Below are 144179 nucleotides of genomic sequence, written 5' to 3' on the forward strand. Positions count from 1 at the left end.
TTGCTCACTTATTGTATTTACCAACATCAATGAGTTATGAGCAAAGAAAGGCCACACCATAGTAGAGATGGACCGATCCGATATTACGTATCGGTATCGGTCCGATACTGACCTAAATTACTGGATCGGATATCGGAGAAAAATAAAAAATGTAATCCGATCCATTAAATATCACGAAAGCACCTCACAAAACTTGCAACACGCCGTAACTCGCCTCAGAACGTCGGAGCAGTATGCATCACGTGATAGAGCAGCTGTGGCATGCGGGACCTGTCAGTGGTCTGGATAGCATTTGGAGCTTTGCTAGCAACCTGGCATTTCATCTCCGACAAAGTTATCCCCGAGAGAAGTAAAGCAAGTGTGTAAGTCCATCTCTGAATGTTTGTAAAGCATTCCCACGTTAAGCTTAACGAGCGACTGCCTCTCGCTCTCCGGCTGCTACTTCAATCGTGAAACTGCTTAAATCAGCTGATCGGCTTTTCTGTCGCGAGTCTGTCTCTCGTTTGTTTTTGGTCCACTTTGCGCCAGAAAGAGCAAACCAGCGGCTGAACAACAGCAGCACGTTTAAGCTTGATAAGCTGTTGTTACAATTTATTTAATATTACTTTCTACACCAGGATCTTTTTCTACGTAGCTGACGGCTGGTAACTGTGCAGGGGCGGATCTAGCAAAGTTTAGCCAGGGGGGCCGATAGGGCATTAACTGGGAAAAGGGGGCACAAAGACATACTTTTCTTTCTTATTCTCATTTAAAATGTCTAGCTTTTAATAAATAATTATCTGACACCCAAAGTTTTAATTTGATGTAAAATGAATAGAAGTCAATTACTGTATATAGTGACTATTAAGTCTAATATATATATCCTAGTAAGCTATAGTACATTTTCCTGTGCAGTCTGCAATTTTGTTGAAGAAAGATGTTGAATCTATTTAATATTTCTTGAAAAATAATTGATTTCTGTGCATTTTTTTTCACACTGCATCAAATTAAGGTTGATTACGTTGATTAAGCATCATGAGGTGGAGCGTGAGGGGTGGTTCCCTATTTTTTATTTATTTATTTTTGTTGTTGCTGGGAGTTGGAACCCTATTAGTTAGGTTGCTTAATATTTACGCCAAGTACTCTTTAAAATACCAGAATAGGGAGGATGGTGTAGGTCTAAGTTTATTAGATTGATCAGTATTGCTGAACTATGAAATATTTTTTTTGTATACAGGTATAACAGAATAGCTTTAGTGTAGTTGTTGTTTTAAACTTGAGTATGAACTTGCAGACTTGCAAAATGCAGCAAGATATTTTAAAAAACAGTTTTGTTGATTAAAAAACACTATATCGGATTCATATCGGTATCGGCAGATATCCAAATTTATGATATCGGTATCGGTATCGGACATAAAAAAGTGGTATCGTGCCATCTCTAGTTTAGTCTAGTTTTTTTTATTTTCTGAAAATCGTTAGTTTTCAGCTTAGTTTTGATTAGCGCCAGTTATAGTTTTAGTAGTGTCTTGCAAAAATTAAGTGTAACCAAATCCCAGTTCCATCATATCAGTCATGCTCTTCTGCTTATCCTTGGGTATTGAGACTATTAACTCTTGCAGCACCGGGTGCGCCTAATTTTGGTTCAAGTGAATTGATAAACTTTTTGAAGGCGATTGACTCACACAGTTATTTAGATGTCCCAGTCCTGTTGTCTTGGGATGCGGGTTGAGTGGGGGAGCTCTTCAAGGAGGGGGAGTGTGCTCCCCCTGATGAGCTCTTCAAGATAAGTTAACCTTCTTGTGTGAGCTTTTCAAGTGCACTTCAAGGTTTGTGGGATTTTTCGTTTTATAAATGTCCCTCATAACCCCCTGATGACCCAGTACTTCATTTTTGCGCACTGTAGTACACATTTAGTTTTTGCTTGTAGCTCTCATACTCTACTTGCCACTCATCTAAGTCCTGATGTTTCTTAAAGAGGACAACAGTACCTTTAAAATTATATCACATGTGTGGGGGTGTGGCCTTGCCAATTGTTTTTCAAAATGGCTGGCATGCCCACAAGCACATTTTCTGGAAGAAAGAAAGGTAAGCTTGATATTTACATTTAAAATGTTTTGTTAAACTCAGATTTTTATTAATTTTCAAAAATAAACATCTAGTAAATAATTTGAGGGGTCTTTAAGAATTAAGCTTATTTAGTTTCACAGAGGAAATGACTAATTTATTACTGTGTACTCTAGTGCACGTCAGGACTTTGTACTTATATTTATTTCACTTTTTCCTAGTAGACAACTCTTTAACAAAGGCGGAGAGAATTCTTAACAGAATAATTGAGCGAGATTCAGACATAGATTCTTCAGAAGATGAGAGTCATGTGAGCCAGATAGGAGAGGGTGAGAACCCAGGAGGAGCCACACAAAGATTATCGAGATGCAGTGGCAGATGTAATAGAGAAAGACACAGGGCCACCTGAAATCTGTCGTCCTATCTGGTCCAAAACCAACATGTAGGAGAATCTGGAATTTTTGATTTTGAGTTAAAAATAAAATATGGGTAAAATGCAGAAATGTTTTCCAGTAAAGTAAAAAATAAGAGTCACATTTATAGCTGAATCCATGACACCTAATTGTTTCTACAAGATCACGTCGTTGCTAAAAGTTATCAGTGATCTCAATGTGCGAAAAGAACTCACAGTATCTGGAGTTCAAGCTCCTCTTGGCTGAGAAACCTGGGACAAACATGTGAACAAGACCTGAATAATACCAGTAATGAAGAGTTCTCTCCAAAAATCAAGAAAAGGAGGCCCCAATCAGATGAGAGTGTAGCAAAATATGGTTCACTCCACTTGCCTGAAATGGTTAACAGTCCAAAGCATTTCAGTTGTAGAATGGTTGGGTGCAACAGTAAAACATCTGTGAGATGTGGGAAGTGCCAAATGTTCCTTTGTGTCTCCAAATAAAAAATCACAGTACTTCCTCAGATATCATAAATGAATTGACTTTTGTGAAATAGAAAGCCCAGTGCAATCACTTGTTCCTGAACCAATGGCTTACAGCTAGTGAAGTGTCAGTGACTACTAAGTTGATCCCTGATCTACATTTTTATGATATTGTTATATAAATACGTTTTAATATCCTGCTTACAAAAATTTCAGTGGAGCTTTTAATTTTCTTAAATGGCTCTTGAATGTTGTTAGTTTCACATTCGTGATCAATGAACTCCCCTTGTGCACTGTAGTGCACATGTTGTAGAATTTAAATAAAATTAGTTAAAAACAATTTTGTTTTTGTAATGTGTTTTTTTTTACCGTCCCAACATTTGATTTATCTTAAAGAAAAAAGAAAAAGAAAAAGAAAAAATGAAAATACTTTTCCTTTTTTTTTTTTCTTCTTTCCCTGGGCCTCAGGAGGACATTGTGTCTCTTTCCACTACAAGACACTTGCTATATCTAAAAAACAGTCATATTCAAAGTAATCCCAAATTGGACTCTGGCGCTTTCTCCCGACTTTTCCTGACATGATTCTGCGCGTGGACGGAGCAGCAACACAGACGACTCGACTAACGTACTGCCTTGACTTCTATTGCAGGGCACGCACACATCAATGAAACTAAACACATTTTGCTATAAATCCAGTCAATTTTAGTTAGTTTTGTGAACATTCATTACAGTTTTAGTTAGTTTTCCATTTTTGTTTTGATTTTATTTCCGTTAACGCAAATGTTTTTTCACTTCTAGTTTTCTTTATTTCATTTGTTTTCTTTAATAATAATAACCTTGCTCTGCACACTGGAATAAACATAATCAACATGATCCACATTTTACTGCGTGTCAATGCACCATCTTATCGATTCAAGTGCTCCATCCTTATGTGGTTTGTGACATTATGTTTATCTAAACCTCCACTCTGTCTCTAAATGTTTGAAGAATTTTTCAAGTTCGGGGCCAAATTTTAAGAATTTGACCATAAGTGAAAGTTATGTCGTTATCACCCCCTTTGGGGCTTACCTTTCCCAGTTTTGATGATATTCCTCCCCATTCTCTATTCTTTGCAAGTACTCCTTTTCGGTGGTGAGAAACTGTTGGTGTGGTCAAGCGGGTGCTGTAAAAACAAAAGCTCAGGACAGAACAGTCACCAGTCATGTACTTCATACGAAATTAGCATATATCGAACTTCATATTGATCCTCTGAGTGTAATGGTACATTTTAATTTGAATTTCTCAAAGCTAAACAGAATATTTTTCTTTATCTTGCTCTTGTTCTTGTGCAGCACCACCCCTCAGCACATGCCCCTGTCGGTTCTATCTTACTTTTAAATTGCTGACTATTTCAAGAAAGCACCCAAAAGGTGGGGACCAGTGTTTATCATTACATATCTCCATTTTGAGTGTGGCAAGTCTATCATTCCCCTGTTATTCATAGACCTCAATGGAGGGTTTTTTTTAGTTTTTTTTTTTACCTCTATAAAAGTTGATTGACTCTTTACAGTGGCCCGCCATAGTTAATAATAACATGCTCAGTCATGAGTGGAATCAAACCTTTTCTTCACTTTAGCAACCAAAGGATTAAGTCTGCAGTTCACACTCCTGTGAAGCTACAGCCTCCCCCCTTATTCTCTGTCAACCCTCTGTCCTTGCAAAAACAAAACAAAGCAAGACAAAACATCCACCCTTCTTTTACAGGCTGGGTGAATTGTCTGTGGACATCTACTAATCCTAAAGTCAGTACCGTTTTTGTCTCAGTACCAAGTCAGTTAAAACTTTTAGTCGTCAGTCCGTCACAGTCCAGTCACATGCATACATCCACACACATTCATACCAGATATTGCTGATAATGGAGTCTCACGCGCAACCTATTCGAGGCTCCATCACCAGCAAGATGACGTCATCATTTTAAAGGAAACAGTTCCTTGTTTGTTTTTTCCTTCTTTGGACTGGATTGACTCGCTGCAATCCTTTTAAGCTCAGGACTTCTCATTCGATCAGTGTCCCATATAAGTGAATTTCTCCCAAGCCCATTATAATCATGGAGAAAAATACTTTGCGACTGTTTTCAGTAAGAATATTTTATAGCGCTTTAAAGTTCAATCTCTCAGGCCTGGATTAAAGAGCTGATTTGTTAAATCAGGAACTCACAAAATACCAAAATATCATCACCGGTGGATCACACCTCTCTGATGTTCTTATCTCAGTGCACTGTAACAAAAGCAAAAACAAACGTAAACAATAAAATACTCATATAGTAACAAATACTGGGGCCCATTGCAAACATGTCCAAGCATAAAACCATCCTTCTCTCTCTTAGAGAAAGAGAACAATCCAAACCTCACTGATAGAATCAACCTAGTGTCAAACAAAACCCAAAGATCAACCAAAACTTCACCAGAAAGTTTTTCTCCCTCCCGGGACAATATTGTGTAAGCATACAGGTACGTAACTCCTTTTTGCACTGACAAAAACATGTTGGATTGACTTAATTCAATAGTGGACACTGGTTGCACACAAATGCTTTGCTTTGGCAGAAACGTAAACAACTGAGTCAAATCAACACAACCTTTTCATATTCTCTCCGAAATAAAACTCACCCCGTTAATTCATCATTTTCACTCTGTACCACTGCTCCTTATCAGGCTGTGTGAAGCACAGTAAACAATTCAGTGGAGGCCTTAAGCCATAAACAGACATCACGCACAGACATTGTTTTCACAACCCAACTGCTTTAGACCTTGTCCCCTAAATCTACACAAATGCCCTCTGGGTGGCATGAAATGCATTTAACCAATAAACAATCAATGGGTTCTTGTTGTTGTAACCGACTCCGTATTTGGATGTTTGTGTGCAGCATTTGTTAGGAAAGCATTCTTCATTGCATCAGCGTGTGTGTGTGTATCACTCTTCATTGCACAAGCTTGTGAATGTGTGTGTCATTTCTCAGTGAATTGAATCAGCATTTCGATTTGTGCACGTGTGTGTGTGTGTCATTTCTCACTCAATCAACGAGTGCATATGTGTGTTTCACTTCATTCTGAGTCAGTGCATGTGGATGTGTGTGTTTGTGTGGGTGTTTGTGTTCATCACTTTCCTGTTCTGGTGTTCTGGGTAAACCACGGCCTGAAGCGTGCCCTGGGGTCCTGCCCTCCTCCTTTTCAGTCCGTTTGCATCCGTTGGTGCTGCTGCTCAAAGTTCTGTCCATACTGGTTCTGGCCCCAATTGAGGCAGTGCTTTTCTCCAGTGTCCTGCATCTTCTCCTTGTTCCGCTCCTCCTTAACTTGACCCTTTTGCTTCTGTACCTCCTTCAGGGCTTGCTCCTGCTGTTGGAGCTTTTTCGTCAGGTTTTTGCGACCTCCTGCTCCAGCAAGCTCCGGCCTGATTTCAAGTCCTGTCTCTGGGACTCCAAGCCTGATTGGTTCGATTATCAGCCAGCTCCTTCTGAGCCATGCTCAGTTCCTGCTCTGATGCCTTGAGCTCTTACTGAGGGCAGAAACCTCAGAGTCTTTTCCGTACAAGTCAGATTGAAGTCCATTGATGTTTCCCTTGCTTTGCTCCACGGCCTTCTACAGCTCTGCTGTTCGGCTCTTCTCAGAGGTCAGCTCCTGGCCGAGCCCCGACACCTGTGCCTTCAGCTTATTTTCTCCTGGTGCTTTTGTTCATTCCGAGGTGCCTCCTGACCTCAGTTACTCCTCCTGTCTCTGGCACGCCCTTTTTGCTGCCCGATCATCCGTGTTGGTCCGTCACTGTCCTGCACAGTTTTAATGCAGAGTTGTTAAGGTCAGCATTGTCTTGCTTGGCCTCACTTTTCCTCCGGGCTTAATGGGCGTCTCGTCACAGCTCTGTCAGCTGAAGCTGTCTGGAAATCTCCCCCGTGTAGTGAAACGGGCCTTGGATTTAACGCTCTCCGTCTCCGCTGCATGAGATCGTTTTCCTGCAGCACTGTTGACATTTTCAGGTTGTTGTTGTGGGTCCAGCTGCTGTAGCATTTGGTCAGGGTCACATTAAAGATGGTAGAGGAGAGAGCAAAGATGGTAGGTGGGGGGGGGGGGGGAGCAGGAGTCCAGGGTCAGCCTCGGCTTTCCGGGCCGACAAAGCAGCCTGTAATCAAACATAAAGAGAAAAAACAAAACAAAAACAAACGAACAGGAAAATGATGTTATTTTGGCTGCGTTATTCAGATAGGGGCGAAACAACGGGACCAGGCCCTGTGTCAGCCTTCTCTCCCCCTTTTTTGTTTTTTCTCACCATATAATCCACTCATGACCCGCCAAGTCGACAGGACAACACAGGTACATGTTAAAATTCTTAAGATCATGTTTAAAAGCCCAAAAATGGGATTTTCCTTCATTCAGTAATCACTTGTATTAATCAATCAGCAGAAAACATGTCACAATTTGACTCTTTTTACCACTAAATTTGTTGTGTCTTCACTGGTTGGTCAGACCAGTGTCTTTTTTGAAGTTAAGTTATAATCTAACACCAGCTCGACTGTTCCTATCGTCTCCTCACAGTTTGAGAGGATCAGGCCCATCTCTTTGGCTTCAGGTACGTTTCGAAGTGCTCTGAGGAAGTTGCTGGCCTTAACTTAAACTCCCGGAGAGCAGCCATTTGGCTTTTCTACCTTTAAAACCCGGAGAGCAGCCAAATGGCTGGTAGGCTTTTAGCTAAGCTTTAGCTTCAGCCAAGTGGAAGCTAAATTGGCTAGTCATTCATATGTATATTAGGTTGTTACCTGGGAATTCTGGAGGGAGGGGAGTGGGGGTTTGAGTGGATTGAGGAATTTCCCTGCGAATCTTGTTGACTGTGCCGAGGATGGTGGTTTTCCGTCTAAGAAGTTTTTGCGCAAGTGAAAGCGATGTGAAAAAATTGTCCGTGGTAACATTTCTGCCCTTGTCTACTCCTCTAAGAGTCGTTGACTGTTCCTGCATTAAACGTTAGGCTCACAGGTTTCAGGGTCTGAATCAAGGTGAGTGCGGCTGAGTTTACATGAATACAGGTGTGAATTCTTTGGGAGACGTGGGCATCGTGTCATCATTAAGCCCACATTAAGGTGTCAGAGGGGGGTCGACCCAGTTTTTGCCTGAGCGTATTGTTTCTGAATTGCACCAAGATAATGAGTTTGATCAGACTGGGAGGACCTCGTTTAGCACGCTTAATCCACACCTTGATTAACAGCCGTCGTCAACAGGTCGTCAAAAGCACCAAATTCCTTGATGTCCGAGATGCACCAGATGTTGAGTTTGATTCTTCTGAGCTTCTCCAACAAATTTGCTGCATGTTGGACAACAGTTATGTTACACATATTGTAACAAACTAACCATGATTTAATCAATTAAATGGTCCTTTAGCGTGACTGTTGTTAAAATTCACTGGATTAATGTCAGAGTTCAGTCTTGATCCTGTGTATCCAGGTAGTTGTTGTTCTGAAGTGGTGATCAAAAAGTTGTGGAAATGGATCCATATAGATGAAAAACATTATCATCAGTGGTGAATTCAACATTTCAGTAACAATTAAAATAAAAATTGACTGGATTAATCTCAGAGTTCAACATTGATTAAATGAAATTAAAGTTTTAAACTTTACAGGCTTTATTTTCTCATCCACTTAATGAAAAATACAACTTTTGGTTTAGTCCTAGCTGAAACCATATAATCCAAATTTGATGCCCTCATTGGTTGAGTCAGTTTAATTGAAGCTAATAGTTGACTGTTGATTAAAGATAGTTTCAGCTATTGTCTGTTATCTGTTTCAGTGGTATTGATTAACCTTGGAATGGTGATTGTTTGGTTTTAATTAACAAAGGACCATCAGCACTTATCCAAACTGCATTTGTGTGAATAAAATAAATGACAACCAACATTCAAAAACACAAAAATGAGCACTTTTATTGATTTCATCATGTTCCTGTTTCCATCAGTTTATTCAACAAACTAGCTATAACAAGTTTATGATCTTACAATAAAGACACTTAAGTCATTTTCCTCAGCCTGTGCTTTTCTGGGTCAACTTCCTGTTTCATGTTTGACCCACTCACCTGTGTCACAGCAATAGAACATGAAAATTTAAGCTTTTTAACTTTTTTAGCAAAGAATTTAACTCAGGAAAATAAACCCTGCCTTAATTCAGCTTTTAACATGTTTAGTGTTACTAACAAAGAAAAGATCCACAGACATGATTTGGGCCGAAACAAAAGAAAAAGTCTTTTATGGGGCAGGCTTGTTGGAGACCAGGCGGGGCTCATTTATGATTCACACCTTGATACCAGCTTGAAACCTGTGACCCTAAAAACAAAGACAAGCTCAACGACTCTCAGGACCACACCAACCATAAAATTAAACAACAGTTTGTCCCAATTTTTGGAAAACATCTTTTGCTTCTGGAGTAAAATAAAACAAATACTATAAAGATTAGTTTGAGTTTCAAACACAATTTGTCTAAATGTTGAAAAAGCCTGAATATTTAAATACTGTTTAAGTCTTCTTTGATCTTTTATTTCACAGTCTGACTTACACTGCAGCTGCCATCTTGTTGCCCTCCAGGAAAAATAAAATACATAAATTTGTATTACATGAACATTGCCAAGTCATTTACTGGCTAATAACTTATATTTATCAATTACATTTAGTACATTTAGGACCTCTGAAGGGTAACATCCTCTAGTGTCTCAAAAATGTTTTTACTTGCTGGTTTGACACAACCTGAGCTGTGATCTGATGAATGTTAACATTCAGTTCAACCTTTGTCCCATTTATCTACATTATATTTCATCCATATGCACAATGAAACAAATTGTTTATACTTTTCTCATTTTACTCAGCTTTTCAATCAGGTCCCAATCAGATATTCTTTCATTGATGTTTTGAATATGAGAGAGGGATCGAAATAATAATGATCGAAAGGTTGCGCTCCCGCTCTGTCTCTCTGTTTCTGCTCATCAGGAATAATTCTGATCAGTTATGGAACAGCAAAACTGAGCTGAACTTGTCGATCTTGCATTCACTGTAATGTACGGTTATGTTGGTGGTTGCTGTAGTTTCCCTGCTTTGTTGTTCTCTTCTCGCATGTTTTTCCTCTGGCAGGTGATCCAGTTAATTTTAGTGTCTTTTCTCTCTGTTCCATCTATTTTCTTTCCATCTCCTTTGTGGAGCCTCTTCCCAACTTCTCTCGTCTTTCTCTTCCTTGTCCACCGATCTAAAACATGTTTCTTTTCAACAGGTGGGCTTCTGGGATGGACCCAGAAATCCCACAAACTATTGAAACTGTTGGCTTCAACAGTTTTGTGGAAAATCCTTCCGCCTGCCCCTGTAACCAGGTATGTAAAAAACTTGTTTCTCTTTTAAACTGTCATTTTTACAATATTGTAATAAATTTACAAAAAAAGTTAAACCCATCTCCACGTGGTGTATTTTAAGTTTTTTTCCCTGTTTGTTGTTTGCAGGTCCCTGCAAATAAAGAAGGGTCACCTGTTTATTACAACCACATCCCTGAATCTCTAACAGAGAGTGATGAAGAGCCGCTCCTTCACACTGTTCCCGAAAAGTACAGAAAGGTTGGACTTGTTATGTTTCACCCTGGTGTTCATAGAGATACAGTTAAATATGATATGTAACAATTTCTAGAGTGTTGCTACAAGCTTTGATTTCCAAAACATGTGACGAAGATGTGTTTGTTGTGCTTCAGGTGACAATTAAATACTCTAAACGTGGACAGGAAGATTTTGACTTCAAACATTACAACAGGACGTTGTTTGCTGGCCTGGAGCCGCAGATTCCCAACGCCTACTGTAACTGCATGATCCAGGTAAGAAGCTGAAGGTTCACAATGTGTACATTTAATTTTTAATATGAGACAATTTGTCAAATGTTCCATGGGTCTTTTATGTTTGCATCTTAGGTGTTATACTTCCTGGAGCCAGTTCGCTGCCTTGTTCAGAATCATTTGTGCCACAAGGAGTTTTGTTTGGCTTGTGAACTCGGCTTCCTCTTCCACATGTTGGATTTGTCACAAGGAGATCCATGTCAGGTAAGTTTCTTTCTTTCTTTCTTTGTTTTCAATCTGTTGGGGATTGCAAGGCTCTTACTTTGAAATCTCATTTTGTTGTAACTGCCCAAAGTAACCTCTAATGTCTTCTTCCTTAAACAGTAGCATCCCCAGGCTTCTACCTTTCTACCTTTAAAACCCGGAGAGCAGCCAAATGGCTGGTAGGCTTTTAGCTAAGCTTTAGCTTCAGCCAAGTGGAAGCTAAATTGGCTAGTCATTCATATGTATATTAGGTTGTTACCTGGGAATTCTGGAGGGAGGGGAGTGGGGGTTTGAGTGGATTGAGGAATTTCCCTGCGAATCTTGTTGACTGTGCCGAGGATCTCCGTGGATCGGGTTTCCTCCGAGGCGTGGGCACCTATAAGCAGAGTTTTGTCTTTACCCTATAAGATTCAAAATTATTCAAAGTAACACTCAGGTTCAGCAGGTTAGTTACAGCGCCGGGAGTAGCTTGGGAGAACAAGGAAACACAGACTGCTTCAGGTTGCTTTCCCAAAATCAACTCAAAGGTTTATTCATCAGACAACAGTTTATATAGAGGAAAAAGGTTCGTGTGTCAGCAGATTCTCAGTTCAAACCGGTACAGACCAAATAAGGAAGCGTCTTCCTGCCCTCTGAGCAAAGAAGTATCCTTTGTATAGTTTATCAGTTCAGCTACAATTTATGATTATCCCAGCAAAATACACTCCTAGACATAGAATACAGAGTTCTTTCATTAGTGAATTCTGAAACAAACCACCTGGCCTTTAACAAGCTCTTTTCTAGGAGATAAAGAAGGGAGGATGGGAATAAGGAAGTGATCTCTGTGGTATTTTCGACCTTGGTACCAGCCTGTGATTCTTACACATTAATTCTTGGGTCACAGAGAAAGAGAAAAACAACTAGTAAATGGGCCTTATTGAGTAACAGTTTTCCTGTATAATATCACTATAAAACAATATCCTGTAAATGCTACCATGGTATCAAAATATCACAACAGTTCCCTCCTTTTATCATGAAATGATAACATAGTATAAAGACAGAATGTAATAACATAATCTAAAGACAAATCATAAACATAAAACAAATCATAAATGTAACTGGTCCTTCTTTGCTCGATCACTGCGGGTGGACTTGTCATCAAAGCGTAGGTGTTGCATGATGTCTTGGAAGCGGTTTCGTGCCATAGTTCCAATTATCTGTGGGTTTCCCAGGTTTGCTGACCAGCAGTCATTTAGAGATGGAACCCTGTTAACCCCCCGCAAGATGACAATTGCAATAAATGCCATTAGTTCAGGGAGGTCCATGAACCAATGAACATGCTCCATGCACCACTCAGCAGGCCATTTGTAAATATGTGTACAAATGGTTGGTTTTTTGTACTGTTTTTATCAATAAATCTCAGCAACAAAGGACATACACCCATGTGTGTTGATTTCTCCCTAAGATGGCAAACTGAAACACTCCAAGTTGGTGACTTTTGGAGATTTGTTTCCCTGGATGATTGAGAACGCATCAAGATGAAACACAAAAGGAAGCTCACCGCTTTTAGCAGCTCCCCCACCCCCTCAATCACACACGCTTCCAAGACATCATGCAACACCTACGCTTTGATGACAAGTCCACCCGCAGTGATCGAGCAAAGAAGGACCAGTTACATTTATGATTTGTTTTATGTTTATGATTTGTCTTTAGATTATGTTATTACATTCTGTCTTTATACTATGTTATCATTTCATGATAAAAGGAGGGAACTGTTGTGATATTTTGATACCATGGTAGCATTTACAGGATATTGTTTTATAGTGATATTATACAGGAAAACTGTTACTCAATAAGGCCCATTTACTAGTTGTTTTTCTCTTTCTCTGTGACCCAAGAATTAATGTGTAAGAATCACAGGCTGGTACCAAGGTCGAAAATACCACAGAGATCACTTCCTTATTCCCATCCTCCCTTCTTTATCTCCTAGAAAAGAGCTTGTTAAAGGCCAGGTGGTTTGTTTCAGAATTCACTAATGAAAGAACTCTGTATTCTATGTCTAGGAGTGTATTTTGCTGGGATAATCATAAATTGTAGCTGAACTGATAAACTATACAAAGGATACTTCTTTGCTCAGAGGGCAGGAAGACGCTTCCTTATTTGGTCTGTACCGGTTTGAACTGAGAATCTGCTGACACACGAACCTTTTTCCTCTATATAAACTGTTGTCTGATGAATAAACCTTTGAGTTGATTTTGGGAAAGCAACCTGAAGCAGTCTGTGTTTCCTTGTTCTCCCAAGCTACTCCCGGCGCTGTAACTAACCTGCTGAACCTGAGTGTTACTTTGAATAATTTTGAATCTTATAGGGTAAAGACAAAACTCTGCTTATAGGTGCCCACGCCTCGGAGGAAACCCGATCCACGGAGATCCTCGGCACAGTCAACAAGATTCGCAGGGAAATTCCTCAATCCACTCAAACCCCCACTCCCCTCCCTCCAGAATTCCCAGGTAACAACCTAATATACATATGAATGACTAGCCAATTTAGCTTCCACTTGGCTGAAGCTAAAGCTTAGCTAAAAGCCTACCAGCCATTTGGCTGCTCTCCGGGTTTTAAAGGTAGAAAGGTAGAAGCCTGGGGATGCTACTGTTTAAGGAAGAAGACATTAGAGGTTACTTTGGGCAGTTACAACAAAATGAGATTTCAAAGTAAGAGCCTTGCAATCCCCAACAGATTGAAAACAAAGAAAGAAAGAAAGAAACTTACCTGACATGGATCTCCTTGTGACAAATCCAACATGTGGAAGAGGAAGCCGAGTTCACAAGCCAAACAAAACTCCTTGTGGCACAAATGATTCTGAACAAGGCAGCGAACTGGCTCCAGGAAGTATAACACCTAAGATGCAAACATAAAAGACCCATGGAACATTTGACAAATTGTCTCATATTAAAAATTAAATGTACACATTGTGAACCTTCAGCTTCTTACCTGGATCATGCAGTTACAGTAGGCGTTGGGAATCTGCGGCTCCAGGCCAGCAAACAACGTCCTGTTGTAATGTTTGAAGTCAAAATCTTCCTGTCCACGTTTAGAGTATTTAATTGTCACCTGAAGCACAACAAACACATCTTCGTCACATGTTTTGGAAATCAAAGCTTGTAGCAACACTCTAGAAATTGTTACATATCATATTTAACTGTATCTCTATGAACACCAGGGTGAAACATAACAAGTCCAACCTTTCTGTACTTTTCGGGAACAGTGTGAAGGAGCGGCTCTTCATCACTCTCTGTTAGAGATTCAGGGATGTGGTTGTAATAAACAGGTGACCCTTCTTTATTTGCAGGGACCTGCAAACAACAAACAGGGAAAAAAACTTAAAATACACCACGTGGAGATGGGTTTAACTTTTTTTGTAAATTTATTACAATATTGTAAAAATGACAGTTTAAAAGAGAAACAAGTTTTTTACATACCTGGTTACAGGGGCAGGCGGAAGGATTTTCCACAAAACTGTTGAAGCCAACAGTTTCAATAGTTTGTGGGATTTCTGGGTCCATCCCAGAAGCCCACCTGTTGAAAAGAAACATGTTTTAGATCGGTGGACAAGGAAGAGAAAGACGAGAGAAGTTGGGAAGAGGCTCCACAAAGGAGATGGAAAGAAAATAGATGGAACAGAGAGAAAAGACACTAAAATTAACTGGATCACCTGCCAGAGGAAAAACATGCGAGAAGAGAACAACAAAGCAGGGAAACTACAGCAACCACCAACATAACCGTACATTACAGTGAATGCAAGATCGACAAGTTCAGCTCAGTTTTGCTGTTCCATAACTGATCAGAATTATTCCTGATGAGCAGAAACAGAGAGACAGAGCGGGAGCGCAACCTTTCGATCATTATTATTTCGATCCCTCTCTCATATTCAAAACATCAATGAAAGAATATCTGATTGGGACCTGATTGAAAAGCTGAGTAAAATGAGAAAAGTATAAACAATTTGTTTCATTGTGCATATGGATGAAATATAATGTAGATAAATGGGACAAAGGTTGAACTGAATGTTAACATTCATCAGATCACAGCTCAGGTTGTGTCAAACCAGCAAGTAAAAACATTTTTGAGACACTAGAGGATGTTACCCTTCAGATGTCCTAAATGTACTAAATGTAATTGATAAATATAAGTTATTAGCCAGTAAATGACTTGGCAATGTTCATGTAATACAAATTTATGTATTTTATTTTTCCTGGAGGGCAACAAGATGGCAGCTGCAGTGTAAGTCAGACTGTGAAATAAAAGATCAAAGAAGACTTAAACAGTATTTAAATATTCAGGCTTTTTCAACATTTAGACAAATTGTGTTTGAAACTCAAACTAATCTTTATAGTATTTGTTTTATTTTACTCCAGGAGCAAAAGATGTTTTCCAAAAATTGGGACAAACTGTTGTTTAATTTTATGGTTGGTGTGGTCCTGAGAGTCGTTGAGCTTGTCTTTGTTTTTAGGGTCACAGGTTTCAAGCTGGTATCAAGGTGTGAATCATAAATGAGCCCCGCCTGGTCTCCAACAAGCCTGCCCCATAAAAGACTTTTTCTTTTGTTTCGGCCCAAATCATGTCTGTGGATCTTTTCTTTGTTAGTAACACTAAACATGTTAAAAGCTGAATTAAGGCAGGGTTTATTTTCCTGAGTTAAATTCTTTGCTAAAAAAGTTAAAAAGCTTAAATTTTCATGTTCTATTGCTGTGACACAGGTGAGTGGGTCAAACATGAAACAGGAAGTTGACCCAGAAAAGCACAGGCTGAGGAAAATGACTTAAGTGTCTTTATTGTAAGATCATAAACTTGTTATAGCTAGTTTGTTGAATAAACTGATGGAAACAGGAACATGATGAAATCAATAAAAATGCTCATTTTTGTGTTTTTGAATGTTGGTTGTCATTTATTTTATTCACACAAATGCAGTTTGGATAAGTGCTGATGGTCCTTTGTTAATTAAAACCAAACAATCACCATTCCAAGGTTAATCAATACCACTGAAACAGATAACAGACAATAGCTGAAACTATCTTTAATCAACAGTCAACTATTAGCTTCAATTAAACTGACTCAACCAATGAGGGCATCAAATTTGGATTATATGGTTTCAGCTAGGACTAAACCAAAAGTTGTATTTTTCATTAAGTGGATGAGAAAATAAAGCCTGTAAAGTTTAAAACTTTAATTTCATTTAATCAATGTTGAACTCTGAGATTAATCCAGTCAATTTTTATTTTAATTGTTACTGAAATGTTGAATTCACCACTGATGATAATGTTTTTCATCTATATGGATCCATTTCCACAACTTTTTGATCACCACTTCAGAACAACAACTACCTGGATACACAGGATCAAGACTGAACTCTGACATTAATCCAGTGAATTTTAACAACAGTCACGCTAAAGGACCATTTAATTGATTAAATCATGGTTAGTTTGTTACAATATGTGTAACATAACTGTTGTCCAACATGCAGCAAATTTGTTGGAGAAGCTCAGAAGAATCAAACTCAACATCTGGTGCATCTCGGACATCAAGGAATTTGGTGCTTTTGACGACCTGTTGACGACGGCTGTTAATCAAGGTGTGGATTAAGCGTGCTAAACGAGGTCCTCCCAGTCTGATCAAACTCATTATCTTGGTGCAATTCAGAAACAATACGCTCAGGCAAAAACTGGGTCGACCCCCCTCTGACACCTTAATGTGGGCTTAATGATGACACGATGCCCACGTCTCCCAAAGAATTCACACCTGTATTCATGTAAACTCAGCCGCACTCACCTTGATTCAGACCCTGAAACCTGTGAGCCTAACGTTTAATGCAGGAACAGTCAACGACTCTTAGAGGAGTAGACAAGGGCAGAAATGTTACCACGGACAATTTTTTCACATCGCTTTCACTTTCGCAAAAACTTCTTAGACGGAAAACCACCATCCTCGGCACAGTCAACAAGATTCGCAGGGAAATTCCTCAATCCACTCAAACCCCCACTCCCCTCCCTCCAGAATTCCCAGGTAACAACCTAATATACATATGAATGACTAGCCAATTTAGCTTCCACTTGGCTGAAGCTAAAGCTTAGCTAAAAGCCTACCAGCCATTTGGCTGCTCTCCGGGTTTTAAAGGTAGAAAGGTAGAAGCCTGGGGATGCTACTTAAGGAAGAAGACATTAGAGGTTACTTTGGGCAGTCACAACAAAATGAGATTTCAAAGTAAGAGCCTTGCAATCCCCAACAGATTGAAAACAAAGAAAGAAAGAAACTTACCTGACATGGATCTCCTTGTGACAAATCCAACATGTGGAAGAGGAAGCCGAGTTCACAAGCCAAACAAAACTCCTTGTGGCACAAATGATTCTGAACAAGGCAGCGAACTGGCTCCAGGAAGTATAACACCTAAGATGCAAACATAAAAGACCCATGGAACATTTGACAAATTGTCTCATATTAAAAATTAAATGTACACATTGTGAACCTTCAGCTTCTTACCTGGATCATGCAGTTACAGTAGGCGTTGGGAATCTGCGGCTCCAGGCCAGCAAACAAGGTCCTGTTGTAATGTTTGAAGTCAAAATCTTCCTGTCCACGTTTAGAGTATTTAATTGTCACCTGAAGCACAACAAACACATCTTCGTCACATGTTTTGGAAATCAAAGCTTGTAGCAACACTCTAGAAATTGTTACATATCATATTTAACTGTATCTCTATGAACACCAGGGTGAAACATAACAAGTCCAACCTTTCTGTACTTTTCGGGAACTGTGAAGGAGCGGCTCTTCATCACTCTCTGTTAGAGATTCAGGGATGTGGTTGTAATAAACAGGTGACCCTTCTTTATTTGCAGGGACCTGCAAACAACAAACAGGGAAAAAAACTTAAAATACACCACGTGGAGATGGGTTTAACTTTTTTGTAAATTTATTACAATATTGTAAAAATGACAGTTTAAAAGAGAAACAAGTTTTTTTACATACCTGGTTACAGAGGCAGGCGGAAGGATTTTCCACAAAACTGTTGAAGCCAACAGTTTCAATAGACGAGAGAAGTTGGGAAGAGGCTCCACAAAGGAGATGGAAAGAAAATAGATGGAACAGAGAGAAAAGACACTAAAATTAACTGGATCACCTGCCAGAGGAAAAACATGCGAGAAGAGAACAACAAAGCAGGGAAACTACAGCAACCACCAACATAACCGTACATTACAGTGAATGCAAGATCGACAAGTTCAGCTCAGTTTTGCTGTTCCATAACTGATCAGAATTATTCCTGATGAGCAGAAACAGAGAGACAGAGCGGGAGCGCAACCTTTCGATCATTATTATTTCGATCCCTCTCTCATATTCAAAACATCAATGAAAGAATATCTGATTGGGACCTGATTGAAAAGCTGAGTAAAATGAGAAATGTATAAACAATTTGTTTCATTGTGCATATGGATGAAATATAATGTAGATAAATGGGATAAAGGTTGAACTGAATGTTAACATTCATCAGATCACAGCTCAGGTTGTGTCAAACCAGCAAGTAAAAACGTTTTTGAGACACTAGAGGATGTTACCCTTCAGAGGTCCTAAATGTACTAAATGTAATTGATAAATATAAGTTATTAGCCAGTAAATGACTTGGCAATGTTCATGTAATACAAATTTATGTATTTTATTTTTCCTGGAGGGCAACAAGATGGCAGCTGCAGTGTAAGTCAGACTGTGAAATAAAAGATCAAAGAAGACTTAAACAGTATTTAAATATTCAGGATTTTTCAACATTTAGACAAATTGTGTTTGAAACTCAAACTAATCTGCTGCACACTTTCTCTAACTCTGCTGTCACAAGGACAGATACAGGAAGTCGCTCAAACCACATGAAACTAATCTTTATAGTATTTGTTTTATTTTACTCCAGAAGCAAAAGATGTTTTCCAAAAATTGGGACAAACTGTTGTTTAATTTTATGGTTGGTGTGGTCCTGAGAGTCGTTGAGCTTGTCTTTGTTTTTAGGGTCACAGGTTTCAAGCTGGTATCAAGGTGTGAATCATAAATGAGCCCCGCCTGGTCTCCAACAAGCCTGCCCCATAAAAGACTTTTTCTTTTGTTTCGGCCCAAATCATGTCTGTGGATCTTTTCTTTGTTAGTAACACTAAACATGTTAAAAGCTGAATTAAGGCAGGGTTTATTTTCCTGAGTTAAATTCTTTGCTAAAAAAGTTAAAAAGCTTAAATTTTCATGTTCTATTGCTGTGACACAGGTGAGTGGGTCAAACATGAAACAGGAAGTTGACCCAGAAAAGCACAGGCTGAGGAAAATGACTTAAGTGTCTTTATTGTAAGATCATAAACTTGTTATAACTAGTTTGTTGAATAAACCACTGATGGAAACAGGAACATGATGAAATCAATAAAAGTGCTCATTTTTGTGTTTTTGAATGTTGGTTGTCATTTATTTTATTCACACAAATGCAGTTTGGATAAGTGCTGATGGTCCTTTGTTAATTAAAACCAAACAATCACCATTCCAAGGTTAATCAATACCACTGAAACAGATAACAGACAATAGCTGAAACTATCTTTAATCAACAGTCAACTATTAGCTTCAATTAAACTGACTCAACCAATGAGAGCATCAAATTTGGATTATATGGTTTCAGCTAGGACTAAACCAAAAGTTGTATTTTTCATTAAGTGGATGAGAAAATAAAGCCTGTAAAGTTTAAAACTTTAATTTCATTTAATCAATGTTGAACTCTGAGATTAATCCAGTAAATTTTTATTTTAATTGTTACTGAAATGTTGAATTCACCACTGATGATAATCTTTTTCATCTATATGGATCCATTTCCACAACTTTTTGATCACCACTTCAGAACAACAACTACCTGGATACACAGGATCAAGACTGAACTCTGACATTAATCCAGTGAATTTTAACAACAGTCACGCTAAAGGACCATTTAATTGATTAAATCATGGTTAGTTTGTTACAATATGTGTAACATAACTGTTGTCCAACATGCAGCAAATTTGTTGGAGAAGCTCAGAAGAATCAAACTCAACATCTGGTGCATCTCGGACACCAAGGAATTTGGTGCTTTTGACGACCTGTTGACGACGGCTGTTAATCAAGGTGTGGATTAAGCGTGCTAAACGAGGTCCTCCCAGTCTGATCAAACTCATTATCTTGGTGCAATTCAGAAACAATACGCTCAGGCAAAAACTGGGTCGACCCCCCTCTGACACCTTAATGTGGGCTTAATGATGACACGATGCCCACGTCTCCCAAAGAATTCACACCTGTATTCATGTAAACTCAGCCGCACCCACCTTGATTCAGACCCTGAAACCTGTGAGCCTAACGTTTAATGCAGGAACAGTCAACGACTCTTAGGACCGCCTTGAATCCCAGTGGAGGTTAAATACGTGGCTCTATCCATCAGACTTTAGATCTGGACTCCAGTTTTCTGCATTTCAAGAGATTGGGATTAAACCTGCAAGTACTACTATTTACAGAAGTTCCAGTTCCTCTGCAGGCTGATTTAGCTGAAGAAGATTTTTGAAGCTCTCAGCACAAGATTAGGTGAATACTGGGCCAACCATCATAGGACTATGAACTCTCTTCACTGGACTCCTCACTGGTCTCCTCAGTGGACTCCTGGGGGACTGGAGCCCTCCATGAACTCATATCTGAATCCAAACCTCCACCAAGACGTGGGAGTGTACACACAGGAGCTGGCTGTGACCGTTCCTGAGCCTGTGTACGTAAGGAAGGGGATTTTTTCTGAGCTGCACAGTAAAGTTTCAGAAGCTGGCATCCCCGTCACTGCAACACATTTTGACCTGCAGCGGGAAATGCTCTGGATGGGAAACTACACGGTAAGAGCCAAAATGATGCTTCAGCAGAGTTTGTTTCTTCTACATTCACCTTAAACGTTGCACTCTGTAATAATATTTGTGCTCTTCTCTTAGGGTCATGTAAAATCCTTCCTTGGACCTACGATGGCACACTACTCTTCTTTCCAAGTGCACGCAACTGATGCCATCAGACACATACAGAGTTTGGACACAGGCGTGCTGTTCCTTTCTGAGTGCAACCTCAGATGTTACACTCGTGGAGGCCTCGTCATGTTTGATTATCGGTAAGTGTTACATTGACTGTTGATGATCTGAAGCTGTGAAATTATTCCTTATGTTATTGAATTAATGGCCATTTTTGGTGCTTTGCAGGATGGAAGAAGGAGCTGATATGCACAGTCTCCTCATGACTGATAACATGCTGCTCATGGGGGGATTACAAAACTATGTGGTTGAAATTGACATGAACACACTTCAAGAAACTCAAAAAGTAAGACACCAGGCTTATGTTTATCAAAATCCACAACTATCTATGCTTACACCACTGGCACATCATACAACTGACTTCACAGCGAGTGTCTGACTGTCTGTTGTCTTGATTGTCCTTTCAGTTCAGAGTGGAGGCACCTGGAGTGACAATAATGCGTCAGACCAATCGTTTCTTCGTCTTTGGGCACCCTTCTGGCAAAGTAAGTATCACCTGATTGGATCAGTTTGATGAGGTTTGGTTTATATCTCTCTAACACTGACCCTCTGCTGGTAACAGGTGACCCTTCGAGACTTACGCACATTTAGGACACAAAAGTTTGACGCATTTCCTGGCGGCCTGTCAGACTTTGATGTTCACGGAAACCTTTTGGCTGTGAGTGGGTTCTCCAGCCGAGGGCTGAATGAACGTTTCCTGATGGTGTATGACCTCCGCATGATGCGAGCTGCAACCCCCCTTTGGGTGCATGTGGATCCTTTCTTCGTGCGCTTCCTTCCTACCTACACGTCACGGCTCGCAATCATCTCACAGACAGGTATGAAGCTGGCTTCAGGATTCTTTAGTCCAGTTTTCTGTAGCATAGTCTTACTATGTTTGGCCAATAAATGTGACACACAATTTCTTTGTGTGATTTGTGGCTTTGCTATAACTGCCTGCATTCTGTGTCTTTTTCCAGGTGAGTGTCAGTTCTGTGAGCCCACTGGCCTCGCCAACATGGCGGATATTTTCCACGTCAACACAAACGGCCACTTTCTCACAAGTTTTGAGGTCTCATCCAGCAAACAAGCCTTAGCCTTTGGAGATTCGGGGGGATGTGTGCGTCTCTGGTCCGATACTCGGGACGTTATGTTTAACGTCTACTCCAGAGAGCCCTGCGTTGTGGATGCACAGCCTCAGCTGGCCTGGAATCATAACCTGCAGCCCTGCTCTCCCATCCCCACTGCCCAGGCTACACCCAGCTCAAGGTAACACAATCACTAACGAGACTGAAGAGTTTGCATTAGAGCGTTCATAAATATTGTTTTCAGATTCAATAAAAGTTTGTAAGATAATGTCGAGTCTTCCCCAGTTGATATAAATGGTTAGTCTCACGTAGTTCCCATTAAAGGTTTCCATCTAAAACATGTTTCTTTTCAACAGGTGGGCTCCTGGGATGGATCCAGAAATCCCACAAACTATTGAAACTGTTGGCTTCAACAGTTATGTGGAAAATCCTTCCGCCTGCCCCTGTAACCAGGTATGTAAAAAAAAAACTTGTTTCTCTTTTAAACTGTCATTTTTACAATATTGTAATAAATTTACAAAAAAAGTTAAACCCATCTCCACGTGGTGTATTTTAAGTTTTTTTTCCTGTTTGTTGTTTGCAGGTCCCTGCAAATAAAGAAGGGTCACCTGGTTATTACAACCACATCCCTGAATCTCCAACAGAGAGTGATGAAGAGCCGCTCCTTCACACTGTTCCCGAAAAGTACAGAAAGGTTGGACTTGCTACGTTTCACCCTGGTGTTCATAGAGATACAGTTAATTTTAAGATGTAACAATTTCTAGAGTGTTGCTACAAGCTTTGATTTCCCAAACATGTGACGAAGATGTGTTTGTTGTGCTTCAGGTGACAATTAAATACTCTAAACGTGGACGGGAAGATTTTGACTTCAAACATTACAACAGGACGTTGTTTGCTGGCCTGGAGCCGCAGATTCCCAACGCCTACTGTAACTGCATGATCCAGGTAAGAAGCTGAAGGTTCACAATGTGTACATTTAATTTTTAATATGAGACAATTTGTCAAATGTTCCATGGGTCTTTTATGTTTGCATCTTAGGTGTTATACTTCCTGGAGCCAGTTCGCTGCCTTGTTCAGAATCATTTGTGCCACAAGGAGTTTTGTTTGGCTTGTGAACTCGGCTTCCTCTTCCACATGTTGGATTTGTCACAAGGAGATCCATGTCAGGTAAGTTTCTTTCTTTCTTTGTTTTCAATCTGTTGGGGATTGCAAGGCTCTTACTTTGAAATCTCATTTTGTTGTGACTGCCCAAAGTAACCTCTAATGTCTTCTTCCTTAAGGCCAGCAACTTCCTCAGAGCACTTCGAAACGTCCCTGAAGCCAAAGAGATGGGCCTGATCCTCTCAAACTGTGAGGAGACGACAGGAACAGTCAAGCTAGGTCGCTTAATCCAGAGATGGAATCACTTCATCCTCTACCAGCTCTTCCAGGAGACACAGGAGCAGGAGGATCCACGGGCCTACAGGACGACCAGGAGCAGGTAAAACACATCGTTGTTGACCTGCATTCTTACTGGACACTGTCCCAGTCTTATCATTATGTTTGTTTATAAATGCAGAGTTTTCCTTCTGGTTTCTGAAACTGTGATTTGTGTTTGTGTTGCAGTTCTCTGGGCTCCCCTGGCGACTCTGTCATTAGAGAGCTGTTTTGTTCTGAAGTTGAGAACCGCAGCCTGTGTCTCTGTGGCATAGAAACAGTCTACTCCTCCCTCATGTTGCTGTTCAACATGCATTACCCCAACTCTCAAGGTGAGTCTGAGAGCACTGAGAGCATGGATATCTGTGACTGTGAATTACTCTGTCTTTGAAACTTGAACTATTAATGATTACATAATGGTTTGAATTAATTTAGTTTTTGAATGAGCAGAGGGAAATATCTGCTTGATTTGATGTATACACTGATATTCATTGTACTTTGACACTTCAGGAGAAAGAATAAAGGAGCACGACTTTGCTGAGATCCTGAAGAAAAGCATCTGCCTGCAGCAGAGATCTCACACATGGTGTGGAAACTGTGACAAGTATCAGCCCACAGTGAGTTACAGCTTTCATTCACTCATAATGACAATTCATTTATGGTTGGTTGTTACCTGTTGTGCAGGGTAATCATTTCTTTGTGTTACACTGTAGGTGCAGACACGCAACATTCGATGTCTCCCAGATGTTTTGGTGATAAACTGTGAGGTGAACAGCAGCAAAGAGGCTGAATTCTGGAAGGTTCAGGCCGAGGTAAGCCACTGATTCACTGTGTTTAAATACAGTTAAAAGAAAGTAATGATTTATCTGTTCATTATTTACATGATTGCCCATGTTTCTGTTTTTATAGTACGCCTTCAAAAAATCCATGCAGAAGACAGATCAGGATCAGCGTCACGTGTGGATCCCCGCCACTCTCAAGATGTCCCTCAGCAAAAGTCAGAGACTGGAGATCAGCAGCTGGCCTGAGGGCGAGGAGGTGAGGACTTTAGATTTTCAGCTGATCTTTGCACTTGAAGAAATAATTGAGTAACTTTTCATCACCAAGTTAAAATTTCACTTCAAGATTAAAACCATATTTCCAGGAGCAATATTTTTAAAACATTATTACACTAATCTGTAGATATTGAACTATAGGTTGGTTTTAGTGTTTTTGTTTCTGTAACACATGAATTTCTCAACTGTTGTGAAATGAAAAAGTTTATCTTACAATTATTTGCACTTTCTGTTACTAGTTAAGTGCTGCTGAACAGGCGGAGGGAGCTTCTCTGTATGACTTGGTGGCCACGGTGCCGCACATCCTGGACACTGGCGCGGGTGGTAATCTGGTCGCACACATCAAAGTGGGTGAGACCTACCATCAAAGAAAAGAGGTGAGTGACGCTTAGATAAGAAAATTTGACATCTGCTGACTACAAAAAGTTTCATTTTTAACATTCAAAATGATTTTATTATTTCAGGGAGTCTCTCGCCAGCAGTGGTACCTCTTCAATGACTTCCTCATTGAGCCGATTGAGCAGGTAAGGATCCTAGATAAGATTCCTGCTTGTTTATTCATGCTAACTTTAATGTGTGCAGTCATTTAAAAATGTTTCTCCTTTTGTTTTCAGACTGAGGCTGCACAGTTTGATGTGAGCTGGAAAGTGCCAGCCATCCTGTGTTACGCCAAGAGAAACTACCACACCAAATACGACCTCCGCAGTGAGTTTCAGCACAATCAGTCTGAAGTCAAATCCGACTTATATCAGACTCAGAAGCAGAGCAAGACAGACGCCACTTTCATCCCACTCACAGTCAGTGAGATGCCGCAGGCTGGTGACCTGGTGGGGCTGGACGCTGAGTTTGTAAAGCTCAGTGAGGTAAGTCTGGCTATGATACCATCATTAATTATAATATAGGATCAAAAACAATTTTAAATATTCCTAATACATATTTTCAGTAGTTCAGCTAATCTGACTCAAGTATTTAAAACAAAATTGACCCCTGAATGTGTGCGTTTGCAGGAGGAAGCAGTGCTGCATAGCGACGGCACCAAATCGACCATCACGCCCAGTCAGATGTCTGTGGCCAGGATCACCTGTGTGAGGGGTCAGGGACCCAACGAGGGGGTCCCCTTCATCGATGACTACATCTCCACTCAGGAGCAGGTGAGAAGCTGCAGAGAGAAAAGACCACGATGACCTAAAAGAATGAATATATAATGTTTCAAGGATCCACCCGCTAACTTGTCAATTTGTTCTTCCAGGTGGTCGACTATTTGACAAAATACTCTGGAATCGAACCTGGAGACCTGGATGCCACAGTATCCTCTAAGCACGTGACCACGCTGAAGTCGACCTACCTGAAGCTACGCTTCCTCATCGATGCAGGAGTTCGCTTCGTCGGCCACGGCCTGCAGAATGACTTTCGTGTCATTAATTTAGTGGTACGTTATTTCATCAGTTTTAAATTTCAAATTAGTTCATATAGTTTAAAGATGTGATTTTTTTTATAGATGTGCTTTGATTTTAATGTTTTTTATTTTCTGTTTCTTAAGGTTCCCAAAGATCAAGTTATCGACACCGTGCACCTCTTCCGATTGCCCTACAAGAGGATGATTTCTCTGAAATTCCTTGCTTGGTATTTTCTTGGTAAGTTAGTAGAAACAAAAAAAACAAAATCAAATCCAAATAATCCAAATATGAGTCTTTAATCGAATTAAATCACATTATTACAGTGAGAGGGATTAGGATCCAAATATGTAAACTGGATAATCTGCTCATATTACCGAAGTCAGTATAGTTCATGATGTTTTAGTTGTCATCAAACCCATCTTGGAATTAAATCTGAACAACAAAGTATTTAGAGGCTTTTTTGAGTTCATGCACTAAAGCGTACGTGTCAGTTCCTCATATCCACACTGTAATCTGAAGCTGAACACTTTCATTTTAATCATTCCTGACCTTTTTTTCATGTCCACAGGCCTCAACATCCAGGGAGAAACCCACGACAGCACGGAGGACTCATGCACAGCCCTGAAGCTTTACAGGAAGTACCTGGAGCTGTATCAGGAAGGAGGGAATCATTACGTGATGAAGGTGCTCTACGAAGTCTACGACAAAGGCTTCCAGCTGAACTGGAAAGTCCCGGATTCGGACATGAGATAGTCCGTCTGAGTGGACTGAATGCACTCTCCTTCCATCCACGGGTGCTGCTGTGCTTCCCTCTGTGATGGGACTGTGAGCAACACCATGACCTGAAGATGCTCGGGCTGCTTATTTTGTATCATATTTTATAGTTATTTGCTTTGAGTCAGTGACTCAGTTGTTTTTTTCATATCTAAATATAAGCTTTTTATTTCAGAGAGGTTTACAGGGGGGAAAGTGATCATTCAAAATATGAATTTGAAGCATTTTGTTTTTGTTTTAAAGGAAAAAGTCAAAATTGTTGCATGTAAATGAAGTCATCCTGAGCACTGTAAAATGTTTGTTGTTTGATACCAGGAAGTGGAGAATGTGCATGAATCCATGAAAATCTTGATTAAAACAGATTCCAACCACAATGAATTTAGTTTGTTTTTTTTCACCAGATTCTGTGAAATCTGTTGCACTGTTCATTTTCCAGCTAACTTTTTGCAGCTTTCTCAGAATTCAGATCAACATTCAATTTTTCAAAAGCTGTTATTTCTCTTCTATAAATGACACATTTAGCAAGTTTGAAAAAATTGTCCTCAATATTTCACCTCGACATCTTTAAAATGCTCTAACTGGTAAGGACTGTGCTTCAAGTGCAGCATTTACAGCCACCACCAAAAGTAGTAACTATACTTTAATAGATGTGCTTCATTTAATAAAGCTTTAAGTCACATTTGAACGATTTTTTGATATAATGGTGCCCTCTGCTGGATGATATGCACACTCTTACCGTTCACTCTTACAGTTGTTTTTAAAGGTTTATGTCATTATTTTCATTGTTTTTCGGCTTGTTTTGTTTTGGGAACCATAAAATGAAATTGTTTGAACTCCTTGTCTGGTCTTACCAACAACTCTACAAGTAAAACTAAACATACAGTTAGTAATGATCCAGGAGATATGTTAAAAAACTACACAACACAGTTATTTCAATGTTCCACGAAAGAATGTGTAAATCTACACAGAGTATAGTAATCCTGTTCAGCTGGATATGTAGAGGTCAGGGATGAATATGTTGTGTAGTCTCAATAATATTAAAGCAATAGTGTGATCACAATACTGATAACTGGGAGGCTTAAAAACGAGCTATTACAGTCTCAGAAATATTGTAATATCGACAATAATACTAAAATAAATCAGTACGAATATTGTTGTCAATATGTGGCGAGTAAGACAGTCAAGGCCTTTGAACCAGTTCAAGGCTCCGAAATCAACAGATTCTGTGAGAGAGAGGAAGCATTTTTTCAGGGGTATAAAAGTCCAAAGAAAGTTGTAACCTTTTCCGTGCCAGAGTATTGTTTAAACTTAAAAGTCAGTCAGAAGTCACCAAACACTCAGGACTCTTCAGAAGATCGTGAAGTAGACTTATAACACTACGAATGGCTGGTGTGAAGCTGATATCCAGGTCCAGATTTAGTAAGTAGAAATTTCTTTGGGTGATGCACAGTGCGCTAATTCATGTGATTCATATACGAAGATGTAAACATTTAATTTCAACAATTCCCAGCCAAACGCAGCGCAAAGCAGCGGCTTACACATGAGCACATCCGCATCCACAGCAACAACCAACATAACCACAAGTAACAGTAAATAATAAATATTGAATGTTACTGAGCAGCACACAAGTCCGACAACACACACCTGTGTGCGTGTAGATCCATATATTCACAAGGGTTCTCCGTGTAACTGTCTAATAGTAGGTGTGGGGAGCCCTGCCCCCCAGGACATGAAGCAGGAATGGAGGAGATCAAGGCCCTAGACATCTACAAGCCCCCCAGAGCACGAGAGCAGTGTAGCAAAGTAACTGCGCGAATTGCTCGTTATTTTCTGCAGGCTGTGTGAGGCTGTGTCTTACTGGAGTCTGACACCGACAAGGTCACACTAACAGCTGCATTTTGATATTTGAATATCGTGGTTATGTTTTGACTGAGAGAAGAAAAAAAAACGAAGTAGACGAAAATCGCTCCAATTTCAATTATGGGTCGATCTGTGTGAGGATATTAAAAAAGAAAAGTTCATCTCAGTTTTGCTGTTCCATAAAAGATCAGTATTATTTCTGAAGAGCAGAAACGGAGAGACAGAGAGGGAGCACAACATTTTGATCCCAACCCTCATATTTACCTATTAACAATTAAAGAATGCCTAATTGGGACCTGACTGAAAAGATGATTAAAATGAGAAATGGACCCTTTCATTCAAAGCAGGACACAAATGTGTTCAGTTAGTCACAGCTAAACATAAAAGTACAATAACAAAAATATGAGCAAAGATTGATGCTTGACTTTAATGGCAACTTTGACAATTAATTCTCATGGATTTCTGTCAATTTGCAAATTATATGTACTATGTATAAAATTTGTCTGTTTAATAAAAACAATTTGTTTTATTGTGCATATCTATGAAATATAATGTGGATAAATGGGACAAAGGTTGAACTGAATCTTAACATTTATCAGATCACAGGTGAGGCTGTGTTAAAGCAGCAAGGAAAACATTTTTTGAGACACTAGAGGATGTTGAATTTCAGAGGTCCTAAATATGCATTATTTAAAGGTCTTAAAGGTCTTCTGAGTTTTTGCTTTTTGGTTGTGCAAACAAACTAAATACAGGTATGTCTGTGAAGGTTCTCAGTCATCCAGGTCATCGTAGTCAAAGGAGCTTGCAAAGAAAAGCGTCTGGACTTCTTTAAGTTACTTGAAGACTGTGATGGCTGCACTTACAGCCACACAGTGGTAATACCCACCATGTTAGTGTAGAGGCTTATAAGTAACATTGCATTCACATTTCTTTCTTTAAATATAGGAATTTATTTACAGGACAATAAATAACTGGTTTTGGTTTAGTTAATTAATATATCCACATAACGCTGCATTCTAAAATAAGTGCACACATTTTAGTTTACACTGTTATGTATGATTAATCTTTTGTTTTCTGAGTTACCTTAGTTGCAGCTGTTCCAGTCCCTTGATTAAGGAGCCAAGAGGTGGAAAAGGGGCAGAGCGAGCTTTAAAGGAAGGCTACAAATTGGTTCACGCCATAACTCAGGACCATGGGGGGGAATTGGAGTTCATTATGTTTGGTTTAGTTAGGTTTTGTGTGTTTTACCCCTTTTCCTGTTTTTGTGGGCTGATCAGCCACTATTTAAGTTTCCCCTTTGTCTCATTAAGTTAGGTCAGTTTGTTTGAGTTATCAGTTGTGTTGTTAACTTTGAGTAGAGTTTTGTTAGTTTGACCTCTTTTATGGGCCCAAGATTTTGATTCTTTTTGCATGAGTTAACCAATTATGTTTTTTGGGTTAAATAAAAAATCATTTTTTGGACTTTAACCTGTGCCTAAGTTTCCTTCACTGCTCGGTCCATCACAAAGACGTTGTAGCTGGTGTATCAGAAAAACTCAGGAGAGTTTTCTCCAAGCATGACATCCTGGTGCATTTCAGACCCAGCAACACGCTCAGACAAAAACTGGTTCACCCGAAAGACAAAACGCCAAAACATATGAGTGTACAATGTGGTGTATGCTGTACAGTGCAACGAGGAATGCCGAGACCTCTTCATTGGAGAGACCAAACAGCCACTTCACAAGCGCATGGCACAACATAGAAGAGCCACCTCCACAGGACAAGACTCAGCAGTCCATCTGCATCTTAAGGATAAAGGACACTCTTTCGAGGATGCCAATGTTCACAGTTTGGACAGAGAGGACAGATGGTTTGAAAGAGGAGTGAAAGAAGCCATCTATGTCCACTGTGAGCGACCATCTTTGAACAGAGGCGGGGGTTTACGACACCAACTCTCTGCCATCTATAATCCAGTTTTGAGATCCCTTCCCAGATGCGTTAACGCCCACTCACATCCTTTTTTATTTATTTATTTATTTTTTGTCCCGTTTGGATCTATAGCCATCAGAATTGTTGTCTTAATTGGCCTTAAGAAAGATGCCAAGCAGATTTATTTTACCAAGTGGATCATCATGGCCTTGCCATATTGGTCCATTTGATTGACCTTTATTATAATTATGAATTTATTTTATTTTCAGTTGCTACAAAAGGGACAGACATGACTGGGGGATAGGACAGGGAGAAAGAATGAAAGAAAGAGAGGGAGAGAAAGAAAACCAAAGGGGAGAAGAGACGGGGGGAAGAAAGAAAAAAAAAACAAACAAACAAAAAAAAAAAACACCTGGGTCACCTGTATGGAGAAAAAAAAACAGAAGAGAAAGCAAACAACAAAGAGCAACATAATAAAAAAAAAAGCACCATCACAATAAACTAGCTAGCAGTAGATATCAGTACTTACTAAATAATAAACGATAATGTGCAGCACGCAAGATAGAAAGCGCACAATGTGCTTTGAGGCAGCAGCCAAGAAAGCTGTAGTCCACGTCTGTGAATATCCAACACCCACTCACATCCTGGGCCATCTGATCTCAGGAATTCGCATGATAAGGTGGGGCCAGGTTTCACAATGAACTCACCCGAAACTCTGGCTGATTGGGACCCACACCCAGTTTCACACCTTGGCTCAGGCATTTAGAGGATCATCAGGGGGTCCTTTTGTCCCTCTGTGGGGGGTTAGTCCCACTAGGTTTATATCTGGGACTCTCCACCATTTGACCTTAGAACTGAAGAAGCTTCTCGGATGAGAGGTGAAACGTCTTCAAGCAACTTAAAGAAGTCCAGACGCTTTTCTTTGCAAGCTCCTTTGACTAAATACAGGTATGTTACTTTTCCTGGAGGGCAGCCATTTTTAAAAACAAGATGGCAGCTGAAGTGTAAGTCAGACTGTGTCAGACCTTCGTCCCGTAATGATTCTCTCCTTCCTGAAACAGTTCCAGGAACTTCCTGTAAAGCTTCAGGGCCGTGCATGAGTCCTCCGTGCTGTCATGGGTTTCTCCCTGGATGTTGAGGCCTGTGGACATGAAAAAGAATGATCAGAAATTATTCTCCTTTCTTTCTCTCTCAGTCTATCTTCCACAAGCTCTTCTGGAAGCTTTGCTGATTTCAAATAACCCTTATCTTCACCTTACACTCTCTTGTTCGTGAGCATGGAAGAGCCTTTGCCTGCCCTGGATCAATTGTTTGGTCTTTTTCACTTATTTTCCTAACTTAGTAGAGTTGAAATGCCTGCTCAACGAGAGAAAGGTAAGATGACATTTTTCTTGCAGACATGCTTGTGGCTCAAGAAAAAATGAGTATCTGTGTTGCATCATTTAGACATATAATGCTTATGAAACTACACATTGTGAATTCAAGAGGGAAATTTGTGTCACACGCTGAAGAGTATTTCATGGTTCTCATGGAGTGGTCACTTTTATCATGAAAGGCAAATGAAACTATGCGGAGAGCAGCATCTGATGAAGGCAGTAGATTCCATGTTGGTTGGTGGAGAAAGATCCTGAAAGACGTCCACTGTTAAAAATAAGCATAAGTGGAGAGACCTGAGTATGGTTTTCATCTAAAGCTAGTCCACCTTCCAGAGGTCGTCTAACTTCCAGGATTATTAATGGTAAACCAAATCAACAGTCAAGTATCTTTTGTCATTAAGTGTATTTTAAATGAAATTCAGCTTTCTGTTGGCTAAACAGCATATAGTACAATTCAGCACCTGGAAACACAACACTTACCAAAGAATCAGTACAGTGGTAGCTTAAGTCAAAGTGAGCCTGCTCAGCACATCTGTGAAACATCCAGCAAAAATCAGCAGCACAATCACATTCAGCCAAAGAAATATGTCTAGTATCTCGTGAACATGGTGGTTACCCTAACCCTAACCCCTAACCCCTAGGCAGAAGGGAGAGGAACCTGGCCCAGGGGTCTTGCCCTAAACATAACCACTCCCCTCTTCTCGCCTAACCCTAACCCTACTTAACCCCCTAAATTCATTGGCACCCAGAAAGAATTAAAAATCCACAAAGGATATGAATAAATAAATAAATGTCACTTAAAAAGCCTGCCTGCAAGGGAATAAAAGACCACACGGGACACAGAGAAAAGGGATAAAAACTTTATTAAGAACAGAGAGATAAAACCCAGAGAGGGACACTTAAAGATTAAAATTCATTGAGCTCCAGCCTGAGGAAGGCATTACAGACGCCGAAACGTCGCGAAGAAGAGCTCAACAAAAAGATTGATGGCCTACTAAACCCCCGTGATGGGCAATTTTTTGAACAATTATGTTGGTGGGGGTACCATCCCCCGTTCCACGAAGGACCGTGCACTTGTGGGTCTCCAGCATTGCTGGGGCCCCAGTCCTTTCTCAAACCCTAACCCCTAACCCCTAGGCAGAAGGGAGAGGAACCTGGCCCAGGGGTCTTGCCCTAAACATAACCACTCCCCTCTTCTCGCCTAACCCTAACCCTACTTAACCCCCTAAATTCATTGGCACCCAGAAAGAATTAAAAATCCACAAAGGATATGAATAAATAAATAAATGTCACTTAAAAAGCCTGCCTGCAAGGGAATAAAAGACCACACGGGACACAGAGAAAAGGGATAAAAACTTTATTAAGAACAGAGAGATAAAACCCAGAGAGGGACACTTAAAGATTAAAATTCATTGAGCTCCAGCCTGAGGAAGGCATTACAGACGCCGAAACGTCGCGAAGAAGAGCTCAACAAAAAGATTGATGGCCTACTAAACCCCCGTGATGGGCAATTTTTTGAACAATTATGTTGGTGGGGGTACCATCCCCCGTTCCACGAAGGACCGTGCACTTGTGGGTCTCCAGCATTGCTGGGGCCCCAGTCCTTTCTCAAACCCTAACCCCTAGGCAGAAGGGAGAGGAACCTGGCCCAGGGGTCTTGCCCTAAACATAACCACTCCCCTCTTCTCGCCTAACCCTAACCCTACTTAACCCCCTAAATTCATTGGCACCCAGAAAGAATTAAAAATCCACAAAGGATATGAATAAATAAATAAATGTCACTTAAAAAGCCTGCCTGCAAGGGAATAAAAGACCACACGGGACACAGAGAAAAGGGATAAAAACTTTATTAAGAACAGAGAGATAAAACCCAGAGAGGGACACTTAAAGATTAAAATTCATTGAGCTCCAGCCTGAGGAAGGCATTACAGACGCCGAAACGTCGCGAAGAAGAGCTCAACAAAAAGATTGATGGCCTACTAAACCCCCGTGATGGGCAATTTTTTGAACAATTATGTTGGTGGGGGTACCATCCCCCGTTCCACGAAGGACCGTGCACTTGTGGGTCTCCAGCATTGCTGGGGCCCCAGTCCTTTCTCAAACCCTAACCCCTAACCCCTAGGCAGAAGGGAGAGGAACCTGGCCCAGGGGTCTTGCCCTAAACATAACCACTCCCCTCTTCTCGCCTAACCCTAACCCTACTTAACCCCCTAAATTCATTGGCACCCAGAAAGAATTAAAAATCCACAAAGGATATGAATAAATAAATAAATGTCACTTAAAAAGCCTGCCTGCAAGGGAATAAAAGACTACACGGGACACAGAGAAAAGGGATAAAAACTTTATTAAGAACAGAGAGATAAAACCCAGAGAGGGACACTTAAAGATTAAAATTCATTGAGCTCCAGCCTGAGGAAGGCGTTACAGACGCCGAAACGTCGCGAAGAAGAGCTCAACAAAAAGATTGATGGCCTACTAAACCCCCGTGATGGGCAATTTTTTGAACAATTATGTTGGTGGGGGTACCATCCCCCGTTCCACGAAGGACCGTGCACTTGTGGGTCTCCAGCATTGCTGGGGCCCCAGTCCTTTCTCAAATCCTAACCCTAACCCCTAACCCTAACCCTTTTTGGTCTTTTTGGTGGCTGCCACTAATCTTTAGGATAACCTCCCCGATTAACATAACAGGTGTCTGATCATTTTAAGACTCTGTTAGAAATCAGTTTACTTTGACTGGCTTTCAGCTTTAGCTGTTTCAGCTGTTTTATTGAGTGTTATGTTTTTATTGTGTATTTCTGTGCATGTTTGTTGATATAGTGATCATAAATGTACATTTTTTTATAGCCTGTACAGCAGGTATTTTAAATGAGCTTAAAAAATAACCCTAGTCTTGACTTCTCACTGAGTAACAAAGGCTTCCCCTTAGAGTTGTTTTTCCTGAGCAGTAAAACCTGGGCTGTAAAGAAAACATGGCAGGGAAAAAGAAAAGTGTCTGACTGCTGTCAAGTGCTTTGCAAAAAGTTTTATTATGACAAGTTTTATTCAGTTTAATCAGCAGCTGGATTGAAAACGTTATATTTGCTTGTAGGAGCTGCACTGAGATCAGAATAAACGCTGAATTTGTCTGTGTTGATGTGGTTTGGTCTTAGATTTTTCTTTCTAAGTTTTAAGAGGCGCTGATCTTGACTATTAAAATAATGCAAGAAGCCCTTTTTAGATACTGTTTTATTATATAATTTAATTTATGGTTGATTTTCACATTTGCTTCATTTAAAATGTGATTCTCTTGCTTCAGACGTTATATCGGTAACAATAATAGATCGTATTAAAGATGGATGTGTTTTAGGTTTTTAATAGTGAAGCTGACACAGAAGTGTCTTAAAGCTGCATTCTTTCTTATGCTACCAAGGGGCAATACCTGGTTGAAAGATTTGTTGTCCTGTCTGAAGTTGTTTGTTTGATGTTGTTTGAAGTTTCCAGATCCAGATGCTCCTTCAGTCCCCACAGTCAAAGCAACTGAGGCACCTCTGAGAGTTAAAAACGGTCTTTCAATGTGCAGCTGTTCTCAGAGGTGTTACAATAAGGACTTCACCAAGTTCAGTGGAGTTAGAAGTTCACATGAATTTAGCAAGTTAGTTTCAACCTAAATATGATAAACCATGTTCTAACTAAAATGTACAGCTCTACCCTCATCATACGACAGGGAGAAGACACCAAAAACCAATATCACTCACTCATGAAAGGGAACAGCCATGGAATTTATCCATCAGGGTCAACTTTATTTAGCATCAGTAGGAATTTGAATAATGGAGGAACCTTCATTTGATTTTAATGTTATTGAAACACAAAAACTCCCAGGGCTTATGTGGCTGGTAAATTAGCCAACTAAATTAGCTAACTATAAAATTATAGCTTGCAAAAACTGATTGCTAGCTAAACCATATCCTTTTATTCTCTTAACTTGTGTTTTATGCAGTCACCAACACATTGAAAAAACACAAAAGTCTCCTTTCTGCAACGTTACAAGCTGTCAGGAGAGATATGTTGAATTTTAACATCCTCCTGGATGTCCAGCAGTTGGTTGTCCTGTCAACCGCAGCATAAACAATGTGGCCGAGAGAGGAAGCAGGAAAGAGAAAAAAAAAAAAAAAGGAAAGAAAAAACCCCACGTTGCATGTGACAACTTAGTTCAAGCTATGCTGCTTCTTCACAATACGGTTATCTTCAGAGAAGGGGAGATAGGAGAATTCACCTGTGTGAATTCTCATGTGTCTTTTGAATGTTGATGAGGAAGCAAATCTTTTCTCACAGGTGCTACAAGAATACGGCTTTTCACCTGTGTGAATTCTCATGTGTGTTTTGAATGTTGATAAGTCAGCAAAACTTTTCCCACAGGTGCTACAAGAATACGGTTTCTCACCTGTGTGAATTCTCTTGTGTTTTTTCAATGTTGATAAGTCAGCAAATCTTTTCCCACAGGTGCTACAGGAATACGGCTTCTCACCTGTGTGAATTCTCGTGTGTGTTTTGACCTTTGATAAGGTAGCAAATCTTTTCCCACAGGTACTACAAGGGTACGGCTTCTCACCTGTGTGACTTTTCGTGTGTTTTTTGACTTCTAATGAAGTAGCAAATGTTTTCCCACAGGTGCCACAAGAATACGGCTTCTCACCTTTGTGAATTCTCTTGTGTTTTTTGAATGTTGATAAGTCAGCAAATCTTTTCCCACAGGTGCTACAGGAATACGGCTTTTCACCTGTGTGAACTCTTAGATGTGTAATCATATTGTATTCATCCTGTAAAGTTTTTCCACACACTTCACATTGTACAGACTTGTTCTTTATGTCCGTTCTACTTTTACTCGATGACACAGGAAGGTTGTCTACTCTTTGACTGTGACGTCTCTCATTCAGCTCTGTATTTCTAGTAGTTCCTGAGACCACATGCTGACTTTTTTCATTATCTCGGGTCTCTGCTTCAGGAGAGCTGTGAGAAAGGAGCTGCTCACTGTTTGGTTCTGGTTTACTGTAGGCACTTTCCTCATAAGCGGGTGTCACCATGAAGGTATCAGCCTCCTGCTTCAGCCCAAGCTGCTCTCCCTTCTGACTGCTGCCAAGTTCCTCCTTTTCCTCTTTAATCTGTGGATTCTCTGGTTTCTCCTGGTTCAGACTGGAGTTCCTCTCCTGGTTACAGACCTGCTGGTCTATAAGAACCTCCTCTTCCTCAAAAGCATGCTGCTGTAGGGCATCTGAATGCACAAAGGGGAAAAGATGATAGTAAAACAAACATTTGAGAAAATATTTACTGGTCTGAACCATTAGCAGGTCTCTACATAGTGAGCCTGTTGCTCACATATACCACTAAAATTAAAGTCTACAAACGTGACAAATTATTTGGGCACTGATGCAAATGTTTAGTTCTGACACTCTTATTAGCAAATTTCAAAGTTCAGCTTCTTATGTCTTTGATATATAAAATAAATAGATGTTGTTTTTTGTTAAATGAATGTGGATGTCTGAATTGGCCGCAGTTACAAGAAGGCATGCTGGGGAAGAGCTCTCTTACACAGTAGTAACCGTTTTGGCTGTGCTTGAAATGCCATGAAAACACTCTTCTTGTCTAACAAATGTAACTTTAGAAACTCTGAATTCCATATTTTCCAAAACAGAATAGAAATATTTATTCATATTACCCAGACCTGTAAACTGTTCAAATTTACCATTTCCATGCTGCAGAGGAAACATAATTCTTTAACTTAAACTGATAACAGAACATAATGAAACTTGTGTTGTTGACTTTGTGTCTCTGTGTAGATTTTGTCTGACCAGTGAGTGGAAATTTGAAACCCAGATGTTTCACGTCTTTCATTCTGGTGAATTTTTACGTACTAATTTTCACCGTTTTGCACAGGTTAATGGTGGAAATGTGTTTAAATAAAGAACAGAAAATCAGGCTGAAGAGATTCATTCATGTTGCTTATTACTTTTTGACCTTCAATTCTCTGACAGTTCATCAGTCTGTCGGAGGGTCAACACAGAAACACAGACAACTATTCACACTCATATTCACACCTATGAGCAATTTAAAATCACCAACTAACCTAACCCGGCTGTTTGTATGTCTCTGGATAGTGAACAAGGGGAGAACATGCAAACTCCACACAGAAAGGCTTGGCTACTTGGTAGAGTCAAACTCAGGACCTTGTTGCTGTGAGGCAACAGTGCTAACCACTGGTCCACTGAGCTGTCTGTGAGTTATATTCACTTTTATTAAATCAACATAGTTTTACATACCTATTCTGTGTAACTTTATCACAGGTTTCCAGATGGTCTCCAGCAGTCTGAGCTGCTTTTTATCAGTCCAGACAATAATGCCTTCAGCCTCCTGCTTCAGCCCAAGCTGCTCTCCCTTCTGACTGCTGCCAAGTTCGTCCTTTTCCTCTTTAATCTGCGGAGTCTCTGGGTCCTCTTGGTCCAGACTGGAGTTCCTCTCCTGGTTACAGACCTGCTGCTCATCCAGATCCTCCTCTTCCTTACAGTCATGTTGTTTTGGGAGGTCTTGAGGAATAAAGAAACACAAGAACAATAATCACTATTGTGTGATACAAAAACTATATATTTTTTATATTTAGTGATTGTTACGGCCCTAGCAGGGCCTCCTCCTGAAGGTGCCTGTGTGGGAGTGTCCTTCAATCGCTTCTGCTTGAGGTGCCACCTTTCCCTTTTACACAGCTGACTCTCATCAGTAATTAAAGGTATTTAACCCCAGGGAAAGGTGAGCTCTGGGCCAGAGTGCCATGTGAGTGGTTACAGCTAGTGAGCTGAGAGTTTGTGGTGTTTGCCGCTAGTGAGCTGTGTTATTGTGGTTTGCAGCTAGTGAGCTGCTCTTTCTTTTTGGCTTATGTTTTACTTTATTGACCAACGCCTGAGTTTTGTTTTTTTTCTTAAATGGTGATAGCGGCTCTTTTAGTTGAGCTACTTTAATAAAACTGTTTAATTTAACCCGTTTGCCTCCTTAACTCTTTTTCCTGACCCGGACACTTTTTGTTACTTCCCCCTCACCACCTAGACCCCTCAGGGGAACATAACAGTGATATAAAAACGAATATTTTTAAAAGCATGAATCAAAACCCAAGAAATGGTGATCAGCCTATCATATGACCCATTACGAGCCCCACACACACACACGCACGCTCAGGGAAATAGTTGTGCACACTCACAGCAAGGATCCTCACTGTGAGCAAAGACACAAAGTTCACCAAACTAAAATGCAATGTGACCACCATGAAAACAGTGTGTGTAAGGAAGAGGACTCCCTTACTGCATTTATTTATATTGTATTGTCTGTATAGCACTTTAGAGCACACCTTTCACTTTATTAAAAGCACCTTATCAAGCAATTTATGAGCATTGCACTTTAAGCATGGATTTGCACACTTCCTCCTAGCGTTTTTCCCGCTCGGTTGCAGGGTCCGCTTTTCTGCAAAGTCGTCTCCACTTGGGTCGGTCAAGGGCGTCGGTCAGATCGGCTTCGATCTTCTTCACGTCGTCCTTGATTCGGTCCATCCATCTCCGCTTTGGTCTGCCTCTAGGTCGACGTCCTTGGGGGCTGAGCCGCAGTGCTGTTCTCACCACTGAGTTCTCATCGCTCCGTACCACATGTCCGTACCACGGACATGTGGTAAGCATGGATTTGCACACAAGAAGTTTAAATATTTGTTGACTATTTATTGGGAATTTTAGGGTCAGTTGGTGGCCTTGTTTCAGATCCTGCACAGCTGTTCCTCGTCAAGGAATGTGGTGGTTGTCTGTCAGGAGAGAAGAATGGTGATTGAGATTGTGATTAAGGTTTACCAATAAGGAAAACTAAGGCAAATGTGTGTGTGTGAAATCTAGGGATAAAAGTGGTGCAAATAAGTGTTTGTAAGTTAATGATTACTCACCTTTCTTGCCTGTGTCTTCTTCAAGGTGTTTGGGCAAATGTTTCCCCTGGGGTCCAGACACCATTTAAAGGTTCCGGGAGAGACCATTGGTAAAGAGAGTGTGGTGAATCTTTTTGTGCTTGGGTTTCTGGGTTTTTATAATATTGGGTTTGGGGTAACATTAAAGTGTGAAATATTTATTAATATGTAAATGTGAAAATGTATTTATGTATTTATTTATTCTTATTGATATATTGTGTACTGTGGTGGAAGGTTGGGATTTAAGAATTTACCTGAGAGTGGAATAATGGTTAAGTCTGTGACAGCTGAACATATTTAAGGCTGCCAGTTGTCATTAGAGGGTGGATTTTTTTTTGTGCTGTGAAGAAGCTCGACAAGTTAATTGTTGTAAGGAGAGCCATATAGCAAATAAATACTTTGTTCCACTACACTTGCCTTGGTCTGTCTCACTGTGTTTCCAGCCGCTAAGGGCTGCCCTGTTACAGTGTGTAAAATCTAGTGATGGGCAGATGAAGCCCCATGAAGCACTGAAGCTTTTCATCCAATTGGTTCACCCCAACGCGAAGCTTCATGAAGCTTCATTTGCTCTAGCAGGACACCTACTGGACGTAAAAATAATAGCTGGCATGAATTTGAAGAGTGTGGCATTTTGCACACAGCCTGTAAATGTCAACAACAAAAGGAGTGTGTAAAACATGTATATTGTAGTGATGGCAGTATACTGTGTATATTTATAGTGGCAGTATGGGAAATGATTATTTGGAAATGCTTGAAATGGAAATGATCATTTACTGTGAGGTGAGGTGTGGTTGGGGTGTGGACAGTAGTTGTGCTTTTGTAACGTTGAGGTATGGACAGCTACACACTGAGGCTTTGAGCCTCAGTCCTGCCTGTTCACATTTTATTCTGTAAAAACTAAATTTTCACTGCTTTTATGACCTTTTTAGTGGGGAGAACATAGCTGGGATTTAATGATTTAACAAATCTTTTGAATCCTTTGTCCTCCACAATGCTAAATGGCTGGGAGTCCTCAGTCACCATGCTGACCAGGTCTTCATCTATTTGAGATTGTTCTCCTGAGGAAAGACAATAAAGACAAAGCACAAATATAAATATCACACACGTAACTTATAACAGTTGTATAATATTGTTATATCATTTAGTAACATTACTGCATGCTATATTATCATTGCATTTGATGGCTCACCTGGTCTTGCTCCACAATCGGTGTTCCCCTTATTCTCATGCAAAGCTCTGTAGTGCCTAAGCATGGATGAGGTGTTGTTGTTATATCCCAGCTCCCTGGCACATAGCAAACACTTCACCTTGTACAAAAGTACAGACAGCTCAACATAAATTGTATTGCACCATCAGTATCATGACAATACATCTTCTGTAGAAATTTACATACCTTGTTGGGAGGAATAAAATCAAAATGTTCCCACACAGGGGAGGACATCCTCCTCTTCTTAGCTGGCTCCATTCTCTCCTGACTTTCTCTCCTCACTCTCATAAACCTCCAAACTGTCTCCAAACTCTCACTAACAACTCTCCATCAAACACCCACATTTTGAATGAAGTCTGAGGGGTTTATATCGCTGTCATATCTCGCGGCAAAGTTCAAACCACTTCATGAACCAGTCACGTGGTACAGCCGGGCAGCGAGGCTTCGGACGTCATCATTTTCAGCTCCTCCCATAAATGAAGCAAGCCTCGATACGCGCTTCGCGGAAACGCCCCCTCCATTACTCGACACACGCTCCGAAGCCTCGATACAGAACGTCCCATCACTAGTAAAATCCTTTTTTAAATGAAACTTCACTTCAACTTCAGAGAAGGCTGTTAACAACTTGTTAAATGTGTATTCCGCTGACATCTAACTATATTTTACTGCACAATCTCAGTGTTTACAGATGATCTAAAACACTAATGCCTGATGTACTCAACATTGGAATCTGTTAGAGAAAAAATTTAAATAAATAAATGAATTAAAATGTATTAAAACCTAACCTATCAGTGACCATCGACCTGCACCAGTTCAACATAGTCCATCACTGAACATTGAACTACAGCACTGATAAATTCAATTTATTTATTTATATAGCGCCAAATCACAACAACAGTCGCCTCAAGGCACTTTATATTGTACAGTGGATTCTACAATAACAAATACAGAGAAAAACCCAACAATCATATGACCCCCTTTGAGTGAGCACTTTGGCGACAGTAGGAAGGAAAAACTCCCTTTTAACAGGAAGAAACCGCCGGCAGAACCAGGCTCAGGGAAGGGCCGGGCCATCTGCTGCGACCGATTGGGATGAGCAAAGGATACCCAGTTTAACATATTCTAGTAAAGCTAATCATACTGAAGAATCTCAGCTTCAACAGCACATTGTTAAAAACATGTCCATACCTATGATGTGTGAGTTTCTGTCAGGTTTCCGGTTGATATCCTGTCTGCGTAGACGGTTGATCTCCTCCTCATACTGGATGATGGTTTTTTGAACCTCTGAGAAGATTTCTTCATAAACAGCAGTTAGTCTCTCCTTGATGAACTCTTTCCCTCCGTGCTCTGTTTGTGCGCAGGCTCACACTGCACTCACCCTCCCCCGAGCTAAACATCCAATCACTGTTAGTATGCAAATGACCCTGTGTCAGGTTTCTCATTAGGCAGGGCTTTAGGGGTTATTTATTTGAATTAGACTAGCCAATCAAGATAAATTTTATGTTGTTGGTTGTAAAGATCTTGATGGACATTTGATTTTATTTTTTATTCTAGTTTTCAGTTTTATTTTTCAAGCTTTGCTGAATTTCCTTTTTTTTTTTTTTTTTAAACTTGGTGTTAAGGCCCCTGGTCTCGGAGGAAGTGGCCGGCCATCCTGTAAAGAAATCCAAGCGTGCCAGGACTCACAGACGATTGGCTGGCTGGGGACCCGTGCCTGCCCACTTGCATGTAGATTTTAATGTGCCAGTCCTCAAGACCATTGACTGCCTGGGGATTTGTGGTGCTCCAGGGACCAATGAAGCGACTAACTGTGTTCATTGTGGCAACAAAAGCCTGAGGATCCTTCACTCAGGGGAAGACTATGTTTTTGGACTGAACAGGCAAGTTGTCCCTCTTGCCTCTGTCCTTGACCCCGCTTGCCTAATGGTGTGTTCACACCGAACGCGATGGACGCGAATAAAACGCCCCAAACGCCCCTAATTTGACGCGTGTACATTCGCGTCTCAACGCGTGTCCAAGAAAAATCCATCGCGCGTCAACCGGAAATGTGGGAGGAATGTGGGAGGGAGTTGTGCCAGACCGGTATCTTTGCAAGATGGCAGCTATCGAGCTAGCGCTTGAAGAGAGAGTCTCCCTTCACTATGTACTGTGGAGAGCAGAGCAGCAGCGTAAAAGACGTCCTCGCCGTACCTGGGTCCATCAGGTCCTCCAGAGGCATGAGCAGTTTGGTGAGTTTCACCACTTGCTCCAGGAGCTGCGCCTGGATGACGGCCGATTCCAGCGCTATCACCGTCATTCACTCGGCCAGTTTGAGGACCTGCTTTCCCTCGTCGGTCCCAGCATCGCCCGCCTAGACACCAACTACAGGCGCTCAATCCCACCTGCAGAGCGCCTGTCCGTCTGCCTGAGGTTAGTAAAACTATTTAATACGGTAGTCCTTTATTGATATCTGTGCTAATATGCTAATCCATCCAGTTATACACTGCTAACATGGATGTGCTATGCTAACAGTGAATGCTGTCGGTGTTTACTGAAAGCAAACTGTGGTACAGAGACGACTCTTTATAATATTTCTAGTGATACTCAGAAGGTCTCATCAAGTCCCGATTTAATTCGATTTATGCTGTTATCAGTGTTTGAATGATAGCATGGCTGTGGTGTCCTATCAATGTATGCGCTCGGTGTTTGCTGATATCAAACTGTAGCATTAGGACCACTGAGTTAACCTTTGTAGTGATACTCACTCCTTTTTATTTAGACCTGGTTTGATTCTGGGATAGTTTAATATTTGTATATAATCCCTGCAGCTGTCAGACTCTATAGCAGGGGTCACAGCCTTTATTAAAACAGAGTTAGATAAAACTGTGAACAGTTTGGTTCATCTCTAGTTACATGGTTCTATCTTGATAAGCTGTCTTATCACAGATTAATTTTTCAAAAATATTAATGATTTAAGCAAGGAAAGGGCTACATGTCAACATACAACTCTTTATTTCTATTAATGTCTCACTTCATTCCTACCTGATTGACATGTTTAGGGATTATGAGTGATTGGCTCACTGTAGTTGTGAAAGTTGCTACCAATCAAATTATGATATGTTAAAGTTAAAACAAAACACAACTGTTTTAGATATTATCTAATATACATTTTGTAATTATCCTTATAATTACAAAATGTTTTATGTAAGATTTAAGTTTTGTGATTTATATCTGACATCACAAAAGTATTTTGGAATTTGAATAATGTATTTTGTAACTGCAGTACACATAATACTGATTTTGAACAATTTTGTCCAGGTTCCTTGTCACCGGGGACTCCTTCAGGACCATCGTGTTCAGTTTCAGAGTCGGTGTGTCCACGGTGAGCCAGATCACCCCCCAGGCAGCGACGTCCATCTGGGACTGTCTAGTGGACGACTTCATGGCTGTGCCTTCACCTGGAGACTGGCGCTCCATCACAGAGGGACTCCAGGAGCGCTGGAACTTTCCTCTGTGCTGTGCAGCTCTGGATGGGAAGCACGTCCAGACAAAGGCACCCCATATATCATATAGGAGACACACACATTGATATACACTAAATATTCATTTCATTTCTTTTTTGTGGTGCCCAAATTGATGCACCTGCTTGATTTTGTTTAAACAATTATTGCACACTTTCTGTAAATCCAGTAAACTTCTTTTCACTTCTCAAATATCACTGTGTGTGTCTCCTGTATGATATTTAACTGACATTTTTTATTGTAACAACCAACGATTTATACAGGAAAATAATGTCTATTAACAAGGTTGCCCAAACTTCTGCATCCCACTGTATCAGTATATTTTGTCATTAGTATAATATGAAATAAATTCTACATGTGTCAAGTTGTGTGCCAACATTTGCTGTGTAGTAGAACTGAGACATTAGTCATTATAAACATTTATTTGAAATAATATTAAAAGTCTCAAACAGAAAAACATTAAACATAAATATATAAAATATAAGAATTTACAGAGAGACAGGAATAAAAAGGACCAGCTGCTCTCCAGAGCAGGAACAAGGCTGAGGAGGAAATGCTCCATTGGAGACTGGTGTGGCCTCTTCAGGGACTCCAGGATGGCCAGCTCCACCGCCGATGAACCGTCCTGGGACCCGTCCCTCATCTGCCTCGGAGCCGTCCTCCTCTGTGGGCCTGTAAAACAGCACAAAACACAAAGAAATGAGAAGGCTGCTACTAGATTTTAATTTCAACATTGAAAAAAAAAAAAAACAATAACAGGATATAATCAGACTGGTTGTAGATATTTAGTAAAGGTGATCACAAGGGAATCCCACCGACTAAAAAGGTATCAGTGCTTGCTGTACATATCTGTGGGTGCAGCAGCAGGAGCTCAGGGACTGGGGATGCTCTGCTGCAGAATCAGTTGGTTCTATCAATACAGTATTAAATGTTAACAGGTTCGATATAATAATCGTAAAGTAGACAGTGGTCCCTCATTTATTGCAGGGGTTCTCAGAATAACTAGCCCCTGGTCACAGTTCTCACAATTGATTCTCAAAGTGCAAACCTTTGTAGATTGCAAAACGTAAAAGTATTATTATGCCGTGTTTTGTCTTCATCTGCGCGCCACTTTCGTGCGCCTTTTTCCCTCACGGTGCAGGTGTCTATTTCCGAATGAGGCTCATAGTTATGGGTGTTTTTGTGCTGTTTTTTCTATTGGACGCGATGGTTATCAAAACCAAACGTGATAAATTTGGCAAGCGCAGGAGATTTGTCAATCAGGCTGCAGAATGCAATGCTGTACTGTGCAATAAAAAATCAGCGAAAAAGCAAAGCAGTGACGGATGAACAGCGGGACCACTGTGTGTTGTTTATTAATAAACAATAAAATATATTCCTAAATGACAACATGCATAAAAGCAGAACGGTATTTGTACGTCAGTGGGAAAATAGCGGTGGCTTGCTAGCTTTTGTGCGGCTTCCCCGGGTCAGTGAAAACTTTCAAAAGAGAAATGAATGAACTTACCAGGTTGCCCGATCTCTTCACATATCTTCCTCCAAGCTCGGTCCTTTTTATTCCTGTCTCGGTACTGAAAGCAGCTGGTGTTGTACAGCTCCGAGTTGTTTGCTACCTCATTGATTAGCCTTCCCCTCCATTGAAGTATGAAAGGCTTTGGCTGGATCTGCCCCTTTGACCTAGGTAACAGCCACGTCACCAGGCTCCTGATTGGTTGTCGCGGCGCGATTTGACGCTGGAGTTCAGATTTTTCCAACTCGAGCGGTAGACGCGAAACGCGCGTATGCACAAAATGCAACACAAAAACTCACGCACGCGGTTTTATTCGCGAGTCAAACGCGCCAGACGCGCTACACTGACGCGCGTTTCACGCGTTTTGGCGTTTTCGCGACGCAAATCTGCTTCCGAATTTTCGCGGGACCCGCAATCGCGCGTCATCGCGCCTTTCCATTGACTTTACATGTAAACCTGACGCTCTATTCGCGCCCATCGCGTTCGGTGTGAACACACCGTAACTCAGGTTAAGCGTGGGAGTTCTGCATGAGTAGCCTTGAGATGTGTTTCTGCCTGAGTGGCTAGTTTTCATTTGTATTTGAATGTGTGAGAGTTCTTTTGTGTTGTTTAATTAGTGATTCGCTGTAAGCTACACTAACAGTTTTCAGCTCTGTGTTTGTAATAAACCCTTTTCTTATATTGACCTCCCTTGTGATGGGCTCGTTTATGTTACCTTCCATGGCCCCAAGCCGGGTCGTAACACTTGGCCTAACCTTGTTAGTTTTGTTAATATTGGCATTGTGTTAATGTCATATTTGATATAAGCTACTCTGCATTTATTAAGGCTGTTGTGTGCTTAACATGTTTTAATCCTTTGTATCTTGTTTTCTTTAATCTAGGGCTGCTCGATTATGGCAAAAATGATAATCACGATTATTTTCACTGAAATTGAGATCACGATTATTTGACGATATTTATTTAACCCTTTAAGACCTACTATAGAACCAAGTCCACCAGAGCTTATATTATTTTATTTTTTTTACATGCTGTAGTGCCATTTGTGGGAGCATTTCAAGTTGCTATACATCAATACAACTGTTATAGCCCATATTTTAATAATATGTATGCATTAAGTCCATAGTAATTACATAAATTGCAAAAAAGTGCAATAAACTACAAAAAAAATTGAAAATCACTTTTGTTTTGTTTACATATATTTCTACTTGGAGAAATTTAAGAGGTTTATCCCTCAAAACTTTAAATACAATAAAGTTGCAAAAAATAGTTTACAACAACAGGAAATTTATTTTGAGTGTCTTCATAGTTTTATTTTGGAGATACACCAATTTTTATATACTGCAGGAAAAACAAAAAACAATCCTATGATGCAAATTTGCAAAGAAAACAGCATGTGCATCATTTCACTGTGGGAAGTGTTACGAACAGCTGATAGGAACGGCAAAGCGTGTTTCTGGAATATTATGTTTTTGTTCCTGCAAGCGCTTTTTATGCAATTTTTGCAAAGCTATATGTGGAACGAAACCGTGACCGAGGACAAGCTGATGGCATAAGATGTAAGTACAACTCCTCCGGTTTCATATGCAAAACAAATTATTGCGCTATAGCTTACACGGTCCAGGTTCTACAGGGATTTAAAAATAGTTACGCAAAACGCTCTGACCGGCTTTAAAGGGTTAACAATGACTTTAAAAAATAATATAAAATAGTGTGCAACACCACTGAAGTTTTTTTTTTTAAACTCTCTTTTCAACCAACGGCAGTCACTCTCCAAATAACTTCTGCTTAGCTTTCCGAGCTTCCCTCGGGTCCTCTTAATCAGCGGTCTCCAACCTTTTTTGCGCCACGGACCGGTTTATGCCCGACAATATTTTCACGGACCGGCCTTTAAGGTGTCGTGGATAAATGAGGGAGGGGCTAATAATCGGCTCAGTCATTTTTAATGATCGTTGAAAGCCCAGATCGTAATCGTGATTAAAATTCGATTAATTGAGCAGCCCTACTTTAATCTGAACAAGCACCTAAAAACAGACAGTGATCTCTGTCGGCCTCTCTCGGTTTCATTGCCACCATTCATTTTAAAGCTCCGTTTTTAAAACCTTACGATGTAACTCCAGCCCAGCCTATTGTTGTTCTGCTAACTGAAGTTTGGTCCTTTTACAGCATCCTGCCATGTGATTACATTTATCCCTTACCATCGGGAATCCTCACGTTAACTTTCATCAAGTGGAAAACAGTTAGCATTCATCTTCCAGCTTCACTGTGTTTATATTATGCTAAGCATAGCTGTGCAGCTAGCCACCAAGTAGCACATCATTATATACCAGCTAGCCCAACTTCAGTAACCCAACAAACATCACTGCCATTTAGTTTTCTCTCTTAATTTATGTCACAAGTGATAGCAGAGCTGTGTGTTTTAATTTTTCCAGAAATCCATCAGTCAGGGTTTGCTCACCACCATAAGCTCATGTGCCCCCTTTACATTTCTGTCTGCCCCCTCATGTATGCCTGTCTAGAACCGGCTCAGATAGCACTCTTAATCTCCCAACATGCTTATTTATTGGTGTTGTTGCTGAATCTGGTTCCACTCACCAAACGACGGCCATTCTGGATTTTATGATCACTTGAAATCCCTCTTCCCGTTATCTTATTTCACTTCTACATCATCTCTCCCGCCATCTACTTCTGCTCTCCTTTCACTTCCGTCACATCACTTTCCCGCCTGCTGTCCAGTCACAGCCTAACCGGCCAACCGCGCCCCTCCCCCTCCACTCCTGCTCTGCTGTGAGTTGTTGTTGTGTGGCCAAGAGACTAAACAGACGCCTTTGTTTGTTTGTTTTTGGTTTACAAAACTTATCCGGTTGTTCAGTGATGACGCGACGAATCCTACTTCCGGGTCTAAAATAGTCTGCGTTTAATATGGCTTTTGTGTTGTTAACATGTTTAATGCTATGTATTTTCTTCTATTTGATCTCAAAAAGCTCCTAAAACAGTCAGTGATCCCTGTTGACCTCCCTCGGCTTTTATTACCACTAATCATTTATTTAACCCTTGTGTGGTGTTCGTATTTTTGTTACTCAGCCAGTGTTCATGGGTCTGGTGGACCCGCTAGAGCAGGGGTGCTCAATACGTCGATCGCGATCGACCAGTCGATCGCAAAGGTAGTATTGGTAGATCGCATGGCATTAAAAAAATAGATGCCAGCCTATCATCCATCCCGTCACTTGATTGATACAGGGAAGCCAGTCAGATGACAGCAGATTTTTTCTGACGCTTAGGTCGCTGCGCATGCGCAAACAGCGGCGCGAAGTGTAGTAAAACTGACAAGCTAGTCAGCGAGTTAACTCCAATTTTTAGCTCTCGTTTTTTTCTCTTAAACCTGGCCGTCAGCAGCTACTGTCCGGACTATGCATCCCTGGCTGATTCAATTCAGTGCAAGTCATCAGAGTAAACTCAGGTAATGACAAAAAATTTACATAGTTAATTGTGTTGTGAAATATTGGATATTGCGGTTATGCATGTATATACATTGTAGATATAAAGAATCCTCAATATATTTATAAATAAGTATATGTTTTGGATTTTTGTAGTGGGTAGATCATTTTGACTTGGTCATTTTATAAGTAGCTCACATGCAGAAAAAGTGTGAGCACCCCTGCGCTAGAGTTTTGGCTTTCCAAATTAACACTATCAAACAATTTTATGTTAAATTACTCAACAGATGTTTACTTCATCCCAATTACAAGACATATGAACAGCAAACATGGTTAATTTTTTCCCTTTACCTTTGTTAGATCACATTTATGAATTAATGTGCTTCTCGTTTTTCTTTTATATAAAATGTTATAAATAAATCAGTTATAATCAAGTGGAGTGAGTGGAAAGACACAACACATTTACACGTGAAAAAATAATTAATTGTTTAATTTTTCTTTTGAAAAAAACTGAACACGGGTCTCACAGACCCGAACACCATACAAGGGTTAAGCTCAGTTTTTAAAACCTTAGGATGTAACTACAGCCCAGCCCATGCAACAGTATATGAATGACTAACCTCGTATTGTGGATGGATTATCTCAGTTGTTCTCCTGGCTGAAGTTTGGTCCTTTTACAGCATCCTGCCATGCGATTACATTTGTCTCTGACCACCGAGAACACTCACGTTAACTTTTATCGAGTGGAAAAAAAGTTAGCTTGTTTATATTATGCTAACATAGCTGTGTCGCTAGCGGTCACGTAGCACATCATTATATACCAGCTAGCCCAACTTCAGTAACCCTACAAGCGTCACTGCTGTTTAGTTTTCTGTCTTCATTTATGCTGGAAGTGATAGCAGAGCTGTACGCTTTAATTTGTTTCCAAAACCCCGCAGTCAGGACATGCTATATTGTATTTAGATAGAAGCTAGCGAGCTAACTCCCTGCTAACTTCTAACTCCGTTAAATGTCATAAATTCCGTTTTCATGGATGCCTGGATGTTAAACTCAATTGTTACACCTGGTAGAGCAGAACGCTGATCATTTTATTAAAGATGAAAGACTTTAGACAGTTTTTCAACTCTCAGTAATGCCACAGTGATCGTTTGATATATGGACCTGCAGCGGAGTTTAGACCCAGACACGGCTAGTGACGTCAGACTGAACAACCGGATAGAGACAGTGTAAACAGGTCCGTACAACAAACCTGCGACATTACCCACAAACTGAAAGGTTAAGAAATACACTTTATTAACCTTGTTATTGATACAGTATTTATTACAGGTGCTCCATGCATTCTCCTGCTGTATATCATTAAGCAGGGCTGCCCGTTTGTCACCTATTCTGTTCGTAATTATTTTTATGGACAGAATTTCTGGGCGTAGCCAAGTGGCGGAAGACTTTCACTTGGGTGGTCTCAAAATCTCATCTCTGCTTTTCGTAGTTGATGTGGTTCTTTGGCTTCGTCGAGTGATGGCCTCCGGCTCGCACTGGAACGGTTCGCAGCCGAGTGTGAAGCGGTGGGAATGAGAATCAGCACCAAATCTGAGGCCATGATCCTCAACAGGTGGTGTGCCAAAAAGTGATTGTCTGCCAGAAAGTTGCTTATAAAGCTGCAGCGCCCAGATTACGCACGTTGACAGCTACTTCCGTGCGACTGATTATGAAAAAACAACAACATTTATGCATTTGTTATTAGACACAGGTATGCAGTTATGAAACTTTAACGTTTCTTGTAACCGAATTATGACGCTTGTCAGAAGTTTGCTTTCAGTGTGTAGCGCAGTCACGAATAACTACACGCATGAAATAATTAATGCCTACAGGTTTAGTATATATACTCTCGTTTATTATATTTGTTTTAGTATTTTATATTTCATATGCATTCATTTTGTTTTCTTTGTTCTTTTTAAACATACTGTAAGAAGTTTGTAAGAATAAATCATTCCCATTGCCATACACGGGAGGTAACTCTAAAGGTGGTGGAAATTACGGCGGCTGGCTCGAGTACATAATGTCAGTGGCACAGGAAGGGCGACAGTATTGAGTGACCTCAAAGTGATAGTGCAGTAATGCGCCGAAAAGGATGCCAGTTGCCGTTAAGCACCGAAGAAGAAGGGGGGGAAAAACACTCGAGTTGGTATGAAGGAGCAAAAATGTCGCGATTAAGAAATATTTTTTCTTATTCTAAATTGAAAGAAAACATGTCCAAAAGAACTCAAAGACAGAGAAAACTTTCCGGAAGCTATATAGAAGGGTAAAATGGCCTGGGTTTAGGACCAAGTTCGTCTAGAGCCTCAAAACAAGAGTAATTCACTTTTTTTAAATAAAAAAAATGGCAACTTTGCTAAAGCTAAGTTTCGTCTTTGTGTTAATTATTTTTTTAATTATATTATAATTTAAAATTATTGTTTTTGATTGTCAAAAAGACTTCTGAATTATCAGTTGGTTTCTTTTTACTCAGTTCAACAAACTTCACTATTATTCATTAAAGTTCTGCATTCTACATTTATAAAATAACTTTTATCCTCAAAGTATGCAAGGTTTTATTGTTATTAATTATTATTTGGGGGGCGGACGGGGGCTGAAAAACGCAACACTTTTGTACAAACACAAACACTGCAAGAAATCTACAGTGAGGGGAAAAAGTTTGACTGGAAGAACCTAACGCTAGAGTTGTAGAAATATCTTGGACTTCTACTATACATGGCTGTCATACGGCTACAGATATTTTGCTATGTATAACGTTAGTGTTTCTGAAAATCCTAAAAAAATCTATTTATTAACAAAATAAACTAAAAATAGACTTTATTATATTTTATAGTTTTAAAATTGGATAACAACTGACTTGAACATAATATGAAAAAATGTGTTTTCACCATGGGAACACTGGGAACATTGATTGCTTTAATAAAGTTATCTATATTTTTATTTTCGTACTTTCCATTTGTATTTAGTTGGGGCGATGCATGGCAGATTCTCTGATGTTTCTCTGTTTCTACCTGTACTGATGCTAGCACGACTAAAACTAGCCAAGCAGCATTAAATATGTGAAGCAAGGCAGAAGGATATACTCATAAAATGAACAGAATCATGAGAATATAACACCACAACACTGCAAATGTAACAAAAATATGTCAGTATCAACTGGTATGTTATTTAAAATCTATATGAACACTCAACAGCTTATGCTCCGCGGCTGTTGAGTGACCCCTCATCTGGGACTCTCCTCAGCTCTTTCTGGGATAGTGGTGCTGCAGCCCCTCTTTTAGTCTTCCTTGGTCTCTTGTGTTCTGAGGGCCTCTGGATGTCTGGAGTTTTGATCTCCTCCATACCTGCTTCATGCCCTGGTGGACGGGGCTGTGGCCGCCCCACACCCTCTAACAGATCATTACATGGAACCTTTTAAATACAAGCGTGCTCATGCTCACAGGTGTACACACGGGTGCTCATACACACAAACTACACCCTTTTTGGCTCCTACCTTAAAGCACACTGTGCGCTGTCGATCTTACGTGCTGCACAGTAATGTTTAACATTTAGTATTTACTGTTGTATTCCCATAGATCATCGTGATGTTGTTTATTCTATTGCTCTAGTCTTCTTCTGCTTCTTTTCTTTTTTCTTTCTCAACAGGTGATCCAGGAAAAGAAAAAGAGAAAAAAAAGGACACAAAGACAAAGGTGATGAAGCAGATTTTCATTGTCTTTTCTCTCTATCTCTTTTCTCCTTTTTCTTTCCCTCTCCTTCTGTTAACTTTCTTCTGAACTTTTCTTTTTGTTTTTCTTTCCCGTCCACGAGTCTGGCCTGATTACAATAACTTAGAATAAAAATAAGTAATAAAGATCAAATAAACTATGACAATCAAGTGGACCAGTATAGCAAAAGGCCCACTTGGGAAAGTAAATCTGTTGGGCATTTTTCTTGGCCTTCAGACAATAATTCTGATTGCTACAGTGCCAGACAGGACACACACACACACACACACACACACACACACACACACACACACAAAAAGACTATGACATTAGAGGTTTTGTGCTTTGAAGTGATTGGTTACATGTCAATGGAACAGCCTTTGAGCTTTAAGTTATCTCATGTGATGCCATCACAAGCTTTTCTTTTGATGTGTGTTGATTGGAAGTATTGCAAAATAGTTGATTATATAATTATATAATTATAAAATAATAATTGTCCAGAAATAGGCTTTTAAAGGCTTTTATTTTTTTTTAGTATATGCTGAATTAACAGTATAAGAGCCTCTCTACCAGAGTATCACTAAAATATAAAGCAAAATAAAACGTTTAAAGGAAAACATGAGGTTTAATAAATGCTTAGGGTTTCCCCCCCCAATTGAATGCTTTCTTTTAATGACATCGTTAACATTTCTCAACAAAAACACATGAAAGTATCACTGATAATTCAACAATAAAATCGCTTCATGTTGTGGCCATCACACAGTGTTTTCCAAAGTGATTCACGAGCTGAAAGTGCGCAGATTTAACGTATATAATCCTTTGTTAGGTTTATTATTTTCATTTCACACGTAAAACACATTTATAGATTCATCCACCACTCCACCACTGTTAGTTTTGGATGCGCTCGGCTCCAACCAATCAGACCAATTTATGCAGACGGCGCACTAATCCCGTAACTGCACACTACCCATAATCCTCAAACGCCGTTGCTATGGAAATGAAGATAACAACAGCTTGGTGCTACCCGTTATTCCTTTATTTACTCTAAAATAATAACCAGCGATAATACGAAAATAAACTGGCCCAGTGTTTAATTATGTAATTACAAATTGCAAATTTTATTTTTTTATTTTATTTTTTACAAATTGCAATATTTATCTACAGCGCGCCTTTAGTGACATGTCAACAGATCTTAAGCAAGGCGATTGGATGGTTTTTACTGCAATGCATCTTGGGAGTCGTAGTAAATGTATCTTTCAACTCACGGTCCTGCAGCGAATCTTTCGACTCGACACGAGGCAGATCCTAGCTAAGTAAGTTGTAATAAACTGTGGGTAATTTGCATGTTAAACTGATATTAAACTTGAAATGTTTTCACAGAGCAGTCTGTGTACCAAGAGAACTACTTCTGCAAAAGTTTATTTAATTTTTTTTGGTGATGTATTCTCATGTGTAAGACACTTGCTTGGCCACCCAGCTAATGTTAGTGCTGCTCGATTTTAGCAATGTATCTTTTCTGTAATCAATTCAGTTTTTTTTAACCCTATTCACGTAATTAACTCAATATTAACGACTTTAATCTCGTAATTGATTTTTTTTCTAAATATGGTGCAATACTGCCTCGTAATATAAGTTATTTCTTTGGTCATAAATTATTTTTGTAATCATTTCACCAAAACAGACCTGAAATAATCCCTACATGTTCCATTTTCATTTGCAGAAATGACAAAGCCCAAAACCAAACCATGCCCTTCCTGTCAGGCTCCAAACACCTGCAACAGGAAGACATGCAGTGGATGTCTGGGCAGCCTGAACGTAAAGAAAGGAGGGATTGAAAAAAAACAAGAACAGTTTAAAAACAGTAACTGGGCTGCCTCTGTTAAAAACAACAGAAATGCGAGCAGGGTGGTTAATTCAGCCCAGTTGTCAGTAAGTTTAAAAGTTCTGATCTAATAAGTGGTTGGTCTGCTAGACAATTCTTTATTAATCACAGTTGTCAATGTTTTCTTGTATATCATGAAGTAAGAAACTAACAAGGCATGTATATACGCATAAAATATTAATTTATAAAAGAGCATAAATAAAAAAGTTATTCACATCAGAATAACATCGTCACACTAAAGACATCAAACTAGAAAAAACTTGTTAAAAACTATGAGGAGACGACAGGAACAGTCAAGCTAGGTCGCTTAATCCAGAGATGGAATCACTTCATCCTCTACCAGCTCTTCCAGGAGACACAGGAGCAGGAGGATCCACGGGCCTACAGGACGACCAGGAGTAGGTAAAACACATCGTTGTTGACCTGCATTCTTACTGGACACTGTCCCAGTCTTATCATTATGTTTGTTTATAAATGCAGAGTTTTCCTTCTGGTTTCTGAAACTGTGATTTGTGTTTGTGTTGCAGTTCTCTGGGCTCCCCTGGCGACTCTGTCATTAGAGAGCTGTTTTGTTCTGAAGTTGAGAACCGCAGCCCGTGTCTCTGTGGCATAGAAACAGTCTACTCCTCCCTCATGTTGCTGTTCAACATGCATTACCCTGACTCTCAAGGTGAGTCTGAGAGCACTGAGAGCATGGATATCTGTGACTGTGAATTACTCTGTCTTTGAAACTTGAACTATTAATGATTACATAATGGTTTGAATGAATTTAGTTTTTGAATGAGCAGAGGGAAATATCTGCTTGATTTGATGTATACACTGATATTCATTGTACTTTGACACTTCAGGAGAAAGAATAAAGGAGCACAACTTTGCTGAGATCCTGAAGAAAAGCATCTGCCTGCAGCAGAGATCTCACACATGGTGTGGAAACTGTGACAAGTATTCGACTCAAGTATTGAGTCAGGCCTCAACATCCAGGGAGAAACCCACGACAGCATGGAGGACTCATGCACGGCCCTGAAGCTTTACAGGAAGTACCTGGAGCTGTATCAGGAAGGAGGGAATCATTACGTGACGAAGGTGCTCTACGAAGTCTACGACAAAGGCTTCCAGCTGAACTGGAAAGTCCCGGATTCGGACATGAGATAGTCCGTCTGAGTGGACTGAATGCACTCTCCTTCCATCCACGGGTGCTGCTGTGCTTCCCTCTGTGATGGGACTGTGAGCAACACCATGACCTGAAGATGCTCGGGCTGCTTATTTTGTATCATATTTTATAGTTATTTGCTTTGAGTCAGTGACTCAGTTGTTTTTTTCCATATCTAAATGCTTTTTATATCAGAGAGGTTTACAGGGGGGAAAGTGATCATTCAGAATATGAATTTGAACCTTTTTTTTTTCTTTAAAAGAAAAAAACAAAATTGTTGCATGTAAATGAAGTCATCCTGAGCACTGTGTTACAATCCAATGTTGTCAGTGTTTTGTTTAGGCGTGACTGTTATGTGTTTCCTGCTTTACTTTGAAGGTCTGTCTTATCTCAGTGTGTTCAGTTTACGCTTCCTTGTCTCGTCAGTTCTGATTTGCCCCAGCTGTGTTTCCCTCCTGTTGTCCATTCCCTGATAGCTCCCTCTATGTATTTAAGCCCTATATTTCAGTTTGTCATTGTTGCTGTTGTGGGCAGCACGGTGGTTAGCACTGTTGCCGCACAGCAAGAAGGTCCTGAGTTCAATTGCACCATCAGGCCGGGTCTTTCTGTGTGGAGTTTGCATGTTTTCCCTGTGTCTGCGTGGGTTCCCTCCGGGTACTCCGGTTTCCTCCCACCGTCCAAAGACTTGCAGTTTGTGGGGATAGGTTAATCGGATAATCCAAATTGCCACTAGGTGTGAATGTGAGTATGAATGGTTGTCTGTCCTTGTGTGTTAGCCCTGCGACAGACTGGTGACCTGTCCAGGGTGTACCCTGCCTCTCGCCCTATGACAGCTGGGATTGGCTCCAGCACCCCCCGCGACCCTGAAAAGGATAAGCGGTAGCGAATGGATGGATGGATTGTTGCGATCTCCCCCTGTGTTGTAAATAGTTTGTTGTATATAGATGTAAATAGTTGTCGATACTTTGTCTTACTTGGTAGCTGTAGGGGTGAGAAGCCATTTTTCTTTGGGAACCTTTTCTCCTGTTTTTGGTTAGGGAGGCAGGTAAGACACCTGTAATTTTCGTTTGGGGTTTTCTGTGAAGGTAAGCCAGCTGCATTTCATTTCTAGAGTTTTTGTTTGTTGTTTTGGCCATGCTCACCCTGACGCCTGCTACCTTTTGGGACTTGATAAATTGACAGGCTGTTGTGAAATCCGTGGTAGCTGTTTTTTGTTGGTTCGTCTTCCTTGAGAGCAGGGAGTGTGGGGGCATTTCTCCTTATTTTTATTTTTCTTCTGTTGCACGCCAGTTTTCCCTGGGCTGGGGTGTAACAACTGTAAAATGTTTGATGTTTGATACCAGGAAGTGGAGAATGTGCATGAATCCATGCAAATCTTGATTAAAACAGATTCCAACCACAATGAATTTAGTTTGTTTGTTTCACCAGCTTCTGTGAAATCTGTTGCACTGTTCATTTTACAGCTGGATTTTTATTTTTATTTTTTTAGGTTTCTCAGAATTCAGATCGATTTTTAATTTTTCAAAAGCTGTTATTTCTCTTCTATAAATGACACATGTAACATTTTTGGGGGAAAAAAAATGTCCTCAATATTTCACCTCGAGCTCTTTAAAAAGCCCTAACTGGTAAGGACTGTGCTTCAAGTGCAGCATTTACAGCCACCACCTTTGAAAAGTAGTAACTATACTTTAATAGATGTGTTTAATTTAACCCTGTCAAGGCAGGCGTTGCAGATTTGCAACAAGTAAAAGCTAAACAACCTGATTACCCCACATACATATTTTATGAGGTTTTTTTTCCCCCTCAGAAGTACCACTGGAGGTATTCTTTTGTACATTAGCAACAAAAACTTAATTTGAGCCTGAGAGGGTTAATAAATCTTTAAGTCACATTTGAACGATTTTTTGATATAATGGTGCCCTCTGCTGGATGATCTGCATACTCTTACCGTTTCCACACAGTTGTTTTTAAAGGTTTATGTCATTATTTTCATTGTTGTTGTTTTTTTGGCTTGTTTTGTTTTGGGAACCATAAAATTTTTCGAGCTCCTTGTCTGGTCTTACAACAACTCTACAAGTAAAACCAAACATACAGTTAGTAATGATCCAGGAGATATGTTAAAAATCTACACAACACAATGGATTTCGATGTTCCACGAAAGAATTTGTAAATCTACACAGTATAGTAATCCTGTTCAGCTGGATATGAGGTGGTCAGGGATGAATGTGTTGTGTAGTCTCAATAATGTTAAAGCAATAGTGTGATCACAAAACTGATAACTGGGAGGCTTAAAAACGAGCTCTCAGAAATATTGTAACATCGAGTAAGTAAATGCATGTATTTGGAAACATATACTTCTAAAAATACTTTTATTGCACCATGTTCATTCACTCATGAGCTGCTGTAACATGAATCAAATGGCTGAATTTCCAACTCAGCATGCAGTCAAGTTCTATAGTCTTGCTAATGACCTACTAGGTGTGTTACGCGTCGGGAGTGAGAACGGGTTGTGCAACAGGGACACATGGAAAAGTTGCAGGACGGCGGCCCTTGAGGACTGGAGTTTGAGACCCCTGCCGTATGGTGTTCATGCAGTTATCTACCCCACAGTGACAGCATGTCTGACTGCCTGTTCAGCATATGTAAAAATATATGATGAGTTTAAGCATGTGATGACAAACATGGTGTTTGTCATCACATGTCACATACATCTGGATGATCATTTGGAATAAACAAGAAACTAAAAACTTGTTGCTTCATCTTTTACCGTTATTATCATTATTATTATTATTGATCTTATTTTACATTTTTCATTGTTAGGCATTAGGTTTTTTTTTTTTTTCCTTCCAACTTCTTTTCCTCTTCCATGTTACTGTGTCAGCTTGTCAGCATCTATTTGGGGTTGGGAGCGGAACAGAAAGTAAGGAAATCCAAAGTGCCATTTAAACCAGGAGAGGTTCTTTTTCAGAAGAAGGGATTAATTCAAAAGAAATGAATTTACACAGGTGTTGTCGAGTTTGGCGGGCCACTCAAGCGGCCCTACTACGCACAAAAGAGAACAACAAACGCATCGCAGATCGGCACCGGACCCGTTCCCTGTGCAACTGTGACTGAGCAAGAAGAGTGGTGGAGAAAAGAGGAGCTGTTTGTGTGTGGAAACCCCCTCCCCTGGACTCCGGCCCCTTTCACTCCTGGACCCTGGAACCCTGGCCCTTTCCCCCAAACACCTTTGTATATATATTGCACTGTGGCAGATCACTGATCAGTGAATAAATTCACTCTTGTTCGAAAGGAGTTTGTGGTCTGCGCTTGACCACAAACTCCTTTGTGGTCTGCGCTTGAGTCTGTCCCTCTACTCCTCTTCAGTTCGCCTCAACATAAGCTCATCATATTCTATGATTTACTCTCAGGTGTTTGACGAGGTTAATGGTGCTGTCACAACACCTTACTGTCTTGCCACATGTATCGCAAACCGCGTCTTAGCTGTTTGTGGAGGTAAAATACATCCACACATGACTCCGTTTATGCTCAGCCATTGCTGTGAGTGTGCATGCCAGAGGCTGCTACACATTTATCCAGCCGTATTTCACAAATGACTAAGGCGTAAGAGGAAGTAGTTCCTTCCAATTTAGACGATCCGAATGATATAGTTTATTTCCACTGTTCCTGTTAATGAAACACTACAAATTTACCCCAAAGTACTAAAATATCGATATTTTAATATGAGAATCGATTCTAGAACATAAATTACTGGTATCGGAAGAATCGATATTTCAATATCGATCCGCACACCACTATTAGGAACTTCGTCTGTGTGTCATTCCAATTCAGGTTTTTATTATTTTATTCTATTTATTTATTTATTTATTTATTTGTTTGTTTGTTTGTTTTAGGAATTTGGATTTTAGGATGCTTCAAACAAATCTGCCAGATTAACAGGGTGTGTGAAGCTGGAGTTTGACACAAGATTGGTATTTTTAAAAGATTTAAATCACCAAATTCTGAATAAAAGTTTAACAAATTCAGGACATAATTAGTAATAGAAAGTAATAGAAAGCTAGTTGTATACATTATTAATCAGGATCAAAATTAAGGCATGTCAAAGCTATCCAAAAACATACCACATTAAATGCACAAAAGGCGCACAGAAAGCATACTTAGTTAATCTTTGAGTAGCCAGTAAAGATTATGAAGGTGCTAATTAGAATAACAGTTATCTGTTCTGCAAAGAAAAAAATAAATATGGGTAAAATTAACATGAGTATGAGAAATTTCAGCATTAAGATCTACCTAATGTGCAACAGTTCCCTGACATCTGTTTCATCTTTACAACACATGGCTACTTCACAAAATGCACAAAATAAAAGATTACCAGAAATTATTGAATTACAAATGAATGAAATTGTTACAGCTCAATTAACAGTTTTCATGTGGATCTTTGTGGGACTGTGTGCCATGATACATACTGACACAGAATGAAACGGCAAGATTTTGAGTAGATGTCCCCAACACAAAAACGTTTTTTTAAACAAAGGTAGTTTGTATTTCTGTGTATATTGCGAGTACAATGTTTTACTTATGTTTACATCAGACATCAAATCTACTCACTCTTTAGAATATAAGAACACTCAACTCTTTTCTTTAAAAACATCTATAGATTGATAAAAATCTATTAGTATAACTACAAATCTATGCTCTGTGCTGTGTTGATAATCATGCATGCAAATCAAAATCAAAGATGAAAACGATGACATAATTTTTTTTAAAGTTTGATTACAATTCCAAAATTTATTATGCCATTCAAAAATATTTTGGTGATCACACATATTTTTCTTTATTTGTTTTCCTTAAAAACCAAGCCAAATTCTTCTGGGATTAAATATTATATAAGCTATTAATAAAAACACAACAGATTAACTCACTGATACTATGGAAAAAAGGAACAAAGAAAAGCCTGACTTCTTGTTGGTTATCTGAATAACCACAGATTTCTGCATTCATTATGTGTTGCTAGCTGAATGTAAATCACTGGATCCACTGGATGTCATGTTGTAGCCATCTAAAAAAAACAGAGCAGTATAGTTAATCTGTGGCAAAAAATAATACACAGTAGACACTGAAGTAAGAAGTAAAATAATTGTATGAATAAATAAAATTAAAAAAATTAATTTGTGTTAATGTGCAACCCATCCAATTGTTTTCTGTGTTGGACTGCCTGATTAAGGTACAAGCACACCTAACAACACACAGCTTTTCCTGCATCTTTATGTTAATTTTTTAATTGTTATTTACCTCTTCCACGTCTCCAGTTCCTTAAAAATCGAAGTCCACTTGACGATGAGTTTCCAGCACTTGTGCTCTAAAATATAATACAAAAAACAAATCATGCAATATTTGAAAAAACAAAACAAAACAAAAAACAAGTTGGCTGAGATCCAAAAATAAGGAAAGAAAAAAGGAACACGAAAACTGTTCTTACCCCTGTCCCACTTCTGGACGGTCGTGCATATGATGATATTGCTGACCGCACCTGGTAAGTGAAATCTCAAATGTTACACTACAATGGAAGTTGCACAAGTTAGCTGTAAAAGTAAATTAATTCATGATGCCCAGCCAAACACTAAAAGGAATCTTTTTGTAAGTCTATGGTGATGTTTATCTTGCTTTTTTGTGTGCTTGTGTGGGATACGAACACATACATATAACTGTTATTTATTGAAGTGTGGGCCCACCTGCTGTTTGCTACTTTCACCATCAAGTCTGAATTAGTCATTTATATGGATTTACAGAGAAACCATGAAATGGCACTAAAAGGCAGAAGTTTGACTTGACAAGAGGATTTTAGTGTAGTATTATTACAATTCATATTCCTTTGTCAGTAAAGGTTTGTAGACATTAAGCACTTTGTTGGTTAAACCAAATTATATCATTTAACATTAATTTAAAGTAATTCAACAATAAGCACTTATTCATTAACTTGACTTAAAATTGAGCTGTACATACCTTACCATCCAGCAGTGTTCCAAACACCAAAATAAAGAAGCCCTTTTTTAAAAGACAGAGTAATGTCCGTTATCAAGGATTCAGTGATTAAAGATTCTGCTATTATGGTATAAAAAGGTAAAAAGTTTATTTGTACCTGTAGCGAATTGAAGAGTGCGAATGCAATATTGATTCCTATGTCTCTTGGATGCACCAGAAGTCCAGCTCCCAAACCCCAAGTTATTCCAAAAAATGGTGTAAGCACAGCCAAGCTCTTGACAATAACCAGTAAAACGCTCTTTTCACCTGCTTGTGCAGCAGTTGTTCCAACCCTTCTCCTTATAATTTTGTACAAAACCACAACCAGGATAATGAGATTTATCAGCACTATTGAAAGTGCAGGAATCACAAACGCCAGTAGAGCTTTGGACTCATCCCAGTTGAGCCAGCAGATTACATTTTCTCTGATATATTTGTTGTCTGGTGCAGTTGCAGCTATAGTTACTGTTGCTATGATTAGAGGAGCTCCGTAGCCTAGAGAAAATCCAATGGCCAGCATAGATGCTTTAGACAAACCCCCACCAAAGACATTAGTTGTACGGTAGAGCAGCAACAAAGCTGAGGCAAACATCCAGAAGAACAGAGCTAGGTAGAACAAATGGATAAAAAAGGTAGTTGCAGTGCATGCTGAGTGGTTTTTATGATTTGCATCTGAAATGGCTGCTCCAATTATAAACCAAATATCTGCAATCAGGAGGGACACAGCAATGTTTACTATGGAAACATGACGCAGGTAAGAGGTTTCATTCGTTCTTATTTTTCTCCATATGAGGCCTTCAATGATGAGACATATGACCAAGGAACCCATGGAAATGCCAACTCCGATGTAGGTTATATAGTCCAAAATTGGGCTAATTGGACTGTTTGGTGACATCAGGATAGAGAATGAGGTCAGGTGGTTGCAGTTGCAGGTGACAGTTCCAGTTTTATTTGTATTTACCACTTCACAGCCCTCATCATCCCATCCTCCGAGACCATTAAGGAGACTGAAGTTCCAGAAGACACATTTTGGATCTCTCAGTGTATCATTTAAAATATCAAATGTCAAAGAGATATTATTGATTTGGCCACTGGACTGAACAAGTACAACCCTGCCACCGATGACCTTAATCGATGAATTGTCTATTTCTCTTGCAGGGAGTACATTATTCAGCGAGGCAAATGTTATCACTGTGATTGACTTATTTTTACCCTCATTCTGTGGTATTTCTATCACCACTGAAGAATTAAAATCACCAATGATAGGGTTTGTGTATATAGTTCTGTTCAAGATGATAAAAGGCGTGTCAATACCAGAATTATTGAAACTGGCAAGGTGTTTTGTTATTATTTCAAGAGACTGCAATAATGATGAACTAACACCGTCAGGGTTAGAGATGTTATACGAGATACTTTCATTGTTTTTGTTCAGAAAGTTCCATGAGTCCCTTGCCTGATCTGTGGTGAGAACACCTGCAGTTATCAGGATATCCTACAGTAAAAAAAAAAAGTATTAGATTGAATAAACAAATACAAAATTTAAAAAAAGCATGTATTATTTAGAATACTCAAACTTCAGTAAACTAGCATGTACCTTCATTGAGTTTACATTGATTGAGATAGTGAATAATTCTATTCTGTTGGCTACATTTCTGAGGATTTGAACAACAGCATCAATATTTTTAGGTGAGTTAACCACTTGCTCAGAATTCCCATTAGTAACATTTCTGAGCTGTTGCAAAAATGCTGGCAGTGTAGTGGCAGTCAAGACCTGCAAGAGTTGAAGAGAAAAAGTATTTAGTTTCACAATTTAACTCAATGTTTAAGTTAGAATGACAAACTTGGGCTTCCTATTTACTAATTCCTATCTCAAAGGTTTTTGTTTGTAGAAATCCTCACAGAATCTGGCTTACGTTTACTACAGTCTTTTAACCTTAATCTGCCTGCAGTTATAAACCGAACAGTGAATACCGTGTAGTGATGCGCGAATCATGAATGAATCGTTCAATACTCGAGAATCACTTTACTGACTCATGAATCATGATTCACAAGCCCAACTGACTCACTGACTCATCCCTGTTGCTTTTAGCAGCAATGTATCTAGCTTATAATTAAAATTGTGGAGAAAAACACAACATCCAGTATCGTAACAAAAAAACTTCTGCTCTGAACTGGAAGAAAAAACCCTGAGTAGAAGCTCACATCAAGAAAATAGCTCCTCGGTTCACAGTAGCATCGCTCTGCCTAAGCGAATCACTTAGGACTCGCTCACCCCCTCCCTCCTGGCTCACAGCTTCTTCTTCTTCTTGGTTGGCAACCAATGTTAAGGCGCATTACCGCCCCCTGGCTCACAGCTCAGTGGACATTTAGATGAGAAAATATATATTTAACACATTTAAGGAAAATACTAATAAAATAAAATAAAATAAAATAAATGTTTATTAAGCAACTTTGATAGGAAATTGCTTAATTTTAGAAATGTTTTTGCTCTTTTTTGCTCTATAAAATTGTTGTTTTCTTTTAGAATCATTCATCTTAGCAGTAGGATTTACATGAAAAGGGAAACAAATTAAGTTTGATTGAAAATGTACATTTTTTGCACTCTCTGGTCAACTGACACAGTGAATCAAATGACTAAAAAACCGATTCACTTTGGTAAGTGACTCATTAAAACTCGATTCAGTAAAAAGAATCGAATTTACCATCGCTAATACCGTGTTTCATTTGTGCTTTCCATGTCTTCTGATCACAAATTGTAAATAGTGCTGTAGTGGCAAAACAAAGAAACACTACTTACTTACTTTGTGGTTATTTATTGAAAAAGTGTTTTTTTGTGCATACTTTATAAACTTAAACTACCTGCTTACTTTGTGGTTATTTATTTGACAAGTTTTATTTTTATTAAATGGGTGACAAGTTTATTTTGTATTAACAGTTTGTCTGTCATCACAAATTGTATTAACAGTTTGTCTGTCATCACAAATGGTATAAAACTGTAAAACATGTATTGCACAAAGTTAAAGGACTTGATAAGCATTGACTCATTGCAGCTTACTTTAATTTCTGTTGTGCGGGGTTTTTTGGTGCAGTGGTTATCCTTTTTTATCTTTTTTTTTCTTTTTAACTTTCTGAGGTTTGTACTATGAAGCAGAACTTTGTCTTATCCGGGTAACTTTGGGGTGAACCAGGGTTTTCTGTAGTGATGGGATTTCCGGCTCCTTTTAGAGAACCGGCTCTTTCAGCTCCCAAAACTCGAAAAGCACATACAAACTCCAAAGCACGTACAATTTAGGGGCATCTATTTGTACTTGTGGACAATATAAATTGGTTACTTTAAATTAGGGAATATTACATTTCCTACATTTTGTATTTGTATTTTACTTATTCTCAGACTATTAAACAACATCAAGGTTCCAGCTGAAAGAATAATAACTAAAACTGCGTTATGCAAATTTAAACATTTATTTAACTCTTTTTTTTCACCATTGGCACAGCACCTGCCCCAGCTCTGATGCTTTCGGAAGGAAGAGAAGACAAGCTTTATGGTGATATTTTAAGTATCATGTTAGCACAACGCATTCAGAAGGTACTGTTGTCTGAACACAGACAGAAAAATCAGCTTCTACTAGATACTAGTTAACATGTGCAGTTCACATCACTGTAATGCTTTAACCATTTTGGGCTAGAGAGAGAATTCAAATGTTCCTTGAAAGAGGAGAATTATATCTCTAATTTTATAGCTGAAACTTAGTTAACTTAGTAGTTGTGATGTTTGACGTTAGGGCAATTGAATCCAAATAATGGAAAGAATCCCTGTATATATTTAACTTACTTTGTAGTACATAGAGCCCTGGAACTTGAAACTAACACTAGAAAACTAAAGTCAACTAAAACTCAAGTATGTTCACCAAGAAATAAAAACACCACTTAATCCTAAGACCATGATCGTTTTGCTGTCTAACAGGATACCATCCATTTGGAAACTGGTTGAAGGAGCTGTAATAATTTGAGAGGTGGATTCATCTTCCATTATAGCCCAGAATAGAATCAACAGGATTGTGCTGAGAACCATTTATATTTTACATTACATTACATGGTCATTTCCATCATCAGCAAAATTGAAATGTAGAGTAGAAAAAATTAGTCATTTAAGAGCCTATCTTACCATTTGATATAATCTAGTTTTGAAATTTATAGTCACAGTTGTCAAGTAAAACACATAGCAAATTAACTTTAATTAAAAGAGTAACTTAAAGACAGGTTTGTGTAATATTTTTGTGGCTTCACTTAGGTGAACTTTCTAAACTCTTTAAAATATGTAATATTGTGATTTATCTCTAAGGTACATTTTCCACAATACAAAGAACTAAAAAGAACATGGCAGTTTATATAAGTCACCTCAGATTGGTCAAGCAGCTCCTTAATGGGTTGCAGTATGCAGGTGTCTCGTATTTCAGTATATGTTGTGATGTTGCACAATGCACTCTTTTCTCCTTCCTCATTGTTTGCACAGGGTATTCTGGCTCTGGAACCATTAACTGCCTTTCCAAATTCTTTATCATCACACATTTGAGGATCTAATAAAACAAAAACAAAAAAAAGACCTTATTAAATGTAGATAATTTTTAACCTGAATTTAATAAATTGCTTTATAATGTGTTAATACTCACTTCCTTTGTAAAATCTGAGTGTTATTGTTTCTTTGAATTCAGGATAGGTAGTTGATTGACAGGTAATTGTATCCTGCTCTTTGTCTGTGCAGCTATCAGTTTTATATTGATAGGAAATGCTTTTTTTACCTTTGGATAAATCGCAGAAACAACAAAGTCAATATGAATAGCAATACAAGCTAAACATTCAGATCTGATGTAATATTAATCAGACTAGTTTTTAAAAAGTTTTGTCTCATATTAGTAAATAACGTAAGTATTGCAAGATGAGCAGAGAAATTATTTCCCAATAGCTGATTTGCATTTTGTTGATTCTTTGTTTCAGATTTACCGCTAATATTCACGTTTGTGAAATTAATATTGTAGTCATTGTTGACAGTGCAGCTTAGTGGCACATTTTGACCACTACAATTCAAAAATTTTTGAATTGGGTCCACTCTGATCAAGGGTTTCTCTTTGAGTGTGAAGGCTCCATTGGATCGTTGTCGATAAAATGATTCATCCTTTTTCCGTATGAGCCTGCATTCATAATTTCCTGGAATGAAAGTAAATTATTATATACATAAATAAAATTGTGTTGCCAAACAAAAATAATAATATATGGGTTGACAGTGTCACTTATTTCTGTATTATACAGTTGTAATATGGCTGGTTCTCCTATGCAGATTCAGTGTTTCCTACAAAAAAGCAATAATGTAGCTGATAACGAGTTTTTGCTCCATTTTGTTTCAAGAATACCATTCTCTGTCTAGCAACATTTTATTTTACTGTTATATTATTAAGAGCTCAGCAACCACTTATTTCCAAATTTAAATAGGATTTCTAATATGAATTAGTTGACATCTGTGTTCACACAAGTACACATTTACACTGGCACTTGTAATTTGGTATTTCTTTCTCTTGAGAAAGGCTTGTGCAACAGCAATGGTTTAACTATTTAAATCAAATGATTTCAGTCCTTCTGCACTAATATTGATTGCTCCATTGCAGTAACAACGTTTTCCTTAACCCTCTGGGGTTGCAGCGACCCAGCGACTCCATTTCAACTTGGGTCAGAAGTGCGGACTTCAAACTATATACCAGATTTTAAATTGTGTCGATAGGCCACGTAAAAGAGTTATGATAAAAGATACATGTGATGTTTTTTTCTGAACCAAACAAGTTTTACCCTTAAGCCAATCAGAATGTTGTAATTGCACTTGCTGAATCACTAAAAAATGCTGAGACTACACTCGCATTTTAAATGTATATGATTTGTGAATTTCCCCATGGAATGCAGTTGTTTGCTTCTTACCACTGTCAGCACGAATGAACTGTGACACAGATAAGACTGAGTGACTGTTGTTTTTTGAAATGTTATGTACTCCATCTGCAACTATGACATTGCCATCACGTCTCCACTCTGCTCTCCAGTCAGTACCAAAGAGATCCAATGGTGGATGGCCACATGTTACAATGACTTTATCCTCCCAAAATCCACTACCTTCAATTTTAAAATCCAGAAAACGTGGCTCTATAAAAATGAACATAAATATAAAAAAATGATTAAACAATCATCTGATCTCATGTGTTTTTTGATATGACATTAAACATATATGTAAAATTGAATAAAATCACAAATGTAGACAAGTGCTTACCATCTGATATCATAGAGTAGATTTTTGCTAGCTGGTCAAAAATTCCATTGTTTAGTGTTTGGATGACTGTAGTAGCAGCAGTGACATTATATTCAGCGATGGTGCTTCCACTCCTATAATATGGAAAAGGATTGGAAACGCTAACATTTCTGGCATGTAATGTACATTTTCACTCTCACACCTACAGATAAGTCAATGATAGTTGAGTCATAGTTTTATATTTTCAGTCTACTAGCACTTGGAATCCAATCCCCTAAATAGCTTTGCACTATACTTAACTTAAAAAGAATTCTCCAAAAACCTCACATTTTTCTTCAATTTACGAGTTAGTAGTTTACCATTTGGTAAAATCAAGTTATTATTATTATTATTATTATTATTATTATTATTATTATTATTATGACCACAACATATTACTCAAATGACTGGAGAACTGGGCAGGTCTTTCAGGAACTGTACTAAACTGGTTCAAAACATACTTAGAAAACAGGAAATACTTTGTATCAATAGGTAACTTCACATCTGAGCAGACAAGTATCACATGTGGAGTTCCCCAAGGTTCCATCTTGGGACCCCTTCTGTTTAACATTTACATGCTCCCACTGGCACAGATTATAAAGAACAACAAAATAAACTACCACAGCTATGCAGATGACACACAAATATATATCACAATGTCGCCAGGAGACCGAGGCCCTGTACAGGCTCTTGGTAAATGCATTGAGGAAATTAATGACTGGTTGTGCCACAATTTTCTCCAGCTAAACAAAAACAAAACTGAGGTAATAGTCTTTGGCGCCAAAGAAAAACGATTACAGGTCACCAGAGAACTTCAATCTATACACCTAAAAACCACAAACCAGGCGAGAAATTTGGGTGTAGTTATGGATGCAGACCTAAACTTAGAAAAACACATTAAGACAATAACAAAATCAGCTTACTATCACCTCAAGAATATTTCAAGGATAAAAGATCTGATGTCTCAACAGGACCTGGAAAAACTAGTCCATGCATTCATCTTTAGTAGGCTTGATTACTGTAACAGCATCTTTACAGGTCTACCTAAAAAATCCGTCAGACAGCTCATTCAGAACTCTGCTGCTCGAGTCCTCACTAAGACCAAAAAAGTGGACCACATCAGTCCAGCTCTGAGGTCTTTACACTGGCTGCCTGTCCGTGAGAGGATAGACTTTAAAGTTCTGATGCTGGTCTATAAAGCTCTGAATGGTTTAGGACCAAAATACATCAGTGACCTCCTGACCCAGTATGAACCTTCCAGATCCCTCAGGTCATCTGGATCTGGTCTTTTATCAGTTCCCAGAGTCAGAACCAGACACGGAGAAGCTGCATTCAGCTTTTATTCTCCTTATATCTGGAACAAACTCCCAGAAAGCCTCAGATCAGCTGAAACACTCAGTTTATTTAAATCCAGGTTGAAGACTCACCTATTCTCAGCTGCATTTTAATAAAGCACCAAATCCACACTTTGATTGATTGATTGATTGATTGAATCTTTATTTTGAACATGTTGAAAAAGTATAAAAAAAATAGAATTAAAAGAGACAAATGAACAAAGCAAACAAAAGGAAAACGAGCAACCACAACTCCAAATAACGTCCATGTTCAAAAAGGAGCAGGAAGAAGCATAAGCTTATTTAATCCCACCCCTTTTCCACTATCTAGTATCAATAGACTACAGAAATACCTCCTTGCAATTACATTATATGTTATGTGTAATTTTTATTTTTTATTTTTTAAATATATACACATATATGTTTCTATCTATCCATACATACGTATATACACACATACGCACATATACACATTTTCAATAACCCCATTAACACCTCAAGGATACACAGCCTACAATTATATATATATATATATATATACCCATACCAACAAACCCGTGCATGCGCACACACATGAAAATATTAGACAAGAACACCCTATCAAATCTCTACCTTTTCCCTGTACCCTGTAAAAACCGTATCCTTAAACCGCTTTTAAACTGCGCCATGCTTGGACATTGCTTCATATCTTTACTTAGTCTGTTCCACAGCTTCACTCCACTCACAGAGATGCAAAATTTTTTTAATGTTGTACGGATACGAGGATGTTTTAAATTTAATTCCCCCCTCAAATTGTATCCCCGTTCCCTTTTAGAAAACATTTTTAGAATATTGTCAGGAAGCAGGTTATTTATTGCTTTATATATAATTTGTGCTGTGAGAAAATGAACCAGATCTGTGAATTTTAGAATTTTTGATTTTAAGAATAGTGGATTTGTATGATCTCTGTAACCAGTTTTATGGATTATCCTTATGGCCCTTTTTTGTAATATAAAGATTGATGATAGCGAACATTTGTAAGTATTGCTCCAAACCTCTGCACAGTAATTCAAATACGGTGCAATCAGGGAACAATAGAGAATGTGGAGTGATTTGTGGTCCAGAATGTGTTTTACTTTACTCAAGATTGAGACACTTCTTGAAATTTTGTTATGTATATGATTTATATGAGATTTCCAGTTTAATTTATCATCTATAATCACACCAAGAAACTTATGTTCAAGTACTCTTTCAATTTCCACACCATCTACATGAATCTGCACTTGTGCATTTCTAAGGGAATTCCCAAATAAGATAATTTTAGTTTTACTTAGATTTAGCAATAGTTTGTTCCTGTTAAACCATTTTTTAATTTTGCACATTTCTGAAGTAATTGTATCCAGCAGCTCCTTTAGATTCCCCCCAGAACAAAAAATATTTGTGTCATCTGCAAATAATACAAATTTTAATATATCAGATGCCTTACAAATATCATTTATATAAATAATAAATAATTTTGGACCCAGTACAGAGCCTTGTGGAACACCACAAGCAATGTCCAAGCATGATGAGGAATGGACACCCAGCTTCACAAATTGTTTCCGGTCACTTAAATAATTTTTCACCCATTGCAGTACAACCCCCCTAATCCCATACCGTTCCAGTTTATTAATTAATATGTCATGATTGATTGTGTCGAATGCTTTCTTGAGATCCAGAAATACTCCAGCTGCATACTGTTTCTGATCTATAGCATTCGTAATCTCCTCAATTGATTCGATTAATGCCAGAGATGTTGATCTTTTTGATCTGAATCCATATTGACTGTCAGAGAGTAATTTATATTTATCTAAGAATTTGTCTAATCGTTTATTAAACAGGTTTTCTAGGATTTTGGAGAATTGTGGTAGTAAAGAAACAGGCCTGTAATTTGTGAAGTGGCGTCTATCCCCGGTTTTATACAGCGGCACAACTTTAGCTATTTTCATTTTGTTTGGCACTTTTCCCGTCTGAAATGATAAGTTGCAAATATATGTTAGAGGTCCTACAATTCCTTCAATGACCTTCTTGACGATTTTCATGTCAATATCATTACAATCAGTAGATGTTTTATATTTACACATGTGTACAATGTCAATTATTTCTTTTTCCTCCACTGATGTGAGGAACATTGAGTTAGGGTTCCTATCAATCAGGTTTTCACTACATTCTACTGATGGCAGTGACTCAGGAATTTGTTCTGCCAGTTTTGGTCCAATATTTACAAAATAATGATTAAAGCTGTTGACCTTATCAGCAGTGTTTTCCATAATATTGCCATTATCGATAAAGTATTGTGGATAACTTTGTTGTCCAGAATTATTTTTAATGATACCGTTTAAAACATCCCATATTCCTTTCATATTATGTTTATTGTTGTTCAATATTTTACTATAATACTCCTTTCTACATACACGTATAATATTGGTCAACTTATTTTTGTATTTTTTATATTTATTTTCAGCATCTTTTGTTCTTGGTTTTAGGTATTCCCTATAGAGTGTATTTTTCTTTTTACATGCATTTTGTAAACCCTTAGTGAGCCATGGTCTATCTGAATATTTGTGCTTTCTGTTGTATTTTATTGTTGGACAGTTTTTATCGTACAACTCCATGAATATTCTTAAAAATATGCCATATGCAATATCAATATCAGCTTCTTTGTACACATTGTCCCAGTCCTGATTTAATAGATCGTTCTTAAATGCAGTCATAGTTTCTTCTGTCCTTACACGTCTGTATCTCAGTTGTTCTTCATGCTGATTTTTCTTATAATTAGTGTCATAAACTGCAAAAACTGGTAGGTGATCACTGATGTCATTAATTAATAATCCGCTCACAATGTTGTTTTCCATATTGTTAGTGAAAATATTGTCAAGTAAGGTGGCACAATGTGGTGTAATTCTGCTAGGCCTGGTTATTTTAGGATGTAAACTCAAACTGTACATAGTGTTTAGGAATTCGTCGCTCATTTTATGCTTTTTTGGATTCAACAGGTCAATATTAAAATCACCACAGATAAACATAACTTTTTGATTTGTTTTAGAGAATATTTCCTCTATGAAGTCATTAAATACTTGAATACTAGAGCCAGGTGTTCTATATATACAGCTAATTATTACATTTTTTTCTTTTTCGTTATAAATTTCAATTGTTATACATTCTAGTAAATTATCAATTACAGTTGTCATACTTTCTACCACCTTGTAGTTTAGGTTTTTATCCACATACACAGCTACTCCCCCTCCACTCTTGTTCCTTCTATTTACAAAATTCACTTCATATCCCTCCAGTCCAAAGTCCATTCCTTTCTCCGCACTGATCCATGTTTCAGAAATGGCAATAATTCCAAATGGATTTGCCAACTCATTTAGATATTCCTTTATATTGTTGAAGTTGGCATACAGACTTCTGCTATTAAAATGGATTATTGATAATTTATTTTCCGTGTTGATGGTGTGCTTAAACTGTTCATCAGTGAAGTAGCAGCAGTTACAGCTGATGTTGTAGAAGAAAACTTTTAAGCTTAAATTTCAAAACTTACATTTAACTACTGATTTTATCTATTGTTCTGATTTTATCTGTTTTGATTTTATATACTGTTTTGTTTGTTTGTTAATTAGTTTGTTTGTTTGCTTGTTTTAATCAATTTTAAATCATGCTTTTTATTTGTTTTTGTTTCTAATGTCTCTGTAAAGCACTTTGAATCACATTGTTGTTGAATTGTGCTATACAGATAAACTTGCCTTGCCTTGCCTTATTATTAATAATAACAATAATAATAATAATAATAATACATTTTATTTATAGGTGCCTTTAAGACCCCCAAGGTCACCTTACAATAATACAACAATACAATATAATAAAGTATAGCAAAACAAAATTTAAACATAAGGTAAAAAAAAAAACAAGCATGAAAGTATATAAACAAGTATAAAAGGGTATGGAGTTCTGAATAGATGGGTTTTGAGACGTGTTTTAAAAGTACAGAGAGAGTTTGTAGTTTGAAGAGCTGGTGGAAGTGCATCTAAAGTCTTGGGGCAGAGCAACTAAAAGTCCTGTTAGAGAATTGTGCATCAATATGGTTGTCATTGTGCAAGATGATTAGATCTTTAGCAAGGTGATTAGATCTTTAGCAAGAATGCTCAGCTCTGTTTTCTAAACACTGGTTCGTTAAAATGTTACGCCATATATGGGGTGACTGAGGATATTGGTGACATCACATGCTCACACATCGCAGACACACACGTCCCATGTTCACAGGTGGGTGTCTTATCTGTCGCATGATTAATGAGATGTTTGTGTAAATACTGATGTTAATAAAAGGACTGTGAGAGGGGTCCCAGAGTTTGGAGTTGGCTGAGATCAGATGAAGAGCTCAGGCTCCCCTTGCAGCAAGTAAAAGACAAAAAGCACTGTGGTCGTACACAAATGATTGGTCTCTGAGCCAGCGGCGTTTAAGTGTTAGACCCAACAGGTCTGTAGTCAGGCATACATATGGAGAAGATCAGATAAATATGGAGGAGCGAGGTTATGAAGCTCTTTGAAAGTAAGAAGCAGGATCTTGAAATTGACACAGAGGTGAATTGGAAGGAAATGGAGCTGTTTAAGGAAGGAAAGGAAATTGGATCGATACTTTGCTTTTATCGTTCCAGTTGAATATGTAGACCTATTTTCCTTTGGAAAAAATAAACCTCAACCATGCACAATGAAAAATGTCTGAACCTTTTTGTGTGCTCTACAGACAGAAACACTGACATATACCAGGTCGCCAAAAACCCAGTTTCAAAACACATGTAGATCACAGTGATCACAATCACAGTGATATAGTGGTGATTAAAATGTGTTCAGAGATTTCATCTCATAAGTCACGGCACACTACCCTTTCCCCAGTTAGCTGCCTGATTGCCTTTGTAGTGTGGCAGAGCACTTCTGTGAATGAGTGAAAGTGTGAATGTTGAATGTTTTTGTTGAAATATCCAGGCAAGTATATACATGTAAAATGAAAAGATATACGTGTTCAAATAGCGTCAATTAACACACAACTTCAGGTTTTTTAATTTCTATGTGATTATTCTTATAACTAAACAATGAGAACAAGTAGTCTGATGTCCTGTAATCATTATGAAGCTATAATTTGAAATACAATAACACATTAAGTTTTTGAACAAAGTATTGGTATTGGTTGAAAAGGAGACTCTGGGTTGCTGCATCTTGTTGCTGTTTCATCTTAAATTGGTCATGCGATTTTGACGTGCCGGCGTGTCCGTCGACCCCAGTGGGTTAAATAATTTTTTGAATAATAATTTTGAAAAATATTTCTTCATGTCATTATGCAGGCCGCAAGTAGGGGTGACATGGGCTGCAAGATTGAGACCCAGGCATTAGATCCTCTTAATGCATTTTTGTTTGGGTTTCCACTGGCGTGGAATTACCAAAAATAGAGAGGGCATTGCCTAGCATATGAAACAGGAAAAGACCGCTGTGTAATTCCTTTATTTGTAACTGTATTCTGAATATCATCATTTTAAATGGTAACTGTAATGGAATACAGTTACTCATATTCTGTATTTCAAATACGTAACGCTGGTACATGTATTCCGTTACTCCCCAGCACTGCTTAGTTGCAACAAGTGGTTATTTGAGTTGCTGTTTCCCTCCTATCTGCTCAAAGCAGTTAGGGCACTTTCCTCTGAGCTTTGATATTAGCAATGCATTTTTAAAATTCATTCATTTATTTATTTATTACAGAGAACTGTCGCTCACTAGATACACAATATTGCCAAAGGTTTTCACTCCCGCACTTAAATCTTGGGCGCAAGCATTTCCCTACATGTTGAACTGTGTATGTGACAAATAAAATCTGAATTTGAACTCTAGCATTTGTGAAAAAATGGGTCATTCTCAGTGAATTCTAGAATGGTACAGCTGTGAACCTTTCTTAGTACTGAATATTCTAGAGACAATTATTAGTGGCAAACAATCAGTGGGGATTTTATGTGATGGGTAATATAAAATAGTGCTCAGATGTTGCCAAGTTTCAGCAGAGTCAATTGTTACAGCCAATGACTTGTCAGATACTTAGACAAATCTGTCTAATCTTCATGTGGCCTCCAGGTTAGCTCAAGAATAATGTGTAGAGAGCTTCATGGAATGGGTTTCCATGGCCAAGCCTTACATCATCAATTGCAATGCAAAGTGTAGGATGTGGTGGTGTAAAGCATGCTGCCAGTAGACTCAAGAGCACTGGAGTGATTAATAACGCTTCCCTGTATACGATCTTGCTCTGGTGGTTGCCAGAAAAACTGTATACGACTGACTGTTGAAGAGACTGAAATCCTCAAAGCCTCATCCGCCTGAGTCGGTCTAAATAAGGTGCTGAATCTTTAGCCGTATAATTATTGGTAAAGTATGGAGTTCTGGAATATATAAAATTTGTTTGCGCTATGGTTATTTTCTTAAAATTCAGGATCATAAATGTAACAAAATAAGTGGAAGTAATCATTCTGTAATGATTCTGAATGAATGAAGTGCAATAGTATCATGAATAGGAGGTGTTTTTGTACAAAGGTCACGATGAACAGTAAAAAAAGGATTTAAGCATGGTGCAACTGGTGTCATTTGGGTCAAAAGTGATTTCAACAGGACTAGGGAAAGGGGAGAGTAAAGTTTGTGAAAGCGCATAAAGTGATGTTTCTCTTAATAAAGAACTGCTCTCCGGATTTTGTCACAAGCAGATGAACCATTTAGAGAGCAAACTCTTCCTCAAAATGTTCCATCTGCTTTGTTTTTAAAGTGAGGAGCACTGAAGGATTAGGCATGGCAAAGCAAATGCCAATCTCCATTTAAAGTCTAATATTGTGGACAATCCTTTTTTTTCTTTTAACTCTTTGTGAAGCATCAAAAGTAAAACTAGGGTATGAATATCACATCTCATAACGCTTCTTACAGGTTGTTCTAGCTCTTAAAATTAACAGATCTCTGGGACCTATTTTCCTGGGCACTAAAGTTTAACCTTGCTATTCACCAAGTCCATAGATGACTCAGGAAAACTGATTTTATAGATGTGGCAGTTGAATGTGCCTACCTCTACGATTGCTCCTGGGTTGCCTCATCTGGATTTACGTGAATTTCCTCACCACCAGCTTAGGCTACGTCTACACTAATCTGGATAAATTTGAAAACGGTGTTTATGTCTAGAAACACTCCGCGTCCACACTATCATTTTCAGTTGTTTTCATCCACACTGAAAAAGCTACGTTCCTGTACTGCGTATGCATGAAACGTCTGCCGTTTATTTACTTTACGGCTCTTTGAAATGTTGCGGCAAAATGTCGAGGAAAAGTGCTGAGTTTTATCTGAAGGTTTCTGGAGCATGTAGAAACTTATATTATTCTTTACAGTTTTTTCTGATTGCTTAAACCCTAACTGTGATTCCTGTAGCACAATCTCTAAAACTATTCAGACTTATAGCAAAACCACTCACTGAGTTTGCAAAACTAAAAGCACAAAAACTGCTTTGCACTCAGTTTGCAATTTTGTAACACACACTTTGCAAAACTGTAGGCACAATTCACTGCACAACACTCAATTACCAAATTTCCAACACACTCCTAGCAAAAGTATACACATGTATGGCTATCATTAACACTAATTTGCCAACTGTCTGGCACACTTTCACATGTGAAAACTTTTTTAGATAATTAGTTCACTTTGCAATCAGCCTAAGCACTATAATACAGGTAAGCTGTGTGTGCGGAGTACAATGGAGGGAGCAGAAAGAGTGAGAAGTAGAGGAAGCCGAGGAAGCCGAGGAAGAGGACGTGGAGGTGAAGAAGTAGGATGAAGAGGATGACAAGGAGGAGCAAGAGGAAGACGAGGAGGGGGGAGAGGAAGATGAGGAGGGGGGAGAGGAAGATGAGGAGGGGGGAGAGGAAGGGTAGGAAGAGTAAGAAATAGAATTGCTGATGACATCAGAGCTACAATAGTGGACCATGTAATCAACCGTGGAATGACCCTGAGGGTAGCTGGCCAACGGGTCCAGCCTAACTCGAGCCGCTACACTGTAGCAAGCACCATAAGGACATCTTGAAATGAGAATCGGTTAGTACAGTCACTTCGCACAAAGATTTGTAGCACTGCCATATGCCAATGAGAAACACACCAATACCATTGATGTAAAAATACTGAAATTGTTACTTTACAGAATTGCTAGATGACCAGATGCTGGGGCAGAGGAAGCATGTTCACTGCAGACCAAGTAACCCATATAGTCATTATGGCGATTGCAAATAATCCTATACTTGGAAATAAACACTTGTGTTTGTTTTGATGTGTTTGAATAAACACCAGTACTTGAAGTTTGGATCCCTCCATGCTTATGGATCTATGACAGAAGTATGAGCTCAAACTGACATAGCCTACCTTGTGCACAGAGAAAGCAAAAGCCAGATGTGTTTTGTATTCATACCATCAATGTGCAGTTGGCGCATTGTGTGCTTAGTAGATGATGGCTTGTGTGTACTGTTTGATACGGAAACACCATTTTTACGAAGGTGTGAAGAGTTAATCTAGCTGTGTTTGCTTTTGCAAGAGAACTACAATGTTTTGATTATTGGGTGACAGGTTTTCTTATTTGTGTGAAGAGTTTTGCAAAATTAGCCAATAGTTACAAAAAATGTGCTTAAGCAATCAGAAAAAACTGTAAATCTAAAAATGCAGTTTAACCAGCCACAGCTGATTCTCATTGTAGATGAACATCTACACAGGTGTTACTCCTTCAATTTTTCAACTCCTTCAATTCTGGCATGCCAGAAGATTCTTTCCTAGGTGTATTGCCCTAGATGACATAAGATGTGATGTGGATGGGAACCTGTGGCCAAATGGAGAAGACCGAGTAGATTAGCATTACTATTGTATGTGTATCAGTGGATGGTGTGTATACAAATTCTTGTATTTTGGGATTACTTAGTGCAAAAAACTAAAAATACATAAACAAATATTGACGAATTCTGCATGATGTCTAATTCATTCCAGTAACATATATTGAAATTATAAACAGAGATGTGTCCTTGTTTTACACAAGAAAACACTGTGTAATGCTACATGTTGCTAGTGTTTTTTAGGTCATTGTTTTGTGGGTGACAAAGTGTGTTTGTCGGCTGTCAACCTTTGCTAGTGTTCTGGAAGAATGAATTTATTTGAGACCTGAATAAAGTGTTTTGGTAGTTGTAGTGCATTTTGAATGTGAAATGAACTGCTTTGCCAAGCTGAAGGTCAGTTAGGAGAATTGTGTGAAGAGTTTTGCAAAAGTGACCTAAGTATTGAGAAATGTGTCCTAGCGGCTGTAAAAAACTGTAAGTCAAGTTCTTGGCCTGTATTAGAGTCTCAGTCTGCCTCTGTATAAGGTGATGATTATACAGATGTTATACTAGATGTTTTTGCCAGTATGGTGTGTGTGTAAGTGATTCATGGGTAGTGGAACTTTAGGTTGTAGTTATCCCTTTTTTGTAGGGCATTTATGTTAAGAAGCTTCAAGGTAGCCACATAATGATATTTTCTTTTGACTTGCAGTGTTGACACAGAGGAGAAACTTTTCAAAGACTGTAACAACTGTAAAAAAACAAACAAACAAAAAAACCTAAACAAAGAAACAATTGTTAGGATTGGTATATTAAAAAAGATAATGTGACTTACCGGAATTTAATTAATTGTGCTGTGATTTTGTTCTTCTGTGCTTCTGCTTGAATCTGTTTGAGATAGTGACATTGCCAAACATGAATTAAACCACCTGAATTGAGTAGTTTGAGATTATGTGAAAATTGAATGACACAAAGATGGGGCTAATTGAGACTTACAGCAGTGCTAACATTTCTGAAAAAAACACTGTTTGGATTATTGTATGTGTCACTAAATTCCACATTTATGGTCAATTGATCTGTTGTAACAGAAGCAGTAGTTGGTGTTATTGTAGTAGTTGTGTTTGCTGTTGTTGTTGTAGTTGACATCGCTGTGGTTGTAGTAGTTGGCACTCTTGTAGTACTCGAAACCCGTGTTGTTGTTGTGTCTGTCATTGGTGTGGTTGTATTTGGCATCAGAATTGTTGTATTGGTTAGAATTGGTGTTGGTGCAGTTGTTGGTAATGGTTTTGTTGTAGTAGGATCTGGTGTAGTTGTGTTTGGAATCAGTGTTGTTGTGTTTAGCATTGGTGTTGTTATAGTAGGATCTGGTGTTGTTGTGTTTAGCATTGGTGTTGTTGTAGTAGGATCTGGTGTTGTTGTGTTTAGCATTGGTGTTGTTATAGTAGGGTCTGGTGTTGTTGTGTTTAGCATTGGTGTTGTAGTAGTAGGATCTGGTGTTGTTGTGTTTGGCATTGGTGTTGTAGTTGTAGGATCTGGTGTTGTTGTGTTTGGCATTGGTGTTGTAGTTGTAGGATCTGGTGTTGTTGTGTTTAGCATTGGTGTTGTAGTAGTAGGATCTGGTGTTGTTGTGTTTGGCATTGGTGTTGTAGTTGTAGGATCTGGTGTTGTTGTGTTTGGCATTGGTGGACAGGGAATGATATCTGTGGAGAAACATTCAAGAATTCCTTATATTGTTTTAGTGACACGGAGAACACTCATGACGCAAACTTGATGAATTTAAAGTGAATAAAAAAAATACATCTTGTTATAAAAACGACAAGGTCCTTACTTGTGACTGGTTCACAGAATTCTCCATCAGGAGGAAATCCCTTTATGCAATCACAGGTTTGTGAGGTAACATTACTGCATGCGCCGTACTCATCACACTTGCCACATGACCAAGCAAACTGGTCTTCACACTGACACTGGAGTCCTCCAGTGGAGTTTGGATAGCACCCTTTTCAAGACATTTAAAAGAATAACAAAACACAGTTCACAAGTCATACAGCACCATATGAACAGCATTAAATGTGTTGGAGTGCAAAAGTCAAATAAGATCAGGTCCTTACATGTGGTGAAGTTCAAGTCTTTCAGTGTTAAAGACCCAGTGATGATTTTGGGGAAGGAGAAATTTCTCAGAATATTTCTGAGCACAACACTGAAATTCTGGGGCACACTAGATGCTGGGATGTGCAGTTCAAGGTCTATATCAAAGTCCACTGGTGCTGTGAAGGAGAAAAGGGGAAAATCCATCACATACAACTGTTGCAATGATGGGAAACTATATTTACGTGAAAATGTAAAACTGACCCAAGTTCGACTCATGCATGTTACAGATTTTCAAATACCTTTATCATTTAAGAATGCATTACTTATTAAAGTATGTTACTTGTCCAGGTTTATCCATTACCAACACATGGGTTTAGGTCAATGCCTAAAAAGCTACTTGGTAAGTTTTAGAAAATTAGCAGCGGCTGAGCTAAAGCACAACAGTAGCCATATCTTTTGAAAGTGTTTTCTTTGTTGCCAAATTGATGGCCTCCATGTTTTTCTCTCTAAATAAAATATTGTATACACTTTCCATTGTAAAAATAATTTCTTACATATTGATAATTAATAACACAACCAAAATACAAATGAAACATAACAAGATCATTTGTGTCTTTGAACAGAAACAATCAGATAATTCTGTAGTGATGACTTCACAAACTGCCATGAGACTGGGATGCTCAGTTCGTCTGGTGTTTCTTCAAATACAATTTTTTATGTTTTAAGAGTTTACACTATATCTCAGGCATACAAAGAAACAATAGAGGTGATATTTAGAACATCCTGTACAGTATTCTTTTAAAGAATAAGAATGTATAAATGTGTGTCACATTTAAAGAATTTGCAAATAATGAACGCAGTGTTAGATCTGTCAATGTTTCTTTAATACAGTGTGTATAGAATGAATTGAACTGTGCTTCCACAAATGAATAACAAAGATGTTTGTCATACCAGGAGGTGGTGTTGGGCAAGGAGCGACGCCTGTGGAAAAACATTATATGTTTAATTACTTCAATTTCAAGCCAGAAACTAAACACCATGACTTTGGTTATGTCATAGAAATGTCAGCAAGGATAATGAATGCAGTGTTAGATGTGTTAATGTTTCTTTAATACAGTGAGTATAGAATTAATTGCAGTGTGTTTCCACAGAGCAATTCATATCTAATGTCTAATCACTCTCATAACACAATGTTAGGTAATCAGACAGTTGAAAAGTTCATTCATTTATTTGATAAAGGCAGTAGTCTGTTCATCCAACAGCTAGATGATATCAGTTCTTACTTGTGATTGGTTGACAGAACTCCCCACTCAGAGGAAATCCCTTTATGCAATTACAGGTTTGTGAGGTGACATTACTGCATGTGCTGTACTCATCACACTTGCCACATGACCAAGCAAACTGGTCTTCACACTGACACTGGAGTCCTCCAGTGGAGTTTGGATAGCACCCTTTTCAAGACATTTAAAAGAATAACAAAACACAGTTCACAAGTCATACAGCACCATATGAACAGCATTAAATGTGTTGGAGTGCAAAAGTCAAATAAGATCAGGTCCTTACATGTGGTGAAGTTCAAGTCTTTCAGTGTTAAAGACCCAGTGATGATTTTGGGGAAGGAGAAATTTCTCAGAATATTTCTGAGCACAACACTGAAATTCTGGGGCACACTAGATGCTGGGATGTGCAGTTCAAGGTCTATATCAAAGTCCACTGGTGCTGTGAAGGAGAAAAGGGGAAAATCCATCACATACAACTGTTGCAATGATGGGAAACTATATTTACGTGAAAATGTAAAACTGACCCAAGTTCGACTCATGCATGTTACAGATTTTCAAATACCTTTATCATTTAAGAATGCATTACTTATTAAAGTATGTTACTTGTCCAGGTTTATCCATTACCAACACATGGGTTTAGGTCAATGCCTAAAAAGCTACTTGGTAAGTTTTAGAAAATTAGCAGCGGCTGAGCTAAAGCACAACAGTAGCCATATCTTTTGAAAGTGTTTTCTTTGTTGCCAAATTGATGGCCTCCATGTTTTTCTCTCTAAATAAAATATTGTATACACTTTCCATTGTAAAAATAATTTCTTACATATTGATAATTAATAACACACCCAAAATACAAATGAAACATAACAAGATCATTTGTGTCTTTGAACAGAAACAATCAGATAATTCTGTAGTGATGACTTCACAAACTGCCATGAGACTGGGATGCTCAGTTCGTCTGGTGTTTCTTCAAATACAATTTTTTATGTTTTAAGAGTTTACACTATATCTCAGGCATACAAAGAAACAATAGAGGTGATATTTAGAACATCCTGTACAGTATTCTTTTAAAGAATAAGAATGTATAAATGTGTGTCACATTTAAAGAATTTGCAAATAATGAACGCAGTGTTAGATCTGTCAATGTTTCTTTAATACAGTGTGTATAGAATGAATTGAACTGTGCTTCCACAAATGAATAACAAAGATGTTTGTCATACCAGGAGGTGGTGTTGGGCAAGGAGCGACGCCTGTGGAAAAACATTATATGTTTAATTACTTCAATTTCAAGCCAGAAACTAAACACCATGACTTTGGTTATGTCATAGAAATGTCAGCAAGGATAATGAATGCAGTGTTAGATGTGTTAATGTTTCTTTAATACAGTGAGTATAGAATTAATTGCAGTGTGTTTCCACAGAGCAATTCATATCTAATGTCTAATCACTCTCATAACACAATGTTAGGTAATCAGACAGTTGAAAAGTTCATTCATTTATTTGATAAAGGCAGTAGTCTGTTCATCCAACAGCTAGATGATATCAGTTCTTACTTGTGATTGGTTGACAGAACTCCCCACTCAGAGGAAATCCCTTTATGCAATTACAGGTTTGTGAGGTGACATTACTGCATGTGCTGTACTCATCACACTTGCCACATGACCAAGCAAACTGGTCTTCACACTGACACTGGAGTCCTCCAGTGGAGTTTGGATAGCACCCTTTTCAAGACATTTAAAAGAATAACAAAACACAGTTCACAAGTCATACAGCACCATATGAACAGCATTAAATGTGTTGGAGTGTTGGAAGTCAAATAAGATCAGGTCCTTACATGTGGTGAAGTTCAAGTCTTTCAGTGTTAAAGACCCAGTGATGATTTTGGGGAAGGAGAAATTTCTCAGAATATTTCTGAGCACAACACTGAAATTCTGGGGCACACTAGATGCTGGGATGTGCAGTTCAAGGTCTATATCAAAGTCCACTGGTGCTGTGAAGGAGAAAAGAGGAAATCCATCACATACAACTGTTGCAATGATGGGAAACTATATTTACGTGAAAATGTAAAACTGACCCAAGTTCGACTCATGCATGTTACAGATTTTCAAATACCTTTATCATTTAAGAATGCATTACTTATTAAAGTATGTTACTTGTCCAGGTTTATCCATTACCAACACATGGGTTTAGGTCAATGCCTAAAAAGCTACTTGGTAAGTTTTAGAAAATTAGCAGCGGCTGAGCTAAAGCACAACAGTAGCCATATCTTTTGAAAGTGTTTTCTTTGTTGCCAAATTGATGGCCTCCACGTTTTTCTCTCTAAATAACATATTGTATACACTTTCCATTGTAAAAATAATTTCTTACATATTGATATTTGATAACACACCCAAAATACAAATGAAACATAACAAGATCATTTGTGTCTTTGAACACAAACAATCAGATAATTTAATACAGTGTGTATAGAATGAATTGAACTGTGCTTCCACAAATGAATAACAAAGATGTTTGTCATACCAGGAGGTGGTGTTGGGCAAGGAGCGACACCTGTGGAAAAACATTACATGTTTAACTATTTAAATTTCAAGCCAGAAACTAAACACCATGACTTTGGTTATGTCATAGAAATGTCAGCAAGGATAATGAATGCAGTGTTAGGTGTGTTAATGTTTCTTTAATACAGTGAGTATAGAATTAATTGCAGTGTGTTTCCACAGAGCAATTCATATCTAATGTCTAATCACTCTCATAACACAATGTTAGGTAATTAGACAGTTGAAAAGTTCATTCATTTATTTGATAAAGGCAGTAGTCTGTTCATCCAACAGCAAGATGATATCAGTTCTTACTTGTGATTGGTTGACAGAACTCCCCACTCAGAGGAAATCCCTTTATGCAATTACAGGTTTGTGAGGTGACATTACTGCATGTGCTGTACTCATCACACTTGCCACATGACCAAGCAAACTGGTCTTCACACTGACACTGGAGTCCTCCAGTGGAGTTTGGATAGCACCCTTTTCAAGACATTTAAAAGAATAACAAAACACAGTTCACAAGTCATACAGCACCATATGAACAGCATTAAATGTGTTGGAGTGTTGGAAGTCAAATAAGATCAGGTCCTTACATGTGGTGAAGTTCAAGTCTTTCAGTGTTAAAGACCCAGTGATGATTTTGGGGAAGGAGAAATTTCTCAGAATATTTCTGAGCACAACACTGAAATTCTGGGGCACACTAGATGCTGGGATGTGCAGTTCAAGGTCTATATCAAAGTCCACTGGTGCTGTGAAGGAGAAAAGGGGAAAATCCATCACATACAACTGTTGCAATGATGGGAAACTATATTTACGTGAAAATGTAAAACTGACCCAAGTTCGACTCATGCATGTTACAGATTTTCAAATACCTTTATCATTTAAGAATGCATTACTTATTAAAGTATGTTACTTGTCCAGGTTTATCCATTACCAACACATGGGTTTAGGTCAATGCCTAAAAAGCTACTTGGTAAGTTTTAGAAAATTAGCAGCGGCTGAGCTAAAGCACAACAGTAGCCATATCTTTTGAAAGTGTTTTCTTTGTTGCCAAATTGATGGCCTCCATGTTTTTCTCTCTAAATAAAATATTGTATACACTTTCCATTGTAAAAATAATTTCTTACATATTGATAATTAATAACACACCCAAAATACAAATGAAACATAACAAGATCATTTGTGTCTTTGAACAGAAACAATCAGATAATTCTGTAGTGATGACTTCACAAACTGCCATGAGACTGGGATGCTCAGTTCGTCTGGTGTTTCTTCAAATACAATTTTTTATGTTTTAAGAGTTTACACTATATCTCAGGCATACAAAGAAACAATAGAGGTGATATTTAGAACATCCTGTACAGTATTCTTTTAAAGAATAAGAATGTATAAATGTGTGTCACATTTAAAGAATTTGCAAATAATGAACGCAGTGTTAGATCTGTCAATGTTTCTTTAATACAGTGTGTATAGAATGAATTGAACTGTGCTTCCACAAATGAATAACAAAGATGTTTGTCATACCAGGAGGTGGTGTTGGGCAAGGAGCGACGCCTGTGGAAAAACATTATATGTTTAATTACTTCAATTTCAAGCCAGAAACTAAACACCATGACTTTGGTTATGTCATAGAAATGTCAGCAAGGATAATGAATGCAGTGTTAGATGTGTTAATGTTTCTTTAATACAGTGAGTATAGAATTAATTGCAGTGTGTTTCCACAGAGCAATTCATATCTAATGTCTAATCACTCTCATAACACAATGTTAGGTAATCAGACAGTTGAAAAGTTCATTCATTTATTTGATAAAGGCAGTAGTCTGTTCATCCAACAGCTAGATGATATCAGTTCTTACTTGTGATTGGTTGACAGAACTCCCCACTCAGAGGAAATCCCTTTATGCAATTACAGGTTTGTGAGGTGACATTACTGCATGTGCTGTACTCATCACACTTGCCACATGACCAAGCAAACTGGTCTTCACACTGACACTGGAGTCCTCCAGTGGAGTTTGGATAGCACCCTTTTCAAGACATTTAAAAGAATAACAAAACACAGTTCACAAGTCATACAGCACCATATGAACAGCATTAAATGTGTTGGAGTGCAAAAGTCAAATAAGATCAGGTCCTTACATGTGGTGAAGTTCAAGTCTTTCAGTGTTAAAGACCCAGTGATGATTTTGGGGAAGGAGAAATTTCTCAGAATATTTCTGAGCACAACACTGAAATTCTGGGGCACACTAGATGCTGGGATGTGCAGTTCAAGGTCTATATCAAAGTCCACTGGTGCTGTGAAGGAGAAAAGAGGAAATCCATCACATACAACTGTTGCAATGATGGGAAACTATATTTACGTGAAAATGTAAAACTGACCCAAGTTCGACTCATGCATGTTACAGATTTTCAAATACCTTTATCATTTAAGAATGCATTACTTATTAAAGTATGTTACTTGTCCAGGTTTATCCATTACCAACACATGGGTTTAGGTCAATGCCTAAAAAGCTACTTGGTAAGTTTTAGAAAATTAGCAGCGGCTGAGCTAAAGCACAACAGTAGCCATATCTTTTGAAAGTGTTTTCTTTGTTGCCAAATTGATGGCCTCCATGTTTTTCTCTCTAAATAAAATATTGTATACACTTTCCATTGTAAAAATAATTTCTTACATATTGATAATTAATAACACACCCAAAATACAAATGAAACATAACAAGATCATTTGTGTCTTTGAACAGAAACAATCAGATAATTCTGTAGTGATGACTTCACAAACTGCCATGAGACTGGGATGCTCAGTTCGTCTGGTGTTTCTTCAAATACAATTTTTTATGTTTTAAGAGTTTACACTATATCTCAGGCATACAAAGAAACAATAGAGGTGATATTTAGAACATCCTGTACAGTATTCTTTTAAAGAATAAGAATGTATAAATGTGTGTCACATTTAAAGAATTTGCAAATAATGAACGCAGTGTTAGATCTGTCAATGTTTCTTTAATACAGTGTGTATAGAATGAATTGAACTGTGCTTCCACAAATGAATAACAAAGATGTTTGTCATACCAGGAGGTGGTGTTGGGCAAGGAGCGACGCCTGTGGAAAAACATTATATGTTTAATTACTTCAATTTCAAGCCAGAAACTAAACACCATGACTTTGGTTATGTCATAGAAATGTCAGCAAGGATAATGAATGCAGTGTTAGATGTGTTAATGTTTCTTTAATACAGTGAGTATAGAATTAATTGCAGTGTGTTTCCACAGAGCAATTCATATCTAATGTCTAATCACTCTCATAACACAATGTTAGGTAATCAGACAGTTGAAAAGTTCATTCATTTATTTGATAAAGGCAGTAGTCTGTTCATCCAACAGCTAGATGATATCAGTTCTTACTTGTGATTGGTTGACAGAACTCCCCACTCAGAGGAAATCCCTTTATGCAATTACAGGTTTGTGAGGTGACATTACTGCATGTGCTGTACTCATCACACTTGCCACATGACCAAGCAAACTGGTCTTCACACTGACACTGGAGTCCTCCAGTGGAGTTTGGATAGCACCCTTTTCAAGACATTTAAAAGAATAACAAAACACAGTTCACAAGTCATACAGCACCATATGAACAGCATTAAATGTGTTGGAGTGTTGGAAGTCAAATAAGATCAGGTCCTTACATGTGGTGAAGTTCAAGTCTTTCAGTGTTAAAGACCCAGTGATGATTTTGGGGAAGGAGAAATTTCTCAGAATATTTCTGAGCACAACACTGAAATTCTGGGGCACACTAGATGCTGGGATGTGCAGTTCAAGGTCTATATCAAAGTCCACTGGTGCTGTGAAGGAGAAAAGAGGAAATCCATCACATACAACTGTTGCAATGATGGGAAACTATATTTACGTGAAAATGTAAAACTGACCCAAGTTCGACTCATGCATGTTACAGATTTTCAAATACCTTTATCATTTAAGAATGCATTACTTATTAAAGTATGTTACTTGTCCAGGTTTATCCATTACCAACACATGGGTTTAGGTCAATGCCTAAAAAGCTACTTGGTAAGTTTTAGAAAATTAGCAGCGGCTGAGCTAAAGCACAACAGTAGCCATATCTTTTGAAAGTGTTTTCTTTGTTGCCAAATTGATGGCCTCCACGTTTTTCTCTCTAAATAACATATTGTATACACTTTCCATTGTAAAAATAATTTCTTACATATTGATATTTGATAACACACCCAAAATACAAATGAAACATAACAAGATCATTTGTGTCTTTGAACACAAACAATCAGATAATTTAATACAGTGTGTATAGAATGAATTGAACTGTGCTTCCACAAATGAATAACAAAGATGTTTGTCATACCAGGAGGTGGTGTTGGGCAAGGAGCGACACCTGTGGAAAAACATTACATGTTTAACTATTTAAATTTCAAGCCAGAAACTAAACACCATGACTTTGGTTATGTCATAGAAATGTCAGTAAGGATAATGAATGCAGTGTTAGGTGTGTTAATGTTTCTTTAATACAGTGAGTATAGAATTAATTGCAGTGTGTTTCCACAGAGCAATTCATATCTAATGTCTAATCACTCTCATAACACAATGTTAGGTAATTAGACAGTTGAAAAGTTCATTCATTTATTTGATAAAGGCAGTAGTCTGTTCATCCAACAGCAAGATGATATCAGTTCTTACTTGTGATTGGTTGACAGAACTCCCCACTCAGAGGAAATCCCTTTATGCAATTACAGGTTTGTGAGGTGACATTACTGCATGTGCTGTACTCATCACACTTGCCACATGACCAAGCAAACTGGTCTTCACACTGACACTGGAGTCCTCCAGTGGAGTTTGGATAGCACCCTTTTCAAGACATTTAAAAGAATAACAAAACACAGTTCACAAGTCATACAGCACCATATGAACAGCATTAAATGTGTTGGAGTGTTGGAAGTCAAATAAGATCAGGTCCTTACATGTGGTGAAGTTCAAGTCTTTCAGTGTTAAAGACCCAGTGATGATTTTGGGGAAGGAGAAATTTCTCAGAATATTTCTGAGCACAACACTGAAATTCTGGGGCACACTAGATGCTGGGATGTGCAGTTCAAGGTCTATATCAAAGTCCACTGGTGCTGTGAAGGAGAAAAGAGGAAATCCATCACATACAACTGTTGCAATGATGGGAAACTATATTTACGTGAAAATGTAAAACTGACCCAAGTTCGACTCATGCATGTTACAGATTTTCAAATACCTTTATCATTTAAGAATGCATTACTTATTAAAGTATGTTACTTGTCCAGGTTTATCCATTACCAACACATGGGTTTAGGTCAATGCCTAAAAAGCTACTTGGTAAGTTTTAGAAAATTAGCAGCGGCTGAGCTAAAGCACAACAGTAGCCATATCTTTTGAAAGTGTTTTCTTTGTTGCCAAATTGATGGCCTCCACGTTTTTCTCTCTAAATAACATATTGTATACACTTTCCATTGTAAAAATAATTTCTTACATATTGATATTTGATAACACACCCAAAATACAAATTAAACATAACAAGATCATTTGTGTCTTTGAACACAAACAATCAGATAATTTAATACAGTGTGTATAGAATGAATTGAACTGTGCTTCCACAAATGAATAACAAAGATGTTTGTCATACCAGGAGGTGGTGTTGGGCAAGGAGCGACGCCTGTGGAAAAACATTACATGTTTAATTATTTAAATTTCAAGCCAGAAACTAAACGCCATGACTTTGGTTATGTCATAGAAATGTCAGCAAGGATAATGAATGCAGTGTTAGGTGTGTTAATGTTTCTTTAATACAGTGAGTATAGAATTAATTGCAGTGTGTTTCCACAGAGCAATTCATATCTAATGTCTAATCACTCTCATAACACAATGTTAGGTAATTAGACAGTTGAAAAGTTCATTCATCTATTTGATAAAGGAAGTAGTCTGTTCATCCAACAGCTAGACAATTGCAGTTCTTACTTGTGATTGGTTGCCAGAACTCCCCACTCAGAGGAAGTCCATAACTTTTGGTTATGTCATAGCAATGTCAGTAAGGATTTTGAACGCAATGTTAGATCTGTTAATGTTTCTTTAATATGCTTCTAAAATGCTTCTATTTCTTCAGCTGCAAGTTTCTTACTTGCGTTTGGTTCACAGAACTCTCCATCAGGAGGAAGCCCTTTGATGCATCCACAGGCTTGTGAGGTGACATTACTGCATGCACCGTATAGGCCACACTTTTCACATGACCAACCAAAGTGGTCCTCACACTGACACTGCATTCCTCCGGTGGAGTTTGGATAGCACCCTGTTAAAGTCATTCAAAACAATGACAAAACACACCTCATAAACCATGCACCAGAGTATGAACACATTTAAATCTGTCCGAGTACAAAATTCTTACATGTGGTGAAGTTCAAGTCTTCAATTATTAAAGACTGAGTGATGGTTTTGGGGAATGACAAATTTCCCACATAGTTTCTGAACAGATCAATGAAATTTGGGGGCAGGCTGGATACTGGCAAGAGCAAGTTAAAGTCTATATCATACTCCACTGGCACTGTAGAGGAGACAAAAAACAAGCACCCCATTTATTTAAGATGTTTCTACTTCTGTTGCAACTTTATATATATAATATACATGTGAAATACATATATCACATGTATATTAAATTACATGTGATATATCATTTAGTGATATAGCTGTTGGTGTAGCTAGTGTTGACACTGAGAAAACATTTCTCAAACATTTCATAAATTTTAAATATCTCTCGTAAACAAGAAAATTGCGACTACAGCAACTGAACCTTTGAAACAAATTTCATACAAATGGTCAGAGGGCCCGGTGGCGCCAGTGTCCGGCAGCCTCGCCTCTGTCAGTGCGCCCCAGGGTGGCTGTGGCTACAATGTAGCTTGCCATCACCAGTGTGTGAATGTGTGTGTGTGAATGGGTGGATGACTGGAAATGTAAAGCGCTTTGGGGTCCTTAGGGACTAGTAAAGCGCTATATAAATATAGGCCATTTACCATTTTTATACAAAGTTATGGCTTTAGGATAGAATTCAAATCAACATCCTTTACACTTTAAAAAAAATTACATTATTAAATCCTTTCACAGAACACAGACGTAGAAACCTCAGTCTAACTACATATGCTGGATAAATGTACTTACATTTACATTACATACTTACTTACCTATCACATGTGATACATGTTTGCCTAGTCCTACCTGGGTTGCTGGTTTTTAACTGGCAATATTGCCCATCTGCTGGAAGTCCATTAATGCATCCACACGTATCACCAACGATGGCATCACAGGCCTCATAGTCAATGCATTTGTTATATGACCAAGCAAAGCTCTCCTCACATGTGCACTGGTATCCAGTTATGTTTGCAGTTATGTTTGGTGAACACACTGAGAAGAACACAACATAATGGTTCAATGTGACACTTTGAGTGAATAAGATTGGCAAGCAATGGAGATGCAACATAAATGGATGTTTTACCTGTTGTTGTATTAATGCTTGTAATCTCACCAGTGGCGTTGATCAATAAAGGAAAACTGAGAGTGTTCAGTATCGACTGGAATTGTTCCAGATTTGAGACGCTTATAACAGCTTGGAACTCATACTCAGTGGAATTTGATGAAGCTAAAGGTAAAAAAAAAAGAAAAAAAAAGAAAAACCCAAACAAACCATAAAGCAATGATAACACTGATAATCTGGACTTGGTCAGATACTGTTATTGCTATTCAGTTCTGCTTGTTCAATGAATATCCTCCCTCGTCTAGTTTTTCAAAGCACTTTGCAAAGCATGTTTTTTTTTAATAAATACAATTATTATATAATTATATTATTAGTCAACAAACATGTGTTACGTTGTAGTAACACTGCTAAAATTTTACTCACTTTCTCTTTTTTGTCTTAGATGAATGCTGGATTCTTCTGCACTCATTAACTCCTGGAAGAAAATCCAGGAGGAAAATGATTTGTTTCACTGTATTTTTTCATCATTATACATTCATTCATTTTTATTCTTACCTCAAAGAAGCCGTTTAGAAACTCTCTGTGTCTCTCATACTTAAGACAGTTCCATATGACTAGGAGAATAACGATGCATAACGAGACCTTTCGTAATGTCATCCTAACTAAAGAGAAAAGAACACAAGTCCTTTTAATAAAATCAGTCATTATTCACGGTGTCATGCTGCTGGCATTCCTTCTGTAAATGGGAGCCAACAGGAAGGCAAAAGGTTTTCTGCCTTCCAGATAATGTGCTGCTCAACTTGTTTAAATGTATTTGGATCATACCAGCCTGTCAATGTTTATTTGTTAGCATGCAAAAAGAGTTTTAAAAATGTTTAACTTCAAACATTGTCAAAGTCAACAACTTGTAATACTAAGCAAAAAAACAAAAAAAAAACAAACTGATGGTCTATATACAGTATGAGAATTTTCGAGTGCCAATAATCTTTCCTGTTCTTAGATAAGAAAATAGTAACTGATGTTTTAATTTTCTTATCACAGTTGTGTCACGGTATTGGGTCGTGTGACCCAGCGTTCTGAGTTTTCCTTGTATTTTGATATTCATTGTTTCTTTCTTTGGTATTAGCTTCTAGGTTTCTTTAGTCCTTGTTTAGTACGGGCGATCGTGGCTTAAGAGTTGGGAGTTCGCCTTGTAATCGGAAGGTTGCCGGTTCCAGCCCCGGCTTGGACAGTCTCGGTCGTTGTGTCCTTGGGCAAGACACTTCACCCGTTGCCTACTGGTGGTGGTCAGAGGGCCCGGTGGCGCCAGTGTCCGGCAGCCTCGCCTCTGTCAGTGCGCCCCAGGGTGGCTGTGGCTACAATGTAGCTTGCCATCACCAGTGTGTGAATGTGTGTGTGAATGGGTGGATGACTGGATATGTAAAGAGCTTTGGGGTCCTTAGGGACTAGTAAAGCGCTATATAAATACAGGCCATTTTAGTAGATCCATTTATGTAGTCATCCCTGTGTTAAGTATTCCCTGTTGGCTCGTGTCCCCATGGCTCCTATTTTACTTTGAAAGGTCTTGTGTTTCTTTGTACTACGTGTTTAGTCTTACTCTCCCCTTTAATGTCATTATGTTTCATTCTAGTCAGCTGTGTCCTCATGTGTCTCCACTTCCCCTGATCACCTCATGTATGTATTTTTGAGTGCCTACTTGGTAAATTCTTTTGTAAATAGCTTTTCTGTTTCCATGAATACTCATGGTCTTCAAAGAGTTCAATGTAGGAGGTCAAACAACTTGAACAGCACAACCTCCAAAACAACTCCAGTACTATCGCAAATCTGATTTTGTTTGTAAAAATGCACTAATTTTTTATTTTATTTTATTTCTTTCAGGACCAATGGATTGGTGAATGAGTGAGAAGCTGTGGTTTGCTGCATTTGTTTTTCCTATAAACTGTAGGGGGAAAAAAGATAAACTGGCTTTGTTGTACAGGTGATTTAAATTATAGCTTACTTTCATTATCCATCTGGACAAACACACTTGGGGCCACCATGGAAACTGAAGACAAAAATAGCTGTGTCCCAGGTTGGTAACCCAAGTGGGCCCCAAGTATCAGACCTGCTTCTATCCATCTGGGCCCCATACTCATTTGTTGTCTTGGGCTGATTTGGGACCCATCATTAACCCATCTGGGAAAACACATTTGGGGACATCATGGAAACTGAGGACAAAAGTAGCTGGGTGCCAGGTGGGTAGCCCAAGTGGGCCCCAACCATCAGACCCGCTTCTACCCATCTGGGCCCCATACTCATTTGTTGGCTGGGCCTGATTTGGGGCTTATCTCGGACCCAGCATAAACCCATCTAGGAAAACACATTTGGGGCCACCATGGAAACTGAGGACAAAATTAGCTGGACCCTAGTTGGGTTTCCCAAGTGGGCCCCAAATATTAGCCCTGCTGCTCCCTATTTAGGCCCCACATATGTGTGTTGACTGGGAGGCAACCGCCTGTGTTGCCCGTATCAAAAACCGCTACTGCATCTGATGATTAACAGGTGTGCCAGGTTCAGTGACTCACTGCCCCGCCTACCTATACAAAAAGGGAGGCACCAAAAAACACATACAGACAAAAACACCACATAACCAGAACCCAACTCCTAACAGTGCAAGCCTTTTACCTCAAACTTAGTCACTGCTCGGTGACATTCGTCTATCCTGGCCTGAAAGGAGACACTACCCGTAGACTGCAGCGAGAACTGCCAGCATCTGAGCCAGCCAGACTCTGACCATGATGAGAGAGGCTCTCTCTCATCATGGTCACCTAAATGCAACACACAGTAATGGCAGGTTTTGTAATAAGGCAGATCGCGCTAACATAATATGCACTGTTAGTTGATTATTTACCTGCTGCATTAACGGGAGAGGACGTGCAACGTCACCGCTGCTGCTGGGTTGTGATTCACGAGTCCGGGGCGGAATTAACCGTCTCGAGGCAGGCGTTGCCGATTTGCAACAGTTAAAAACTAACAATCTGATTACCCCACATACATATTTTATGAGTTTGTTTTACTCAGAAGTACCACTGCAGGACTTGGTTGTGCATTAGCAACAAAAAACTTAATTTGAGCCTGAAAGGGTTAAAAACATGACATTCATTTAAGGTCATCGCGAGCAAATGCTTTTGCATATTCATAGTGTTTCCTCCCTTAAATGAAATATCTACTTTGCAAGTATTGCAAGTTGCCCTGTTCTCATAAAGTATAACAAAACATTTGAGCGTTTGAGCTGCTTAGGCGCCGTGTTTCCTGACAGGTAAATGATGCTCCGCAACGTGGTGACATCATTCGCGGTAACTGGAATCGATAAGGGAATCATTTGCAAAAATGGCAAACAATTTCAAGGAATTGAAACAGTGGGAACCAGTTCTCAACAAGAACCGGGTTTCGATACCCATCCCTAATTATGTCAGACTTTGAAACAAAGACACTGTGTTGTGCAATACATACTAAGTGCATTAAAATAAAGTTTATATGTACAGCAGTGGTAAAGAATTTAAACACTCACTTTTGACTTTAGCAGCACAGTGTGAGTAGAATTTCGTTAAGTTAGAGAAATGACACAGACATAAAAACGTAACAATGAGATTAGTCTAAGTTTAGGTGAAGATGGCGTTTGGTTTGCTGAAATGTGCCCATGTTTATTAGTTGTTCTGGATCATGAACTCGATAAATGTTTCACAGTTCTTAGCAGCATTATACCCCAAGAGTTCAACCTTACTAATAAGATTTTTGTCTTATAATTTATTTTAAAAGGAAACTAATAAGTTAATGCGCATGTGTACCTCTGAGACTGTCTCAGATCTGTTATTGATGTTATTGATGTTTGTTCCTGAATTGAAAAGTGTATTATCTCCAGTCATCCATCCATTAATCCATCCGTCTTCCTCAACATACCCTATTCGGGGTAGCAGGAGTTGTAAGCTTGTCTCAGCTGTCATACGATAACAGATAGCAAACATTCAAAATATTTAATTTATTGCTGTTTGCTTGCAAAGTTAATTATTTGTTTGTTTTTAGCAGTATTGAATAGCAGTATGCTATTCAATACTGCTTATTGAATAGCAGTAAATGCAAAATAGCTAGATATTAGATATGTCGGTAAACATTCTAGGATACTTTTTTAAAATTGGTCTGAAGATATGAGGAATAATAATACAATATAAAAGACACTGAGTAATGGAAATTCTACATTAAGTTGATTACCTTTTGCCGTTGTTGCCGTCTGTAAAGACTTGTCAGGAGAGCATAATCATTTTGCAGCACACCTTCACATACAGACTACAGCATCAAATGAGAAACCAACTTCCTTGATTGCTTTTTCTGAGTCACAAACCTGTCTGTCTGGTTTCTTTGAGAGAAATGTAGATCATACACTTGATAAACTTCAATGTGTTGATGATTGTCCTTGTTGAGGCAGACAGTGCTTCATGGTCTTCGTTCAGTACCTCAAATTGGCTGACTGGTGTTTACAAACAGAAAACCAAACAGGGGTGCCAAAGCTGAAAATTTCTCTCATAATATGCATGAATTTAGCTCCTGGATCCAGAAACATATCTGCTTTATTTTATTAGTTTGTGATATTTTCTTAGGATGTCATGCAGGTTTTTTTTTTAATCATTATTTGTCATTCAATTTGTTTGATGAAAAATTTCATATTTTATTGTTCATTGGTAAAAAGCAAATAAATGGGCTTTCCAGTTGTATGAAATTTATTGCCAAGAACCATTGTTGCAGAAAAGAAACAATGAGCCAAACATGGTTTATGTTTTGTGGTAAGTTTATGTGAATTATTATGTATTATGTATTATTATACATATTACCAGTGCTATAAAAGTTCCAAAGTTGTGGTACTCATCTGATAGTTATTTGTTTAGATATCTGTGTAACTAACATCATAAAGTGGATGAAGTGAACTTCTGATGTGTTCCTGTAAATACACAGAATGTATTCCCTTGTCTGTTTTCCTTTTTTCATGTTAATTGGACTCTGTGGGTATAATCTCACTTTATTCAGATCATTAAATGGCCATTAATTGGTTTGTTTTTTTAGTTTTCTTATTGCTGGAAAAGAGTGAGGCCCCATGTTGAACACCTCAGATGATCTGGGGAAGGAGAATATATTTGTGTTTTGTTGTTTGGTAACATATTAACTCAGGGCCCAGCAACACTCACACTATATAATCACACCTTTAATTGAAGGCTTTTGAGACATAATTAACACATGAGTTTGCATTTGCGATATCACATATTAAACTATTTATTTTAAATCATGTTGTATATTACTAGTGCTGTTATTTATAATAATTTTAGGGAAAAAATAGAAATGAAGCAAAAATGTAATATTACAAGAAAATAATAAAAAAAAGAAAATCTCAAAACTGTAGGTTGTGATTATTACATGTTTTGTTTCATTCAGTTCATTAGTGAAGTCAGCTACATGTTACAGTACCATACTATACTAAGTTGCAGTAAAACTAAGGTCCCCGAACCCAAAAACTGTACGAACCTGATTAAAAACTGTTTGCAAAATTACAAAATCAAATCAAATCTGGTGACTTTTTCTGGTGTTATTGGAGACTTATTTATGACAACTTTTGACGTGAAAGTATGTATTGCTCTTCTCAACAAGCAGCGGGTGCTGCCGTGGGCACCTCGCCCGTGCCAAAGCGCTCACGGGCAGAGGATAGTCCTCCCCCAGCTGCTATCAGGGCAGGAAATGTTCCCACCTATGCGTCCAAACTGCAAATGATCGTGCGTGAGTGAAACATCTGCTCCCGCAATGACTGTAACGCAATCAATTCTTCTTTTACTGTTATGTTGTTTTGTGGCTCACAAGGTTTAAAACTACTTAAACACACACACGCACTCTCTCGGGATAACTTTGTCGGAGATGAAATGCCGGGTTGCTAGCGAAGCTCCAAATGCTATCCAGACCACCGACAGGTCCCGCATGCCACAGCCGCTCTATCACGTGATGCATACTGCTCTGACGTGCTAACGTTCTGAGGTGAGTTATGGTGTGTTGCAAGTTTTGTGAGGTGCTTTCGTGATATTTAATGGATCGGATTACATTTTTTATTTTTCTCCGATATCCGATCCAGTAATTTAGGTCAGTATCGGACCGATACCGATACGTAATATCGGATCGGTCCATCTCTAATACACACACACACACACACACACACACACACACACACGCACAAAGTAACTCCACCAGAGTGCCTATTTCGGGTCACTTTTGCCGGTCCAAGCCCAGATAAAGGAGCAGGGTTAGAATTGGGACATTAAAAAAAACAATAATCGCTAAAAGAAATTTAATTTGTAGTTCTAAATAAATTCTAAATGCATTTAGGACGTTTTTTTACTCACTTTATGTCTCTTCTTTTTTTCTCTCCTACAACGTGGGTTACAATTGCATTAGCATGACCAATTATGCAAATTAGGCGATTATGCTATAGCGACTTCTAGAGATTTTTAGGATAGCCAATAGTGATTTTCCTTACTGAGGAGTTGGCAACACTGGCCAGGGGCTGCGACACATTTATACAGCCATATTTTGCATATGACTATGAAAGGCCCCTGGCCAGGAAGTAGTTCCTTCCAATTTAGACGATCCGAATGATACAGTTTCTTTCCACTGTGTTCCTGTTAATAAAAAACTACAAATTTTTCCCAAAGTACTAAAATATCAATATTTTAATATGAGAATCGATTCTAGAACATAAATTACTGGTATCGGAAGAATTGATATTTCAACATCGATCCGCACACCACTAATAGCGACACTGCTCAGTGGCTAGTAGATCTAAGAGCAGACTAGAGCAAACTCTCTGACTAGTATCCAATAACCATCGCAGTGGCAGACATCCAAGACAGAGTCGCCAATATTGTATGAAGAGTTGGACAGAACCATTCCCTGACATGATTCGCACTTACAAGCTAAAGAGGCACCAGTGTCTGGTGGCACAAATGAACCTGCTGGTAAGGGAGAAGACACATCCAGAGTGGCTAACCAAATGCCGGACAGTCCTGGTCCCCAAGGATCGCCAGAAGGCATTGGTCCCATCCAACTACCAGCCATCTACTGGCCAATAACCTGCCTTAGTATGGAAGCCCTTGTCAAGCAACATAGTGACTATGAATAACAGGCACATGGCTCAATACATGAAACGGGCACAGAAAGGAATTGACAGAAACATCAGAGGGGCAGAACACCTGCTACTAGTAGATAGATCAAACTGACAAACTGTAGTCTGGATTCACTACAAGAAAACCTATGACTCAGTACCTCAAACATGGATCAAGAAATCCCTGGAACAATACAAGAGCACACCTTCACATACAGACTACAGCACCACATGAGAAAATAAACTTCCTTCATTGCTTTGTGTGAGTCACACACCTGTCTGTCTGGTTTCGCTGAGACGAATGTAGGTTGATACATTTGTTGAATGTGTAAAAAACTATGTTGATTGTCCTTGTTAAGGCAGACAGTGCCTCATGGTCCTTGTTCAGTATCTCAAACTGGCTGACAGGTGTTTACTGTGTGGCCAGTCTGTTTGTCTATTCACAAAGTGCTTTGTGCACCTCTGTTACAGAATATCAAAATCAAAAACACGCCTGCAGTGTCATACTAATGGTTGGTGTCAGTAAGATTAATTTAGAAACTCTTGCCAGTGGTGCTAAAATAAATAAAGATCTGCAAGGCTAACTTTACAGGGAGTGCAGAATTATTAGGCAAATGAGTATTTTGTCCACATCATCCTCTTCATGCATGTTGTCTTACTCCAAGCTGTATAGGCTCGGAAGCCTACTACCAAGGTTTTATGGACTGATGAAATGAGAGTGAGTCTTGATGGGCCAGATGGATGGGCCCATGGCTGGATTGGTAAAGGGCAGAGAGCTCCAGTCCGACTCAGACGCCAGCAAGGTGGAGGTGGAGTACTGGTTTGGGCTGGTATCATCAAAGATGAGCTTGTGGGGCCTTTTTGGGTTGAGGATGGAGTCAAGCTCAACTCCCAGTCCTACTGCCAGTTTCTGGAAGACACCTTCTTCAAGCAGTGGTACAGGAAGAAGTCTGCATCCTTCAAGAAAAACGTGATTTTCATGCAGGACAATGCTCCATCACACGAGTCCAAGTACTCCACAGCGTGGCTGGCAAGAAAGGGTATAAAAGAAGAAAAACTAATGACATGGCCACCTTGTTCACCTGATCTGAACCCCATTGAGAACCTGTGGTCCATCATCAAATGTGAGATTTACAAGGAGGGAAAACAGTACACCTCTCTGAACAGTGTCTGGGAGGCTGTGGTTGCTGCTGCACGCAATGTTGATGGTGAACAGATCAAAACACTGACAGAATCCATGGATGGCAGGCTTTTGAGTGCCCTTGCAAAGAAAGGTGGCTATATTGGTCGCTGATTTGTTTTTGTTTTGTTTTTGAATGTCAGAAATGTATATTTGTGAATGTGGAGATGTTATATTGGTTTCACTGTTAAAAATAAATAATTGAAATGGGTATATATTTGTTTTTTGTTAAGTTGCCTAATAATTATGCACAGTAATAGTCACCTGCGGACACAGATATCCCCCTAAAATAGCTAAAACTAAAAACAAACTAAAAACTACTTCCAAAAACATTCAGCTTTGATATTAATGAGTTTTTTGAGTTCATTGAGAACATGGTTGTTGTTCAATAATAGAATTATTCCTCAAAAATACAACTTGCCTAATAATTCTGCACTCCCTGTATAGTGCTTTTATCTGAGCTCAATCTGTGCTCTCACCTTAGCTAATACTGTAACACGATCTAATCTGTTATTTACAAATTGGCTGATAACATATGTTTAGAAAGTACACTATTCTTTTAGACAGCTCATGAAATGAGGCATCCAAAAACAAACAGAAAACCAAACAGGGCTGTCAGGAACTAAATTCATAATATGCATGCATTTAGCTCCTGGATCCAGAAACATATTTGCTTCATTTTTTAAAATTTGTGATATTTGCTTCAGATGTCATGCAGTTTTGTTTTGTTTTTTAATCATTATTTGTCATTCAATTTGTTTGATGAAAATTTTCATTCTAGAAGCTAACCTCATGACATTAAGGAGTGAATGTGATATCAAACAAGTGATACACAACCACGAGCACTTATAGCAATGATATCGGAGTGTAATTGTATGGTATCAATGAGAGGAAAAGTAGTCACAACAAAGGGCATTGTGCTATTGGAAGGCAAATCCAATCACAAAGGCAAATCATGAAAAGGCTGCTAGGAAAGCTGCAACATACCTGCAGAGGGTCCGGCAAGTCCTGAGGAGTCAGCTGAATGGAAAGAATACAATTAACACCTACGTCCTGCCGGTTATCAGATACCCTGCTTAGATAATAAGATGACCAAAGAAAGAGGTAGAAGCCACTATCATCAAAATAAGAAAGCTTTTTACCGTGCATGGAAGTTTTTACCCCAAATCCAGTACCCTGAGATTGTATGCTAAGGAAGGTGACTGAGAACTAGTGAGTGTCAGAACCACTATCCAGGATGAAACAACGTGGTGGAGGGTGAAGGCAACAGTGGGGCAACAGTGATCCCTGGTAGTCAGAGCACTTGGGACAGTGACCCATGGCTGGGTGAGTTGCTCCAAAAGATCGCAGGAACAACATCCAAGATCTCTGTCCCAAAGAGCGCAGTCCTAGGAACAGCAAAGATCCTGTGCAGGACCCTCAAGCTCCCAAGCCTTTGGTAGAAGATCCAGGCTTAAAGGATAAAGACCACCTGCATGGCGAGTGGCGAGAACTTTTTAAAATATATATAGAGAGAGATTTACAAACCTTTGTCACTCACTAGTGGGTAATTTTCCTCAAGAAATAAATGAAAAAGTAAATTTCCTTATTTGTTAATGAATTTTACTTTGATCTAATTTTAGACTTTTTTTTTTTTTTAACTTTTGGGGTTTGAGCCATCATAGGTGACAATTGTAACCCTAACTCTACCCTAATTCTATAGTTCGAACGGCACAATCGACTCTTTAAAAGTGTGACTGGTTTTGATATGTAACTGTTAAATTTATTATTTTCTTTGTTGCCTGATTACCAACAATTTAATAAAAATATTATTTTTTTTAAACAGGAGACTTAGTGAAAGATAGGGGCGACTGGGTTTTCTGTTCGACAAAGAGGGTTACCTAGATCTCTGAGACAGTCACCTGAGTAGTGAAGCTGCATGCTGGCAAGTTATCTTCAACAAACTCTGAGTTTCTCTCTGACTCCTCCTGTCCTGCTACAGCTGTTCCAGCTGACTGACTTGGTTTCATTTCCTCATTCACACAGCCTTTGATAAAGTATTACTCTGCAGAAATTCCCATCTTTGCAAACATAATAATCTGGTTAGATGTTAGTTTCTTGTTATATTTAACATGACAACTTTTATTATTGGTCACTGGATAGCACTGATTTATTATCAACTCAACCCCACCCATCCCATATATGTCTTAACTTTAGCAATTACAGTTTAAAAAAATCTTTAGGATATGGGGCTCTGATTATTATGTTTTCAACACACCCTTTTTCCACAGGAAATTTTACAAACATTTACATCTGAATTCAAGTGTTATGACTGAATGTTAAATTGAAATATTTACTAATATAAAATTGATATTATATCTAAATATTTTTAAAATCTAAATACACTGGCACTGATTAGTGATCAGTTATTTAGATATTTCTTTAAGCAACACTGAATTGTGCCCTAACCCTAACCCTAGTTGATGGTTGGTCTGTTTTCATTCAGCACTTCCTGTACCAAAAGAGTACGTAAGGAAGGTGACAAATCAAACTTAAAACCTTTGAGTCCTTAAAGTGAAGGAATTATCCATCAATTATCTACCCTACTACCTTATCCACCAATTTCAGATCAATTGGTGGATAAGGTAGTAGAGTAAGTTCACTTCCCTGGCAAAGAAGAGTCATTACAAAACCAGCATGATGCTCTGGATCTTTCTATATCCAGTGATAAACAGTTTCTATGCAGATGGCCCTGTTTCCATTTACAAAGCTTGAATCTATTGGTGAGTTCTGTGATGAAAATGAAAATAATGTGAATCCTGTGTTATGGCTTTAATATTTAGAAAATATGCCAAAACACCACAATTACCAGAAAATTGCATGAGAGAATGGCTTTTGAATAAATTATGATTCATCCTTCCAGTACGTTGTTTACACGTTACCTTGTTTTTCATTCATATATTTTTTGTCACCTTTTCTGACAAGAGACTCCTGATTGAGTCCTTCGGGTATTCTGGATGCTCCCAGTTTTGTTTGTTATCCTTTGAGCTTGTGTAATTGACCAAATCTCAATGCTGTTTCCCTCTTTGACAACCTCTTTTAACTCAGTCTGGACTCTCACTCTTCTTAGCAATCAGTAGTTGACCTGCACTGAAGGACAATCTACATCAAGTCAAGTCCCAGGTTAGTGCAGCAGAAAAAATCATATTGTTGGTTTAAGCTGCTTAATTATGAAACAAAAGGTCAGTATGAACATGACCAACATTGTAAATGATCTACATCCCTGTTATGTAATACAAGACTCCAAATACATGCTGACAAACAGCCCTTTCATTATGTGTGTATTCTTGTATGCATTCCTTGCATTATTGTCTGTTATAACAATATGTGGAAATCTCCTTGTAATAATTTCTGTGATTTACTTCAAACAGCTCCATACTCCTACTAATTCTCTCATCCTCTCTCTTGCTGTGGCTGACCTGCTCGTTGGGATTATAGCATTTCCTCTCAGCATGGCATTCTCTCTCAGCTCATGTCTTTATCATGAGGGTTTGTTTTGCAAAGTGCGAGGGACCTTTGATATTTCACTGAGCACATGTTCCATCCTGAACCTCTGCTGTATTTCTATTGACAGATACCATGCTGTTTGCCAGCCTCTGACATATCAAACTAAAATCAGCCATCGTGTTGTTGTGTTCATGATCCTGATGAGCTGGGGGGTTTCTGGGATAATTGGAATTAGTGTCACCATTGCTGGATTTAATAATGAAAAATGTGAGGAATCATGTTTGATTGACGTTCTAATGGAAAGCACTGTTGGACCCATGTTATCATTTTACCTGCCAGTGACCATAATGCTTTGTATCTACCTAAAGATTTTCTTTGTTGCTTTGAGGCAAGCAAGAAGCATCCAGAACACAAAGTGTGGACAAACTGCCAGTATCAAGGAGAGAAAGGCGACCAAAACTCTGGCTATTGTTTTGGGAGTTTTTATATTTTGCTGGAGTCCTTGTTTTCTTTGCATCACATTCCCACCATTTACCAGTGATTCTGTACCAGTTCCTGTAATTGAAACTCTTAACTGGCTTGCATTGGCAAATTCAATGCTAAATCCATTTATTTATGCTTTCTTTTATAGCTGGTTCAGGTCAGCCATCAGAATGATTATTTGTGGGAAAATATTCCAAGGGGATTTTACCAACACAAATATGACTTGATAAAATATACACATTTCACAAATCTTACAGTAAAAACAAACATAAAACAGCCACTGAACCCTACCTGAAGCATCACACACATAATGTCTCAATAGCGACTGAAAGAAATAATCTGAATAGCAAATACATTTTGTACAAATGTACAAACACATTGTTTGATTGTTCAAATAGTTTTGCAAATATTGTCATCGCTTATCGTTATGGAGGGCCAGGAGTGACAAAATGAATGACTTAATAAATATTTTATTAATTAATTTAAATTTAAATTAATTATATTAAATAAATATTTCAATAATTATTGAAATAGCGCTCAAGCTGTTATACCGCCAGCAAAGTGCAGGTCCCGGTACACAACTGTCATAGCCCCCACTGACTGTCACCTCTCACAGGTTGAACACAGACATTTACTGAGAATATATCTATTAGGTCTTTATTTCCTGATGTTCGTATGTGACATACTTTGTTTCAGTTGCCAATTCTGAATTTAAACTAACAATAAGAATATGTTTAACCCTTTAAGACCTACCATAGAACCAAGTTCGCCAGAGCTTATATTATATTTTTACATGCTGTGGAGCCATTTTTGGGAGCATTTCAAGTTGCTATACATCAATACAACCATTATAGCCCAAACTTTAATAATATGTCTGCATTAGGTGCATAGTAATTACATAAATTGCAAAAAAGTGCAATAAACTACAAAAAAATTGAAAATCGTTTTTGTTTTTTTAACATATATTTCTAGTTAGAGAAATTTAAGAGGCTTATCCCTCAAAACTGTAAATACAAAAAAGTTACACAAACTAGTTTCCCACCACAGGAAATTTATTTTGAGTGTCTTCATAGTTTTATTTTTGAAATACACCAATTTTTATATACTGCAGGAAAAACGAAAATAAATATTATAGTGCAAATTTGCAAAATAACAGCATATGCATCAAAATAAACTATTTCCAGCAGTGCAATATGAGTCTTAAGCATCCCAGAAACGACACAGAAAGTCATAAAGTCAAACATAACTTTTTAAAACACATAACAAGTAAAACACAAGCTCATAAGGCCCCGATCGTAAAAAACTACATTTCCGCAAAATGACGTCACTTCCGGTTTCGGGCAGGTCATGCGGTCATGTGATAGTTCGCGCTGATGGACGTAGGAAGTGTTACAAACAGCTGATGGATCGGCGAAGCGTGTTTCTGGAATATCATGTTTTTGTTGCTGCAAGTGATTTTTATGCAGTTTTTGCAAAGCTATATGTGGAAGGAAACTGTGACCTAGGACAAGCTGATGGCATCAGATGTAAGTACAACTCCTCTGGTTTCATATGCAAAAAAAATTATTGCGCTAGCTTACTTGGTTGCAGAGCTACCGGGATTTAAAAATAGTTACGCAAAACAGAGCGTGCCCGCTCCGATCGGCTGTAAAGGGTTAAGGGGGAGGAAATAAATAGTCAATAATCAGTGTGCCCTGTGTATTCACGCATAATCTTTATAAAAACAGATAACATTGTTGTTTCCATCATGTAGTAACTGTTAGGTTTAACAGTTGCTCAAATGAATAACACCAATACTGTGCTTGACATTCTTCCATCTCGTTTAGCTAAGGACTGTTTTGATGTAATCGGACCTAGTATCCTATTTCTTATGAACTTTTCCTTGCTCCCAGGCTGTGTTCCTTTGTCCTTTAAGCATGCTGTAGTCCACCCGATTCTTAAAAAAAGAAATTCTGACTGTTATGACCTTTCAAACTATAGACCGATCTCTAAGCTTTCGTTCTTGTCCAAGATCCTGGAGAGACTAGTTCTCTCCCAACTCCAGGCGTACTTGGACACGAACAATATTGCTGAGAAATTTCAATCTGCCTTTAAGCCATTGCATAGCACTGAAACAGCGTTGGTTAGAGTTCTTAATGATATTCTTGTAATCACTGATACTGGACGCTCTATGGTCCTAGTTTTACTGGACCTCTCTTCGGCCTTTGATATGGTAGACCATAACATTTTATTACTAAGACTTGAGCACACTGTGGGTATTAGAGGCACTGCCCTCGACTGGTTTAAATCATACCTCGCTGATAGATCCTTATCAGTTCACTTAGGCACCTTCTCCTCTTCCTCCGCTCCGGTCTGTTGTGGTGTGCCTCAAGGATCAGTTTTAGGCCCTATTCTCTTCTCATTGTATTTGCTCCCTCTAGGCACAATCTTTGAAAAATACAATATCGCCTTCCACTGTTATGCCGATGACATACAGATCTATTTTGAACTTACTGACGACCTTGCTGTGTCCCTGCACTACTTTCAAGAATGCATGCGGGAGGTCAAAGAATGGTTCCTGAGTAATTCCCTCGTTTTAAATGATAAGAAGACTGAGATTGTGGTGTTCAACAGTAAAATCCCTCGTGCCCAACTCTGTGCTGCCCTGGGTTCCTTTGCTAGTTTTTCTTGTGACTATGTCAGTAACTTGGGTGTACTGCTGGATAGCTCGCTCAAACTCGATAAGCAAGTGTCTGCTGTAGTGAGATCTAGCTTCCACCAACTGAGCCTTATCTCTAAGGCTAGGCATTATATTCCGCATGAGGACCTGGAGAAGCTTATTCACGCTTTTGTGACCTCCAGGTTGGATTATTGTAACTCCGTGTACTACGGTCTTCCCTCTTCTCTTCTTCTTAAACTGCAAACAGTCCAAAATGCAGCAGCCCGCCTTTTGACTGGTACCAGGAAATTTTGCCATATTACCCCTGTCCTAGCTAGCCTGCATTGGCTGCCCATAAAGTACCGTATTCAATTTAAAATATTACTCCTTACTTTCAAAACTATTAATAAATTAGCGCCAAGTTATCTTAGTGAACTTCTCAAACCACATACTCCTGCTAGAACACTCAGATCTGCCACTCAACTACTTCTGACCCAACCCAGATCTCGACTGAAGTCCCGGGGTGACCGTGCGTTTGCTCTGGCTGCCCCGGTACTGTGGAATACCCTTCCTCTCGACCTCCGCGCATCTGACTCCATTGCACTGTTCAAATCACGATTAAAAACCCACTTATTCAATCTTGCCTTTCCCTCTAGTTAATATTTCTTTTATGATTTTATATCATGCACTTCTATGCTCATTTAAATTCTTGTTTGCTCTGTACCTGTTGCTTTCCTATGTATTAGTGACAGTTATCTGTTTGCATATTTAGTACTTGCTTTGGTCCTATTTCTATTATCCTCCTCCTATACTCTATTTTACTTGTTAAGCACCTTGGCATACCCTTGGTTTTTAAGTGTGCTTTATAAATAAAGTTTATTATTATTATTATTATTATTATTAACTATACAAAGCTTGTTAGAAACACATACAGACTTCACGATGTTTGACTAATATTTTCATTGTGAATATTAAGCATGAGTGTAATGTACAGTCGAGCTGCTGTCTCAGAGCCCTGCATACTACAGAGTGAGGTCAGCATATCCAGGATATCTTTCCGTTATCTGGAATCACTGACCCTAACACTGGGAACTGGATAAACAGTCACACAAAGCTGGTTCTCAGCTCTCTAAGTTAACCCAGTGTTTCCCAGCATGGTTAAATAAAAGCGTTGGCAGCATCAAACTAATCTAACATCATCTACGAGTCTGATTAATTGGTCATATAAATACTCTTTTACAGAAAATCATCCTTATTAGTGCCAACTATTCCAGAGAAGTGAAAATCTCTGGAATAAAGAAAATAAAGACATACCAGCCAAACACAACACTGTTGTAAAAGAAATGAACGCTTCAGGAATGCATAGTGGAATGAACATGATTGGTTGAACAGGTGTTCCTGCATGTTCTGTGTTATCTGCATTTCCATCAGCATAAGAGACTCAGCAGCAGATTAGAATATAAGTGTTATAAGTATAATGTTATAAGTATAATATCATTTATACATTTAATAAATCACCAAATTAATTAACGCATGTTCCCGTGACACGACGAAGGGGATGACCTGCCAATCTCTGGGGGCGAGATCACTGAGGCGGTTAAACAACTCCTTGGTGGCAGAGCCCCTGGGGTGGATGAGGTCCGCCCCGAGTTCCTGAAGGCTCTGGATGTTGTAGGGCTGTCTTGGTTGACATGTCTCTACAATGTTGTGTGGCGATCAGGTTCAGTACCCCTGGACTGGCAGTCCGGGGTGGTGGTCCCCATCTTTAAGAAAGGGGACCAGAGGGGGTGTTCCAACTACAGGGGAATCACACTCCTCAGCCTCCCTGGGAAAGTCTATGCCAGGGTGCTGGAGAGGAGAGTCTGTCCGTTACTTGAACCTCGGATGCAGGAGGAACAATGCGGTTTTCGTCCTGGTCGTGGAACATTGGATCAGCTCTTTATCCTCTCAACGATACTTGAGGGTGCATGAGAGTTTGCCCAACCAGTCTACATGTGTTTTGTGGACTTGGAGAAGGCATTTGACTGTGTCCCTCGGTGGGTCCTGTGGGGGGTGCTCTGGGAGTATGGGGTTTCTGGCCCGTTGCTATGGGTCATTCAGTCCTTATACAACCATTGCAAGAGCTTGGTCAGCATAGCTGGCAATAAGTCGGACTCGTTTCTGGTGGGTGATGGGCTCCACCAGGGCTGCCCTTTGTCACCGATCCTGTTCATAATTTTTATGGACAGAATTTCTAGCCATAGCCAAGTGGCGGAAGGCTTTCACTTTGGTGGTCTCAGGATCTCATCTCTGCTTTTTGCAGATGATGTGGTTCTGTTAGCTTCTCCGGGTGATGGCCTCCAGCTCGCCTTGGAACGGTTCACAGCCGAGTGTGAAGCAGTGGGAATGAGAATAAGCACCTACATGATCCTCAGCTAGAAAAGGGTGGAGTGCCCACTCCGGACGAGTTCCTGCCCCAAGTGGAGGAGGTCTCGGGGTTTTGTTCACGAGTGACGGGAGAAGGGAGTGGGAGATCGACAGACCGATTGGTGCAGCGGCTGCAGCGATGCGGATGTTGTACCGGTCTGTTGTGGTGAAGAGAGAGCTGGGTGTAAAAGTGAAGCTCTCAATTTACCGGTCGATCTACGTCCCTACCCTCACCTATGGTCACGAGCTGTGGGTAGCAGTGTTGGTCAAGTTACTTGAAAAAAGTAATCAGTAACTAATTTCTGATTACTACTCCAAAAAAGTAATCCTGTTACTTTACTGATTACTTATTTTCAAAAGTAATTAATTACTTAGTTACTTAGTTACTTTTTAAAAACATGATTTGCAACCTGAAGAGGTGATAAAGCGATAGATCTTTCAGCAAAAATTTAAGCAAAAATGTAATCATATGCAACATTCTCTGACTTGAATAAATTAGTTTAACATTTAAACCTATTTTCTACACATTCCAGCACATAAAATAAAAATATTTTTTGTCTTTACACTCACTCTTTCAAATAGATGCAAGTAAAACACAGCAGAAAATAAATAAAGTCAAAGACTCAGCGGTCCTGTTGCTCTATTTTCACCTGTAAAGCAGGACTGCGGTAGGCGGAGGCTTACCCTGGTGCAGGTGTGGCGCGGTCAGTTGAAGAATCCGCGAGTTTCTCTGTGAATTTCCCATTACGTCGTTGCACACTCGGTGCTTGCTTGGAAGTTTAGGGTTTTTTTCGCTGTAAAAAGAAGTTTTCTTCCCACGCACGATGGACGCTAATGTTTTTGTCACTTTTTATGGAATCAAACTCAAAGTAAGGTCAGTACTTCCACGCTTTAAACGCTGCACGCTCATACTGTCTCCCACAATCGATATATGATCCATTGTTGATCTGCAGACAGCTGTTGTCACTAACGGCGCACTCGCTTACGTCACTGTCGTGAGACATTCTCGCAAAAAATCACGGTTTTAGTAGCGCAGTAATGCAGCGTTACTAAGGGAATGTAACGGTAATCTAATTACCATTTTTGCAATAGTAATCCCTTACTTTACTCGTTACTTGAGAAAAGTAATCAGATTACAGTAATGCATTACAAGTAACGCGTTACTGCCCATCTCTGGTGGGTAGTGACCTAAAGAATGAGATCGCGGATACAAACGGTGGAAATGGGTTTCCTGCGAACCGTGGCTGTCCTCTCCCTTAGAGATCTGCAAGGCTAACTTTATAGTGCTTTTATCTGAGCTCTTCTTCTCTCATCCTCTCCCCTCTCTCTCCAGTTTCTGCTTCAATCATGAAAACTGATCAATGATCAGCTAATCGGCTCTCTTGTTTGTTTATCGCTCACTTTGCGCCGAAAGAGGAAACCAGCGGATGTCGCGCTAAACAACAGCAGCACGTTTAAGCTTGATCAGCTGTTGTTAGAATTTATTTAATATTAATTTCTAGTATCAGCTGATGTTTGCTGGAGCCACAGCTGCAAAAAAGCTGCTGGTCATGATATGGCTTGGTTATCTGGTGAGAGGGAAACATGAAGATGAAACCAGGAGATGTCCTTACTGGATCATCACACCTGAACAGGTGATGGAGAAACAGGTTTACCTTTTAGGTGACATGAATGAGTTGAAGGGAAGTTATGAACTGTTTCTGAGAGACAAATAACCCCAGGATCCTACAGGGCATGTAGGGCATTAACAGGGAAAGGGGGGCACAAAGAAATACTTTTCTTTCTTATTCTCATTTAAAATGTCTAGCTTTTAAAAAAATAATTATCTGAATCTTACAACAAACGATTGATAGATTGATGCATATATACCATCAGAACAGTGTACATCACTGTTTCATTCAAAGGCTTTATGATTTTTCCTATAATGGTGGGCCAGTCTCTAGTCAAAATGCCCGGGACAATTTTCTGTCCCAGTCCAGCCCTGTATGCAGCTTATCTGCAGTCTGGTGTTGCCTACATCTTCCTATTCAGAAGGCAGAATTTCCGAGTTCTGAGTACAATCGAAAGCACCACGACTGCAGTTTTTGTGTTGGATGTAAAAGGTGCACATGACGCTGTGACGTAGGCTAGAATCATGGCAGCTGTCAATGACGGTCCAGGCGTGGGATTTCTCTCGTGGAAATATGCACATTATCTTTTCCTTTCTATTGGTAGGTGGCACAGTGCACTGTGGCAAGTAAGCAAGCTAGAAGACTGGCAAAGTTATGGAAGAAACACATTAACAAGAGAATTCTGAGTAAAACCAAAGTTACTTTCCCTAGTAACTAGTTACTTTGAAAGTAATGAGTAACTTGAAGTAACTGAGTTACTTTTGAGAGAAGTAACTAGTAATGTAACTAAGTTACTATTTTAAAGTAACTTACCCAACACTGGTAAAGACCTATAGTAAACGTTTGACCTCTGTTATTGCCAACAAAGGTTATGTTACAAAGTATTGAGTCGTATTTTTGTTATTGACCAAATACTTATTTTCCACCCTGATTTACGAATAAATTCTTTACAAATCCTACCATGTGAATTCATGGATTTTTTTTTTCACATTCTGTCTCTCACAGTTGAAGTGTACCTCTGGTGCAAATTACTGACCTCTGTCATCATTTTAAGTGGGGGAACTTGCACAATCGGTGGCTGACTAAATACTTTTTTGCCCCACTGTACCTAGATCTCTGAGACAGTCACCTGAGTAGTGAAGCTGCATGCTGGCAAGTTATCTTCAACAAACTCTGAGTTTCTCTCTGACTCCTCCTGTCCTGCTACAGCTGATCCAGCTGACTGACTTGGTTTCATTTCCTCATTCACACAGCCTTTGATAAAGTATTACTCTGCAGAAATTCCCATCTTTGCAAACATAATAATCTGGTTAGATGTTAGTTTCTTGTTATATTTAACATGACAACTTTTATTATTGGTCACTGGATAGCACTGATTTATTATCAACTCAACCCCACCCATCCCATATATGTCTTAACTTTAGCAATTACAGTTTAAAAAAATCTTTAGGATATGGGGCTCTGATTATTATGTTTTCAACACACCCTTTTTCCACAGGAAATTTTACAAACATTTACATCTGAATTCAAGTGTTATGACTGAATGTTAAATTGAAATATTTACTAATATAAAATTGATATTATATCTAAATATTTTTAAAATCTAAATACACTGGCACTGATTAGTGATCAGTTATTTAGATATTTCTTTAAGCAACACTGAATTGTGCCCTAACCCTAACCCTAGTTGATGGTTGGTCTGTTTTCATTCAGCACTTCCTGTACCAAAATAGTACGTAAGGAAGGTGACAAATCAAACTTAAAACCTTTGAGTCCTTAAAGTGAAGGAATTATCCATCAATTATCTACCCTACTACCTTATCCACCAATTTCAGATCAATTGGTGGATAAGGTAGTAGAGTAAGTTCACTTCCCTGGCAAAGAAGAGTCATTACAAAACCAGCATGATGCTCTGGATCTTCCTATATCCAGTGATAAACAGTTTCTATGCAGATGGCCCTGTTTCCATTTACAAAGCTTGAATCTATTGGTGAGTTCTGTGATGAAAATGAAAATAATGTGAATCCTGTGTTATGGCTTTAATATTTAGAAAATATGCCAAAACACCACAATTACCAGAAAATTGCATGAGAGAATGGCTTTTGAATAAATTATGATTCATCCTTCCAGTACGTTGTTTACACGTTACCTTGTTTTTCATTCATATATTTTTTGTCACCTTTTCTGACAAGAGACTCCTGATTGAGTCCTTCGGGTATTCTGGATGCTCCCAGTTTTGTTTGTTATCCTTTGAGCTTGTGTAATTGACCAAATCTCAATGCTGTTTCCCTCTTTGACAACCTCTTTTAACTCAGTCTGGACTCTCGCTCTTCTTAGCAATCAGTAGTTGACCTGCACTGAAGGACAATCTACATCAAGTCAAGTCCCAGGTTAGTGCAGCAGAAAAAATCATATTGTTGGTTTAAGCTGCTTAATTATGAAACAAAAGGTCAGTATGAACATGACCAACATTGTAAATGATCTACATCCCTGTTATGTAATACAAGACTCCAAATACATGCTGACAAACAGCCCTTCCATTATGTGTGTATTCTTGTATGCATTCCTTGCATTATTGTCTGTTATAACAATATGTGGAAATCTCCTTGTAATAATTTCTGTGATTTACTTCAAACAGCTCCATACTCCTACTAATTCTCTCATCCTCTCTCTTGCTGTGGCTGACCTGCTCGTTGGGATTATAGCATTTCCTCTCAGCATGGCATTCTCTCTCAGCTCATGTCTTTATCATGAGGGTTTGTTTTGCAAAGTGCGAGGGACCTTTGATATTTCACTGAGCACATGTTCCATCCTGAACCTCTGCTGTATTTCTATTGACAGATACCATGCTGTTTGCCAGCCTCTGACATATCAAACTAAAATCAGCCATCGTGTTGTTGTGTTCATGATCCTGATGAGCTGGGGGGTTTCTGGGATAATTGGAATTAGTGTCACCATTGCTGGATTTAATAATGAAAAATGTGAGGAATCATGTTTGATTGACGTTCTAATGGAAAGCACTGTTGGACCCATGTTATCATTTTACCTGCCAGTGACCATAATGCTTTGTATCTACCTAAAGATTTTCTTTGTTGCTTTGAGGCAAGCAAGAAGCATCCAGAACACAAAGTGTGGACAAACTGCCAGTATCAAGGAGAGAAAGGCGACCAAAACTCTGGCTATTGTTTTGGGAGTTTTTATATTTTGCTGGAGTCCTTTTTTTCTTTGCATCACATTCCCCCCATTTACCAGTGATTCTGTACCAGTTCCTGTAATTGAAACTCTTAACTGGCTTGCATTGGCAAATTCAATGCTAAATCCATTTATTTATGCTTTCTTTTATAGCTGGTTCAGGTCAGCCATCAGAATGATTATTTGCGGGAAAATATTCCAAGGGGATTTTACCAACACAAATATGACTTGATAAAATATACACATTTCACAAATCTTACAGTAAAAACAAACATAAAACAGCCACTGAACCCTACCTGAAGCATCGCATACATAATGTCTTAATAGCGACTGAAAGAAATAATCTGAATAGCAAATACATTTTGTACAAATGTACAAACACATTGTTTGATTGTTCAAATAGTTTTGCAAATATTATCATCGCTTATCGTTATGGAGGGCCAGGAGTGACAAAATGAATGAATTAATAAATATTTTATTAATTAATTTAAATTTAAATTAATTATATTAAATAAATATTTCAATAATTATTGAAATAGCGCTCAAGCTGTTATACCGCCAGCAAAGTGCAGGTCCCGGTACACAACTGTCATAACCCCCGCTGACTGTCACCTCTCACAGGTTGAACACAGACATTTACTGAGAATATATCTATTGGGTCTTTATTTCCTGATGTTCGTATGTGACATACTTTGTTTCAGTTGCCAATTCTGAATTTAAACTAACAAAAAGAATGTGTTTAAAGGGGAGGAAATAAATAGTCAATAATCAGTGTGCCCTGTGTATTCACGCATAATCTTTATAAATATAGATAACATTGTTGTTTCCATCATGTAGTAACTGTTAGGTTTAACTATACAAAGCTTGTTAGAAACACATACAGACTTCACGATGTTTGACTAATATTTTCATTGTGAATATTAAGCATGAGGGTAATGTAGAGTCGAGCTGCTGTCTCAGAGCCCTGCATACTACAGAGTGAGGTCAGCATATCCAGGATATCTTTCCGTTATCTGGAATCACTGACCCTAACACTGGGAACTGGATAAACAGTCACACAAAGCTGGTTCTCAGCTCTGTTAACCCAGTGTTTCCCCGCATGGTTAAATAAAAGCGTTGGCAGCATCAAACTAATCTAACATCATCTACGAGTCTGATTAATTGGTCATATAAATACTCTTTTACAGAAAATCATCCTTATTAGTGCCAACTATTCCAGAGAAGTGAAAATCTCTGGAATAAAGAAAATAAAGACATACCAGCCAAACACAACACTGTTGTAAAAGAAATGAACGCTTCAGTGGAATGAACATGATTGGTTGAACAGGTGTTCCTGCATGTTCTGTGTTATCTGCATTTCCATCAGCATAAGAGACTCAGCAGCAGATTAGAATATAAGTGTTATAAGTATAATGTTATAAGTATAATATCATTTATACATTTAATAAATCACCAAATTAATTAACGCATGTTCCTGTGACAGGACGAAGGGGATGACCTGCCAATCTCTGGGGGCGAGATCACTGAGGCAGTTAAACAACTCCTTGGTGGCAGAGCCCCTGGGGTGGATGAGGTCTGCCCCGAGTTCCTGAAGGCTCTGGATGTTGTAGGGCTGTCTTGGTTGACATGTCTCTACAATGTTGTGTGGCGATCAGGTTCAGTACCCCTGGACTGGCAGTCCGGGGTGGTGGTCCCCATCTTTAAGAAAGGGACCAGAGGGGGTGTTCCAACTACAGGGGAATCACACTCCTCAGCCTCCCTGGGAAAGTCTATGCCAGGGTGCTGGAGAGGAGAGTCTGTCCGTTAGTTGAACCTTGGATGCAGGAGGAACAATGCGGTTTTCGTCCTGGTCGTGGAACATTGGATCAGCTCTTTATCCTCTCAACGATACTTGAGGGTGCATGAGAGTTTGCCCAACCAGTCTACATGTGTTTTGTGGACTTGGAGAAGGCATTTGACTGTGTCCCTCGGTGGGTCCTGTGGGGGGTGCTTTGGGAGTATGGGGTTTCTGGCCCGTTGCTACGGGTCATTCAGTCCTTATACAACCGTTGCAAGAGCTTGGTCAGCATAGCTGGCAATAAGTCGGACTCGTTTCTGGTGGGTGATGGGCTCCACCAGGGCTGCCCTTTGTCACCGATCCTGTTCATAATTTTTATGGACAGAATTTCTAGGCATAGCCAAGTGGCGGAAGGCTTTCACTTTGGTGGTCTCAGGATCTCATCTCTGCTTTTTGCAGATGATGTGGTTCTGTTAGCTTCTCCGGGTGATGGCCTCCAGCTCGCCTTGGAATGGTTCACAGCCGAGTGTGAAGCAGTGGGAATGAGAATAAGCACCTACATGATCCTCAGCTAGAAAAGGGTGGAGTGCCCACTCCGGACGAGTTCCTGCCCCAAGTGGAGGAGGTCTCGGGGTTTTGTTCACGAGTGACGGGAGAAGGGAGTGGGAGATCGACAGACCGATTGGTGCAGCGGCTGCAGCGATGCGGATGTTGTACCGGTCTGTTGTGGTGAAGAGAGAGCTGGGTGTAAAAGTGAAGCTCTCAATTTACCGGTCGATCTACGTCCCTACCCTCACCTATGGTCACGAGCTGTGGGTAGCAGTGTTGGTCAAGTTACTTGAAAAAAGTAATCAGTAACTAATTACTGATTACTACTCCAAAAAAGTAATCCTGTTACTTTACTGATTACTTATTTTCAAAAGTAATTAATTACTTAGTTACTTAGTTACTTTTTAAAAACACGATTTGCAACCTGAAGAGGTGATAAAGCGATAGATCTTTCAGCAAAAATTTAAGCAAAAATGTAATCATATGCAACATTCTCTGACTTGAATAAATTAGTCTAGGGAATAAGTAGCTCGTCTACAGAAAGACTGGCAGCTCCCCTTATGATAAGGGTTCCGATCGCGCGAATAGGTGTGAATGTGAATGTGTGTGTGTGTATTGTTTTAATTAACGGAGCAAGCTGAATTTTCACGGTCCAATAAGAGACTGAGCTGCTCCTACTGTGTTTTTCTTTTACTGCTGTTCACTGACGTGCTGGTGAGTTGAGAGAATGGTCGAGTTCCGTCTCGTAAAGTTCACACCGCTTTTGGAAATAGTCCGAAAGTAGAAGGGCGTGTGAGCAACCACTCTCGTCTCTAATACCAGCGAAGGTGATAGCAGCTGTATCGTGTATATATTACTTAAACAAAAATAAGTAAATACATAAATAAGATGGGTAATCAAGCAAGTGAAATTAAAACTCATTCCTGCTGACGAGCAGTGGTGAGAAAAGAAAAGTCCAGACGCCGGACAAAAACAGAGAGAGATTTAAGAAAACAAAATATAAACAGTCAGAAGAACAGAATCCAACTGCCAGTTTAGTAAAACCAGAAGACGAGACACTGTGCAGTGTCCACAATCCTTTTAGTAAACCATCACTCATTCCTGCAGCCGCATGTGCAGCAACACCCATATCAGGAAGAACATAATAATCCCTTATTAAGTGAAAACTAGAGATCAAAGTAGTTTGAGGTAGTTTAAAAGGGTTGAAAACAGACCCCACTGAGTAGATATAAATATAAAAAGTACGAAATAAAGATAAACAAAGGGAAAATTACAGTAGAAATTATCTTTAGAGTATTTGAAATTAATAATAGCAAGGATAACAACCTGTAAAGTGATATTATCAATGAAACACAGTTGGCATGATGACCATGCCCACAATGTATAAAATGAATATAAAGCAAATAATTCACACGAAAATATTTTAATAACATAAATAAAGTATATTAAGGCTGTGTCACTGTTCAGCCAAGGACAGTGTGTGAAAAGGTAACTGTCTCCACCTTGGGAAAAGGATGATTCTGCAGGTCATCTGAAGCCCTTGATGGATACAAAATAAAATATAAATAATATATTATAATAGAACTGCCTGGTCCGCCATGCAACAGAGAGAACAAATGTGACCGCAGATTGGATGAATTCAAAATTATCTGTTTGCTGAATAAGATGATCCTAACTATCAAATTGGCTCAGTAGTAGTATAGTGGTACACACTGATAAAATATTATAATATGCTATTGCTGTCATATAAGACAAAGAGGATAATATTAACAATGACATAATATTAATATGAAGAGGCACCTTAATCGGTTATGATGTGAGGTGGATAATTGTTAAGCAGTAGTCTGCATCAAGCTTAAGGTTTGCTGAAACTCAGTGTAATGACATGTGAGATGAAGACAATACAGAGAATAACTAAACTAATGAAGTGCATAGAGGCACTTGACCAGCTTGAAACCTATCATCCTAGAATGACACATTGCTGAGATATAGAGCACACCTATAATAACAACCAATAAGCAAAACCCTGTAGACAACAGCTAAAACTACAGGATTGAGAAGCTGAATTAAATATGTAGACACTGCTAAGCTGATGAGCATGTTCCACATTTTCTTTTCTTTTTCTTTTTTGTTTCTTTTAGAGCAGAAGCTGCTGTAACACACCCAAAGAAAGACTCTAGGTCTGACCAACCGTCTCAGTCGTGGGCAAAAAGATGACAGTCAATAAAATTCTAAAAGATAATTTATTGACGAAAAATATATCAAGAGATAAAAGATAAAACAGTCCAGTGTCCCACTTATGAATTGTATAAAAACACACAGTCCCAAGGCCAGAGCCAGCTATGCCACACGGCCAAGTTGCACCCCACACAGCAGATAACATAGAGACAACGCCTGCTAGAACCGTGGAGAGGAAGGTCACTTCACACGAGATTGTAGGAGTAGGCCACAGAGAAATAATGCAAAACAGTTTTGAGGCAGCCACTTAAGAACTTATTTGACCTTACAGCACAGGCCGAAATTGTGTAGGTTACGCAGTAACCACAGATAGTAAAATAATAGAAGCAAAACCACTCTCTTCTTCATGTTCTGCACAGAGCGCTGAGCTGATAGCTGTGATACGCGAAAGTGAAATACACAAAGACAAACTAATAAATATACATACAGACAGCCAGTATGTTTTCTCTGCTGTACAATATTTTGCAAAAAATTTGGCATAGCAGAGGAATGATTACACCAACTGGAAAACCGGTTCAGCATGCCAACCTCTTACAAAGCCTACTGACTCTTTCATTACTACAGGCAACAATTTTGCTGACAGAGCAGCAAAATAGGCGGCACAAAAGACAAACATCACATTGATGGCAGTAAACACACATCAGATTCCACTGGATGTGTTGAAAAATGAACAAAAGCAGCAAGCACAGCAGAGCAGGCAAAATGGCTAAAACACGGTGCAGTTCTGACAAACGACTTAATGATGTGTTATGGCAAGCCAGTGTTGCCAAAATTCCTCCACAAAATGGCGGCATTAGTGACTCATGGCTGTACGAATTTGTCATCGGGGGGAATGACCTGTATTGTCAACTCTCATTTCTACACTATAAAGCTAAGCGAATGTCAAGGGTCGAAATATGCCCTAGTGGTTATAGACGTGTTCTCAAAGTGGCCGGAAATCTATCCAGTGAAAAAGGCAGATGCAATTTCAGTAGCAAAATGCCTGTGCAATCACTTCATACCCACATATGGCATTCCAGCTTTGATACGATCAGACAACGGCACTCATTTTGTAAATGATGTCATCACTAAGGTCTCTGAAGCGCTCGGTTTCAGCATAAAACACCACTGTGCGTATCATCCTCAGAGCGCAGGCCTTGTAGAGAGAACTAACGGCACTATAAAACAAAGGCTCAGGAAATGCATGGCAGAAACAGGAAGGCCGTGGCCTGAATGTTTGGGTTTAGTGAAAATGTGGATGCGCTTAACACAAGGCTCCCATAAACTAACTCCATTTGAAATCATTCATGGTAGGCCGTTCCCACTGCCCATCACCAGTCAACCAATAGACAAATCAATCAGAGAAAACACATTAGCAGAATGGATTTCTAAACTGTTAGAAAACAAGGAGATCATTGTACATAATCAACAACCTGATGATGTTTCTCCAGTGTCTTGCAGATTACAGCCCGGTGACTGGGTTCTGATAAAGGTGCTCCAAAGGAAAAACTGGAGCGCACCCAGGTGGGAGGGACCGCATCAGGTTCTCCTCACCACGCCCACCGCTTGCAAAATTGCGGAACGACCATCCTGGATCCATCACAGTCACTGCAGGCGAGTAAGTGAAGCCATCTAAACTCAGCCGACACAGGCTCACCCAATTGTTGTGATCTCGCCCGGTGGAGGGAACAGCCTTTCTGGCCGGGGGGTCTACTCACGACAGGAGGGTGTGTCCTGTTGTCATGAGGTGGTGCCTCCTAATAACTGCAGCGGCCCTGACCCTGGCCGGGCTCCTCATCTTTGCTTCCGTGAGGGACAACAAGTCACGCTATCTGAAGAAACGGCAGACACTGTATGACAAAGGAAAGTACACCAAGTTTCCCCATGGCTACGCCACTAACTTCTGGTGGCAGTTTATGAACACTACAGCTCACTTGAATAATAAAACTGACTGCTATGCATGTACCCATATGCCCCTATCCTCACAGACGTCTGGCCTGTGGCCATACAGCATACCTGAAGATCGCAGTTGGTGCCTGTTGGGCCTGGCAACACACCCAGGCTACGGTACTCTTTGGTCCAAGGCCAACTACAGTATCCCAGCTAAAGCAACCTGGAGGTCATCGTCACTCACGAATGTGCACTGTTCCGGACAGACCTACCTACTGACCTGGCCCCAAGTCTCAGACCCACTGCCTGATGTAATTCTACTGAACAAACTGAACGCATCACAACTGCCAGTATGTGTGATGAACAACGGATCGCGGGCAGTGGGGGAGCTGCCTACTCACCTATGTAAGTACATATACACTTTCTGTCCACCGAGGAACGAGAGGAAGTGTATGGCCTGTTCAATCAACGAAACCTGTGCCAGTAACACGACGCTGATGAGCCTGAACTGTCGCTCCGACTACAGCTACCGAATGCCACTACAAACAAAGACTCAGTACCAGACAGGATGTGCACGGACGGCACCCAGCAGTAGAGGAACCAGAGTCTTGGCTGACTGGTACTTCCTATGTGGCAATAAGGCTTATCTGTCACTCCCTGAAGGTTGGGGGGGGGGGGGGTCTGTGCGCCCTGGTGCAATTATCAGATCACGTCTTCTTCATGCAAAGTGTTGCACATCACCCAAGCAGCCGACAGAGACGTGAAGTGGACATCGCCTCACCCAATTCTTTCGGCATTACAGTGGACACTGGAGTGCCGGGAGAGTTTCGCATCTGGGGAGGAGGAGTGAAATTCTTACAGAGCTTGATCCCCGGCATTGGAGTTGCCGAGGTGCGGGATCATGTGGAAATCAACCGATATGCTCTGCTACGACACATCAACTTGACTAAGACCCTGGGAACCGCCTTAGCAGGAGAACAGCAGGCCATCAGAACGATGGTGCTGCAGAACAGACTGACACTAGACCTGCTAACAGCATCACAAGGAGGAGTTTGCAAGCTGATCGGGGAGACATGTTGCACTTTTATCCCTGATGGATACGAAACTGGAGGAGACATTTATGAAGCTTTGCAGAATTTGACCGCTCTGCAAAAATATGTCACTGACCACACACCTGGAGCAGCTACAGCACAAGGCTGGCTGGACTGGCTGTTCAGCGGTTCATGGCTGGCTGCTGTAGCAAAGCCATTTTTCCTTCTAGGTCTCATTATGATAGCACTGCTCATATTAGTGTTATGTGTGTTGCCATGCCTAAGAGTAATGATTTCAAAGATGATAACAACTACAATGACTGCTTATGTTGCCGTGCCTGAAGAAGACCAGCATCCCGTTGCAATTCTGTTAGAGGAGAACTTGTAATAACTGCTAATGAATGACGTGGTGATTAAAAATGACATGTCAAGTGATCACGCACTGATTAAAACATTAGTAGGTTATGCAGGTTTTCATCCTTTTATTTTTTGAAGTTTTCAGTTTTAAACATAAAGTTTTTCATTTTAAATATAAAGTTTTCATCCTTTTATTTTTTTGAAGTTCTCATCCTTGTATTTTTTGAAGTTTTCATTTTACATATTAGGTTTTCATCATTTTTAAATACAAAGTTTTCATTTTAGTTTTCATCCTTTTATTTTTTGTAGTTTTCGTTTTAAAATATAAAGTTTTATCCTTTATTTTTTGTAGTTTTAGTTTTATTATTTTTTCTTGTTTATTCCACTTGTTATTTCATTTACTATGATTTTCATTTACTATGTTTTTCTTTTTATTATTTTCTTTTGTTTTATTCTTTAGACCAAATGACTTCCATTTCTGCTATGCTGACATTTTGAAAATTAAAAAATTGCTTAAGATACTTAATAAATAACCTTCACAGACAATTGTTGTATACATTTAAAATAAGTTAAAACAGGAGGGAATGTTACAGGAAAAATGATTCTATGTTTCTTTACCTTCTTTTAAATGTACAAAGATGCTTTTTGTCTGCCCTCTGCCTATGGTTAGATTAGTTTAGAATTATCTTTTCAGACTTTCCCAGCAAACACATCTTGTTTCTGGGACATATTGTTTTAGATTGTTTTATCTTCCCTAGCTCTCTGCTGACGAGACTAGCACCATATATGGAGTTGTTTTATTTTATCTGTTTATTATTTGTTATCCTGTTCTCACTGTCTCTGTGCTCTGTGCCTATAAAAATTACCAAGCCACTGTGCATGGTGTGAGTTGTTCTTCGCAGCTCACCCGTGTACACGTTTGATAAAGAAAGTAACTTTGTCTCATTGTGTCTTTATTTCTCCTGGGTCTTTTGCAGAGTTTTCCCCCAACAACATTTAAACCTATTTTCTACACATTCCAGCACATAAAATAAAATATTTTTTGTGTTTACACTCACTCTTTCAAATAGATGCAAGTAAAACACAGCAGAAAATAAATAAAGTCAAAGACTAGCGGTCCTGTTGCTCTATTTTCACCTGTAAAGCAGGACTGCGGTAGGTTGAGGCTTACCCTGGTGCAGGTGTGCCGCGGTCAGTTGAAGAATCCGCAAGTTTCTCTGTGAATTTCCCATTACGTCGTTGCGCACTCGGTGCTTGATTGGAAGTTTAGGGTTTTTTTCGCTGTAAAAAGAAGTTTTCTTCCCAAGCACGATGGACGCTAATGTTTTTGTCACTTTTTATGGAATCAAACTCAAAGTAAGGTCAGTACTTCCACGCTTTAAACGCTGCACGCTCATACTGTCTCCCACAATCGATATATGATCCATTGTTGATCTGCAGACAGCTGTTGTCACTAACGGCGCACTCGCTTACGTCACTGTCGTAAGACATTCTCGCAAAAAATCACGGTTTTAGTAACGCAGTAATGCAGCGTTACTACGGGAAAGTAACGGTAATCTAATTACCGTTTTTGCAATAGTAATCCCTTACTTTACTCGTTACTTGAAAAAAGTAATCAGATTACAGTAATGCGTTACAAGTAACGCGTTACTGCCCATCTCTGGTGGGTAGTGACCTAAAGAATGAGATCGCGGATACAAACGGTGGAAATGGGTTTCCTGCGAACCGTGGCTGTCCTCTCCCTTAGAGATCTGCAAGGCTAACTTTATAGTGCTTTTATCTGAGCTCAATCTGTGCTCTCACCTTAGCTAATACTGTAACACGATCTAATCTGTTATTTACAAATTGGCTGATAACATATGTTTAGAAAGTACACTATTCTTTTAGACAGCTCATGAAATGAGGCATCCAAAAATAAACAGAAAACCAAACAGGGCTGTCAGGAACTAAATTCATAATATGCATGCATTTTGCTCCTGGATCCAGAAACATATTTGCTTCATTTTTTAAAATTTGTGATATTTGCTTCAGATGTCATGCAGTTTTGTTTTGTTTTTTTAATCATTATATGTCATTCAATTTGTTTGATGAAAATTTTCTTTCAAGAACCGAAGTTCCACGCACAAGCTGGACCCAGGAGCAGAACACACACACAGTGGTACGAGAGAACAAAAAATAAACTTTATTATAACTGACGGTGTCCCGGGAGGGTAGAAGGGAAAAAACGCACGGAACCAGAGAAACCGAGGGACCGGGAGGCGAGTCGCGCTGGAACACCGAGAGCGGGACTGTGGGAGGGATGATAGCGGGGCCGAGGGAACCGGAGGGAGGGGTGAGGTTCCGTGGGGAGAAGCTCCAGAAAGGTCGAGGCAGCTGGGGCTGATGTGATCCAAATTTCCGGACAGGCAGGTGGACAGGCTGGTGGCTCAAACACGCCGAGCTGTGATCTGAGTACACAGGGCAGAGTTAGTGTTAGTTCACACGGATAGGTTTGCATAAGGGCTTTCCCGCAGGTGTACGTTACCGCTGAAGGACGACTACGGACTGGCGTGGAGCAGCAGGCTGGGCAGGATTAAATAGTCCACCTGGTGATCGCCTGGGATGGGATGCAGGTGTGGAGTTAGCAGCCACGCCCACGGGAGTGGGCATTCCATCAGCACCTTGGACGCCGGGCCGCGGACCATGACATTTTCATTCTAGAAGCTAACCTCATGACATTAAGGAGTGAATGTGATATCAAACAAATGATACACAACCACGAGCACTTATCGCAATGATATCGGAGTGTAATTGTATGGTATCAATGAGATACCATACCCGCTCCACCACAACCACCCACACATGCAGGACCTTGGAGTAGGGGTATGTCACCAGGGTGCAGAGGAGGCCACCCCCCCCCCCCCCCCCCCGTCCCCTTCTGGCTGCCTCTGCCTCAATTTTATCCCACAACTTAGACATTCACATTACTCACACTCTCATTACACATACATATAGGATCTTGGGGGTGGGCTCGATACACGGAATCCAAAGTACCATCAGGGTGTACACCCCACCCCTGGCGTCGTTGCCCACCTCTCAATGTTAAATACACGTAGACATTGAGGGCTAGCAGGAGGGACCGTGCGCTTACCTGCTGCTCTCTGGCAGGTAGCTCCATGCCCTCCTGGGTTTTAAATGCACCTTAGAACACACATGCATCAACACTACAATGAGCGGGTGGAGGGAGGTTTGGAGTCTTCTCTCACCCCCATTCTCTGCGACCTGCTGGAGCGGGGGGGCTAGGAGGAGGAGTTGGCAGTCCGACTGCGGTCTGGAGTGTGGAGCCTCCCTGCTGCTGCGGAGTCGGGGTGGTCTGCCTCCCCCCACCGCAGGGAAAAGGGTAACACCACCTGGGTCTGGGTGCAGTTCCCCCCTCCAGGGGCAAGGGTACCTAGACCCTGTTTGTAGAGTAGAGTAGAGTTTGTAGAGTGTGATCGTGTGTACAGCGTCTCTTTATGTCTGTCTCCACGTTGGTTGAGTGTGGAGTAAGTGCATATGAGAGCATGAGGGTGGGAATGGATGTTTGTATATGTGTGTGCCTGTATTTCTGTGTCTATATGTCAGGTTGGGTGTCAGGCGCCACCTCTCTGGGGACATCTTAGGCCCTCCAAGGTTTGGAGGCCTATCTCCCCCTACCACCACTTCCCCTGCCAGTGGCGGACTCCCTCAGACATCGGTGCGTTGGTGGTTCTTTGTGTCCGGGGATGGACGTCCAGGTACACACCGGCTCACTCCTTGGCGGCCGCTTATCGGGGCCTGGAGCCCGGGGCTCGCTCGGGCCACTTCGGAGGTGGGGTGCCCCCGGCCTCTCGGCCTGGGGCTCGGTCACTCAGGCACGGCTGGCTGCCGGCGGAGCTCACGGGCGCGTCACTGCAACTCCCCCTGGCTTCTGCCCCGCGGCTGCTGAGTGAGCCCTCATCTGGGACTCTCCTCAGCTCTTTCTGGTACAGTGGCGTGGCTGCCCCTCTGTTGGTCTTCCTTGGTCTCTTGTGTTCTGGGGGGCTCTGGATGTCTGGAGTTTTGATCTCCTCCATACCTGCTTCATGCCCTGGAGGACGGGGCTGTGGCCCCCCCACACCCTCTAGCAGATCATTGCATGAAGGAACCTTTAAAAAAACAAAACAAGCGTGTCCATGCTCACAGGTGTACACACGGGTGATCACACCCAAAAACTACACCCTTTTTGGCTCCTACCTCAAAGCACACTGTGTTCTGTTGATCTTATGTGCTGCACAATAATGTTTAATATTTAGTATTTACTGTCATATTCCCATATATCATTGTGATGTTGTTTATTCTATTACTCTTGTTCTCTTCTGCTTGTTTTCTTTTTTCTTTCTCAGCAGGTGACCCAGGTGATTGATATATGCATTTTTTTCTTCTTTTTTTTTCTGCTCATTCTGTTGGTTTTTGTCTTTTGCCCTTCTCCCCCGTCCCTCTTCTCAGCTGTTTCTATTTCCCTCTTTCTTTCTCCCCTTCTTTCCCCCATGGTCAATTTGGTAAAGTAAATCCGTTGGGCATCTTTCTTTGCCTTTAGACAACAATTCTGATGGCAAAAGAGCCAAACGGGACAGGCAAAAAAAAAAAAAAAAAAAAAATGAGAGGGAAAGTAGTCACAACAAAGGGCATTGTGCTATTGGAAGGCAAATCCAATCACAAAGGCAAATCATGAAAAGGCTGCTAGGAAAGCTGCAACATACCTGCAGAGGGTCCGGCAAGTCCTGAGGAGTCAGCTGAATGGAAAGAACACAATTAACACCTACGTCCTGCCGGTTATCAGATACCCTGCTTAGATAATAAGATGACCAAAGAAAGAGGTAGAAGCCACTATCATCAAAATAAGAAAGCTTTTTACCGTGCACGGAAGTTTTTACCCCAAATCCAGTACCCTGAGATTGTATGCTAAGGAAGGTGACTGAGAACTAGTGAGTGTCAGAACCACTATCCAGGATGAAACAACGTGGTGGAGGGTGAAGGCAACAGTGGGGCAACAGTGATCCCTGGTAGTCAGAGCACTTGGGACAGTGACCCCTGGCTGGGCGAGTTGCTCCAAAAGATCGCAGGAACAACATCCAAGATCTCTGTCCCAAAGAGCGCAGTCCTAGGAACAGCAAAGATCCTGTGCAGGACCCTCAAGCTCCCAAGCCTTTGGTAGAAGATCCAGGCTTAAAGGATAAAGACCACCTGCATGGCGAGTGGCGAGAATGTTTTAAAATATATATAGAGAGAGATTTACAAACCTTTGTCAGTCACTAGTGGGTAATTTTCCTCAACAAATAAATGAAAAAGTAAATTTCCTTATTTGTTAATGAATTTTACTTTGATCTAATTTTAGACTTTTTTTTTAAACTTTTGGGGTTTGAGCCATCATAGGTGACAATTGTAACCCTAACTCTACCCTAATTCTATAGTTCGAACGGCACAATCGACTCTTTAAAAGTGTGATTGTTTTTGATATGTAACTGTTAAATTTATCATTTTCTTTGTTACCTGATTACCAACAATTTAATAAAAATATTATTTTTTTTAAACAAGAGACTTAGTGAAAGATAGGGGCGACTGGGTTTTCTGTTCGACAAAGAGGGTTACAGTGGGGCAAAAAAGTATTTAGTCAGCCACCGATTGTGCAAGTTCCCCCACTTAAAATGATGACAGAGGTCAGTAATTTGCACCAGAGGTACACTTCAACTGTGAGAGACAGAAGGTGAAAAAAAAATCCATGAATCCACATGGTAGGATTTGTAAAGAATTTATTCGTAAATTAGGGTGGAAAATAAGTATTTGGTCACCTCAAACAAGGAAAATCTCTGGCTCTCACAGACCTGTAACGTCTTCTGTAAGAAGCTTTTCTGTCCCCCACTCGTTACCTGTATGAATGGCACCTGTTTGAACTCATCATCTGTATAAAAGACACCTGTCCACAGCCTCAAACAGTCAGACTCCAAACTCCGCCATGGCCAAGACCAAAGAGCTTTCGAAGGACACCAGGAAAAGTATTGTAGACCTGCACCAGACTGGGAAGAGTGAATCTACAATAGGCAAGCAGCTTGGTGTGAAAAAATCAACTGTGGGAGCAATCATCAGAAAATGGAAGACATGCAAGACCACTGATAATCTCCCTCGATCTGGGGCTCCACGCAAGATCTCATCCCGTGGGGTCAAAATGATCATGAGAACTTTGAGCAAAGATCCCAGAACCACACGGGGGGACCTGGTGAATGACCTGCAGAGAGCTGGGACCAAAGTAACAAAGGTCACCATCAGTAACACACTACAACGGCAGGGAATCAAATCCCGCAGTGCCAGACGTGTTCCGCTGCTGAAGCCAGTGCATGTCCAGGTCCGTCTGAAGTTTGCCAGAGAGCACATGGATGATACAGCAGAGGATTGGGAGAATGTCATGTGGTCAGATGAAACCAAAGTAGAACTTTTTGGTATAAACTCAACTCGTCGTGTTTGGAGGAAGAAGAATACTGAGTTGCATCCCAAGAACACCATACCTACTGTGAAGCATGGGGGTGGAAACATCATGCTATGGGGCTGTTTTTCTGCCAAGGGGACAGGACGACTGATCCGTGTTAAGGACAGAATGAATGGGGCCATGTATCGTGAGATTTTGAGCCAAAACCTCCTTCCATCAGTGAGAACTTTGAAGATGAAACGAGGCTGGGTCTTCCAACATGACAATGATCCAAAACACACCGCCCGGGCAACAAAGGAGTGGCTCCGTAAGAAGCATTTGAAAGTCCCGGAGTGGCCTAGCCAGTCTCCAGACCTCAACCCCATAGAAAATCTGTGGCGGGAGTTGAAAGTCCGTGTTGCTCGGCGACAGCCCCAAAACATCACTGCTCTCGAGAAGATCTGCATGGAGGAATGGGCCAAAATACCAGCTACTGTGTGTGCAAACCTGGTATAGACCAGTGTTGGGACTAACGCGTTATTAAGTAACGCGTTACAGTAACTACGTTATTATTGTGGTAACGAGCACGGTAACTAGTTATTATGCCAAAATCAGGAACGCGTTAGTCGTTACTGGGATTTAGAAAGGGTCGTTACTCGTTACTTCGTGTGGTGGCTATCGCGGAGCTTCCACAGATTCAATAACATTAGCAAGTGGTGGAAGCCAGCAGGTGGATGAAGGAAAGGGGACGCAGAAGGAAAAGAGACCCGAGGCGGCCGCCGGTCCAAGTGTGAACTGAACTTCAGGTAAGAAGTTATGACCTGCAGTCTCTCTGGGTCAGATATAAACCAAGTTTAGGTGGAGTTTATTTTCGTTATTCTGACTTTTTCCGTACTGCGTGCTAGCTAGCATGACGGAGTTTCTATACAAGCTGGGTGGGTGCTATGATGTTAATGATGTTGAACTTTATTTTGTTCATAAGTTATTAGAGTTGCCAACCGTCCCGTCTGGTATTCAGAGAAAATATTACGCGTTTCTTATTGAGGTGAAAAGGGACAGTTTGTCCCGTAATTCAGCTACAATGAAAAAGGCACAAAGCTGGAGTTATTCTGTCTTTGCTGCACAGCTGCCTCTTCTTCTTTCATTCTCTCCCCTCCGTCTCCAGTTTCTGCTTCAATCATGAAAACTGATCAATGATCAGCTGATCGGCTCTCTTGTTTGTTTATCGCTCACTTTGCGCCGAAAGAGGAAACCAGCGGATGTCGCGCTAAACAACAGCAGCACGTTTAAGCTTGATCAGCTGTTGTTAGAATTTATTTAATATTAATTTCTAGTATCAGCTGATGTTTGCTGGAGCCACAGCTGCAAAAAAGCTGCTGGTCATGATATGGTTTGGTTATCTGGTGAGAGGGAAACATGAAGATGAAACCAGGAGATGTCCTTACTGAATCATCAGAGCTGAACAGGTGATGGAGAAACAGGTTTACCTTTTAGGTGACATGAATGAGTTGAAGGGAAGTTATGAACTGTTTCTGAGAGACAAATAACCCCAGGATCCTTTTTTAGGTAGCTGACAGCTGGTAAATGTGCAGGTGCGGGTCTAGCAAAGTGTTGCCAGGGGGGCATGTAGGGCATTAACAGGGAAAGGGGGGCACAAAGAAATACTTTTCTTTCTTATTCTCATTTAAAATGTCTAGCTTTTAAAAAAATAATTATCTGAATCTTACAACAAACGATTGATAGATTGATGCATATATACCATCAGAACAGTGTACATCACTGTTTCATTCAAAGGCTTTATGATTTTTCCTATAATGGTGGGCCAGTCTCTAGTCAAAATGCCCGGGACAATTTTCTGTCCCAGTCCAGCCCTGTATGCAGCTTATCTGCAGTCTGGTGTTGCCTACATCTTCCTATTCAGAAGGCAGAATTTCCGAGTTCTGAGTACAATCGAAAGCACCACGACTGCAGTTTTTGTGTTGGATGTAAAAGGCGCACATGACGCTGTGACGTAGGCTAGAATCATGGCAGCAGTCAATGACGGTCCAGGCGTGGGATTTCTCTCGTGGAAATATGCACATTATCTTTTCCTTTCTATTGGTAGGTGGCACAGTGCACTGTGGCAAGTAAGCAAGCTAGAAGACTGGCAAAGTTATGGAAGAAACACATTAACAAGAGAATTCTGAGTAAAACCAAAGTTACTTTCCCTAGTAACTAGTTACTTTGAAAGTAATGAGTAACTTGAAGTAACTGAGTTACTTTTGAGAGAAGTAACTAGTAATGTAACTAAGTTACTATTTTAAAGTAACTTACCCAACACTGGTAAAGACCTATAGTAAACGTTTGACCTCTGTTATTGCCAACAAAGGTTATGTTACAAAGTATTGAGTCGTATTTTTGTTATTGACCAAATACTTATTTTCCACCCTGATTTACGAATAAATTCTTTACAAATCCTACCATGTGAATTCATGGATTTGTTTTTTCACATTCTGTCTCTCACAGTTGAAGTGTACCTCTGGTGCAAATTACTGACCTCTGTCATCATTTTAAGTGGGGGAACTTGCACAATCGGTGGCTGACTAAATACTTTTTTGCCCCACTGTACCTAGATCTCTGAGACAGTCACCTGAGTAGTGAAGCTGCATGCTGGCAAGTTATCTTCAACAAACTCTGAGTTTCTCTCTGACTCCTCCTGTCCTGCTACAGCTGATCCAGCTGACTGACTTGGTTTCATTTCCTCATTCACACAGCCTTTGATAAAGTATTACTCTGCAGAAATTCCCATCTTTGCAAACATAATAATCTGGTTAGATGTTAGTTTCTTGTTATATTTAACATGACAACTTTTATTATTGGTCACTGGATAGCACTGATTTATTATCAACTCAACCCCACCCATCCCATATATGTCTTAACTTTAGCAATTACAGTTTAAAAAAATCTTTAGGATATGGGGCTCTGATTATTATGTTTTCAACACACCCTTTTTTCACAGGAAATTTTACAAACATTTACATCTGAATTCAAGTGTTATGACTGAATGTTAAATTGAAATATTTACTAATATAAAATTGATATTAAATCTAAATATTTTTTAAATCTAAATACACTGGCACTGATTAGTGATCAGTTATTTAGATATTTCTTTAAGCAACACTGAATTGTGCCCTAACCCTAACCCTAGTTGATGGTTGGTCTGTTTTCATTCAGCACTTCCTGTACCAAAAGAGTACGTAAGGAAGGTGACAAATCAAACTTAAAACCTTTGAGTCCTTAAAGTGAAGGAATTATCCATCAATTATCTACCCTACTACCTTATCCACCAATTTCAGATCAATTGGTGGATAAGGTAGTAGAGTAAGTTCACTTCCCTAGCAAAGAAGAGTCATTACAAAACCAGCATGATGCTCTGGATCTTTCTATATCCAGTGATAAACAGTTTCTATGCAGATGGCCCTGTTTCCATTTACAAAGCTTGAATCTATTGGTGAGTTCTGTGATGAAAATGAAAATAATGTGAATCCTGTGTTATGGCTTTAATATTTAGAAAATATGCCAAAACACCACAATTACCAGAAAATTGCATGAGAGAATGGCTTTTGAATAAATTATGATTCATCCTTCCAGTACGTTGTTTACACGTTACCTTGTTTTTCATTCATATATTTTTTGTCACCTTTTCTGACAAGAGACTCCTGATTGAGTCCTTCGGGTATTCTGGATGCTCCCAGTTTTGTTTGTTATCCTTTGAGCTTGTGTAATTGACCAAATCTCAATGCTGTTTCCCTCTTTGGCAACCTCTTTTAACTCAGTCTGGACTCTCGCTCTTCTTAGCAATCAGTAGTTGACCTGCACTGAAGGACAATCTACATCAAGTCAAGTCCCAGGTTAGTGCAGCAGAAAAAATCATATTGTTGGTTTAAGCTGCTTAATTATGAAACAAAAGGTCAGTATGAACATGACCAACATTGTAAATGATCTACATCCCTGTTATGTAATACAAGACTCCAAATACATGCTGACAAACAGCCCTTCCATTATGTGTGTATTCTTGTATGCATTCCTTGCATTATTGTCTGTTATAACAATATGTGGAAATCTCCTTGTAATAATTTCTGTGATTTACTTCAAACAGCTCCATACTCCTACTAATTCTCTCATCCTCTCTCTTGCTGTGGCTGACCTGCTCGTTGGGATTATAGCATTTCCTCTCAGCATGGCATTCTCTCTCAGCTCATGTCTTTATCATGAGGGTTTGTTTTGCAAAGTGCGAGGGACCTTTGATATTTCACTGAGCACATGTTCCATCCTGAACCTCTGCTGTATTTCTATTGACAGATACCATGCTGTTTGCCAGCCTCTGACATATCAAACTAAAATCAGCCATCGTGTTGTTGTGTTCATGATCCTGATGAGCTGGGGGGTTTCTGGGATAATTGGAATTAGTGTCACCATTGCTGGATTTAATAATGAAAAATGTGAGGAATCATGTTTGATTGACGTTCTAATGTACAGCACTGTTGGACCCATGTTATCATTTTACCTGCCAGTGACCATAATGCTTTGTATCTACCTAAAGATTTTCTTTGTTGCTTTGAGGCAAGCAAGAAGCATCCAGAACACAAAGTGTGGACAAACTGCCAGTATCAAGGAGAGAAAGGCGACCAAAACTCTGGCTATTGTTTTGGGAGTTTTTATATTTTGCTGGAGTCCTTTTTTTCTTTGCATCACATTCCCACCATTTACCAGTGATTCTGTACCAGTTCCTGTAATTGAAACTCTTAACTGGCTTACATTGGCAAATTCAATGCTAAATCCATTTATTTATGCTTTCTTTTATAGCTGGTTCAGGTCAGCCATCAGAATGATTATTTGTGGGAAAATATTCCAAGGGGATTTTACCAACACAAATATGACTTGATAAAATATACACATTTCACAAATCTTACAGTAAAAACAAACATAAAACAGCCACTGAACCCTACCTGAAGCATCACACACATAATGTCTCAATAGCGACTGAAAGAAATAATCTGAGTAGCAAATACGTTTTGTACAAATGTACAAACACATTGTTTGATTGTTCAAATAGTTTTGCAAATATTGTCATCGCTTATCGTTATGGAGGGCCAGGAGTGACAAAATGAATGAATTAATAAATATTTTATTAATTAATTTCAAATTAAATTAATTATATTAAATAAATATTTCAATAATTATTGAAATAGCGCTCAAGCTGTTATACCGCCAGCAAAGTGCAGGTCCCAGTACACAACTGTCATAACCCCCGCTGACTGTCACCTCTCACAGGTTGAACACAGACATTTACTGAGAATATATCTATTGGGTCTTTATTTCCTGATGTTCGTATGTGACATACTTTGTTTCAGTTGCCAATTCTGAATTTAAACTAACAATAAGAATATGTTTAAGGGGGAGGAAATAAATAGTCAATAATCAGTGTGCCCTGTGTATTCACGCATAATCTTTATAAAAACAGATAACATTGTTGTTTCCATCATGTAGTAACTGTTAGGTTTAACTATACAAAGCTTGTTAGAAACACATACAGACTTCACGATGTTTGACTAATATTTTCATTGTGAATATTAAGCATGAGGGTAATGTAGAGTCGAGCTGCTGTCTCAGAGCCCTGCATACTACAGAGTGAGGTCAGCATATCCAGGATATCTTTCCGTTATCTGGAATCACTGACCCTAACACTGGGAACTGGATAAACAGTCACACAAAGCTGGTTCTCAGCTCTCTAAGTTAACCCAGTGTTTCCCAGCATGGTTAAATAAAAGCGTTGGCAGCATCAAACTAATCTAACATCATCTACGAGTCTGATTAATTGGTCATATAAATACTCTTTTACAGAAAATCATCCTTATTAGTGCCAACTATTCCAGAGAAGTGAAAATCTCTGGAATAAAAAAAATAAAGACATACCAGCCAAACACAACACTGTTGTAAAAGAAATGAACGCTTCAGGAATGCATAGTGGAATGAACATGATTGGTTGAACAGGTGTTCCTGCATGTTCTGTGTTATCTGCATTTCCATCAGCATAAAAGACTCAGCAGCAGATTAGAATATAAGTGTTATAAGTATAATGTTATAAGTATAATATCATTTATACATTTAATAAATCACCAAATAATTAACGCATGTTCCCATGACATGACGAAGGGGATGACCTGCCAATCTCTGGGGGCGAGATCACTGAGGCAGTTAAACAACTCTTTGGTGGCAGAGCCCCTGGGGTGGATGAGGTCTGCCCCGAGTTCCTGAAGGCTCTGGATGTTGTAGGGCTGTCTTGGTTGACATGTCTCTACAATGTTGTGTGGCGATCAGGTTCAGTACCCCTGGACTGGCAGTCCGGGGTGGTGGTCCCCATCTTTAAGAAAGGGGACCAGAGGGTGTGTTCCAACTACAGGGGAATCACACTCCTCAGCCTCCCTGGGAAAGTCTATGCCAGGGTGCTGGAGAGGAGAGTCTGTCCGTTAGTTGAACCTCGGATGCAGGAGGAACAATGCGGTTTTCGTCCTGGTCGTGGAACATTGGATCAGCTCTTTATCCTCTCAACGATACTTGAGGGTGCATGAGAGTTTGCCCAACCAGTCTACATGTGTTTTGTGGACTTGGAGAAGGCATTTGACTGTGTCCCTCGGTGGGTCCTGTGGGGGGTGCTCTGGGAGTATGGGGTTTCTGGCCCGTTGCTACGGGTCATTCAGTCCTTATACAACCGTTGCAAGAGCTTGGTCAGCATAGCTGGCAATAAGTCGGACTCGTTTCTGGTGGGGGATGGGCTCCACCAGGGCTGCCCTTTGTCACCGATCCTGTTCATAATTGTTATGGACAGAATTTCTAGCCATAGCCAAGTGGCGGAAGGCTTTCACTTTGGTGGTCTCAGGATCTCATCTCTGCTTTTTGCAGATGATGTGGTTCTGTTAGCTTCTCCGGGTGATGGCCTCCAGCTCACCTTGGAACGGTTCACAGCCGAGTGTGAAGCAGTGGGAATGAGAATCAGCACCTCCATGATCCTCAGCTAGAAAAGGGTGGAGTGCCCACTCCGGACGAGTTCCTGCCCCAAGTGGAGGAGGTCTCGGGGTTTTGTTCACGAGTGACGGGAGAAGGGAGTGGGAGATCGACAGACCGATTGGTGCAGCGGCTGCAGCGATGCGGATGTTGTACCGGTCTGTTGTGGTGAAGAGAGAGCTGGGTGTAAAAGTGAAGCTCTCAATTTACCGGTCGATCTACGTCCCTACCCTCACCTATGGTCACGAGCTGTGGGTAGCAGTGTTGGTCAAGTTACTTGAAAAAAGTAATCAGTAACTAATTACTGATTACTACTCCAAAAAAGTAATCCTGTTACTTTACTGATTACTTATTTTCAAAAGTAATTAATTACTTAGTTACTTAGTTACTTTTTAAAAACACGATTTGCAACCTGAAGAGGTGATAAAGCGATAGATCTTTCAGCAAAAATTTAAGCAAAAATGTAATCATATGCAACATTCTCTGACTTGAATAAATTAGTTTAACATTTAAACCTATTTTCTACACATTCCAGCACATAAAATAAAATATTTTTTGTGTTTACACTCACTCTTTCAAATAGATGCAAGTAAAACACAGCAGAAAATAAATAAAGTCAAAGACTAGCGGTCCTGTTGCTCTATTTTCACCTGTAAAGCAGGACTGCGGTAGGTTGAGGCTTACCCTGGTGCAGGTGTGCCGCGGTCAGTTGAAGAATCTGCGAGTTTCTCTGTGAATTTCCCCATTACGTCGTTGCGCACTCGGTGCTTGCTTGGAAGTTTAGGGGTTTTTTTCGCTGTAAAAAGAAGTTTTCTTCCCACGCACGATGGACGCTAATGTTTTTGTCACTTTTTATGGAATCAAACTCAGGGCTCTAGACTAACTTTTTGACATGGGCGCACCGGTACGCCTAACTTTAAAAATTTAGGCGTACCGGCACAAAAGTTAGGCGCACTCAAATTTTTCAACCGCATCGCTTAACACCGCAGTTTTACATTTGCACTTTCTTTGGGGGGGGAAGTCCATACAGACAATATTAATTTCTAAATTATTAACTAACAAACTTGTGCTTAAAGTGCTTTGTCAATATTGTAGAAAATGTTAAAAACTTAATCATCATCTTGGCCTCCTCTGACGACCTGTTTGCTGCTGTCTGCTGCTGAAAGGCCGTGGGGAGAGGGGACACTTGGGCAGTGCATTTACTGCAGCATATAATGTGTTTTCTGGATACACTGTGCTTTTTCAGCATTCAAATATTGATGGCACCGTGTCAGAGCATTGGCTATGAATTTCAGACAGATCAGGCCTTAACTTAACAAAAAAGTTATCAATAGTTCTTTTCATCTTTTCTTATTACCCACAGCTACAGTACATCCACTTCTCTCAGGCCTAGGCTGCTCACTAGGGCTGAGTATCATCACTGATTTCTATAATCCATTCAATTCCGGTTCTCAAAGTCCTGATTTGATTCAATTTAGCCTCAGACAGTCAGAAATATTATAATTCTGATCATTTATCAGTACTGATACACATGAGACTTCATCAGAATTGTGAAAATCACAGCAGATGCCTTTGTGTGAAAGTAACTGAGAATAAAACACAGGAAAACATGAAGGAGATTTTCCTGGTCTGGCTTTTTATAGCAGATAACCTTAAAAATATTCTGCAATTTTGCATAATTTTAAGAAATTTAAATTTCTTCAGTATTGAACAGCAGAAATTAGGCTTTCTTGTCCGAGGTCATTTAAGTGAAAAAAGAAAAAGCGCTGTAAACAACGCTAGACTGGTGGGTAATAAGCGAATGAATAATGCAGAAAACAGATTTGAGACGGGAAACTGTTCCTGAAGTACAGAGAGAGAGAGAGCTGTGCAGGAAGTGTGATTTTTATCGTGGTGGAAGCAAAACAGCAAAAGTCAGAGGGAATTCATGACGACATTGATCAAATGTGAAGCGCAGTTTGCTGCTTCTTTTGCTGCAGGCTCGGTGAATTTTGGTTGGAGAGAGGCAAAACCTGCAGCTCAGAATCAGCGCAAAAAGACGTAAACACAGCGCGGACCCGAAGAATCGCTAAGCTCCGACAGCGTGTCCGTGTTCAGGCCGTCGGGTGAGAAAGCCGAGAAAGACGAAGCTGATTCTGATGTGTTGGGTCCGCTCCGTGTTTAGGTCTTTGTGTGGAATCCGTTAATGAATTGATATCGCTTTATTCAAGCTACTCACCTCTCTCTTCCACCTGCACTTTCAACTGGACCACGGCCAATCAGAGAGGTCCCGCCCCTGACTATCTCTGATTGGTTTAGTCCACGATAGGGGCATAATGTGTGTCTGTTGTTGACCACACGGAGAGTTACAGAGATTTTTTTTTGTTACCAGAACAGTTGGTCGCACCTGTGCGACCAAATATTTATTTTTAGTCGCACCACTGAAAAATTTGGTCGCATTTGCGACCAAATTGGTCGCACTCTAGAGCCCTGAAACTCAAAGTAAGGTCAGTACTTCCACGCTTTAAACGCTGCACGCTCATACTGTCTCCCACAATCGATATATGATCCATTGTTGATCTGCAGACAGCTGTTGTCACTAACGGCGCACTCGCTTACGTCACTGTCGTGAGACATTCTCGCAAAAAATCACGGTTTTAGTAACGCAGTAATGCAGCGTTACTACGGGAAAGTAACGGTAATCTAATTACCGTTTTTGCAATAGTAATCCCTTATTTTACTCGTTACTTGAAAAAAGTAATCAGATTACAGTAATGCGTTACAAGTAACGCGTTACTGCCCATCTCTGGTGGGTAGTGACCTAAAGAATGAGATCGCGGATACAAACGGTGGAAATGGGTTTCCTGCGAACCGTGGCTGTCCTCTCCCTTAGAGATCTGCAAGGCTAACTTTATAGTGCTTTTATCTGAGCTCAATCTGTGCTCTCACCTTAGCTAATACTGTAACACAATCTAATCTGTTATTTACAAATTGGCTGATAACATATGTTTAGAAAGTACACTATTCTTTTAGACAGCTCATGAAATGAGGCATCCAAAAGTAAACAGAAAACCAAACAGGGCTGTCAGGAACTAAATTCATAATATGCATGCATTTTGCTCCTGGATCCAGAAACATATTTGCTTCATTTTTTAAAATTTGTGATATTTGCTTCAGATGTCATGCAGTTTTGTTTTGTCCAGTACCCTGAGATTGTATGCTAAGGAAGGTTACATGTTTTTGATATGTAACTGTTAAATTTATTATTTTCTTTGTTGCCTGATTACCAACAATTTAATAAAAATATTATTTTTTTTAAACAGGAGACTTAGTGAAAGATAGGGGCGACTGGGTTTTCTGTTCGACAAAGAGGGTTACCTAGATCTCTGAGACAGTCACCTGAGTAGTGAAGCTGCATGCTGGCAAGTTATCTTCAACAAACTCTGAGTTTCTCTCTGACTCCTCCTGTCCTGCTACAGCTGATCCAGCTGACTGACTTGGTTTCATTTCCTCATTCACACAGCCTTTGATAAAGTATTACTCTGCAGAAATTCCCATCTTTGCAAACATAATAATCTGGTTAGATGTTAGTTTCTTGTTATATTTAACATGACAACTTTTATTATTGGTCACTGGATAGCACTGATTTATTATCAACTCAACCCCACCCATCCCATATATGTCTTAACTTTAGCAATTACAGTTTAAAAAAATCTTTAGGATATGGGGCTCTGATTATTATGTTTTCAACACACCCTTTTTTCACAGGAAATTTTACAAACATTTACATCTGAATTCAAGTGTTATGACTGAATGTTAAATTGAAATATTTACTAATATAAAATTGATATTAAATCTAAATATTTCTTAAATCTAAATACACTGGCACTGATTAGTGATCAGTTATTTAGATATTTCTTTAAGCAACACTGAATTGTGCCCTAACCCTAACCCTAGTTGATGGTTGGTCTGTTTTCATTCAGCACTTCCTGTACCAAAAGAGTACGTAAGGAAGGTGACAAATCAAACTTAAAACCTTTGAGTCCTTAAAGTGAAGGAATTATCCATCAATTATCTACCCTACTACCTTATCCACCAATTTCAGATCAATTGGTGGATAAGGTAGTAGAGTAAGTTCACTTCCCTGGCAAAGAAGAGTCATTACAAAACCAGCATGATGCTCTGGATCTTTCTATATCCAGTGATAAACAGTTTCTATGCAGATGGCCCTGTTTCCATTTACAAAGCTTGAATCTATTGGTGAGTTCTGTGATGAAAATGAAAATAATGTGAATCCTGTGTTATGGCTTTAATATTTAGAAAATATGCCAAAACACCACAATTACCAGAAAATTGCATGAGAGAATGGCTTTTGAATAAATTATGATTCATCCTTCCAGTTCGTTGTTTACACGTTACCTTGTTTTTCATTCATATATTTTTTTGTCACCTTTTCTGACAAGAGACTCCTGATTGAGTCCTTCGGGTATTCTGGATGCTCCCAGTTTTGTTTGTTATCCTTTGAGCTTGTGTAATTGACCAAATCTCAATGCTGTTTCCCTCTTTGACAACCTCTTTTAACTCAGTCTGGACTCTCGCTCTTCTTAGCAATCAGTAGTTGACCTGCACTGAAGGACAATCTACATCAAGTCAAGTCCCAGGTTAGTGCAGCAGAAAAAATCATATTGTTGGTTTAAGCTGCTTAATTATGAAACAAAAGGTCAGTATGAACATGACCAACATTGTAAATGATCTACATCCCTGTTATGTAATACAAGACTCCAAATACATGCTGACAAACAGCCCTTCCATTATGTGTGTATTCTTGTATGCATTCCTTGCATTATTGTCTGTTATAACAATATGTGGAAATCTCCTTGTAATAATTTCTGTGATTTACTTCAAACAGCTCCATACTCCTACTAATTCTCTCATCCTCTCTCTTGCTGTGGCTGACCTGCTCGTTGGGATTATAGCATTTCCTCTCAGCATGGCATTCTCTCTCAGCTCATGTCTTTATCATGAGGGTTTGTTTTGCAAAGTGCGAGGGACCTTTGATATTTCACTGAGCACATGTTCCATCCTGAACCTCTGCTGTATTTCTATTGACAGATACCATGCTGTTTGCCAGCCTCTGACATATCAAACTAAAATCAGCCATCGTGTTGTTGTGTTCATGATCCTGATGAGCTGGGGGGTTTCTGGGATAATTGGAATTAGTGTCACCATTGCTGGATTTAATAATGAAAAATGTGAGGAATCATGTTTGATTGACATTCTAATGGAAAGCACTGTTGGACCCATGTTATCATTTTACCTGCCAGTGACCATAATGCTTTGTATCTACCTAAAGATTTTCTTTGTTGCTTTGAGGCAAGCAAGAAGCATCCAGAACACAAAGTGTGGACAAACTGCCAGTATCAAGGAGAGAAAGGCGACCAAAACTCTGGCTATTGTTTTGGGAGTTTTTATATTTTGCTGGAGTCCTTTTTTTCTTTGCATCACATTCCCACCATTTACCAGTGATTCTGTACCAGTTCCTGTAATTGAAACTCTTAACTGGCTTACATTGGCAAATTCAATGCTAAATCCATTTATTTATGCTTTCTTTTATAGCTGGTTCAGGTCAGCCATCAGAATGATTATTTGCGGGAAAATATTCCAAGGGGATTTTACCAACACAAATATGACTTGATAAAATATACACATTTCACAAATCTTACAGTAAAAACAAACATAAAACAGCCACTGAACCCTACCTGAAGCATCACATACATAATGTCTCAATAGCGACTGAAAGAAATAATCTGAGTAGCAAATACGTTTTGTACAAATGTACAAACACATTATTTGATTGTTCAAATAGTTTTGCAAATATTGTCATCGCTTATCGTTATGGAGGGCCAGGAGTGACAAAATGAATGAATGAATAAATATTTTATTAATTAATTTCAAATTAAATTAATTATATTAAATAAATATTTCAATAATTATTGAAATAGCGCTCAAGCTGTTATACCGCCAGCAAAGTGCAGGTCCCGGTACACAACTGTCATAACCCCCGCTGACTGTCACCTCTCACAGGTTGAACACAGACATTTACTGAGAATATATCTATTAGGTCTTTATTTCCTGATTTTCGTATGTGACATACTTTGTTTCAGTTGCCAATTCTGAATTTAAACTAACAATAAGAATATGTTTAAGGGGGAGGAAATAAATAGTCAATAATCAGTGTGCCCTGTGTATTCACGCATAATCTTTATAAAAACAGATAACATTGTTGTTTCCATCATGTAGTAACTGTTAGGTTTAACTATACAAAGCTTGTTAGAAACACATACAGACTTCACGATGTTTGACTAATATTTTCATTGTGAATATTAAGCATGAGGGTAATGTAGAGTCGAGCTGCTGTCTCAGAGCCCTGCATACTACAGAGTGAGATCAGCATATCCAGGATATCTTTCCGTTATCTGGAATCACTGACCCTAACACTGGGAACTGGATAAACAGTCACACAAAGCTGGTTCTCAGCTCTGTTAACCCAGTGTTTCCCAGCATGGTTAAATAAAAGCGTTGGCAGCATCAAACTAATCTAACATCATCTACGAGTCTGATTAATTGGTCATATAAATACTCTTTTACAGAAAATCATCCTTATTAGTGCCAACTATTCCAGAGAAGTGAAAATCTCTGGAATAAAGAAAATAAAGACATACCAGCCAAACACAACACTGTTGTAAAAGAAATGAACGCTTCAGGAATGCATAGTGGAATGAACATGATTGGTTGAACAGGTGTTCCTGCATGTTCTGTGTTATCTGCATTTCCATCAGCATAAAAGACTCAGCAGCAGATTAGAATATAAGTGTTATAAGTATAATGTTATAAGTATAATATCATTTATACATTTAATAAATCACCAAATAATTAACGCATGTTCCTGTGACATGACGAAGGGGATGACCTGCCAATCTCTGGGGGCGAGATCACTGAGGCAGTTAAACAACTCTTTGGTGGCAGAGCCCCTGGGGTGGATGAGGTCTGCCCCGAGTTCCTGAAGGCTCTGGATGTTGTAGGGCTGTCTTGGTTGACATGTCTCTACAATGTTGTGTGGCGATCAGGTTCAGTACCCCTGGACTGGCAGTCCGGGGTGGTGGTCCCCATCTTTAAGAAAGGGGACCAGAGGGTGTGTTCCAACTACAGGGGAATCACACTCCTCAGCCTCCCTGGGAAAGTCTATGCCAGGGTGCTGGAGAGGAGAGTCTGTCCGTTAGTTGAACCTCGGATGCAGGAGGAACAATGCGGTTTTCGTCCTGGTCGTGGAACATTGGATCAGCTCTTTATCCTCTCAACGATACTTGAGGGTGCATGAGAGTTTGCCCAACCAGTCTACATGTGTTTTGTGGACTTGGAGAAGGCATTTGACTGTGTCCCTCGGTGGGTCCTGTGGGGGGTGCTCTGGGAGTATGGGGTTTCTGGCCCGTTGCTACGGGTCATTCAGTCCTTATACAACCGTTGCAAGAGCTTGGTCAGCATAGCTGGCAATAAGTCGGACTCGTTTCTGGTGGGGGATGGGCTCCACCAGGGCTGCCCTTTGTCACCGATCCTGTTCATAATTGTTATGGACAGAATTTCTAGCCATAGCCAAGTGGCGGAAGGCTTTCACTTTGGTGGTCTCAGGATCTCATCTCTGCTTTTTGCAGATGATGTGGTTCTGTTAGCTTCTCCGGGTGATGGCCTCCAGCTCGCCTTGGAACGGTTCACAGCCGAGTGTGAAGCAGTGGGAATGAGAATCAGCACCTCCATGATCCTCAGCTAGAAAAGGGTGGAGTGCCCACTCCGGACGAGTTCCTGCCCCAAGTGGAGGAGGTCTCGGGGTTTTGTTCACGAGTGACGGGAGAAGGGAGTGGGAGATCGACAGACCGATTGGTGCAGCGGCTGCAGCGATGCGGATGTTGTACCGGTCTGTTGTGGTGAAGAGAGAGCTGGGTGTAAAAGTGAAGCTCTCAATTTACCGGTCGATCTACGTCCCTACCCTCACCTATGGTCACGAGCTGTGGGTAGTAACCTAAAGAATGAGATCGCGGATACAAATGGTGGAAATGGGTTTCCTCCGAACCGTGGCTGTCCTCTCCCTTAGAGATAGGGTGAAATGTTCAGCCATTCGGCCTAAGAGTAGAACCGCTGCTCCTGCACATCGAAAGCAGCCAGTTTAGGTGGTTCGGGCATCTGATAAGGATGCCTCCTGGGTGAGGTTTACCAGGCATGTGCCACTGGGAGGAGGCCCCAGGGCAGACTCAAGACATACTGGAAAGATTATATCTCTCGGCTGGCCTGGGAACACCTTGGTGTAGCTGGAGGAGGTGGCTGGGGAGTGGGATGTCTGGGCTTCTCTGCTTGGGCTGCTGCCCCTTCGACCCAGCACCGGATAAGCGGAAGAAAATGGATGGATGTTCCCGTGACA

General features: G+C 39.5%; 9 protein-coding genes and 3 long non-coding RNA genes across 13 annotated transcripts; 8 read left to right on the forward strand and 4 right to left on the reverse strand.

Moving 5' to 3' along the window:
• Window positions 1-9787: 9787 nt before the first annotated feature.
• On the forward strand, window positions 9788-12272 carry LOC145422692 (uncharacterized). Its single transcript, XR_013903983.1, has 2 exons — window positions 9788-10769; window positions 10863-12272. It is a non-coding gene; the product is annotated as an uncharacterized LOC145422692 (long non-coding RNA).
• Window positions 12273-20467: 8195 nt separating this feature from the next.
• On the forward strand, window positions 20468-27161 carry LOC113013736 (PAN2-PAN3 deadenylation complex catalytic subunit PAN2-like). The gene is made up of 22 exons (XM_080295212.1): window positions 20468-20881; window positions 20975-21144; window positions 21233-21350; window positions 21472-21549; window positions 21627-21882; window positions 22024-22312; window positions 22488-22584; window positions 22715-22825; window positions 22957-23076; window positions 23170-23298; window positions 23412-23611; window positions 23737-23879; window positions 24058-24164; window positions 24261-24359; window positions 24457-24585; window positions 24842-24979; window positions 25067-25126; window positions 25217-25465; window positions 25610-25753; window positions 25852-26031; window positions 26143-26236; window positions 26568-27161. The coding sequence occupies exons 1-22, from the start codon at window positions 20615-20617 to the stop codon at window positions 26750-26752; spliced, it is 3363 nt and encodes a 1120-aa protein (XP_080151338.1). The 5' UTR covers window positions 20468-20614; the 3' UTR covers window positions 26753-27161.
• An 8196-nt stretch (window positions 27162-35357) lies between these two features.
• Window positions 35358-38807, reverse strand: LOC145422967 (uncharacterized). Its single transcript, XM_080294999.1, has 2 exons — window positions 38211-38807; window positions 35358-37165 (listed from the first exon to the last, which is right to left on the reverse strand). The coding sequence occupies exon 2, from the start codon at window positions 36975-36977 to the stop codon at window positions 36102-36104; it is 876 nt and encodes a 291-aa protein (XP_080151125.1). The 5' UTR covers window positions 36978-37165; window positions 38211-38807; the 3' UTR covers window positions 35358-36101.
• A 3281-nt stretch (window positions 38808-42088) lies between these two features.
• LOC145422968 (uncharacterized) lies at window positions 42089-44948 on the forward strand. Its single transcript, XM_080295000.1, has 2 exons — window positions 42089-43493; window positions 44382-44948. Exons 1-2 carry the CDS (start codon window positions 43141-43143, stop codon window positions 44650-44652), a joined length of 624 nt encoding a protein of 207 aa, XP_080151126.1. The 5' UTR covers window positions 42089-43140; the 3' UTR covers window positions 44653-44948.
• Window positions 44949-44991: 43 nt separating this feature from the next.
• On the reverse strand, window positions 44992-46561 carry LOC145422971 (uncharacterized). Its single transcript, XR_013904117.1, has 2 exons — window positions 46092-46561; window positions 44992-45494 (listed from the first exon to the last, which is right to left on the reverse strand). It is a non-coding gene; the product is annotated as an uncharacterized LOC145422971 (long non-coding RNA).
• Window positions 46562-52564: 6003 nt separating this feature from the next.
• LOC145422970 (PAN2-PAN3 deadenylation complex catalytic subunit PAN2-like) lies at window positions 52565-57494 on the forward strand. 2 transcript variants are annotated; one of them, XM_080295002.1, is made up of 3 exons: window positions 52565-55548; window positions 55678-55820; window positions 55999-57494. In XM_080295002.1, the coding sequence occupies exons 1-3, from the start codon at window positions 55469-55471 to the stop codon at window positions 56172-56174; spliced, it is 399 nt and encodes a 132-aa protein (XP_080151128.1). In that variant the 5' UTR covers window positions 52565-55468; the 3' UTR covers window positions 56175-57494. The 2 variants fall into 2 exon arrangements, 1 of the variants encoding a protein (XP_080151128.1); XR_013904116.1 differs by having other exon boundaries at window positions 52570-55552.
• A 2805-nt stretch (window positions 57495-60299) lies between these two features.
• On the reverse strand, window positions 60300-89997 carry LOC145423021 (uncharacterized). The gene is made up of 34 exons (XM_080295102.1): window positions 89979-89997; window positions 89739-89894; window positions 89458-89625; window positions 89126-89155; window positions 88440-88595; window positions 88159-88326; window positions 87827-87856; window positions 86897-87052; window positions 86617-86784; window positions 86285-86314; window positions 85354-85509; window positions 85073-85240; window positions 84741-84770; window positions 84055-84210; window positions 83774-83941; window positions 83442-83471; window positions 82511-82666; window positions 82231-82398; window positions 81899-81928; window positions 80968-81123; window positions 80688-80855; window positions 79856-80559; window positions 79695-79747; window positions 68629-68741; window positions 68286-68504; window positions 67323-67526; window positions 66992-67120; window positions 66720-66898; window positions 63916-64092; window positions 62440-63813; window positions 62304-62345; window positions 61780-61830; window positions 61593-61659; window positions 60300-61359 (listed from the first exon to the last, which is right to left on the reverse strand). Exons 1-34 carry the CDS (start codon window positions 89995-89997, stop codon window positions 61301-61303), a joined length of 5838 nt encoding a protein of 1945 aa, XP_080151228.1. The 3' UTR covers window positions 60300-61300.
• A 781-nt stretch (window positions 89998-90778) lies between these two features.
• LOC145423083 (uncharacterized) lies at window positions 90779-93481 on the reverse strand. Its single transcript, XR_013904197.1, has 4 exons — window positions 92816-93481; window positions 92005-92735; window positions 91181-91336; window positions 90779-91084 (listed from the first exon to the last, which is right to left on the reverse strand). It is a non-coding gene; the product is annotated as an uncharacterized LOC145423083 (long non-coding RNA).
• A 10339-nt stretch (window positions 93482-103820) lies between these two features.
• LOC145423022 (trace amine-associated receptor 1-like) lies at window positions 103821-104807 on the forward strand. The gene has a single exon (XM_080295103.1). It carries the CDS (start codon window positions 103821-103823, stop codon window positions 104805-104807), a length of 987 nt encoding a protein of 328 aa, XP_080151229.1.
• Window positions 104808-113671: 8864 nt separating this feature from the next.
• LOC145423268 (trace amine-associated receptor 1-like) lies at window positions 113672-114711 on the forward strand. The gene has a single exon (XM_080295544.1). It carries the CDS (start codon window positions 113672-113674, stop codon window positions 114656-114658), a length of 987 nt encoding a protein of 328 aa, XP_080151670.1. The 3' UTR covers window positions 114659-114711.
• A 17912-nt stretch (window positions 114712-132623) lies between these two features.
• Window positions 132624-133610, forward strand: LOC145423023 (trace amine-associated receptor 1-like). The gene has a single exon (XM_080295107.1). It carries the CDS (start codon window positions 132624-132626, stop codon window positions 133608-133610), a length of 987 nt encoding a protein of 328 aa, XP_080151233.1.
• Window positions 133611-140417: 6807 nt separating this feature from the next.
• LOC145423025 (trace amine-associated receptor 1-like) lies at window positions 140418-141404 on the forward strand. Its single transcript, XM_080295108.1, has one exon. It carries the CDS (start codon window positions 140418-140420, stop codon window positions 141402-141404), a length of 987 nt encoding a protein of 328 aa, XP_080151234.1.
• Window positions 141405-144179: the final 2775 nt, after the last annotated feature.

The sequence above is a fragment of the Astatotilapia calliptera genome, chromosome 20, assembly GCF_964374335.1.
Source record: "Astatotilapia calliptera chromosome 20, fAstCal68.1, whole genome shotgun sequence".
In the NCBI taxonomy this organism is placed as follows: Eukaryota; Metazoa; Chordata; class Actinopteri; order Cichliformes; family Cichlidae; genus Astatotilapia; species Astatotilapia calliptera.

Bases quoted from the DNA above. Each gene is read 5' to 3' on its own strand.
- LOC145422967 (XM_080294999.1), bottom strand. From the start codon at position 36,977: ATGGTGACACCCGCTTATGAGGAAAGTGCCTACAGTAAACCAGAACCA.
- LOC145423268 (XM_080295544.1), top strand. From the start codon at position 113,672: ATGAAACAAAAGGTCAGTATGAACATGACCAACATTGTAAATGATCTA.
- LOC145422968 (XM_080295000.1), top strand. From the start codon at position 43,141: ATGTGGGAGGGAGTTGTGCCAGACCGGTATCTTTGCAAGATGGCAGCT. The intron at 43,494-44,381 runs GTTAGTAAAACT...AATTTTGTCCAG, and splicing joins CGCCTGTCCGTCTGCCTGAG to GTTCCTTGTCACCGGGGACT.
- LOC145423025 (XM_080295108.1), top strand. From the start codon at position 140,418: ATGAAACAAAAGGTCAGTATGAACATGACCAACATTGTAAATGATCTA.
- LOC145423022 (XM_080295103.1), top strand. From the start codon at position 103,821: ATGAAACAAAAGGTCAGTATGAACATGACCAACATTGTAAATGATCTA.
- LOC145422970 (XM_080295002.1), top strand. From the start codon at position 55,469: ATGGAATCACTTCATCCTCTACCAGCTCTTCCAGGAGACACAGGAGCA. The intron at 55,549-55,677 runs GTAGGTAAAACA...TTTGTGTTGCAG, and splicing joins GGCCTACAGGACGACCAGGA to TTCTCTGGGCTCCCCTGGCG. The intron at 55,821-55,998 runs GTGAGTCTGAGA...TTGACACTTCAG, and splicing joins GCATTACCCTGACTCTCAAG to GAGAAAGAATAAAGGAGCAC.
- LOC113013736 (XM_080295212.1), top strand. From the start codon at position 20,615: ATGAACTCTCTTCACTGGACTCCTCACTGGTCTCCTCAGTGGACTCCT. The intron at 24,980-25,066 runs GTGAGTGACGCT...TTATTATTTCAG, and splicing joins CCTACCATCAAAGAAAAGAG to GGAGTCTCTCGCCAGCAGTG. The intron at 26,032-26,142 runs GTACGTTATTTC...CTGTTTCTTAAG, and splicing joins TTCGTGTCATTAATTTAGTG to GTTCCCAAAGATCAAGTTAT.
- LOC145423023 (XM_080295107.1), top strand. From the start codon at position 132,624: ATGAAACAAAAGGTCAGTATGAACATGACCAACATTGTAAATGATCTA.
- LOC145423021 (XM_080295102.1), bottom strand. The intron at 83,942-84,054 runs GTAAGGACCTGA...TGTCTTGAAAAG, and splicing joins AGACTTGAACTTCACCACAT to GGTGCTATCCAAACTCCACT. The intron at 61,660-61,779 runs GTAAGAACAGTT...ATTATATTTTAG, and splicing joins CGTCCAGAAGTGGGACAGGG to AGCACAAGTGCTGGAAACTC.